Raw genomic sequence first — 144,179 nt, 5'->3', positions numbered from 1 at the left:
GAATGTTGTTAGCTGTGCATATTGATTTTGGGTGTTGTACTGTCTTCAGTACAATACAATTCTATTGTGAGAGCATCATCTTGAGTTAAGCTAATTTCTGCTAACAGTAAAAAAAAATTGTGCTGTAGGAGAGCTCGATAGCTCACTTGATAAAGGCAGTGTATGAACAACATAGACTGGATTTAAATCCCATTATGTGAAGAGCTGGTTGATCTTGGTAGGGAAACTATAGTTGGTCGCTGCCACCTGGTTCAAGGAGGGGGAAATCATCTAGGGTTCACTTCTGATCACTGCAAGTATCAAGCGAACATGTGTGGGTATTGGTTAAAGGATTGGGGTCAGATGTGATGTTTTCCCTGCCCTCCTCCCTGTAATTAATTAACTTGTCAGTATTCAATGTCAAAGTTCATACATGAAGAATGGCCAATATGGGAAAATGTCACAGCACAACTGGCACCTGTGAAACTGTTCTACAACAAGGTGTCAACATCTCCTGGGAAGGGAAGACAATTTTCTTTGTTCAGTTGTATTGTCTGTCCTATTAATATGGATGCGGAGGTCCCAAGCTGAAGTCCTGGTATATGCTGAGTTGACTAAACTCATATGGAGTGGCCAAGCTACCTATTCTTGACAGTGACCTGTGATGGAAAGCGTTTATGGGTAAACTTTTGGATGAAGTCAAAATTCAGCTTTGCTGTGATGTCCCCCCTCCCCCAATCATCAGTTGGGCAATCAACATTCACCATTTCAATTTTCACATGAAGAATGATTACTTGGATGAGATACTTTTACATTGAACCATAACAGAGTGTATTAGTGTTCAGAAGGGGAGAAAAAAGCTGATTGAAATGTGGCCCTGCTGCAGTATAGGCAGAAATACATTCCATGTTTAGTCTTGAATTTGTCATTAGAGTATTGTATTGCAGCATTAAACATCAAACATAATGGGGCACCAAGCACCGTATTTAAGTGTGTTTTTTTTTATCTTATAACGTGGGCGACACTAGTATAGCAGTATTTATTGCCCATCCCTAGTTGCCCTGAGGGATTTTTCAACAAAACTAAATTACTGAGTTTTTAAAGTTTCAAAATTTGGACTTAAAGGCAAAGGCTTTTGGTCATTTTTAAAAAATCCAATGTATACTTGAGTGGTGATGTGAGATAATGTATGTATAACTTAAAGAAGATCTGTTCTTTTTGATCACAGTCCATGATTACCAGTCGGGTTCATTGTAGGGTCGTGGCAGTAGATCTACGAAGCCATGGTAAGATCTTTAAAAAATTTATATTTTATTCTGGTTGCTAAGAGTGTTTGTCATTAGATTTGAGAAAGGAATATTGTTAGTTTGGTTCTCTTTTAAACATGTATCACTATTTGTTTAACTAGCAAGTGGAGCCATTGCCTTTTTGGGGTATGCACTGGTTTTGTATCGTACCAAATACTTCCCACATTTAACCCTAAGTTCATCCCAGTTTACTGTGGTTCCTCACCTCTCCTCCCAATCTGAACACTTTTTTTTTCAATGCGCTGAAACCCCTAGAATGCCCATACAGTGTTCCTAGAGACTAGGATGTATCTCTATGGTTCCATATCCCAGTAGTTCTCCCAATACTTTCTCTACAGTGCTTCTAGATCCTGAAGTCCCCATTAATGTACTGCTAGACTCGAAAACTGCTATCTCAGAACTGTGAAGAATTTGGGGGTTTATATATCTAGTTCCCGCTGCACCCCCCACCACCCACCCACAGATCACCTTGATTGTTTTAGATCACTCTCATGAGTCAATTCCAAGTCCACAAGCTATCAAGAGTATGTGCCTTTGCCTGGATTTTGAGAATAGGTTTTGGTCATGGGCCCAGGTCAACGTCAAATCCTATTTTATAATGATTGAGATACTGTGAACTATCGATGATGCCATATTTCTGAAGTAGTCTTCAAAAGCAAACAGAGGGCCTCAATGGACTTTGCCTAAATTATAAAACACAAAGTGAATTTATTAAATTCTAAACAAGCCAACAGATATAATACGGTGATATACTTAAGGAAGGATATCATCTTGGCTCCTAGAATAATAAAATAACAACAAGAACTCCTTTGCAATTAGGCTACATTTGTACCAAGCCATTATAACATCTTTCACTTGATAACCTCTCAAGGTAACTGCGAAACCTGAGTGAATTATTTAATCCTGTTTTCTCAAGATAGGAAGCTCACCTACTTGGTAGAGAGTTCCATTTGCTCAACAGCCAATTTTACAGGATGTTTACCTTTCCCTTATAGAGAAGCGAGTAGACCAGAGACTTCCTGTGATTTTTGAGTAGTCAACCTCTTGGGTGTAACAAAGGGCTGTCTTTAAAGTAAAAACTGAACCAACTAGAAGTTCATAGCTATATGAAAATGGAATCAGAGATTCTCTTCAAAACTTGCAAAGGAGTTTGCCTCCAGTTGCAACACTATATCAAAAAGTGTGAGATATCTGACTGCTTCAGATTTCCTATAATAATAATAGAAGTAATATCTGCCTGAAAAGCTTTGAAGAAAAATATTTAATTGTCATAGAGTTGGGTCTTTTTCCTAGTACTCCCTGATCCTAGCACTGGTAAATCATGTTCCTAGTAATGCTACTTGCATGACACCCACGATCTCGTAAAATGCATGTCATTGTGAGCAATTTAGAGAGACCAATTTAGAAAAAAAATTTGTGTTGGTCACCTCTACCTCCACGATAGAGTTACTTTTCATCTTTGTTTCCCAGGCCATGTGCAAATTGTGGCTAAGAATGCAGAGGCAACCTATTCCAACCTTTTGTTAGCACTGCTTTTGAACAGGCAACAGTGGACTCGCATTGGCTTTATACCCCCTTGTGCATAAATATATGAACATATGAATTAAGAGCAGGAGTAGGCCACTGGGCCCCTCAAGCCTGCTGTAATTCAATAAGTTCATGGCTGAACTGATTATTCCACATTTCCACCTACCCTGATAACCTTCCACCCCCTTGCTTATCAAGAATCTATATACCTCTGCCTTAAAAATATTCAAAGACTCTGCTTCCATTGCCTTTTGAGGAAGAGAAATCCAAAGACTCATGACCCTCTTATAAAAAATTTCTCCTCATCTCTGTCTTAAATGGGCGACCCCTTATTTTTAAACAGTGACCCCTAGTTCTAGATTCTCCCACAAAGGGAAAGATCCTTTCCACATCCTCCCTGTCAAGACCCCGCAGGATCTTATGTTCCAATCAAGTCGCCTCTTACTCTTCTAAATTCCAGCAGATACAAGCCTAGCCTGTCCAATCTTTCCTCATAAGACAGCCCGCCCATTCCAGGTATTAGTCCAGTAAACCTTCTCTGTACTGCCTCCAACGCATTTATACCCTTCCTTAAATAAGGAGACCAGTACTGTACACAGTACTCCAGATGTGGTCCCACCAATGCCCTGTATAGCTGAAGCATAACCTCCTACTTTTGTATTCAATTCCCCTCGCGATAAACAATAGCATTCTATTAGCTTTCCTAATTACCTGCATACTAAGCTTTTGTGATTCATGCACTAGGACACCCAGATCTCTCTGCATCTCTGAGCTCTGCAATTTCTCACCATTTAAATAATATGCTTTTTTATTCTTCCTGCCTAAATGGGCAATTTCCCACTTTCCCACATTATACTCCATCTGCCAGGTCTTGTCCACTCACTTAACCTATCTATATCCCTTTGTAGCCTCCTTGTGTCCTCTTCACAAGCTACTTGCCTACCTATCTTTGTGTCATCAGCAAATTTAGCAACCATACCTTTGGTCCCTTCATCTAAGTAATTTATATAAATTGTAAAAAGTTGAGGCCCCAGCACAGATCCCTGTGGCACACCACTCGTTACATCTTGCCAACCAGAAAATGACCCATTTATGCCTGCTCTTTTTCCTGTTAGCTAGCCAATCTTCTATCCATGCCAATATGTTACCCCCTACACCATGAGCTTTTTATTTTCTGCAATAACCTTTGATGTGGCACCTTATCAAATGCCTTCTGGAAATCTAAGTATAGTACATCCACCGGTTCCCCTTTATCCAGAGCACATGTAACTCCCTCAAAGAACTCCAATGAATTGGTTAAACATGATTTCCCTTTCACAAAACCATGTTGACTCTGCCTGATTACCTTGAATTTTTCTAAGTGCCCTCCTATACTGTCTTTAATAATGGCTTCTAACATTTTCCCTAAGACAGATATGAAGCTAACTGGCCTGTAGTTTCCTGCTTTCTGTCTCCCTCCCTTTTTGAATAAAGGAGTTACATTCGCTGTTTTCCAATCTAATGGAACCTTGCCCGAATCTAGGGAATTTTGGAAAATTAAAACTAACGCATCAACTATCTCACTAGCCACTTCTTTTAACACCCTAGGATGAAGTCCATCAAGACCTGGGGACTTGTCAGCCCGCAGCTCCAACAATTTGTTCAGTACCACTTCCCTGGTGATTGTGACTTTCTTGAGTTCCTCCCTCCCTTCCATTTCCTGACTTACAGCTAACACTTGTATCCTCAATAGTGAAGATCGATGCAAAATATCTGTTCAATTCATCTGCCGTCTCCTTATTATCCATTATTAATTCCCCAGGCTCACTTTCTATAGGACCAATGCTCACTTTGTGAACACTTTTTTTTTCTTTTTTAAAGTATCTATAGAAATTCTTACTATCTGTCTTTATATTTCTAGCTACCTTTCCCTCGTACTCTAATTTTACCTTCCTTATCAATCCTTTAGTCACTCTTTGCTGTTTTTTATATTCTGTCCAATCTTCTGACGTGCCTCCCATCTTTGCACAATTATAGGCATTTTCTTCAAGTGTGATACTATCTTTAACTGTTTTAGTTAACCATGGAAGGTGGGTCTCACCCTTGGAATTTTTCTTTCTCGTTGAAATGTATCTATTCTGTGTATTCTGAAATTCCCTTTAAATGTCTGCCACTGCATCTCTATTGACCTGATTTGCCCGTTCACTTTAGCTAGCTCTGCTTTTATGCCCTTATAATTGCCCTTATTTAAATTTAAAATACTAGTCTTGGACCCACTCTTCTCTCACTCAAAATGAATGTAAAATTCCATCATATTATGATTGCTGCTACCTAGGGCGCCTTAACTATGAGGTCATTAATTAATCCTATCTCGGTGCACAATACCAGGTCTCGTATAGCCTGCACTCTGGCTCCAGAACATATTGTTCCAAGAAATTATCCCGAAAACATTCTATGTACTCCTCATCTAGGCTACCTGTGCCCATCTGATTTTTCCAATCTATATGTAGGTTAAAAATCCCCCAGAATTATCACTCTACCTTTCTGACAAGCTGCCATTATTTCTTCCCTTTATACCCCGTCCTACAGTGTGGTTAATGTTAGGTGGCCTGTACAGCACTCCCACAAGTGACTTCTTGCCTTTATGATTCCTCATCTCTACCCAAACTGCTACTTCATCCTAGTCTCCTGAACTTGGGTCATCCCTCTCTATTGTGCCAATACCATCATTAATTAGCAGAGCTACCCCTCCACCTTTTCCTTGCTTCCTGTCCTTCCTAAATGTCAAATACCCTTCAATATTCAGGTCCCAATCTATGTCGTCCTGCAGCCATGTCTCTGGAATGGCTATCAAATCGTACTTATTTATTTCTATTTGTGCTGTCAGTTCGTCTGTTTTGTTTTGAATGCTACATGCATTCAGATACAGGGCCTTTTTAATTTTGTCCTTTTTTTAAAATTATTTTTGTAACCTTATCTGTTGATTTACTCTTAGATTTGTACACTCTGTCCCTTCTTGTCACTGTCTGTTTATCATTTCCCATATTAATACCTTTCTCCCTTGCCTTGTCTCTACTCCTTGATTTACCAGATCTTCCCAACTTTGATCCCTTGCCCCACTATTATGTTTAAAACCCTCTCTACTTCCCTAGTTATGTGGCTCGCTTTCTGGCTTTTGTTCAGTACTTCCCTCACAACTGCACAGTTGATAGTGGTAACTTGGTGGTGCAGGGTATTGTGGATGCAAACTAACATTGTGGTAGTGCCACACCAACCATGCTGTTCATTGTAATGATTTGGGAAGAAAAATGTAACTCTTGCTGGTTTGCATGATCTTTCACATCAATAATGATGTAGGATCCTTTTTTAAACAGGAGGGAAAACCTAGGGAGTACTTTTTTGCACTTGTATTTGTAGAAGAAAATAGTCAACATTAATTATTTTCTTGACTATTTAACTGGCAATTTTATTCATGTTATTGAGACCTTTTAAAGTGTTTCCCCCCTGCTGGTCTGCTCAGATAGCATCACCAACATAGTGACTCAAATATATACGAGGTGAGAAAGGTGCGCGGTAGCCTGGGGGAAGCCCAGCAAGGCTGTGGACTTGGTATTATGTTTATCTTCTGTTTCCTACCCAGCAGCCAGACAAATTGACAACTTGATTGGCTGAAGGGCCAGAAAAACAGCAGCAGGATGCCAGATTTGGGACCTTTTAAGGATGGCCCCTGCAATTGGAAGGAGGCAAACATAGAGGGGGGATGGGGGAGAGGGGGAGGGGGCCATTGCAGGAGGAGAGAAGACGACCTGCGGAGGTGAGATCTGCTGTGATTGCAGCATGGAGACAACATTAGTGCTGGCGGTGAGGGGAGGTCCACGATTGCTGCATGATGGAGAGAGAAGCTGTGATCGGCAGAGGGGAGGCTGAAGTCTTCCATGAGGGGCTGGGGGAACACTCCTGCTCCTCCTGAGCCATAAGGAGTGATATAAATGGTATTTACCACCTTGAGCCCGCAGGTCCTGCCTCCCTTTCAGTGCCAGGTTTCCAGAGCTCTGGGAAACCTACACAGCAACTGTTAAATTTAAATCAGACTTCCAGTTGGACTGAATAGTCCAATTTAAATATGTTAATGAGGTGTCCAGCCTCTCCACGGCTGGATACTAATGTGCCATATGTCACAAAAGGTTTTACTTTTATACTAAAATCTTGGACTTCCGTGTGTTTCAAAGAAAAATGAAAAAAGGATTTTGCTCAGTGAAAGACACCTGCAAAAATAATTGGAACTTTATGGGTGTTTTGAAAGGAAGTTAAACTTGTAAAAGGACAGGAAGATCAGCAGTTTCAAGGAAATCACTGGGATTTGACCTTTCTTCAGAGCAGCTTTTGAACCAGGGGGAGACACTGTGTCTGGACATGTGATCATGTTCAGGAAGGTTCTTCTTTCACTTTGGACTCTTTTTTTTATAAAAGCTTGTGACTTGGACAAAGGGCAGGCATTTGAAATTTTGCTTGACCTGCCTGGAGCAAGAGAGAAAAGACCCAGAAAAGTATTGCGCCTCTCTCTGTAAAGGAGACTTGCATCTCTTGCGAAGGAATCCTGCATTTGAAAGGTAGCAGATTCCTGTTGCCTCCGGTCTTTGAAGAATTTCTGCATCCAGTGAGATTCCTGCTGCGCTGTGTTTTTAAAAATAAAAAATCCTGAAATCTGAAGAATTCTTCTACTGCTCGACAGCTGCTTCCAAAGCCCAAGCAGACCTGTTGCTACACCCCTGATGGAAGACCTATGTGACGCCTGCTGCGGTTAAATTTCCGTGAACACTTACCCAGCACAGACTGTTCATCAACCTCACCTGGAGAGACTTCAAGTGGTATTCGATGCTGCAACACCTCACAATACCAAGAACATACTACCAGAACGTGAACCTCAATTTTTTATTATTCCTTCTATTTAGTTAAGACCTATTATTTCTTTTCTAATAACTAGTTAATGTTCTTGTTGTTTAAAGAAACCTGGTTTGGTGTGCTTTATTCTGGGGGAAAAATAGTGTTTAATTTGGTTAGTCTTAGGTAGATGGGACACTTTATTTGCTATGCTATGACTTTTGGAGTAATGAACTGAATTAACAGTGCATTACTCCTGCTTTGGTCATACACAGGAAACACAGCACTGTGAAAATGGCAGGAGGTGTGCATGGTCTCCTGAGCCTTTTCTACCCATCGTGGGGGGTGGCAATGGGTGACTATGTTTAATATCGAACCCAGTGTGTCTGGTGTGGTTTTCTAACAATTGGGGTGGTTGGGGGGGGGGGGGGCGGGGGGAAGAAATTCAACCTGGCATAACAGCTACTTCTGAACTACTTGACTTGAGAAATCATGCTGCTGTCTGGGAATGAAAAATTCTGAGCCAGTGGCTTGGGCAGGTGCTTAGTGCCTCCTACATTTTTATTAGGCAACGTCCCGAAATACTTTCATTTAAGTGTCACTGGAGTGGCTTAGCATGGACTCTCCCCATTTATCAAATAACATGTGATGTCCAGATACTTTGAAGAAGGATACTCATTGTTAATTCTCCTTCCCCTTTCACGACATCATTTGAGTTTTTTAAAAATCTCATTTGTTCTCATCCTTTCAGAATACCAATCGTGCCAGATTTCCATTATAGACTTCAGCATTTTCTTAAAATTCAGTGTTTTGGCTTCTTCAGTCTTTCTGGAAATTTGATCCGTTTATTGATTAGTCTGTGGCAAGAATTATTGCCTGACATTTACTCTTCACAGCTCTGAACCTGTGCTGTAATAGTGTATTTGACATTATTGTTCCAGGTTTCCTATCTCTGTTCCATTAAACGTCTTTTTTTTTTGTTGTTCATTGAGACTGCAATTCCAGGTCATTTACCTATTCCAGCAAGGAGTCCTGGGCGCTCCATTTAGTGCCTCTCCCATTGCAACATAACTGCCTTTATAAATACCTCTTAAGTAGCCTTTCTGTGATTTCTAGGCCACTGTATTGATATCAGTTATGGGAAAAAGCATCTGTAATCTGGAGCGGTTCTATTCAAAACCTGACTTGTATTCAAACTGGTCTGACTACTGTTCTGGAATTACTTGCCTCCAGCAAATCACATTGTATCCTGGTAATGGAAAATTTCTTCTCTTTAACTTTTGGAGGTAATGTTGGAATCCAAATTCCTTAGGTCAGGCATAATTTTGAATGCTGAGCACAAAATGGATTAACACTACAGACTTTAAAAAATGAATTTGTATTTTGCATACCAGCAGACAGTGTTGGAACAAAGGAACCAGTCCCTGCTTCCCCAATGCGCACAAGACCTGGTCAGACCAGTATAGTCGCATGACTAACTGGCGGTTGGAGTTTTTTGAATTTGAACTTGCCACAGTTTTAAAGCTCTTTGCTCCTGGACTGAGAACATCTCTCTCCTGTCTGCTTCCATCTCTTTCTTTCGGAACGGGAAGACCCATTGAAGACACATGAATCCCAAGAGAGAAAAGTCTCCCACAGTGGACAAGGTTTAAGAAGAATGCTGGGTCCCAACAAAAAGCAGGACTACAGTGAGCTCGAAGCATAGTAACAAGAAACTCTTCTGATATTGCCTCAAACCTTTCTACTTTATTTTCTCTTTTTTCTGTCTCTACTTGCGTGTATGTATTGCATATGCATGCTAGCATGGGGCATGGCATGTATCCATAGGCATTGACCAAATTGGAGTTTAAGTTTTAATAAATTTCACTTTTTTTCTTCTTTAAACCCAGGAAGGCCTGTTTGTGCTCATTTCTTTGCCTTATAATTGGAAGGTTTAGTTTTTAGTTTAGTTTAGAGATACAGCACTGAAACAGGCCTTTCTGCCCACCGAGTCTGTGCCGACCATCAACCACCCATTTATACTAATCCTACACTAATCCCATATTCCTATCACATCCTCACCTGTCCCTATATTACCCTACCACCTACCTATACTAGTGGCAATTTATAATGGCCAATTTACCTACCAACATGGATTCACTAAGGGGGAGCTAAAAACACGGTGTGTTTAAAAACATAAACCCTGTTACAATAAGACCAGGTGAAGGCTAAAAGGACCCCTAGACCCCTTTCTCACCTGGTCTTAGAATTTCTACTGCATACTAAAGTTGTGTGGTCTCTGCTTTTGCCCATGTTTTGTAACAAATTATGGATACCTGTGTGTTTATGAAGGTGCAGTAGCTAAAAGGCATTAGATTAAATCATAAATTATCTGTTAAGCAATATGAAGACAGGAAACCATCTGTAACTAAAACATCTAACTGAAGTCCTATTTATCTTACAGGTGATACAAAAGTCAAATGGTCTGATGATCTTTCAGCAGAAACTATGTCCAGGTATTCAGGCAATAAAATAATTATTTTGAAGCATAGTAAATGATTCAGCAACCTAGTAATTGGGTGTCAAATTTTTCTCCTTTCCTGCCACTTCATTTTCCCTTTGCATTACTGCAGGGTCATTAGGATTCTCATAATTTTTCAGCAACCTGTGAAATTCTCTTGTGATGTGGGCTGTTCCATCTGTTGGTATGATCTCCCAGGGTGAGGTACTTCTGAGTTTTTTTTTTACAGAAACATCCAGAACCTGACATGTTGTCTGTTCCAAAAAGATGAGTGAAAATCCTAACATTAAAAATAAATACCATGTAAGCCCTCAGCATGATCCAAGCTGTAAAAGTGGTTTCTGTTTACCTATCTCCTCCCATAGCTGAAATTACATTAATTCTGTGGATCCATTTTTCTTAAACTATAAACCAGGTTAAATTTATTTTTGGTGGATTGTATGTATATATGAAAAATGTATTTATTTATTTAGAGATACAGCACTAAAACAGGCCCTTTGGCCCACCGAGTCTGTGCTGACCAACAACCACCCATTTATACTAATCCTACATTAATCCCATATTCCCTACCACATCCCCACCATTCTCCTACCACCTACCTACACTAGGGGCAATTTACAATGGCCAATATACCTATCAACCTGCAAGTCTTTGGCTGTGGGAGGAAGCCGGAGCACCCGGCGGAAACCCACGCGGTCACAGGGAGAACTTGCAAACTCCGCACAGGCAGTACCCAGAACTGAAACAAGGTCACTGGAGCTGTGAGGCTCTGTGCTGCCCACATTTCCCTCCACTAAGATGGAAAATACTTATAGGTTGGGGATATTCTCTAGTGCTGTTAAGTAACCATTCAGTATAGCCATCTAGAATCTTAATGTGACAGTTATGAGTGACAGTATAATTGATAGGCACATAGGAAAAGGTGTAAGCCATTGAGCCCCTGAAGCCTGTTCTGCCATTCATTTAGATCACAGTTGATCTGTACCTCAGCTCCTTTTATCCCCCCTTTACCCGCTATTACTCGATATCCTTTATGGAGCGCAAGTCAATTGAGCGGAGTATTGAAAGTTTTAATTCACTCCGTGCCCGCAGCCTTTTTGAGAGGGAGAGCTCCAGATTTCTACTACACTTTATGTGGAAAATGTGTTCTCTAATTTTACTCCAAAATGGCCTAGCTCTAATTTTAAGTTATATCCATTGTTCTGAATTTCCCTATCGGGAAATAATTCCTCTTGTGGATGTGAACTGTTGCCCCTCCAAATCAGTTATGTTTTTTCTAAGCTTCAGTATCATTTTCTAATGATTTCAGACATTCTAACTTAAATTATTTAGGTATTCATTGCCAAAATTGTTCTGTACAGCACTTATCATTGAAAATATTCTACATGCACATGCATTTATGTGTGATGTTAGCTATGTTCAGAGCTTTTTCTACCCGGGTTGGTTGACTTGAAGACGTGACCTTCTCAATTTGAGAAGGTTGGATAAAGGACCATAGAAAGCAGGAGAAAAGATGAGCTAAATAAATTGATGCTGTTGAGCTTGGGTTTTGAAAGCTTGCAGATCATAGGGGAAGGGAAGACTATGATGGTCTTGGGAAAGAATGAGACCATACAGCAAGTCTTGTTTCAACACATTAAAGACAGGTGAAGAAAGAAAAGCATGTTCTGCTTCAGTCAGCAATAGAACTTTTGGTGATCCAGGACTATTAATATGATACTAGCTCACTTCAAAATTTGAGGACACATAGGGCCCCTGAACTAATGTCGAGTATGAACTTGTATTCATATAGTACCTTTCATGTCCTCAGGATGTCCAAAAGAGTTTCTTAGCAGTTACATTCGAAGTGTAGGAATTGTTATAATGCTGACAAATGTGGCAGCCAATTGTACACAAAGGTTCTGAAAACAGCAATGAGATAAATGATCAGTTCATCTGTTTTAGTGGTCCTAGGCAGGATGACAAGAGAGTTCCTCTGTACTTCAAATACTGCCTTGGGATTTTGGACATCCAGCTGAGCAGGCATATGGAGCTCTGGTTTAATGAAGAGTTCGATTTCTGTGTCATGTATAGTAATGAAAATCCGCTGGGCACCAGTTTTCTGTTGAAATTTAGTGTTAATTCAAACTAACATTAACACTGAAACTCCACATATAAGACTGTTAACTTGCATAAAGATTGCTTTTTTTTTTAAAAAAGGAAAACCAGTTTATGTTGGTGTATGGTCTGTATGCAAGTTAAGTTGATCATTTTGTTTTCCTGATCGAGTCTGGTGTATATACGTTTGTCAATATGGTACATTTTCTGCTATGACAAAGTATACTACTAGGAAGGAAAAGGACCAATGTCCGTATTGGCATAAATGTTACTTTCATGGTACTTGATAGTCATATTAAGTTAAAATTAGGATAACCTAATTTTAGATATCTTAATTGCCTACAACCAAATTTCCTTCCTGTGAAACTGAGGATATAGTCATTTTGCTAAATCCAAAATTTGAAAATACTCTTGTCAGCTCATTTTTTTTAAATTGGTAAATTTTTGTATTCTAATTAGAGATGCTTTTACTGTCATTTGCTGTCATCAAGCACTCCTTTGATATATGGCTTGTACTAAATGAAGAGTACAGCTCCTGTGTCCTGCAGAATGTTCCTACTACAGCAGTCCCTTTTTTTTTATCCCCATTTTGCACACTGGCTATCCTTGGTGCCTCTTGAACACATGTGAATTTCCTGCCAGATCCTTGCCAGTTGGGGACTGTCGACATGCACCCAAACATACTTTGAGTAGGACGTTTATATGCCAGTTGGAAAAGGATGTATGCATCCCAGGAATATGGGCTGGTTTTGAATGCAGATCACAGTGTTACGACCGAGGCAGGAAGAGTGCACTGTTAATTCAGTCCCATTTTTCCTCAGATCACAACATACATTTAAATTTTTTCCCTTACTGAAACAGTCAATCAGATACTATTTTCTCCAGAATAAAGCACACCAATCAGGTTTCTTTAATAAACAACAAAACTATCCATTTATTATAAACCATGTCTTAACCAATAATGAAGTAAACATACACATGAATTAAAATATTAAAGCCACTTTATTAAAAATATTAACGTTTGTTTTTGAAATATGGATGCTGGATGAGAATTAATGTTGAAATTTGAGCTCTATGCTGTGATTCTGCAACCTATTATTGTGTCATTAGTGACTATATGTATTTGTCTACTTTTTTTCCCTTCCACCCACAACTGAAATTTTTGACCTTTTAAGTAAAGTATAACATTTTTTGCAAGTATTAATTTAGAGGAAGACTGTGGCCGGGCGACACAATAATCTGAACATTTCTACTGATTCAAAAGTGTGATAGTTACAAAAGAAGCTTGCTGGTTTTAACAACTAAATATCAGCTGATTTAAATGTGTCAGCTGTATTTGACTGTGGTTGGGTGGGTATTCTTAATTTGAGCTCTCTTTTCATCATTTAATAGCACTTTTTTGAGGAAATAAGTAAGACTAAACATTTATGTTTGCTTTAAATAGGGTTGACCTTGAAATATTCAGTATTGTTGGACATTGCAATTTTAAAAATACTGTTTAATGAGAAAAGCTGATGGTTATTTGCCAGCAGGATGCTGGTGGATAATAGATAATGAACCAGTAATCTCTCTCGAAATTAATTAGTGGGAAAGATATATAGAGGAGCAGATTGGAGAGGTGCAAAAACTATAGAGTAAGGATAATCGGGGATTTTAATTATCCTAATGTAGATTGGGATAGTAATAAAGTTAAGGATGGTGGGGGCGGGGGGATGGAAAGAGTTTCTGAACTGTGTTCAGGAGAATTTTCTTGATCAGTATATTTCTGGCTGAACGAGGAAGGAGGCATTGCTGGATCTGGTTTGGGGGAATGAGATGGATTAAGTGTCAAAAGGGGAACAGTGATCATAGTATCATAAGTTTTAGGTTGACTATGTAAAAGGACGAGGAGCAGTCCAGAGTACAAATACTTAATTGGCAGAGGGCCAGTTTCAGTGGGGTGAGAACGGATCTGTACCAGGTAATAAAATAAAAACCGAAATACTCAGCAGGTCAGGCAGCATCTTTGGAAAGAGAAGCAGAGTTAACGTTTCAGATTTGTGACCTTTCATCAGAACACAATCACTGTTCTGATGAAAGGTCACAGACCAGAAATGTTAACTTTGCTTCTCTCTCCAAAGATGCTGCCTGGCCATCTGAGTATTTCCAGCACTTAGTTTTTATTTCAGATTTCCAGCATCTGCAATATTTTTGCTTTTGTCTGTACCAGGTAAGTTGGAATCAAAGATTTGCAGGTAAAACTGTAATTGAACAATGGACTGCCTTTAAGGAGAAGATAGTTTGAGTACAGTTGAATTACATTCCCATGATGAGGAAAGGTAGGACAAACAATGCTACGGCTTCCTGGATAGTGGAAGAGATAGAGAGTAAGATGAAGCAGAAAATGAGTGCATATAACAAATGTCAGGTTGTTGTTACAAGCGAGAATAAGGCTGAATATAGGAAGTTCAGAGGGGAAGTGAAAAAGAAAATGAGAGGTGAAAAGAGAGTATGAGAAAAGACTGGTAGCTAATGTGAAAAGGAATCCAAAAGTCTTCTCTCGGCATATAAATAGTAAAAAGGTAGTAAGAGGTGATGTGGGGCTGATTAGGGACCAAAAAGGGGATCTGCGCATGGAAGCAGAGACATGGCTGAGGTACTAACTGACTACTTTGCATCTGTCTTTACCAAGGAAGAAGATGCTATCAAAGCCATTGTGAAAGAGGAGGTATTGGAAAGGATGGCTGTACTTAAAATTGATAAGTCACCAAGACTGGATGGGATGCATCCAAGGATGCTGAGGGAAGGAAGGGTGGAAATTGTGGAGGTACTGGCAGTAATTTTCCAATCCTCCTTGGATACAGGGGTGGTGCCATAGGACTAGAGAATTACGCATGTTGCACCCTTTTTTTAAACAAGAGTGTAAGATAAACTCAACAATTACAGGCCAGTTAGTTTAACATCAGTTGGAAAACTTTCCATTTTTCAGGACAGAATTAACAGTTAATCCACACTTGGCCAAGTGACTGAGGAAAGCCAGCACAGATTTGCTTAAGGAAAATCACGCTAAACCAACGTGATTGAGTTTTTGATGAGGTAACAGAGAAGGTTGATAAAATGCCACATAATCGATTTATCAGCAAAGTTGAAGCCTGTGGAATACAAGGGACTGTGGCAGCATGGATATGAAATTTGCTGTGCGACGGGAAACAGCGAGTAGTGGTGAATGGTTGTCAGACTGAAGAAGGGTGTACAGTGGGGTTCCGCAGCAGTTGGTACTAGGATCACTGCGTTTTGTGATATGATTTAATGGCGTAGACTTGGGTCTAGAGGACACAATTTCAAATTTTGCAGATGACTCAAAACTTGAAATTATTGGGAACTTTGAGGAGGATAGCGATCGACTTAGAGGACAAAGACAAGCTGGTGGAATGGGCGGCCACATGGCAGATGAAACTTAATACAGAGAAGTTGAAGTGATACATTTTGGTAGAAAGAATGAGAGACTATATGAAATAAAGGGGTGCAGGAACAGAGACCTGGAAGTAAATCTGCATTAATAATTGAAGGTGAGAAAGTAGTTAAGCATAGAAACATAGAAAATAGGAGCAGGAGTAGGCCATTCGGCCCTTCGAACCTGCTCCGCCATTCATTATGATCTTGGCTGATCATCCAACTCGGTGACCTCCTCCCGCTTTCGCCCCATAACCTTTGATCCCATTAGACCCAAGAGCTATATCTAACTCCTTCTTGAAAACATGCAATGTTTTGGCCTCAACTGCCTCCTGTGGTAGCGAATTCCACAGGCTCACCACTCTCTGGGTGAAGAAATTTCTCCTCATCTCAATCCTGAAAGGTTTACCCCGTATCCTTAGACTATGACCCCTAGTTCTGGATTCCCCCACCATCAGGAACATCCTTCCCCCATCTACCCTGTTAAGTTCTGTTTGAATTTTATAGGTTTCTGAGATCCCCCCTCACTCTTCTGAACTCCAGCGAATATAATCCTAACTGACTCAATCTCTCCTCATAAGTCAGTCCTGCCATCCAAGAATCAGTCTGGTGAACCTTCGCTGCACTCCCTCTATAGCAAGAACATCCTTCCTCAGATAAGGAGACCAAAACTGCACACAATATTCCAGCTGTGGCCTCACCAAGGCCCTGTATAATTGTAGCAATTCATCCCTGCTCCTGTACTCGAATCCTCTTGCTATGAAGGCCAACATACCATTTGCCTTTTTACTGCCTGTTGCACCTGCATGCTTACCTTCAGTGACTGGTGTACAGTAACACCCAGGTCAGTTTATAGCTGTTCAGATAATCTGCCTTCCTGTTTTTTTCTACCAAAGTGGATAACCTCCCATTTATCCACGTTATACTGCATCTGCCATGCATTAGCCCACTCCCTCAACTTGTCGAAATCACCCTGAAGCCTCTCTGACTTCTCCTCACAACTCACCCTCCCACCCAGTTTTGTGTCATCTGCAAATTTGGAGATATTACATTTAATTCCCTCATCTAAATCATTAATGTACATTGTGAATGGCACACTGACACGGAACACAAAAGTCCGAGTGTATCAAGCCTGTGCCCTCAGTACCCTGCTCTATGGCAGCGACGCCTGGACAACGTATGTCAGCCAAGAGCGACGTCTCAATTCATTTCCATCTTCGCTGCCTCCGGAGAATACTTGGCATCAGGTGGCAGGACCGTATCTCCAACACAGAAGTCCTCGAGGCGGCCAACATCCCCAGCATATACACCCTACTGAGCCAGCGGCGCTTGAGATGGCTTGGCCATGTGAGCCACATGGAAGATGGCAGGATGCCCAAGGACACATTGTACAGCGAGCTCATCACTCGTATCAGACCCACCGGCCATCCATGTCTCCGCTTTAAAGACTTCTGCAAACGTGACATCAAGTCCTGTGACATTGATCACAAGTCGTGGGAGTCAGTTGCCAGTGATCGCCAGAGCTGGCGGGCAGCCATAAAGGCAGGGCTAAAGTGTGCCCAGTCGAAGAGACTTAGCAGTTGGCAGGAAAAAAGACAGAAGCGCAAGGGGAGAGCCAACTGTGTAACAGCCCCGACAACCAATTTTATCTGCAGCACCTGTGGAAGAGCCTGTCGCTCTAGAATTGGCCTTTATAGCCACTCCATGCGCTGATCCACAAACCACTGACCTCTCGAGACAAGGAGGCCAAAGAAGAAGCTATTGTGAATAGGTGGGGTCCTAGCACCGATCCCTGCGATACCCCACTAGTCTCTGCCTACCATTCAGAAAAAGACCCATTTATCCCTACTCTTTGTTTCCTGTCTGCCAACCAATTTTCTATCCATCGCAATACACTACCCCCAATCCCATGCGCTTTAATTTTGCGCGCTAATCTCTTATGTGAGACTTTGTCGAAAGCCTTCTGAAAGTCCAAATAAACCACTTCCACTGGCTCCCCCTCATCAACTTTACTAGTTACATCCTCTAAGAATTCTAGTAGATTTGTCAAGTATGATTTCCCTTTCGTAAATCCATGCTGACTCTGCCCAATTCTACCACTGTTCGCTAAGTGCTCTCCTATAAAATCTTTGATAATGGACTCTAGAACTTTCCCCATTACTGACGTCCGGCTGACTGGTCTATAATTCCCTGCTTTCTCTCTACCTCCCTTTTTGAATAGTGGGGTTACATTAGCTACCCTCCAATCTGTAGGAGCTGTTCCAGAGTTGATAGAATTTTATTTTATTTTATTTTATTTTATTTAGAGATACAGCACTGAAACAGGCCCTTCGGCCCACCGAGTCTGTGCCGACCAACAACCACCCATTTATACTAACCCTACAGTAATCCCATATTCCCTACCACCTGCCTACACTAGGGGCAATTTACAATGACACTAAAGACCCCTTGCAAAAAGGCCTTGTCCTATGAGAATTCTAGCAGATACTGGAGATGTGAGAAAGAGAGAGTGAGAGAGTGTATGTATGTTCGCTATGATGTTTGCAAATATTTAGCCCCCCTTCTGCTGCACATCATTTTTCGGATGACAGGAATGGAACTGCTTCCAGGCATCTGTATACTCTGCTTTGGAATTGAATGCTAGGATCTGGGGACTTGTGCCAAAGTTGGGAGATGTCCCACAGACTAGTCAAGCAACAGCCTGACATAGTCATACTCACCAAATGACATCTTTCTTGGAAGATGACCACCAATGCATCCAGTATTTCTAGGGCCACTTACTTAAGTACTCTGGGATGCATACCATCAGGCCCTGGGGATTTATCGACCTTCAATCCCATCAATTTCCCCAACACCATTTCTCTACTCATACTGATTTCCTTCAGTTCCTCTCTCTCACTTAGCCCTGTGTTCCCAACATTTCTGGTATGAAATTTGTGTCCTCCTTTGTGAAGACCGAACCAAAGTATGCATTTAGTTGGTCAGCCATTTCTTTGTTCCCCATAATAAGTTCCTATTTCTGACTGCAAGGGACCTACATTTGTCTTCACCAATCTTTTTCTCTTCACATACCTATAGAAACTTTTACAGTCAGTTTTTATGTTCCCTGCAAGCTTGCTCTCGTACTCTATTTTCCCCTTAATCAATCCTTTGGTCCTCCTTTGCTGAATTCTAAACTGCTCCCAATCCTCAGGTCTGTTTTTATTCTGGCAAATTTATATTCCTCTTCCTTGGATCTAATGCTATCTCTAATTTCCCTTGTAAGCCATGGTTTGGCTACCTTCCCCATTTTACTTTTGTGCCAGACAGGGATAAACAATTGTTGCAGTTCATCCATGCGCTCTTTAAATGTTTGCCGTTGCCTATCCACCGTCATCCCTTTAAGTAATGTTTCCCAATCCGTCATAGCCAACCCGCGCCTCATACCTTCATAGTTTCCTTTACTAAGATTCAGGACCTTAGTCTCAGAATCAACTACGTCACTCTCCATCTTGATGAAGAATTCTATCATATTATGGTTGCTCGTCCCCAAGGGGTCTTGCACCACTAGATTGTCAATTATTCCCCCCTCATTACACAATACCCAGTCTAGGATGGCCTGTTCTCTAGTTGGTCCCTCAACGTATTGGTCCAGAAAACCATTCCGTATACGCTCCAAGAATTCCTCCTCTACCGTATTGTGACTAGTTTGATTTGCCCAATCTATATGTAGATGAAAGTCACCCATAATTACAGATGTTGTTTTATCGCATGTGTCTCTAATGTCCTGTTTAATGCCATTCCCAACATCCCCACTACAGTTTGGGGGTCTATATACAACCCCCACTAACGTTTTTTTGCCCCTTAGTGTTTCTCAGCTCTACCCATACAAATTCCACATCGTCAGAGCTAATATCGTGCCTCGCTATTGCGTTAATTTCCTCTTCAACCAGCAATGCAACTCCACCAACTTTTGCTTTTTGTCTGTCCTTCCCAAATACTGAATACCTCTGGATGTTCATTTCCCATCCCTGGTCACCTTGCAGCCATGTCTCCGTAATCCTGACTATATCATACCAGTTTACATCTATTTGCGCGATTAATTCATCAACTTTATTGCGAATGCTCCGCGCATTAAGGCACAAAGCCTTAAGGCTTGTCTTTTTAACATTACTTGTCCCCTTCCCACTATTTTTCACTGTGGCCCTGTGTGATTCTTGCCCTTGATTTCTCTGCCTATCATTTTTCTTATTCCCTTTACTGTCTTTTGTTCTTGTCTTTGATTCCCATTCCCCCCCCTCCTTTGACTCCTTGCAAAGGTTCCCATCCCCCTGCCATTTTAGTTTAAACTCTCCCCAACCACTCTAGCAAATACTCTCCCCAGGACATCAGTCCCGTTCCTGCCCAGGTGTAACCCTTCCAATTTGTACTGGTGTCACCTCCCCACAAAACTGGTCCCAATGTCCCAGGAATCTAAAACCCTCCCCCTCACACCATCTCTTCAGCCACGTATTCATCTGATATATCTTGCTATTTCTACCCTGACTAGCACATGGCACTGGTAGTAATCCTGAGATCACTACCTTTTGAGGTCCTACTTTTCAACTTACTTCCTAGATCCCTACATTCTGCTTTTAGGACCTCATCCTTTTTTTTTTTACCGACATCATTTGTGCCAATGTGTACCACGATTGCGAACACCCTCCCCCTTCAGAATGTCCTGTAACTGCTCTGAGACATCCTTGACCCTAGCACCAGGGAGGCAACATACCATCCTGGAGTCTCTTTTGCGGCCACAGAAATGTCTATCTATCCCCCTTACAATTGAATCCCCGATAACTATTGCATTCCCACACGTTTTACTCCTCCTCTATGCAGCAGAGCCAACTGTGATGCAATGAATTGGGCTGTTGTTGCTTTCCCCTGAGAGGCCATTCCCCCCAACATAATCCAAAGCAGGAAACCTGTTTTGCAGGAGGATAGCCACAGGAGATTCCTGAACTGCCTGCCGAGTCCTCTAAAAGTCCTTAAAAAGGCATATGGGATCCTGGTGTTATAAAGAGATGCATAGAGTACAAAAGCAAGGAAGTTATGATGAATCTTTTAAAAAGCAATGGTTTGGCCTCAACTGGAGTATTGTGTCCAGTTCTGGGCACCGTACAATGATATGAAGGCCTTAGAGGCGCAGAAAAGATTTATGAGAATAGCTGCAGGAATGAGGGACCTCAGTTATGTGGATAAATTGAAGGGACTGGGATTGTTTTCCTTTGGAGAAGACAAAGTTGATGGAAATTTGACAGTGTGCACAATCATGCGAGGTCTAGAAACCGTTCCCATTGGTGGAAAGGTCGAGAACCAGAGGACACCAATTTAAGGTGATTTGCAAAAGAATGACATGAGAAGAACATTTTTACAGCAAGTAATTTATATTGTGGAATGCACTGCCTGAAAGGGTGATGAAGACAGATTTCAATTGTGGCTTTCAAAAGGGAATTGGATAAGCACCCAAAGAGAGAAAATGTGGGCTAAGGGGAAAGGGCGGTGTAGTGGGATTAGCTGAGCTGCTGTTGTGGAGAGCCAGCACGGATGCAACAGGACGAATGGCCTCCTTCTGTGCTGTAACCATTCATCATTCTATGATTCTAATTTACTTTACTGGTTTCTAGATTCCTAAGCGCATTTATGTTGAATGTTTCAGTAACATCACCATGGTATAAATTGCAGAAAATGAGTTAAAGACTAAATATAATTTACTCATCAGAATCCATAACATTTAGACTGCCATTAGATCCAGGGAAATTCCCATCACCTTCAACCAATCTGGGATAGACAGATCTTTGGTGTTTCCGGGAATCACGTGGTATGACGAGCAGGTGGAAAAGTTAAGTTGAAGCCTACGATCAGCCACGATCGTATTGAATGACGGAGCAGGCTTGATGGGCCATATGGTCTACTCCTGCTCCTTGTTCTTGTAAATCCCTCCACTGCTAACACACAGTGGCAGCAGTGTATACCATCTTTGAGATGCATTGCAGCAACTCGCCAGGCCTCCTTCGCAGCACCTTCCAAACCCATGACTTCTATCACCTAGAAGAGCAAGAGCAGTAGATGAATGGGAATGCCACAAGTTCCCCTCCAGGTCCCACACCATCCTCTTTTTAGAGCTTTATCGCCGTTCCTTCATTGTCGCTGGGTCAAATCCTGGAACTCCCTCCCCCGCAGCAATCTGAGTGGATCTACCCCACATGGACTGCAATGGTATAAGAAGGCAGCTCATCACCTTCTCAAGGACAATTAGGGATGGGCAATAAATGCTGCCCTCCTCAGCAATGCCTACATCCCATGAATGCATTGGAAAAAAAAAGACACAATTTCTGTATTAAACCAGAAAGGAATGGCATAGGATAAGTTACCTTGATAGTAGATTATTGACTCCAGTTGCATCTAAATGAGATAACTTATCTGGACATAGTAAGGGTTAAAGCAGTCATTAAGTCAGCTTTGTTCGGGCTTTGAGAATGCTGCTATGTTTTTTTTAAATCTTTATTTCCTTTTACAGAGACATTGGAAATATAGTTGAAACACTCTATGGCCCAAATTCTCCGCCAGTTCTGTTGATTGGCCATAGTATGGGAGGAGCAATAGCAGTTCATACTGCAGCAAAGAACCTGGTGCCATCTCTTCTGGCCCTATGTGTGATTGATGTAGTAGAAGGTGGGTTATTTAAGTTACTATATGAAATTTTAAAAAAAAATCAGTTTTGTTTGCTTCAGGTAAAAGTAATTATAATCAGACACTGTGTACCAGCTCTTATAAACTACCAGTACAACATAATAACTTTGCTATGCCTATTAGTGTATGTATATATTTTTGCTTAGCATTTTGTAACTTTTAAATAAAACATTTCTAGGCACAGCGATGGATGCTTTAAACAGCATGCAAACGTTTTTACGGAGTCGGCCTAAAGTATTCAACTCTATTGAAAGTGCCATAGAATGGAGGTGAGATTTCTTTACCTTTCTGAATACAAGTAGCTCCTCCATTTCGTCATAGAACATAGAACAGTACAGCACAGTACAAGCCCTTCAGCCCACGATGTTGTGCCGACCCTTTAACGTACTCTAAGATCAAACTACCTACATACCCTTCGTTCTACTATCATCCATGTACCTATCCAAGAGTCGCTTAAATGTCCCTAATGTATCTGCTTCTACTACCACTGCTGGCAGTGCATTCCACGCACCCAGCACTCTCTGTATAAAGAACCTACCTCTGACATCTCCCCGAAACCTTCCTCCAATCACCTTAAAATTATGCCCCCTGGTGATAGCCCTTTCCGCCCTTGGAAAAAGTCTCTGACTATCCACTCTATCTATGCCTCTCATCATCTTGTACCCCTCTATCAAGTCACCTCTCATCCTTCTTCGCTCCAATGAGAAAAGCCCTAGCTCCCTCAACCTTTCTTCGTAAGACATGCCTTCCAGTCCAGGCAGCATCCTGGTAAATCTCCTCTGCACCCTCTCTAAAGCTTCCACATCCTTCCTATAATGAGGCGTCCTGTTGGACATCCTCCACAACAAGCCCCTCATTCAAAGGGCAAGAGTGCCAGGATCATGAGGTCTACATTGTCCTAACAGGAGGTGAAGTTGAAGTAGAACAAACCAGCAATCTATCATCTAAAGGGGAGTGTCTACCATAATGTAGTAGTCCATTTAGAGGCATAGGCAAGAATTGGCCATCCTCTCCTCCAACCGTGGCAAGTGGGCATCTCTGGTTGGGAGTTTATTTATTTATTTAGAGATACAGAACTGAAACGGGCCCTTTGGCCCACCGAGTCTGGTCCGACCAACAACCACCCATTTATACTAACCCTACAGTAATCCCATATTCCCTACCACCTACCTACACTAGGGGCAACTTACAACGGCCAATTTACCTATCACCTGCAAGTCTTTGGCTGTAGGAGGAAACCGGAGCACCCGGCGAAAACCCACGCGGTCACGGGGAGAACTTGCAAACTCCGCATAGGCAGTACCCAGAATCGAACCCGGGTCCCTGGAGCTGTGAGGCTGCGGTGCTAATCACTGCGCCGCCCAAATGTAAACCTCTGAACTGCCTCCAATGCAACTACATCTCTCCTCAAGTAAGGAGACCAAAACTGTACGCAATACTCCATGTGCGGTCTCACTAATGCCTTGTACAGTTGCAGCAAATACTTCCCTACTTTTATACTTTGGGAGTTTTTTGAGCTTAGGTCAAGTTTGAATAATACAAGATATGGCTTTGTAAGTATGTGAAGAAAATTAGGGTAACTTTCAGCTTGGGAATAACTCGCCTCTTTAGAAGAAAATGAGCACGGAAGTACAAAGTCAGGTAACATTCTTTCATGCCTGTTTCGCACACACAATTTGCTTGTCTGCACTCTATAAATTGTTTTGAAACCCAAGCACCCTTTTAAACGGCTTTAGCACCCTTTTTGCCAATTATAAATCAATCACAGAAATCATGGGCTTGGACAGCTTGGAGGGTGAATTTCTAGTAATATTTAGAAAGGATCATAAGCTGCTCTTGGGTTAGATACCTAGTATGTTGCCTTTGAATGTTTTGAGTGTCTGTTACTGGAACTGACAGTAATCATGACAGAAATTTGGTGACTCAGTAGAAGTCCAGGGACTTCTGACAAATTTCTGATAGTTTCAATGGGTTTGGTGCTTGCACTAGAAAAGGAGGAGGACCTAGCTAACTTGCAGGAAAGTGCTTACAGGAGGATTTACTGCACATGAATGTACAGGCCCAACACCTCTTGCCTGCAGTTCACTGAGGAGTAGTGTGTGAGGAGGATCCACTTCACCAGGCAGGCTGTTAGGTGCTGCAGCAGGTTAGAGCTCTATTTCCAGCACAAGATCAAGTGCATCTGTGCCTGTGGCTGACAGTAACTGTTGTCCCAACTTTAATGTTTTGGTCATTCCGGTCTGTGGCAAATGACGTCTGCCATATCGATCATATTTGCAGGTCTGCATTCACCAGACTTTAAAGTCGTTGTCTTTGTATCCATTGCCATGGATGCCATGAAGCAGGAACATGGGGCTTTGGATTTTTTTCCAGGATTGCAATTGGGGCGCACACATTTCCTTAACTGCTCAAGTAGAACAACCTGGAATCTATGTATATAAGAACTTCACTCACCAAACATCCAGCTGTTTTGAGCTAATGGTCATTGCCTCATGCAGGTCTGTGCCAGATTTCTTTGTAGTGCCATGATGTCTTTAATCCTGTGCCAGTACTCAAATTCCGTGTCTCGCACCCCAAACATTGGATCCGAGGCTGGCTGCTTGGGGGCAAAGGCTATTCTCTCCAAACTTGGATAATGATGCCTCTCCGGAACCTGAACCCAGATGCAAGTATGAGGTAAAATTATTGCCATATTTCCACGAGTTCTGATAAAACAGACAAAACCCCTCCAGAAGCAAAGTTTACACTGCCAAGTAGCTATGAATGTGTCCTGCTAAATAGCCCTGAATCTTCAGGAAGTTGTTGACTGCTGCACATTGGAGGGCCAATCGATTGAGCCAGCTGCAGAGAAGATGTGGAGGCAGAGGAACATGTGTGACCAGAAACACCTGAGGATGTTGAGAAGAGCAAGGCCCACCAATTCTGTCAGCTGCGTGAGCTGTTGAATAACAGCTCATCCAGGAGCTCTTTAGCTGAAAACCTGCAATTCTCCTGAGCCAACAGTCATTCCTAAAATCAGTCCACAGTACTTTCTGCATTGTTAGAACTACAGTGCACCTAAAATCAAGCATAGGACTTTCAAACAAAACACATTGCATGGTTATCAAGTATTCCTCAAACTCTAGAGTAAGAACTTCGAAAATAATTTACTGTAACCTTTTATACTGCTGTTAATGTCCATTGTAGGGTTACTGGAATTTGTAATCTGGGACAGTGACTGAGCGTTTGAACAAATATGAGCTAATTAAGAGCCAGCATGGATTGTGAAAGGTCGGTCATATCTGATTAATGTAATTGAATTTTTGAGGAAATCACTAACGAGGTGGACAAGGGAGTGTTTATGGATGTTATCTACGTGGACTTCCAGAATGTAGTCTGATTGATGGACTGTGGTAAGTGGTGTTCCCTAGAGATCTGTACTGGGTTCTCCAGGTACTGACACCCCCTCCTTCAAATCTGCCATCATCCCGTTCCACAAAAACACCAACCCTTGATCCCTCTGTCCCTGCAAACTACTGCCCCCATCTCCAACCTCCCCTTCCTCTCCGAAGTTCTTGAACATGCTATCGCTTCCCAAATCTGTGTCCATGTTTCCCGAACTCCACATTTGAATTCGCCATATTGGGTTTCTGCCCCTACCACAGTAGCGAAATGGCTCTTAGTAAAATTGCAAATTACATCCTTTGTGACAAAAGTTAATTATCCTTCCTCGTCCTTTTCAACCCTTCTGCAGTCTTTGACACCATTTGACCATCCTTCTCCAACTGTAGTCCAGCTTGATGGTACTGCACTCACCTGGTTCCATTCTTATTTGGCCAGTCGTAGCCAGAGAATCAATGCAATGGTTTCTCTTTCTGCTCCTGCACCATTTTCTCTGGAGCCCCCCCCCCCATCCCCCAAGGATCTACCCTTGACCGCCTTTATTTCTCATCTACATGTTTCCCCTCAATGCCATTATCCAAAAACACATCAGATTCCACATGCTCGCTGATGATACCTAGCTCTACCTCACCATTGCCTCTGTCAATCCCTCCACCATTTGATTTTCATGCTGCTTGCCTGACATCCAGTATTGGATGAGCAAAAATTTCCTTCAGTTAAATGTTTGGAGGAGTCCCCGCCACAAACTCCATTCCCTAGCCACCTTCTCCAGCCCTCTTCCTGTTCACAATCAGAGACTGAACCAGATTGTTTGCCACCTTGGTGTCATATTTGAACTGGAGATGAGTTTCCAACCCTAAACTCATACATCACAAAGACAACCTCCTTTAACTTCAAATGCCATCAGTCGCTGCCCTGCCTCAGCTCATCTGTTGAAACCCTCATCCATGCCATTGTTGCCTATGGACTCCACTATTCTCCTGGCTGGCATCCTGCCTTGTACCCTCTGTAAATTTGAGCTAATCCAACACTCTGCTGCCTATATCACAACTTGCACCAAGTCCCATTCACTCATTACCCCCATGCTCATTGACTTACATTGGCTCCCGGTCCAGCAATGCCTCAATTTTAAAAATTCTTGTGTTTAGGAACATAGGGACAAGAGTATTTAACCCATCAAGCCTGTTCCACCATTCAGTGAGATCATGGCTGATCAGTGATGTAACTCCATATATCCACCTTTGCCTAATATCCCATAATACCTTTGGCTAACAAAAATCCATCGATCTCTGAATATAAATTAATTGATCTAGCATCAGTCGCTGTTTTGCCGAAGAGAGTTTCAACCCTCTTACCGCCCTTTTGCATTCACAAGTGTTTCCTAATTTCAGTTCTGAAAGGTCTGGTTCTAATTTTGGGACCATGCCTCTTAGTCCTAGACTCCCCAACCAGTGGAAATAGATTTTCGCTATCTGTCCTATCCGTTCCCCTCAATATCTTAAACTTTGATCAAATTACTTTGATTCGGGGAAAAGGTGTGGGGTGGTGGGGAAGCAGCAAGGCTACCTGCCCCTTGTGAGTGGGTAGCTTTGCTGCTTTCCCCACCACAACCCCACCTCCAGGAAAATGGCCCAGGGGTGGTATAGAGCCAAAGATCCAGCATGCCGGCTGGCGGTGCTTTTTTTTTAGCGCCCACCTGCCTCTATTCCAGGGCCTAAAATCCTGTCCAGAGAGTAGGGATAATGGGCAGGTACTCCAATTGGCAGGATGTGACTAGTGGTGTCCCACAAGGATCCTTGTTGGGGCCTAAGCTATTCATTGTATTTATTAATGACTTAGATGATGGGATAGAAAGTCACGTATTCAAGTTTACCAACAACATTGTAAGCCATGTACAAGTTTGAAATTAGAGATATTATTGCCTTAAGGCCACTTATTGGAGGCCAACTGGGATTTTCCAGTCAGCCTCCAGGTCCCCACATGTAGCGGGGGTTAGTACAACTGCCTGGAGGCAGTTTCCTGGCAGCAGACCAGAGGTGGCCTTTGGGGGGGGGTGGGGTCAGCGCTCCAGGTAGGCTTAGAGGCCCTCCTTGCCTGCCTGGATTTAGCAGCAGCAGCAGACCACCCTGTGACCTCCTCTTTACAAATTTATGCTGGCTCCCTGATCAGCTGAGAATTTTCAAGGTGTTCAGCCATTCTATCCTTTAAACATATGCTGCAGTAATTTCCTGACTATAGATGTTAGGCTGAATGGTCTATAGTTCTCTAGTTTCTTCCTCTCACCTTTCTTAAATAGCAGAGTGTCCTGTGCAATTTTCAGTCCAAAGGAACTATTCATGAATCAAGAGAACTTTGTAAAATTCTTCTGAAGAAGACTCATACTGGAGAAAATGTGGGTATGTCTGTTTATATGTGAACTCAGATAAAGAGTGCTGGTGACTATTCTTTACAGCTGAGTTTGAATCTGACCACTTTCACTTTCAAGCAGCGCTCACTGGAGAGTCATCTCGTACTGGAGACCTGCCTGATTTATCCCCCTGCCCCACCACCTTAGGACGCTAGAGATTAATTAACTGTCAGACTGTTACCTCCGCTGAGATGACCACAGTCAACACAAATCAGGAGAAGAAGCTTTGACTGATTTATTTTCATAGTCAAGACCAAATATGGTTCCTGGTGAATTGCCAGGAAAACCTTAGCATAGCAGACTTGCTGTTCCTTCCTTTCACTACCTATTTTATGAACAATCCACATCTGTTGGAGCCTGCTATAAAAGGTTTTCACTGAGTCTCAGCAGCAGGTGTACGTGTAGTGGCTTTGTTTATAATGTAAAGGCACTTGAGACAATTTTATACTGTTCACTCCATTAAGCTTATGTCCCAGCTCATCAAATATTCTTTTCCCCTTACTTTAATGATACTGCAGATGAAAATGTATGTCACTCAATCAGTTAGCAGTCAACAATATAAAAATAAAGTGCAATTGCCCAGGCAAACAAACCAGTTCACTGTTCAAATTAACATGGCTTAGTTTGCTGATGTCTGTAAATGCACAAAAGGACAGTATGCTGGAGACTACACTAAATGATTTTTTTTTCTGTCCATACTGTATGAGTTTGTTGCAATGTGGGCCAGAATTGTTACAAGCATGATTTGTTACACAAGGCTGCAGAATTACCTATAACTCTCAAGAATATCGAATGCCTTAACCATTCTGCAGAATGTACATCAGAAAACAACAGTAACGATTACCTCCTATTGCCTACAAAAGTTCATCAAGAAAATGGCTTGTAAGGCTAACAGAAGTAATTAGAGAGAGATTTCAACTGCGATGTGATGGTTTCTGTGAAACTAGTAAGTAAGAAAATTCTGTATGGACCATCTCAACTTTTTAGAGGCATGGGGAGGAGAGGGTGGGTATCCTGATGCATCACTTTTGACATTGCAAAGCAATCCAGTCTTTCTGGTTTGAGATGTGGTTTAGCTGATGTAATTGAGATCTAAAAAGTTGCATTCCTGGTTTGTGTAAATACTCAAAGAATAAAAAAAAAGTTAATTGTGTCAATTGTTGCCAAAAGATTGAATTTTTTTTTTAAATGAGTGCACATTATAGATTTCACCATTTATGAGCCAAGTAATATGAACCTGGAAAAGGAGACATCAGATGTTTAGGACACTCTGAGGGAGTGAGGAGCGATACTTTAGGGTTAAAGAGATGTAGTGTGAGCTCGAAGGATTGTGTAAGACACAACTAGCAGTCTCTCAAAATGTGGAGATGATGAGGAAACCCAGGGTGTTAATGTTTGACTAATTCAGTTTGTTTTTGGGAGTGAAAAGATTTTTTAAAATAATTATTTTGTCAACTGTCAATTTATATTAGGTTATAAAAAGCCCACAGTTAGAAATGTATGTAGTAAATGCTTGAAACTCCTGAACTAGTAATGCCTGTTAATTATCCAGCCTCATTTGTTGTGTTCCAGATGTATAAATACTTTCTTTTTTCTGTAATAATACTGTAGACAAATCAGAAGTCTATGCAGAGTTTGAAGTCTAATATGAATTTTCTCCTGTCTTTACAGATAAATCCACCCCAAGCACCACTGAGTCAATGCAGAATGTAATTCAATAATTTCATTAGGATATTGAATAAATCCTAATTACAGCAGTTACTGACATCTCCCCTGAGGAGAGAAGGAATGGTGTGACACACACAGGATTTGGAATTCAGACAGGTGACCGTGTTAAGAGGCAAGAAGATGCAGAACCCCTGGAGATTGGGTACTGCACTGCACTACACCGCACCTGTTTGATAGGCTCAGCCAGCATGCTGTAGATATGTACCTGCTGTATGATGCAATGAAGAATGCTTATGCTATTGTGTACAGCAATGTTAAATGCACAATGACATGAGACAGTTACATGCAATTATGCAGTTTTTGTTGGGCTCGATTTGTGGAGCAGGTTGGTGCTTCAGTCAACCTTGCTCTATACAATGATGAAAACTATCAGGTTGCCTCTACTGTGCTTCAGTACATCACAATTTGGTGTTCCCTTGAGCCTTTTGAAGCCTATGGCTGACTTCTTTCCTTTGGTCCTCAGGCTGATATAGTCTATGAATCCAAGTATCGTCCTGTATAAGTGAGTGCTCTGGCTGCTTTTAAAGTTCATCTGCTAATCCTGAGATATATATGTGAAAAGTAAAATGAACATACTTTACAGCATCTCCTGTGGCAATGCTTACTAAGAATTTTTTTAAAAGTGTATAAATCTTGTCCTGAATTTATTCTCGTTATTCCTCTCAATCTTGAGCTCCTCATCATGATAGAATCCCAAGTTTCTGAAGATTTCAGCTTTTCTACATTGACTTGGACTTCAGTTGAATCTCAGGCTTATCCAGGCCTACATATATGAAGAACAGTTTGACTAAGAAGCTTACCATATTCCAGTTACCTCATATTGTAATAAAAAAAAATCAGTAACTGCAGATGCTGGAAATCTGAATTCAAAACAGAAAATGTGAGAAATACTCAGCAGGTCTGGCAGTATCTGTGGAGAGAGAGAGAAAAACAGAGAAAGTTCTAAAGACAGGTCATTGACCTGAAATGTTGACTCTTTTTCTCTCGGCAGAGATGCTGCTTGACTTGCTGAATATTTCCAGCATTTTCAGTTTTTATTTATCAGTAACCTTTCTCTGAGCCGAGGAAAGGACTATCATGGTAATTGAAATTAAGTTTGATAGAATTTGATTTCTATTTTCCCTCATAAATTTATGAGGGGTCTTTTCACGATTTGTTGAGATAGTCAAAGCAGAAAAAAATACTCTACTTTATAAGAAAGAAGAAAAGCTACAGACATGCAAAAAGTATTAGTATAGTTAGATCATTTGTTTTCAAAGTGTTTTTTGAACATTGTAGTTGCTTTGAAGTTCACATCTGTATTCCAAGTCTAACTAAATAATGTATGATGCAGTCACATGTGGAATGTATATGCACATGTGCAACATTGAGGAATTTTGTCTGCTGTACAGGAAAATATATTGACCCAAGTCTGTTAGTTAACACAAACCAAGTAAGACTTACAGGCTCTATAATGGCCACTCTTGAAAATGTGGTGTTACCTGTGTCTTTGTTTCTGTTTTTAGTCATGTGGTAGCATTTAACACCACATTAAAACATATTTGGAAAATGTAGCTTAACATGAATATTTTCTGCAGAAGTCAAAGACTCACCACACTCTAGTTTTAGAATTGTGACATAAGCTGAGTTGAGCACCCTGTTGAACAGCGACATCAGATGTGTCAGATCTCACCTTTTGGGGCTGATTTCTCAAACATCAGGCCACTGATTTTAAAAACTTGTGTATTCAAGAGGGTTATATATGAAGTCAATGTACACATGGTGCTAGCAAGAGGAGTACATAGATACATTAAGGTTTCTTGGCATGGCTTGTGGGGAAAATGAGGGTTAGTATAGAGTGCGTTAAAAATCGATTAGAGGTTAAAGTAAAAATAGAATGGTGAGAGATGAGACAGAAAATGGCAAGATTTAAGATGTTTTACATTCTGTATTTGTATTAAAATTTGGTTGTATACAACTAATATATGATGAATAAAGCTGCTGCTGATATTGGAGTGCAGTAGTGTACTTGTTATGTTACTGGATTAAACATTCAGAGAATTTGAGCTCAGATGGCAGTTTGAGAATTTTAATTCCGTTTTTAAAAAAAAACTCTGGAAATTAAAAGCTGGCGTTAATAAAACTGTCAGATTGTCATGAAAGCCTTCTTTAGTAATGTCCTTTAGGAACAAAACCTGTTGTCCTTACCCAGTCTGGCCTGTATGTGACTCCAGTCTTCCATCAAAGTAGTTCACTTGTAAATGATGTTTGTCGTGGCCTAATAAGCTATTCATTTCACAGCAACTAGGGATGGGCACCAGTTTCTGGCTTTGGCATGTGACATGCATACTGAATAAAATTACATATTTAAAAAAACTTTATACTGTTATAATTATTTTAGCAGTACTGACCTTTTAAGGGAGCTTAAGATTTCTGAGAATCAGCTGATGGCTTTTCTCACTTCCCTACCCTCAATTTTCTCTTCCCTTCTCCCCCAAAGTGATGACTCATGTTTGACAGATGTTTCTATTGGGGAAGGACCTTGCCTAAGTGTTCAAATGTGAAGCTAGATGATGAATATCAGAAAACTATATTTTACGGAAGACCCCCAACAGGTGCATCTTTACCAGCCCAAGGTACAATCAGTAGCAGGAACTCAGGCTCAATTTTCCCTCCTTAGTCTGGGGAAATTTAAGCTATGTGTAGTGGCCCCATTGTTGCCCCAGTGGAAATCTGTTCGCTCAAAATAAATTAACATTCCATGATTTGGTTGGGCCAGTACCATACCATTTAGAGTAGGTGTATACAAGCCCAGGGAGAGAACTCCAATACTGGAAGTCTAAGGATTAAAACATCAGTCAGACTCCGTAGTAGCACTCTCTGCAGTTGACACTTCTACGTGATACTGATGGAATGCTGTCCTATTGAGGTTCTATCTTTTTTGATGTAATAAATCTGGGGCCCATCTGCCTGTAAAAGATTCCTTAGCATTGTTTGAAGAAGAACAGGGGAACTTTCCCAGTGTCCTGGTCAATATTTATCCCTCCATACCACCGCCAAACTGGTCTTATCTCTATGACTACACTTCAAAAGCAATTCTTTGGCTGTGAAGTGCTGAGGGTGTGAAAATACAAATTGTTTCCTCTTTCTTTACATGTGCTTATGATGCATTTTTTCCTGAGTGTGGGTTTACTAAAAAAACACACGTGATTTCAGATGCATAATCTCTGCTTCTTCAGATTGGAAGGTTTGATGGTCACTGTGTCACTGAGTTTATTTTTTGGTAAATTCCTTTCTATCCATTTCTGTTCCTCGTATGTTTCTTTGGGAATAATCAGAAGCATTTGACATAAATAATGGCATTGAGGTGATCAGAACTGTTCTATTCAAGTTTCCATTTTTTTTTGCAGTGTGAAAAGTGGTCAGATACGAAATCTGGAATCTGCAAGAGTCTCCATGGTTGGTCAAATAAAACAGTAAGTTTTTTTTTTCAATGATTCCTCAGTAACATAGGGCTGAATTTTCAGGGCCCCCACCCCGCAAAGTTGGGAGCAGAGGCAGGGGGACTGAAATTACCAGCACTCAGTGTGTCAATTTCAAGGCTCCCATTCCTGATGTTGGCGATCACCAAGGTGGGAGGAGGGTGGGGCAGGAATCCCACTCTCCTCCCAATTGAGCCCAATTAAACTTGCTAAAAAGCTCGTTTAGAGCCTGCCAAGGGCGTTCTCCTTTTTAAAGGGGTGGGCTGCTTACCCATGCCTTCAGAAACTGACAACCTGAAGGCAGACGGGTAAAGAATGCGAAGCTAGGCATGGCTGCCCTCTGGGGCATCACCCCCAATCCATAAGGGGGTCAGTGGGGTAAAGGAGGACTGAACAGTTGGTAAGGGGGTGACTTTGGCACTGCAGGGAGATTGGCACTCAGCACCTGGGCTTTGAATGGGATCATCACCCCTGGCATCATGGGGGCAGAAGACCGGTGGCACAGCTGCCAAGGACAGTTGGCTGGCCAGCTACCCAGAGGGAAGGCTCCAACTGGCAATGGAGGCCTGACTATCAGATTTTGGGTCCATTGGCAATGAGGGACAGCACCCTCTGCAGGAAGGGCTGAACCCTGGACTTCGAGGGCACAGGAAAGGAAAGACGGGCAGGAAAGATAACGGAGACCAAACCCTCAACACAGGATTGACTGCCGAAGACTGAGCTACCTGGAGACAACAGAGGACCAGTGCTGCAGGAGACTGCGACTCTAGGCAGATAGTCACAGATATCTGTGCCCTCACTGCTGAACACCTCACAGCACTGGTCGCCATGCCCTATCAGTGGCTGTCAAAGTTACTGTGGCCACGAACTTTGTTTTTGGCTCCTTCCAAGGGTCAGCTGCGGAGCTAGTGCCATCTCAAAAATGGCTGAACACCACTGCATCTCGCAGGTCGATGATGCTGTCGTTGCCAGAGCTGGACAACACATTCATTTAATGACCAACATGACCTTGCAGGGAAAGAGGATATTGGATTTCACCTCCATCGCTGGATTCCCCCAGGTGCAGGGCATCATTGATTGCACCCATGTGGCCAGCGAGATTCATCAACAGGAGGGTTTCTACTCCTTCAAAGTCTGCTTTCCTGGCAGCTGCCATGACTCCATGTCTGCCAGTCCAGGCTGCCTCAGATCTTCACTCCAATTGCCAAAGTGCGTGGATGGATCCTAGGGAATGGGAAATCTTTTGAAGCTGCTTCCCCATCTACGGGATCCTGCAGACAGAGGCACAGAGGTGATGCAGCCAATGCCACCTGCTCAGCAGGACTACCATTGTGCAGGGCTTCTGAAGATGTGATTCCAGTGCCTGGACTGTTTGGGTGGTGCCCTCCAACTCTCCTGTGAGGGTCTTGCTCATTGTGGTGACTTGGGCATTGCGCTCTTCATAACCTGGCCTCCAAAGAGGTCTGGACGTTGAGGACAGTGAGGCCCTGGAAGGAGACAGCTCATCGGGGGAGGAGCAGGAGCAGGCGAGGAGAGACTCAGAGCGAGATGATGCTGAACAGAGAGGTGCCCTTGCTGTACGACAACCTCCAGGAAGAGGACCTCCCTCCTCTCCCTCACAGCCTCCAATAGTAGATCCAGGTTGGCATCGATGAAGCGAGGGTTGCTCTGCCCCGGTGCAAGGCCTCCGACTCCCCGAAACGTCTCACTTCCCTCTAGTGCAGTGGAAGGCTTTGGCACAAACCGCAGATCTCTTCCCTCAGTGATGGCTACCATAGGGTGTCTAAATGAGTCCCACACTTCATCTGACTTGCCCTCATTTTCACCCCCTCTGGCTCTGTGGACAGAAAAGCGGTTCCATATCAATTAAGCGCTTCTGCACGCAAAAATCTTAACATTAATCGGTTTCCGACGGGTGGTGGGTGTTAGAAAAACGTGCTGTGTCGAACGATGATTTTTAATCCACCAGCTGGAAACCTAAATTAATTTTTTTTTTAAAGTGACTCGCTGCTGGCAGCTAAAGATGGCCACCCCAATTTGCATTACTCTACTTTCCACATACCAATGCACTGAGATGGAGATGGTGTGTCTGCAAAGACCTATCAAGAACAATGAGCTGGGGAATCTGAGTGAATCATCTATCCTGCTCCCCTCATCAAGGCATCTGAATATTCAACCAGTAGTGACAAACCACTCAAAACTAATCACTTGAACAATGGGACCCTAGCTGTGAGAAGGGAATTGCTAGACATGGACTGATTAAGTTGCAAGAGGGAATATACACTAGTAACCACCGTGCTTGAATCACTGGATGATGGTCATGTGACAGTCCTACCCTCCATGTGCTTAAGCTGGTGTTTTCTCTGCAGCAGAGAGACAAGCAGCCAGATGCTGAAAAAAGTCCCGAGTGGGATCCCTCCTTTTTAGCTCTCACGCTCTCTAATCCACCTTGCAAGCTTTGAAGCCTGCCTGCTGACCGTGACCACCCAGGAATACTCCTGCTGCAGACAGAGACTCTTTTTGAAGGAAATCACCCACATTGTTATCTCCAGGAGAACCACTGAATCAGTTGTTCACATCTTCACATCGGAAGCTGCATGACCACCGAATTCAGTTTGAAGTCAGTCGAATCAACAACCTCCACAGACTGTATACCCCTTTTATTTCTCTGGACTCTAATTTGACCAATCTATCCTTCCCCACTCTGTAACCTATTTGTCCAATTTTTATGATCACGGTGTATAAACAGTTAAACACTGAGTTGGTAAGTATATCCACTTCAAAAAGAAATAAACCTGTTTCAGTCAAACAAGGAGAGGGAGAAGAGGGGAGCCCTTCGATCACCACCCCCCCCCCCACCCCACCTCACCTGATCATAACATGGGTTTCTGACCCAAACAATGAGGAAGAGGAGGTCGCCAATAATGAACTCTTGGGGAACTCCAGAGGTGAGGGTGCACAGTGTGTAGAGAGGCCGATGCTCTGGTTATGATCGGATATGTGAAAATGGAACAGGGCAGTCAAACTAAGCTGGGGAATACAATAGAGTTATTGAAGGTTGATCACAATGTTCCATGTCAAAGGCTGCAGAAATGTTAAGGGGGAATGTACCACACTCTCAAAATATTGTTCATGACTTAGTGTGGGGCTGTTTTGGTGCTGTGGAAGGTGTGGAAACCTGTTTGAAATGATTTGTGGAAGAGACGAGCAGGAAGATGGGAGGTAACAAATTCAGGGAGTTTGGAGATGGTATATTAGTTTTGGAAGGAGAGAGGAATCGAGTGGAGGCGGTAGGGGGAGGGGATTTAAGGACACAGTTGGTAATGTATCAAAGAAATAAAGGCTTATCTTTGTTCTCTAGGATGATCCTCGAGCCCTACTTCTAGATTTAGTACTTTGTGCCATTATTTTCATAATGGCTCTTCTTTAAACACCATCTGAAAATTCATATATATAATGGGGTCAGTTTCCATTGTTGTGCAGCAAATCAGGACTCTAATGGAGTAGTAGAAGTCTGAATATCCAGCAGAAATCAGTTCTGGCACATTCCCTCAGCTTTTGGGTGTTGCTTTATCTTCTAGTTTGTTGTGGGGGGTCTGAAACTCCTGTCTGAAGCTTTGTAACTAGCTGCTATCAAGAGTGCAGGAGTGGTCTGGATGGCTGTCCACTAGATTTGTTTCCTTTTGAATAGCTTTGCTTTCTAGTTCACCACAATGAACAGTTGACATTATCTTCTTGTGGGTGTGATGTGGGGAGTGGGCGGGAGGAATTGTCTATCATCACAAGCTCTTAGCCATTTTTTTCTGGTCCAGCTGAGTTCTGTGAAACATAGATGCAGAAAATTTTCAGTCCAGAAGGAGGCCATTTGGCCTATTGCGTTCTGTACCAGCCAACAAAGAGCTATCCATTCTAATCCTACTTTCCAGCTTTTGGTCTGTAGCCCTGTAGGTTATGGCACTTCAATGCAAGCAATAAAGACCTCAAACCTGGAACCAAGCTCATGGTCTACAGGGCTGCAGTGTTACCTGCCCTCCTGTACGTGTCGGAAACGTGGACACTGTACAGCAAACATCTCAAAGCCTCCACAAGATCCTGGAAATTCAATGGTAGGTCAGGCACGCCAATATTAGTGTCCTCTCTCTCTCAGGCCAACACCCCCAGTATCGAGACATTGTTCATGGCTAGTCAGTTACGTTAGGCGGGCCACATTGTCTGCATGCCTGACACAAGACTCTCAAAACAAGCTTTCTACTCCGAGCTCTGTCACGGCAAAAGGATACCAGGAGGGCAGAGGAAACGCTACAAGGATATCTTTAAAACCTCCCTGAAAACATGTGACATTTCCACTGATTCATGGGAATCCCTTGCCCAAGACCACCCAAAATGGAGAAGAAGCATCCGCGAATGTGCCAGCCAGTTGAAACAACGTTGACATGACCAGGCAAGCGACCAAGTGCAAATAATGGAAGGAGCATTCAGAAGTTTGAGTATCCCATTCACTCGCCTCACCAAACACCACCTGCCCAACCTGTGGCAGAGTGTGCAGATCGAGAATTGGACTATTCCATCACAGAAGGACCCACACCCTGGAGTGGAAGAAAGTCATCCTCGTTCCTGAGGGACTGCCTAAGGAGAAGAAGCAATCCAATTTTTAAAAATGCGATGAGGCTTTAAACAGAATTGAAAATTAATGAAACTGATTCCTGATGTTTGAAAATTCTCAATTAGCAATTTTACATCTGCCCTGGATGTTCTGTCAAGTTTGGCATCACAGATTGATTGCTCCCATAAGTGGATTCAACATCCTTTAAAGGCAGGCATTTAGCTTTTACTGTCCAATATCTAGTGCTATAATATGTTCTGGGGCCATAACAATAATCCCTTTGTCAAATGAACTGGATGTGATTATGTGTGCCTGTCCTTACTTCTGAAAGGTGGACTGATGGATTTTAATGAGATAAAGCACCTGGGGCAGGGTGGAGAGAGAATCACTAATCTGGTTTATTTTACAGATTGCATATAATTGACCAGGGTAGTAAATATTGATTTTTTAACTTATTCCATTATGCACGATCCACATAAAGATTCCACAATGTTAATGGGCTAGCACACCCTCTTCAAACTAGTACCTTTTTCTCTGACTTATTGGTCCTATTGTAGAAGAGATCTTTGTTCCTCTAGTGCCATCTTCCCTTTTCCAGCTCAAGCCAAAAGCCTCTCCAGCCTGTGTTTTCCTCTTTTGACTGCACAGGAAATCATCAATTTGATATCTGATGTTCCTGATGGTCAATCGGGCTACCAATAAACTGACTACCACCAACCCACTCCAAGATGGGAGCCCCGAGAAATGAACTCCTGCTGCTTCCAAATGAATAGGACAATCCAATAATAGGTGCAGATGATCACTCGGATGTTAAGCAAACTTTCATTGTCCCAAGCAATCTGGGTAGACACTTCATCTGGATTCAAAGTCCACGTCTTCCATTTCTGCTGTTCTGTGAATTTAACCCATGGAAGATAAATTTTGTTTACAAGTAGAATTTTAATAAAATCACAAGAATCTTACATGGGGAAATAATCAAAAGTCTGGATAAGTGACATGCTCACCCAGTCTGATTGTTTCCTTGCAGGTGTGAGGACGATATCAACACTCCAGGTAGCTCTCAATCTGTTGTGGACACTGCTATTCATGAAGAGGAGGAAGACGAAGAAGAAGGAACAGCAAAGAAGGAGAAACAACCTGAATCAAGTAAAAAAATAAAGGAATGTAAAACTGAGGTAAGCAACCAGCTGTTGAATTCAAGTGAAAATATGTCACCATCTATTCACTTGTTTTTAGTCTCGTTTTCCTGAAAAATGTCTTGTACTATCTTTGGGCCCAAAAATATTCCTGTTCTTAAAGTTGCAGGACACTATATTTTGTTCTTGAAATTAAAAGTGCTCAGCAAAGTAATCAATGCTTAAAAATCACATTCTAAATTCAATTTGTTTTCAAAATGTTAAAATGTAAGGCTTGCTAAATTTAAGTGAAAGTATTTTTTTTTTAAATTCGGTCAGTTTTTCTGGCCATGTGGATGTATATACTGCATCATGGGATATTTAACTTTCGTAACGTTCACCAGAAGGTTGAGGTTCAATTCCTGGTCGCAGTTTATTGATTTAAAACTATTACTTTCTCTTTTAAATTATTTAATTGGTCTTGCTTCAGCCTACAGTCTGAGCTTAAATTCCAGGTGATCAGAGCCATACTTCTGTCTCACTCTGTATGTATTTTGGTTCCTGCCCCTTCCATTCAACCCTGCAGACCCTCTGAAGACATTAACTCCTTACTGGGTACATTATTGCATGGTAATGTAGTGGTTATGGTAATGTACTGTATCATCAAAGTGGCTACCAGCTCCCCTCAACAAAAACACACGAGCACCTACCAAATAACTTTTTGTCAGCTCCAGTGCACTTCATAGAAACATAAATTCATAAAGCACAGAAGGAGGCCATTCAGCCCATCGTGCCTGGTCAGCTGTTTGAAAGAGCTGTTCAATTATTCCCACTCCCCTGCTCTTTCCCTGTAGCCCTTCAAATTCTTCCTATAGTAAGCCATGTTAAACAATAGGATTATGGCATGCTACATCTGTGAGCAACAAATACTTATAAGACTGAACTTATTGGTTTTTGTCAAAATGATCTACCATATGTACTCCCATGAACACTATCTGGGAGCTCATTATTTTTGCTGTCGTAGAGTGTTACAATCATGATGGATTACTTCTTCCTTTGTCAAGGCTATAATTTCTAGACTGCTCTACAACTGGCTAATTATATGTATTGTTATTTAACGTTCATTATTTTAGTACACATGGCGTATCGAGCTGTCCAAAACTGAGAGATACTGGGAGGGGTGGTTCAAAGGACTATCCAACCTCTTTCTCAGCTGCCCAGTCCCCAAACTACTATTACTAGCAGGTGTGTTTATTCATAACTTAACTTCTGTTCCTTTGTGAAAACTGTTTATAAATCTTCTATTATGTAATTTCAATAATCCATATAATGTGACATGTTTTCTAATGTAGGTGTTGACAGATTGGATCGAGATCTTACGATTGGTCAAATGCAAGGTAGTCATTAACTTTCATCTAGTTTATGTTGTACAGCCTCAGCAAGGGCTAATTTAAATAACAATTGTGACTTTTCTATCTGTGTTTATTCTTCGACATTGTAAATGCTGCATTAAAAACTTTCAGTTTGCTTTTTACAAAGCTCAATGTGTGGTATTTTCTTCTCAGTCTTTGTTTATCCTGTATCAAGTGTACCAGAGTATACCTAGCTGGTTCAATAGTTTTTGATACTGAGCAAGCTGAAACTGATTTGCAACTTCAATCAATGAAAGACTTGATCAAAAATGTAACCACAATTCCTTTGTCTGAGAGGGGGGTAACGAACCGAAGAATGAAATGACATTCTAGAGTCTGGGCTGAATTTTATGGGCCCCCTAGGGACGGCAATGGCAGGGGGGGAGGGCAGGCGGGCTGGCCTATAACATTGTGTGGGAAGATGGGGTGGGGTGGAGTGCCTGATGGCTTCCAATTTAATCCAAGTTGGGGAAGGCCAAGAATGGCCTTCCCACCCCAGGCAAATTGAGGCCCTTAAGTGGCCAATTAATGGCCATTTAAGGGCCTCTTCCTGCCTCCACCTCAATTTAATTGAAGACGGAAGGACCCACCGCTGCAGCGAGACACCGCCAGGTAAAACCTGAATCGACCTGGACGCCACTTACCTCTCCTGCTCTCTTTGTACTGCAAGGTCTCATCCTGCAGTTCCAGCAGTGGCCCACTTCTCCCAATGGAGAACTGCTGGTACTGCAGCGCTGCTGGCCTTCCAATTGGCCAGCAGCTCTGGAGACGGGCTCATCGCTTAAAGGGCCAGCACCCCACCGTGAAATTGCAATGGGAGTCCGACAGAGGGCCAAGGCGGTGTCTCCCCATCCTTCCGGCCCACCACCGGGGCCCCGTCGCCAGAATAAAATTCAGCCCTTTGCGGAAAGAATGTGTTGTAATAATTTTTAAAATCTATATTTTCAAATGAGTTAATGAAGATTCATTAATGTGATTATGATTCTTGTATATGCATTTTTTAAGGAAAATTTCAGATGCAAGTTCTTCCACAGTGTGGCCATGCTGTACATGAAGATGCCCCAGACAAAGTAAGCTTTTTCCTCCATCAAAGGGAATCTCTTTAATTTAGTTGTGGCTTTCAAATTTGAGCAAATTCTGAACCTGAAATTGGTAGAATCAGAATTAAAGTAACAGAGTGACCAATAATGTTACCAATTGCAAATAATAAAGGAGCTTTTGAGGCCTGGCTAGCTTAACAAGCAATGGAGTGTCACTAAAACCTGGCAATTGTATCAACAAAAATAGTGTATTGAGTTTCATTTTAGTAGCTGATAATTTTACATCAGTGTAGACTTATTTTTAATTTTTGACAAAAATGTTTGTGATTGCTTGGAAAGTTTTTTGGCAAAACTTTTCATGACCAACCAAAACTAATGAAATCTGTAAATGCTAGAAACCTGGAATAAAAACAAAAAATACTGTCGACATCTGTAAAGACAAATGGCATTTCAGGTGTAAGGCCTTCATCAGACCTGCTGTGTATTTCCAACATTTCCGGGTCTTTATTTGTTTAAATAATTCCAGGCTGTAGGTGAAATGTGTTTAATTTCTTTAAAATTTATAAAATTTATTTAATTTTTTCAAGTTTAGAGTCTGATATGGTGGTTGAATATGATTATTGGAGCTAGAGAACAAATCTAATTATTTATATACAATTAATTTTATATCAACTTAAAAATGTTTGTAGGTAGCAGAGGCAGTTGCAACATTCATGGTTCGTAATAAGTTTACAGAAGCAAAGGGTGAAACCCATAGGTAAGGTGCTTTACCTATTCTTTCTTAAACTGTATAAGATAATAATAGAATACAGCACGGAGATGGACCATTTGACTCATCAAACCTGTATTGGTGGTTTTCTTCACTTAAGACACTTAGTCTAATCCTTCTCTCCTGTTCGCTCTCCATACTCTTTAATTCACATATTTCAAAAAAATTAGGGACTCTTCTTCAAGAACCAATATCTGTGTAAAACATTTTGCTTCAAATTTTTCCTCTAATTCTTTTTTATGATTATTTTAATCTTGTGCCTGCTCCCATCTCATCAATCTCTCTTAATTTGCCTTATAACCCTTCAAGCTCTTGAAGTTTTCTAGAAGGTCACCCCCTAACCTTTCCACATTAGTATTATTTTAAAGGCCTAATTTCTCAGTTTCTGCTCATTTATGATTTTTTTTCTTTAATCAGGTGTCCACAACTATATACAAACACTCTTAACAGTGACCTAGCTGTGGTTTGTATGTTTAGATTACTGAAAGTACTTGTGTTCTTGTACATTCAGTTATACTATAAAATAGTATTTAAGTTTGAATAATTCCAGTCCTCAGCATTTTGTTTTAAATTTTCTTATATTTTTCTCCCTGCCCACATATGCACATCTGTGCGTGGATGATTTTATATGGATCGGACTAAACTCATAGAACAGATCAGTTTGCCTTCTATATAGAATATCTATTGGCACAACTCTTTAATATAAAACAGAAATACCACATAATAACAGTAAACCAAAAGGGTTCCAGCAACTTGCTGAAATAATTTCACAATTGTGAATCTGTAAAGCAGCCTGTTAGCAGTGTTCACACATCTACAAGTTTCTATTGGAACGGTTCTAAAGCCAGGATAAGAACGTAAGGAAATATGGAACAAGAAACCCCATTTGGCTAGTTTTTCTTTTGAAGAACCTTTTCTGATTTTCAAAGGAAACCTGCTCGCTGAAATTTCTGTCTGATCTCTGAAGTAATCTAGTGAAGCTTTAATTAATGTAGGCTTTAAATCATTATTTAAGCCGAGTTTGAATCTAACGCTGCTGTAAAAGATTCTACCTGTGAATAAACTTGCTTGTCGATTCAGTTAGGTCCAAAAGTGTCTATTATAAATTATATTACTTGTCATTTTAAGTGACTTGGGTGCATACTGGAAATCCTACATACAAATCCAAAAAGCAGATCTATTCTTTCCCTCAGACATGCTGTCCCAGATTATTCTGCACACAGGTCATATTCCATCATCAAAAAGCTGACCTTTAGGTTATCCATGAGACAAGCATCTGGTAATGGCTCCAAACATAACACCCAAGACCTGGCCCCACTGGCCTTGTGCTCTACCATTATTCAATGGAAATATAAATGAAGATAAGGATTTTGGGAATGTGCAAAATGAACTACACCAAGTATAAACTGTATACAGATAGTGTATGCTGACCAGAAAGATACTTGCTTATGTCAGTAACAGTAAACTTGAAAAGGTTCTCCATTCTATGCACTTTTTTTTTGTTTCAGCACTTATCCCAATTTTTAATCGATCCAACAGCCTTCAAATTCAACTTTGACTGCATAAAGATGCATCGGGCCACTGTGATGTATCCATGTATCGTCATCTGCCTAATCTGAGTAATACAGTGAAGCTGGAACGACAGAACTCCATAATCCTACTTCATCCTGCTGTTAGCCTGAATTCATTGATAGAATCTGCCATCATGGGCACTACAGAATGACTGAAAAGTGCAACCTGTTTCTGATTCAAACATTAAAACAATTAAAGGGTATTTCTTACTCAAAGTGTATTTTTTTCCTGCACATGTTCTACTATGGAACCTGGAAGTGTTTCATTTTTTACTGATTGCTTAAGGAGTTAAGATGTGCTGTGGAACTGAATGTGTTTGCAATACCAATAATTTCTGTGGTTAAATCTAGGTCTGCTTTAGAACTGAGTTCAGTGTTCCCATGAGTGGAGTATTTATTAAAAAAAAAAGTCAAAGGGAACATGAGAAAAATGAGCACAAGTATGCAGGACAACCCAACCAAATATGCCAAGCAGCTGGATTTGTTACAACTTTAACCATCAAAATACAAACACTACAGTCTTTATGCATGTACTGAGACTTCACCTAATTTAAACTGACTTTGAAGTGTACTTCTGGGGTTAAACTTTATTGGCCTTAACCATTGGCAAACAAATGAATTTGCAATTGTTTTGTGACCAGATCAAATGTTTTTATTTTAAGCAGTCTGTAATCCAAATTGTTTATAAAATAAAGATCAGTGTTTTAGACCACAGTTACACTATACTATTGTTCTAAGACATTAGCCAATGGAAGACACAGGCGGCAAGAGATAAATTATATTGCAGTCTACTCCTAGCTGTGATGCAAATTCTTGCCCACCAGGAGAAATCTCTTCATGTATGTTTGTTAACCCTGAGTGAGGAGCTGCAGTGTCCAGTTTCACCAAGTTTTTTTTAAAACTCAATACTATACTTCTAAAGTGTCTAGTAGATCCAGTGGCCTTGCCTAAGCACTTTTTATTCATACTGATGTGGACGTATCTTAAACCTAATGTGAAGCTTAAGTGGTGTGACAAAGTCTAGAGGTGATCTGAAACTGCTTGGCTTAAGTACACAAAATTGTTTCACATCAGTATGAAAGTGGCAGTAGTGCAAAAGTCAAAATACTGTGGATGATGCAAATCTGAAATGTAAACAGAAAATGGTGGAAATACTCAGTAGGTCAGGCAGCATCTGTAGACAGAGAAACAGTTAATGTTTCAGATCTGTGATCTTTTGTATAACTGCAATCTTCTATTGTCCCTCACTTTAAACACTTACACTCTCTGACAATGACAATCAGAAAAAAAAATTGGAAAAGAACTTAAATTTATTGAGAAAGATTACTAAAACTGGACTCCTGCTTAAATATGCAGTCTGTTTTACACAGTAGTCTAAGAAAGGAACAGTGAGGCAGAATGAAGGAACGGGGGATGAATTTCAGGTGGCGATTCCCTGCCCCTTTTGTTTTCACAGTTTATTTTGAACTTAATTTATTTTTCCATACTGTTAACTATCTTTGTATCTGTTTAGATGTGTCTTTTCAAGTCTGAAAAGCCTCAAGTTATTATGCTCACAGTATAGTTTTTCACTAATAGTGAATGAAGAAAAATATACCCCACTGTGTTTTCAACCGAATGATGGTACAAAATTATATTTTTGTTGAAATAAAAGAAAAATTATACTTTAGAATCGCAAATCTGACAGACAATAAACAGGCTGACCTCTGTGAGGTAAACAGTGGCTTAAAAACTGTAGACAAGTTTTTTTTTAAAAAAAAGTTTTTCAGAATTCAGTCCAAGTAGGACTTTCTCCAGACAAAAGCAAAATACCGCAGATGCTGGAAATCTGAAATGAAAAAAGAAAATGTTTGAAATACTGAGCAGGTCAAGCAACATTTGTGGAGAGAGAAACCGAGTTTATAGTTCAGGTCAATAACCTTTCATCAGAAGTGATGAAAGGTCATTGACCTGAAACATTAATTCTGGTTTCTCTGTCCATGGATGCTGCCTGATCTGTTGAGGATTTCCAGCGCTTTCTCCATTTTAGACGCAGTACATTTTGATTTGACTATTGTCATTTATGATGAGAAACAAAGTGTCCTAGACCATTTTTGTTAATTTTTAATTTTATTTTGAAGCACTGTTGTTAACCCCTTGTAACATTTGGATGCAGTTTGATTCTTATTGTAACATCATTATGGATCCATCGTGGCAGGATCTCAGGCTAAACTCCAAAGTTTTTATTAAATAGCTGCTGTCTTAATTTACTAACTGGTCTTTTGTTCAAGCTTGCAAATCTATCTGATTAACTCCTTCAATTAAGGATGGTTCACTCACAATAAAGCATTTAAGAGGTGAACAAAACTGAAATTCATTTTGAGACTCTAGAGGTAATATCACTTCGAGATGCACCAGTAAAAGCCCATCCTCACTCTTGTAAGCATAACTGCAGTCCTTTCTAGTGTGCATGAATATCCGATGTAGGGGAGGAAAGAAAGCTACAGCCTACTTAAGTTAAAAGATTAATACAGAGCATATGTAGAATGCTTCAGCTTTAAGTAATTCTTTGAAAGCTAAAATCTTTCTTGGTTTACTACTGTGACATACAAACAGGCAAATATCTAGTAAATTTGAAATTCTTTAATAAAGAGTGGAGTGCAAGAAGACCATATGTTTTAAATACATAAATTATTTGGGTGGCACTTGATCCTGCATGCTTAAGACATTGCTCCTTGAAAAGTGAATGAACAAATTTGCTACAAGATTCTAGAGAGCAAGTAGGACCTTAGCATTTAAAAGTTTGTAATTCCCATTAAGGAAAGTAAAAGTTCCACAAATATTTTGTCACTTAAAACTCAAAACTAATCTAGGGATGTGGATTGAAGCCATTTTGGGACTGGATGAAGATGTTCCCAAACAAATTTGAAGTAAGCTGAGCTATACTGGGCTCACTAAATCTGGGGTTTAGAGACTGCTTCCTTACAAATGTCCAGCAGGTGCCATTCCCTACTCCTGCTCCCGATGTTAAATGGGAACTGTAATCTGAATTCCAATAATTAAGTAGGAGCATCTCGAAATTGACTGCAATTAGCAGGCCAATCTTGAGTTGGGAGATTGTAATCTGGAACAAGTCCCGAGAGCCACTTCTGCCTTCCTGATAGCTAGTGCATCATGGCTGGATCAGCCCTGATTTCTGTCGGTAGTGTCCAAATTGCACCACTGATGATACAGATGCACATGTTGCTATGTAAGGAACTCCACATGATAAATTGAGTCAGATGCTTAACATATCTGAATTGGACCACTAATTTGTGTGTGTAACTGAATTTGAACATTGAGGTTACTATCACCTGGATCGACACAAGACCTTTCTATGAAGCTGCTTTAGATTGGGATCAGCAAAGAAGCAAGATTATTTTGAAACTTCAATGTGATTGAGCAGGACAACATAATTTCTTGTTCAATAATGTCTAATTGAAAATGATTTCAAAGTTTTAGGTTTGAACTACATGTCTGATTCTATTTTTATTACCTGTTTTTTTTTTAAAGTTATAAGAAACAAGTAACTGATGCTCTCATTTTCCTGTCCTGGACACACTATAAAGTGTGACTGATGCAGAAGCACTTCATGAAGGCAAAGAATCACTTCAATTTATTCCTATATAATGGTTTCAAACAAGCACAGAAATTACCATTAAAGGTCAGAATAAGTTGTGCACAAGATCCCAAGCTATTAAATGTCAAAACTGTACATTGTGGAACAAACCTATAAGCATTGTGGAGTGAATAATGCACAATGCTGATTAATTTCTACCTGATTGCTCTAAATGGAACCAATTTATTTGGCTTTAATAGTTATTTTGCATGAGAATCTTCATATTTCCATGCCGTAAAATTATTTTTGCATGAATTTGAAGGATTTCATATTTTAATTCTATTTTTAGGGAGGAAATGTATGACATCAAACATCTTGGGTAAAAGGACTTGTATGCCATTACTCAATTACAATACAACAGCATGTTGTTCAATAATTGTGACGCCACTAATTGTAGTCTATAACAAAATAAACAAAGCATTTGTGGAACTTTATTCTATAATTTATTTGTTCCCCTCATTAGAATTTAAGTTAATGATTATTTTACAGAAGAAATAATTCAAAATCAGTGAGTTAAATTAGTAACCCTCTTTTCTGACAATTGAAAATGTTTTGGTTCTGAAGAAGGCTCACTGACCTGAAACGTTAACTTTGCTCCTCTCTCCACAGATGCTCCCAGACCTGCTGAGTATTTCCAGCATTTCTTATTTTTATTTCAGATTTCCAGCATCCGCAGTATTTTGCTTTTATATTATTGGTAATTCCTTACTTGGCCACTAGATGGAGTGTAGTACTGGAGAGAAATTGGCAGGCTGTTTTAATCCACAGAAATATTAATTAGAACTGTTGAAGTCTGCAGCCCAGTTTAAAAATCAAGTGTAACAGTGGATGCACAGGTGAAAGAATCTCTCAGAGGGATTAAAAAACAAATAAATTATGTAGCAGTAATACAAGCACCCAGAGGTGCTGGAAGTCATCCATGCCTTTGTTACCTCCAGGCTTGACTATTCCAACATTTTTTTTTTTACACAGAGGGTGGTGAGTGCCTGGAACTTGCTGCCAGGGGAGGTGGTGGAAGCAGATACGACAGCGAAGTTTAAGAGACATCTTGACAAGTATATGAATAGGAAGGGAATAGAGGGATATGGGCCCCGGAAGTGCAGAAGGTGTTAGTTTAGGCAGGCATCAAGATCGCCGCAGGCGTGGAGGGCCGAATGGCCTGTTCGTGTGCTGTACTGTTCTTTGTTCTCTACTACTGGCCAGTCTTCCTTCTTCACCACCCCCCCCCCCCCCCCCACCAACCACCTCTGTAAATTTGAGGTCATCCAAAACTCTGCTGCCCGTGTTCTAACTTGCACCAAGCCTCATTCACCCATCACCCCTGCCCTCACTGACCTCCAGATGCTTCCAGTTAAACAACACCTCGATTTTAAAATTCAAATCCCTCCATGGCCTTCACCCTCCTTACACCCTCCTATCCTAAACCACTCCACAACACTCAGATATGTGAGATCCTTTAATTCTGGCCTCTTGAGCATCAGCATTTGTGGCTGTGCTTTCAGTTGCCTATGCCCTAAGCTCTGGAACCCCCTCCCTAAACCTCTCTGTCTCTCTACCTTACTTTCCTCCTTTAAGAAACTCCTTAAAACCTACCTCCTTGCCTAATATCCCCTTATGTAGCTCAGTGTCAAATTTTGCTTTATAACGCTCCTATGGAGCGACTTGGGACATTTTATTATGTTAAAGGCTTTATATACGTACAAGTTGTTGCTGCTGTAGTAATCTGAGGGGAAAGCTAAACACTGAAAAAGTGTCTTACCTAAAATATTACTGCATCTCTTCCTTTTGGAGATGGACTTAGGATGCATTGCAATAATTTACTAATCGGTTTTATATTTTAAGGTCTTATTTTCATACTTGGTAACCCCATATGATAGACTGATAACTCAAAAGTTTTTATAAGGTTTTAAGATAGAATAACTTTTTTAATCTTTACAATTAAATATGCATTATAGGATACAAACCAGTTTTATGAACTGTTGCAAAAAATATCAGTACTGTGACGCTGTATATTACAAAACGTAATTAGCACTGTTGCTGCTCAAATTTACAAGCTCTCTTCTCCCTCCTCTTCAGATTACACTTGTATCACGTTATTTCCCCAGCAGAGAGCAGGCAGCCTACATCCATCCCTGGGCCAAAACTGCTTTCAGATTAATTCTGGAAGTGCTCAAGTTGGTAAAAACACTTTCTCTTCTGATCATTCTTGGCTGAGGTCCTGTACATAGCACCAGTGTAGAATTATATCAAGTTAATTCACACTCACTCCTACTGTACAGAATCCCCAAACCTGGGATAACTGTTGACATCAGTAATCCAGATATTAAAATTTTCCAAATTTGCTTCATGAATGCATTCTTAATTTGTCATTTAATGTCTTTCAGCCAAAGATAGCAGATCAAAATTCCTGTACACTGGCATGTTTTGGAAAAAGATCCCATTATTTTATAATGAGATACAAATAATATGGTATATTTATCTATTTATGTGGTTTGTCAAAATCATATCTTAAGTCATTGAAATTGTTGCACATTAATTAGGATTTAACTGTGATTCAACTCCAATGTAGCTTAACAAAGGCTTCTGTTACATCGACATTATTTGACAATTCCATTGATTTTAGCTGTAAAATTAACTTTATGGACATTGGGAGTATTCAGTAAAAATATACATCAATGCTTTTAAATAATTTGCCATTCTAAACTGATATATATGGTAGATGATTTATGCTTGAGACTGGTACGTGGAATCTGCATTACTTTTAAGACAAGTGTACAGTTTTTTGTTCAGGACAATATGATGAATGCATGTTTTTTTATAACTGTTTAACAACCATAGGCAGTAGAAGTAGAACATTACAGCGCAGTACAGGCCCTTCGGCCCTCGATGTTGCGCCGACCTGTGAAACCATCTGACCTACACTATTCCATTTTCATCCATGTGTCTATCCAATGACCACTTAAATGCCCTTAAAGTTGGCGAGTCTACTACTGTTGCAGGCAGGGCGTTCCACGCCCCTACTACTCTCTGAGTAAAGAAACTACCTCTAACATCTGTCCTATATCTATCACCCCTCAACTTAAAGCTATGTCCCCTCATGTTTGCCATCAGCATCCGAGGAAAAAGACTCTCACTATCCACCCTATCTAACTCTCTTATTATCTTATATGTCTCTATTAAGTCACCTCTCCTCCTCCTTCTCTCTAACGAAAACAACCTCAAGTCCCTCAGCCTTTCCTCGCAAGACCTTCCCTCCATACCAGGCAACATCCTAGTAAATCTCCTCTGCACCCTTTCCAAAGCTTCCACATCCTTCCTATAATGCGGTGACCAGAACTGCACGCAATACTCCAGGTGCGGCCTCACCAGAGTTTTGTACAGCTGCAGCATGACCTCGTGGCTCCGAAACTCGATCCCCCTACTAATAAAAGCTAACACACCATATGCCTTCTTAACAGCCCTATTAACCTGGGTAGCAACTTTCAGGGATTTATGTACCTGGACACCAAGATCTCTCTGTTCATCTACACTACCAAGAATCTTCCCATTAGCCCAGTACTCTGCATTCCTGTTACTCCTTCCAAAGTGAATCACCTCACACTTTTCCGCATTAACTCCATTTGCCATCTCTCAGCCCAGCTCTGCAGCCTATCTATGTCCCTCTGTACCCTACAACATCCTTCGGCACTATCCACAACTCCACCGACCTTCGTGTCATCCGCAAATTTACTAACCCACCCTTCTACACCCTCTTCCAGGTCATTTATAAAAATGACAAACAGCAGTGGCCCCAAAACAGATCCTTGCGGTACACCACTAGTAACTAAACTCCAGGATGAACATTTGCCATCAACCACCACCCTCTGTCTTCTTTCAGCTAGCCAATTTCTGATCCAAAGCTCTAAATCACCTTCAACCCCATACTACCGTATTTTCTGCAATAGCCTACCGTGGGGAACCTTATCAAACGCCTTACTGAAATCCATATACACCACATCCACTGCTTTACCCTCATCCACCTGATTGGTCACCTTCTCGAAAAACTCAATAAGGTTTGTGAGGCACGACCTACCCTTCACAAAACCGTGCTGACTATCGCTAATGAACTTATTCTTTTCAAGATGATTATAAATCCTGTCTCTTATAACCTTTTCCAACATTTTAGATTAGATTAGATTAGAGATACAGCACTGAAACAGGCCCTTCGGCCCACCGAGTCTGTGCCGAACATCAACCACCCATTTATACTAATCCTACACCAATCCCATATTCCTACCAAACATCCCCACCTGTCCCTATATTTCCCTACAACCTACCTATACTAGTGACAATTTATAATGGCCAATTTACCTATCAACCTGCAAGTCCTTTGGCTTGTGGGAGGAAACCGGAGCACCCGGAGAAAACCCACGCAGACACAGGGAGAACTTGCAAACTCCACACAGGCAGTACCCGGAATCGAACCCGGGTCCCTAGAGGTGTGAGGCTGCGGTGCTAACCACTGCGCCACTGTGCCGCCCTAATTTTACCCACAACTGAAGTAAGGCTCACAGGTCTATAATTACCAGGGCTGTCTCTACTCCCCTTCTTGAACAAGGGGACAACATTTGCTATCCTCCAGTCTTCCGGCACTATTCCTGTCGACAATGACGACATAAAGATCAAGGACAAAGGCTCTGCAATCTCCTCCCTGGCTTCCCAGAGAATCCTAGGATAAATCCCATCTGGCCCAGGGGACTTAGCAATTTTGGAAAGTGTGAAAATAGATAACACCTCCTCCTTGTGAACCTCAATCCCATCTAGCCTAGTAGTCTGAATCTCAGTATTCTCCTCGACAACATTTTCTTTCTCTACTGTAAATACTGACGAAAAATATTCATTTAATGCTTCCCCTATCTCCTCTGATTCCACACACAACTTCCCACTACTATCCTTGATTGGCCCTAATCTAACTCTAGTCATTCTTTTATTCCTGATATACCTATAGAAAGCCTTAGGGTTTTCCTTGATCCTATCCGCCAATGACTTCTCGTGTCCTCTCCTTGCTCTTCTGAGCTCTCCCTTTAGATCCTTCTTGGCTAGCTTGTAACTCTCAAGCGCCCTAACTGAGCCTTCACATCTCATCCCAACATAAGCCGCCTTCTTCCTCTTGACAAGCGCTTCAACTTCTTTAGTAAACCACGGCTCCCTCGCTCGACAACTTCCTCCCTGCCTGACAGGTACATACTTATCAAGGACACGCAGTAGCTGCTCCTTGAATTCGCTCCACATTTCGATTGTGCCCATCCCCTGCAGTTTCCTTCCCCATCCTACGCATCCTAAATCTTGCCTAATCGCATCATAATTTCCTTTCCCCCAGCTATAATTCTTGCCCTGCGGTATATACCTGTCCCTGCCCATCGCTAAGGTAAACCTAACCGAATTGTGATCACTATCACCAAAGTGCTCACCTACATCTAAATCTCAGCTCCACTGTGTTTCAAGTGATAAGCTTGGGATCAGTAGAATTTTTCTTCCACAGATTCATAACTGGATTTGCACTACATAGAATTAATATAATGTTGTAAAGGTTATCAACTTAGTTACAGAAAAATGGCAAAATCTACTCACAGTTATGACTTTTGTTTCTTCTAATCTTGCTTTTGTGTGAGAGAGTGTTGGGCAAACAGTTCCACTGTTGACATGACTGTGGCTCAGTGAGGAATTTAATGTTGGGCAGGAGGTCCCGCCCACCGGCCGAAAATACGGTGGCGAGCCCACCTCCGCTGGGTTTGGGTAACCATGCTGGGATTTTTCGCTCCCCAGGCCCTTAATTGGCCTTGAGCCGGACTTCCACTCCCTGGAGGTACGAAGTTCCACCTAACGGAGCTGCTGGCCAAGCAGCGGGCTGACAGCTTAGTTCTAGCTGTGCCACCAACTGCTGGGACTACACCCAGCCATCGGAAGCAAGAGGAAGGACAGCCCCGGAAAGAAGATATGTTTTCGGAGACAATCGGCTGGGTCCCGGCGAGGCATGGGGGGTTGGTTGGGGGTGTGGGGGCTGGAGTGTTGTGCGTTGGGGGCGCTTGGGGCTTCGGGTCAGCCCACCGTGGGGCACAGAGTGCCCAATCAGGAGGGCCCAACCCCAGCCTACAAGAAGGCTACCAGGTTATAACTGGCGGTGTTCTTGGGACTTTTACTGCCCATCCGTCGTGGGTAAAATACCAGCGGTGGCTGGAGGAAGCCCTTATGTGGTGTTAATTGGCCACTTAAGGGCCTTGATTGGCCTGGGGCAGGCAGGCTGCTACTTGCCGCTGCCGCCCCACGTAAAATTGCAGCAAAGGCAGGAAGGTGTTGGGAACGGCACCCCCCGCCTTCCACTCAATTTTTTGATTTTTCTTTCCCCCCCACTACCAGTCCGGTCGTTGGGTTGCCGTATAATTCCAGCCCTTGTCTCTGAGTCAGAAAGTTATGAGTCCTATTCTAGGACTTGAGCATAAAAATCAAGCTGATACTCCAGTATAATACTGAGGGATGCAGCACTGTCAGGTGCTATCTTTTGGATCAGACATTAAACTGCAGTTTTGTCTGCCCTCTCAAGTAAATGATTCCATGGCACTATTTTAAACAAGAGCAGGGGGGTTATGCTGGTGTCCTGGTTAATAGTTATCCCTCAATCAACATCACAAAAAAGGATTATCTAATCATTATCATATTGCTGTTTGTGGAATCTTGCTGTGTGCAAATTGGCTGCTGCATTTCCTACATTATAATAGTGACTACACCTCAAAAGAACTTAATTGACCTGTGAGTTCCCCTCCAAGTCGCTCAGCCTCCTGACATGGAACTATATTGCCGTTGTGCCACTGTCGCTGGGTCAAAATTCTGGAACTTCCTAACAGCACTGTGGGTGTACCTACCCAACATGGACTGCAGCGGTTCAAGAAGGCAGCTCACCACCACCTTCTTGAGCAATTAGGGATGGGCAATAAATGCTGGCCAGGCCAGCGCTGCCCACATCCCCCGAATGAATAGGATAAAAAATGACTCTGAAGTGCTTTGAGAAAGGCGCTATATAAATGCTAGTCTTTTTCTCATGATAAACATCCTTCTAATTGTCCCTGTTATGTGTAGTGTGCCCTTGAGATGGCAGCAGAAGACAGCAGCAAGAAAAAAGAGCTGGTTTTGGAGTGTTTAATATTTAAGTACTGCAGTGCCTGTCAAAAGTTAGATCATTAGTAGTATGGGGAATGTTTTTGGGTTTCAATTTTTCTACATGTGAGAGTTTCATACAGTGTAATAGTAATATTTTGGAAGAATCTTAATGCAGAAGTTAAAAAATTCTACATTGAAATTAAGATATTGGATCAAGTTGGATGAAGTAAGAATTTCTACCCATATAATCAGATTCAACGAAAAAATGAAAAGAAGATGAAGGTAAAAGAAAAAATGTAGCCAGTTAAACCCCAAGGTCATACAGGGTATTTATCAAAGGAAAGCCGTTAGCTCAAAGATCAGACAGGTGTGCAGCAAAGTTAGACTCAAACCAAAGGTGCTACATCACTCCAAGCAGAAGGGCTGCCCGCACAGCAACACTAACAGAATTTCTTACCCACAGCTGTCACAAAAGTTTCTTAATTCACTTGAAAAAGCCCTTCAAAATACTCCTGCAGGGGATGCAGAGACCAAGTGGGCTGATGTTATAGACGCCATCTATGACTCAGCAATGACCACATTTGGCAAACATGAGAAGCACAATGCAGACTGGTTTCAATCTCGTGCTGAAGAGATGGAACCAGTCATAGCTGCTAAGCGCACTGCACTGCTGAACTACAAGAAAGCCCCCAACGAGTTAACATCCTTAGCACTTAAAGCCACCAGAAGCACAGCGCAAAGAACAGCCAGGTGCTGTGCAAATGACTACTGGCAACACCTATGCAGTCATATTCAGCTGGCCTCCGACACCGGAAACATCAGAGGAATGTATGATGGCATTAAGAGAGCTTTTGGGCTGACCATCAAGAAGATTGCCCCCCTCAAGTCCAAAGCAGGTGAAATGAACGCTGACCAACACAAGCAAATGGACTGCTGGGTGGATCACTACCTGGAACTGTACTCCAGGGAAAATTATGTCACTGATACGGCCCTCAATGCAGCCCAGTCTCTGCCAGTCATGGATGAGCTGGACAAACAGCCAACAAAATCGGAATTCAGTAATGCCATCGATTCTCTAGCCATTGGAAAAGCCCCTGGAAAGAATGGCATTACCTCTGAAATAATCAAGAGTGCCAAGCCTGCTATACTCTCAGCACCACATGAACTACTTTGCCTGTGCTGGGATAAGGGAGCAGTACCGCGGGACATGCGCGATGCAAATATCATCACCCTCTATAAGAACAAGGGTGACCGCGGTGACTGCAACAACCACCGTGGAATTACCCTGCTTAGCATAGTGGGGAAAGCCTTTGCTGGAGTGGTTTTAAACAGACACCAGAAGCTGGCTGAGCGTGTCTGCTCCGAGGCACAGTGCAGCTTTGGAGCAGAGAGATCCACCATTGATATGCTGTTCTCCCTTGCCAACTACAGGAGAAATGCCGTGAACAACAGATGCCCCTCTACGTTGCCTTCATAGATCTTACCAAAGCCTTTGACGTCGTCAGCAGACGTGGTCTCTTCAGACTACTAGCAAAGATCGGATGTCCACCAAAGCTACTAAGTATCATCACCTCATTCCATGACAATATGAAAGGCACGATTCAGCAAAGTAGTGCCTCATCAGACCCCTTTTCCATCCTGAGTGGCGTGAAACAGGACTGTGTTCTCACACCTACACTGTTTGGGATCATCTCACTGCTGCTCTCACATGCGTTTAAGTCTTCAGAAGAAGGAATTTTCCTCCACACAAGATCAGATGGCAGGTTGTTCAACCTTGCCCATCTTAGAGTGAAGACCAAAGTACAGAAGGCTCTCATCAGGGAACTCCTTGCTGACAATGCTGCATTAACATCACACACGGAAGAATATCTGCAGAGACTCATCGACAGGATTGCGGCTGCCTGCAACGAATTTGGCCTAACCATCAGCCTTAAGAAAACGAACATCATGGGACAGGGTGTCAGAAATGCTCCATCCATCAATATCAGCGACCACATTCTGGAAGTGGTTCAAGAGTTCACCTCCTAGGCTCAACTATCACCAGTAACCTGTCTCTCGATGCGGAAATCAACAAGCGCATGGGTAAGGCATCCGCTGCTATGTCCAGACTGGCCAAGAGAGTGTGGGAAAATGGAGCACTGACGCGGAACACAAAAGTCTGAGTGTTTCAAGCCTGTGTCCTCAGTACCTTGCTCTATGGCAGCAAGGCCTGGACAGTGTATGTCAGCCAAGAACGACGTCTCAATTCATTCCATCTTCGCTGTCTCCGGAGAATCCATGGCATCAGGTGGCAGGACCGTATCTCCAACACAGAAGTCCTTCAGGTGGCCAACATCCCCAGCATATACGCCCTACTGAGCCAGCGGCACTTGAGATGGCTTGGCCATGTGAGCTGCATGGATGATGGCAGGATCCCCAAAGACGCATTGTACAGCGAGCTCGTCACTAGTATCAGACCCACTGGCCATCCATGTCTCCACTTTAAAGACATCTGCAAACGCGACTTGAAGTCCTGTGACATTGACCACAAGTCGTGGGAGTCAGTTACCAGCAATCACCAGAGCTGGCGGACAGTTATAAAGGCGGGTCTAAAGAGTGGCGGGTCGAAGAGACTTAGCAGTTGGCAGTAAGAAAGTCAGAAGTGCAAGGAGAGAGCCAACTGTGTAACAGCCCCGACAACCAATTTTATCTTTTCTTTTGGGCCTCCTTATCTCGAGAGACAATGGATACGCGCCTGGAGGTGGTCAGTGGTTTGTGAAGCAGCGCCTGGAGTGGCTATAAAGGCCAATTCTAGAGTGACAGGCTCTTCCACAGGTGCTGCAGAGAAATTTGTTTGTCGAGGCTGTTGCACAGTTGGCTCCCCCCTTGTGCCTCTGTCTTTTTTCCTGCCAACTATTAAGTCTCTTCGACTCGCCACATTTTAGCCCCGTCTTTATGGCTGCCCGCCAGCTCTGGCGAACGCTGGCAACTGACTCCCACGACTTGTGATCAATGTCACAGGATTTCATGTTGCGTTTGCAGACTTCTTTAAAGCAGAGACATGGACGGCCGGTGGGTCTGATAACAGTGGCGAGCTTGCTGTACAATGTGTCTTTGGGGATCCTGCCATCTTCCATGCGGCTCACATGGCCAAGCCTGCAGTGCCTGTGGAAGAATCTGTCACTCCAGAATAGGCCTTTATAGCCACTCCAGGCGCTGCTCCACAAACCACTGACCACCTCTAGGCGCTTACCCATTGTCTCTCGAGACAAGGAGGCCAAAGAAGTTATCCCCCTCCCCGGGCTGTATCCCTTCTGTGTGATCCCTAGGGTTCACTTGCAAAGACAATGGCCTGAATTGTGCTGTGAATGGCAAAGGAGCAACACTCAATGGTCGCCTAGCTGACAGCTACCCACAGAATTTTTTCAGGCTTCTCAGTGTAGATTTGCGCTAATCCAGCATCTGATCTAGTGCAACATCCTCTACAGGGGATCTGTGACATCTGTGAGCAGGCCAAGAAATAGGGAGGCTCTTCAAGCAGTCAGATTGAAGAGTCTTCACTGACCCACACAGGGCAGAATTATCCCAGACCTGTGGAGGCAGGACCGGGACCAAACTTGGAGATGAGGACGTCAGGTTGGTGAGCAGACGCATTCCTGCCTCCACCCGATCTTGCAGAAGGTGGGTGAACAACAGTAGTGGCTACCTGCCCAACAGCGGTGGGTAACCACTAATGATCAATTAACGGTCTATTGAGGGAGATGGGGAAGACTCCGCCAGGCTCTTCCTGGCATCAAAGTGAACTGCAGCTGAGGGCTGAGCTCGGCAGCTCCATGGTGGTGGCTTCACACCATGATGGGGTGGCCATTCCCCAATAACGGCCATGGGTAGGAAAGTCCACACCAATGCCCCAAACAAATCCCCTGGAGGGGTTTCCCCTCCACACTGACCGGCCTAATGGCTTTGTCCCTCTCCATTTATTACATTTTATGGACGCTTCCAAGGGCGCCTTCATTTTGAGGCACCCTTGTGCTCTCCTTTCCACCTGAGCAGCACCCAATTCTCCCAGTGGAGCTGCCAGCCTTCCAAAGATGTGGGCCTTCTGATTGGGTCTACACTTTCAGGAACCCACTTGCCATCCTTAATTGGACGGCAGATGTGGAGGTGGCCAATCAGGATGCTGCCTTGGGCAGATTGTAATTAATTAATTATTCTGCACACTGCAGACCTAGAAATAGTCCCAACTCCTGAAAAAAACCTATTATCATGAGATTCCACCTGCAGAGTATAAACCAGGATTTATAAATTAGTTTTAAATTATATACAGAAAGTGAAATAAAGACAAGGTAAGGCAAATGTTAAGAAAAAAAGATAAACGTGACACAGAAAAAGTGAAAAGAAACTTTAAAAAATGTTTCCATCACTAACTAACTTCTGAAAGAATGAGACTCCACCCTTGTACAATTAAATTTTCAGGACTAGAGATGTTGGTTTGGAGTAATTGTTACTTACCATGCTGTTAAAAGTGCTGAACCTTTTCTGGTGTCTTTAGTGGGGAACCAGTACCTCACGTTCATGCCACTACAGTGATTGCCATGCCGTGTCCAGCAGCGAGGACTGTTAGTGTGCACCCTGTGGAGAAGCAGGATATCTCTGACAGCAACTTCTGAATTTCCGCATTTAACTGCGTACTCCAGAATTTGCTGTCATAGTTTCTTCCTTATAATAGCGGGCACTGTTAGCCTAACCATCATCATCGTAAAATACAGGCCCGTGTACCCAAATTGTGTGCGCCATCGTAATTGATGATCTTGCCAGATCTCATTTCATGAGATGCATTGAAATCTACGTATGTGGCATGCAAGAAATCACCTACCTCCTTAGGTTTCTTCATTGTGAGGAGCTTTAGATCTCATGAAACTTGGTCAGTGACTTCTGCAGTTGCCTGTGCTGACTAATAAAGCCACCCTGATAAATAATACTGCCCTGATCTTCTCTTCCCTAACCTGCTTGTCTATGATCACTTTGGTATTGACGCTATTCCCTAATAAAACATTTAACAACATGGACAAGTAGATTCCCATTCTGTAACACCTTTGCTTAACCAAAATATTCAAACTCTTTTTTTTTTAATCTTTCAGGGGATGCGGGTGTCACTGGCTAGGCCAGCATTTATTGCCCATCTCTAGTTGCCCTTGAGCTGCCTTCTTGAATCACTGCTGTCCACTGGCACACAGTGGCAGCCGTGTGTACCATCCACAAGATGCACTGCAGCAACTCACCAAGCTTCCTTCGACAGTACCTTACAAACCTGCAACCTCTACCACCTAGAAGGACAAGGGCAGCAGATGCATGGGAACACCACCACCTGCAAGTTCCCATCCAAGCCATACACCATCCTGACTTGGAACTATATCGCCGTTTCTTCGCTATTGCTGGGTCAAAATCCTGGAACTTCCTTCCTAACAGCACTGTGTGAACCACAGTGGTTCAGGAAGACGGCTCACCACCACCGTTTCAAGGGCAATTATGGATGAATAAAAAAATGCCACCCATTCAGTGTGACTGCGTGCATGTAAGCAATCAACCTACCTAAATTGGCAGTCACCATGTATGTGGTTGTCTCATACCTTTCAATCTGACACAGTATTCTGACCTGTAGCCTACCTTGCCACATTTAAAACACTCAATGTCATGGTCTTCCAATTCTTTCCCTTTAACTCTAATGTTTTTATTGTTTCCCTATGATGTATACCCAGAAGATTCGTAAGCTTTCATGCAGCTGATGTTTAGATACTTAACAGAAAAGTGGTGATGAAACCAGTTTCTGCCTATCAATGTTAAGAAAGAGTCCTGTCAATAGTAACATCACGGACCAAGTTCATTTAATGGTCATTTAGCAAGTGGTGAAGTATTCTGTGCCATGAACAAGCTTTTTGCTTAGAAATTTGGTGTGCTGCACATTGGAAAAAGATTCTCAGAATCTTCATTCAATTCCTCAGCTTATATAATTACCCCACATCACATACTATTGGTAGAAGTTAAGTGCACATAAAGGTTGCACAAGAACAACAAATATTACATTGTCATGTATAATTGCTGCTCCAGCTGCATACTCCTGTGCCTTTTCAAATGCCATAAAAATGTTTTCACATTGGGAAATGGATTTTGATTAAACTCAAGACAAGTATTACTTGTCAAAAGCATTTTCACATTAAGAGAACAAAGAACAGTACAGCACAGGAACAGGCCATTCGGCCCTCCAAGCCTGCACCGATCTTGATGCCTGCCTAAACTAAAACCTTCTGCACTTCCGGGGACCGTATCCCTCTATTCCCATCCTATTCATGTAATTGTCAAGATGCCTCTTAAACGTCGCTATCGTATCTGCTTCCACCACCTCCCCCGGCAGCAATTTCCAGGCACTAACCACCCTCTGGGTAAAGAACTTGCCTCACACATCCCCTCTAAACTTTGCCCCTCGCACCTTAAACCTATGCCCCCTAGTAACTGACTCTTCCACCCTGGGAAAAAGATTCTGACTATCCACTCTGTCCATGCCACTCATAACTTTGTAAACCTCTATCATGTTGCCTCTTCACCTCCGTCGTTCCAGTGAAAACAATCCGAGTTTATCCAACCTCTCCTCATAGCTAATGCCCTCCAGACCAGGCAACATCCTGGTAAACCTCTTCTGTACCCTCTCCAAAGTCTCCACATCCTTCTGGTAGTGTGGCGACCAGAATTGCACGCAATATTCTAAGTGTGGCCTAACTAAAGTTCTGTACAGCTGCAGCATGACTTGCCAATTTGTATACTCTATGCCCCGACTGATGAAGGCAAGCATGCCGTATGCCTTCTTGACTACCCTATCCACCTGCATCGCCACTTTTAGTGACCTGTGGACCTGTACGCCCAGATCTCTCTGCCTGTCAATACTCCTAAGGGTTCTGCCATTTACTGTATACTTCCCACCTGCATTAGACCTTCCAAAATGTATTACCTCACATTTGTCCGGATTAAACTCCATCTGCCATTTCTCCGCCCAAGACTCCAACCGATGTATATCCTGCTGTATCCTCTGACAATCCTCATCACTATGCGTAATTCCTCCAACCTTTGTGTCGTCCGCAAACGTACTAATCAGACCAGCTACATTTTCCTCCAAATCATTTATATATACTACAAACAGCAAGGGTCCCAGCACTGATCCCTGCGGAACACCACTAGTCACATCCCTCCATTCAGAAAAGCACCCTCCCACTGCTACCCTCTGTCTTCAATAAAAGCAAAATACTGTGGTTGCTGGAAATCTGAAATAAAAACAAGAAATGCTGGAACTACTCAGCAGGTCTGGCAGCATCTTTGACCATTCTCCTGTTTGTCACTTGTAGCAATTTGTGTGGTCCTCACACTCCTCGTCATCATGGGTTTAGTTGCAAGATCACACTTGATTTGCGGATTGGTGCAATTCACTGTCCTTAGATGGATTCCTCGACCACAATCTGTAGAGCACTTCCGGGAGCAGAGGAGTGGAGCTAATAAATCGACCCCGAGGATCGAGGCCCAGTCTCCTACCTTCCGAGAACATATGGAGAGGATTGGAGCCTATAAACCAACCCTGAGGATCGAAGCCCAGTCTGTGGCAGCTGTACCCATCTTGCCAGCTCATCTCTGATCCCGTGTAACTTCACCTTTTGTACCAATCTGCCATGAGGGACCTTGTCAAAGGCTTTACTGAAGCCTATATAGATAACATCCACTGCCCTTCCTTCATCAATCATCTTCGTCACTTCCTCAAAAAACTCAATCAAATTAGTGAGACACGTCCTCCCTTCACAAAACCATGCTGCCTCTCGCTAATAAGTTCGTTTGTTTCCAAATGGGAGTAAATCCTGTCCCAAAGAATCCTCTCTAATAATTTCCCTACCACTGACGTAAGGCTCACCGGCCTATAATTTCCTGTATTATCCTTGCTACCCTTCTTAAACAAAGGAACAACATTGGCTATTCTCCAGTCCTCTGGGACCTCACCTGTCGCCAATGAGGATGCAAAGATTTCTGTCAAGGCCCCAGCAATTTCTTCCCTTGCCTCCCTTAGTATTCTGGGGTAGATCCCATCAGGCCCTGGGGACTTATCTACCTTAATGCTTTGCAAGACACCCAATACCTCCTCATTTTTGATAATGAGATGACTGAGACTATCTACACTCCCTTCCCTAGGCTCATCATCCACCAAGTCCTTCTCTTTGGTGAATACTGATGCAAAGTACTCATTTAGTACCTCGCCCATTTCCTCTGGCTCCACACATAGATTCCCTTCTCTGTCCTTGAGTGGGCCAACCCTTTCCCTAGTTACACTCTTGCTCTTTATATCTGTATAAAAAGCCTTGGGATTTTCCTTAATCCTGTTTGCCAATGACTTTTCATGACCCCTTTTAGCCCTCCTGACTCCTTGCTTAAGTTCCTTTCTACTGTCTTTATATTCCTCAAGGGATTCGTCTGTTCCTAGCCTTCCAGCCCTTACAAATGCTTCCTTTTTCTTTTTGACTAGGCTTACAATATCCCGCGTTATCCAAGGTTCCCGAAACTTGCCAAACTTATCCTTCATCCTCACAGGAACATGCCGGTACTGGATTCTAATCAACTGATGTTTGAAAGACTCCCACATGTCAGATGTTGATTTACCCTCAAGCAGCTGCCCCCAATCTAAATTCTTCAGTTCCTGCCTAATATTGTTATAATTAGCCTTCACCCGAGGACTACTCTTATCCTTATCGACAAGTACCTTAAAACTTACGAAATTATGGTCACTGTTCCCAAAATGCTCCCTCACTGAGACTTCGACCACCTGGCCAGGCTCATTCCCCAATACCAGGTCCAGTATGGCCCGATCCCTTGTTGGACTATCTCCATATTGTTTCAAGAAGCCCTCCTGGATGCTCCTTACACAGCCTGCCCCATCCAAGCCCCTAGCACTAAGTGAGTCCCAGTCAATATAGGAGAAGTTAAAATCACCCACCACTACAACCCTGTTACCTTTACATCTTTCCAAAATCTGTCTACATATGTGCTCCTCTACCTCCCGCTGGCTGTTGGGAGGCCTGTAGAAAACCCCCAACATCGTGACTGCACCCTTCCTATTCCTGAGCTCCACCCATATTGCCTCGCTGCATGACCCCTCCGAGGTGTCCTCCCGCAGTACAGCTGTGATATTCTCCTTAACCAGTAATGCAACTCCCCCACCCCTTTTACATCCCCCTCTATCCCGCCTGAAGCTTCTAAATCCTGGAACATTTAGCTGCCAATCCTGTCCTTCCCTCAACCAAGTCTCTGTAATAGCAACAACATCATAGTTCCAAGTACTAATCCAAGCTCTAAGTTCATCTGCCTTACCTGTTATACTTCTCGCATTGAAACAAATTCACTTCAGACCACCAGTCCCGCTGTGCTCCGCAACATCTCCCTGCCTGCTCTTCCTCTTAGTCTTACTGGCCTTATTTACGAGAACAAAAAGTATAGAACATGACAAAGACGACATCTTAGGACCAAGGCCAAATACTAATTAAACAAACCTGCTATTCGCCAATAGGCTAATATTTTGTACAGTTCAGTCTGTGTTTATGGGCTTGGCTAATTCCTTGTATTTTTCTTTGCCAAAAGGCTTACAAAGCATAAATCTATTGCTTCCTTGGCTAAAAATCATTTGTTTTACAGTTTATATATACATACTGTTTACATGGGTGATAAACAATCTATGCGATCTGGCTTTTAGTTTTAGCAATATAATACTTTCCTTAGAGTTCAGGGATTGAAGAGACATTCCAGTACCTGGGATAAGGACTGTCAACACCAAAAGCAGAGGGTGGTAGTAGATGGAAAGTATTCAGCATGGAGCTCGGTGACCAGTGGTGTTCCACAAGGATCAGTTCTGGGACCTCTGCTCTTTGTGATTTTTATAAATGACTTGGATGAGGAAGTGGAAGGCTGGGTTAGCAAGTTTGCCGATGACACGAAGGTTGCTGGAGTTGTGGATAGTGTGGAAGGCTGTTGTAGGTTGCAACGGGACATTGACAGGATGCAGAGCTGGGCTGAGAAGTGGCAGATGGAGTTCAACCTGGAAAAGTGTGAAGTGATTCATTTTGGAAGGTCGAATTTGAATGTGGAATACAGGCTTAAAGACAGGATTCTTGGTAGTGTGGAGGAACAGAGGGATCTTGGGGTCCATGTCCATAGATCGCTCAAAGTTGTCACCCAATTTGATAGGGTTGTTAAGAAGGCGTATGGGGTGTTGGCTTTCAGTAACAGGGGGATTGAGTTTAAGAGCCGCGAGGTTATGCTGCAGCTCTATAAGGCCCTGGTTCGACCACACTTGGAATATTGTGTTCAGTTCTGGTCACCTCATTATAGGAAGGATGTGGAAGCTTTAGAGAGGGTGCAGAGGAGATTTACCAGGATGCTGCCGGGACTGGAAGGCATGTCCTACGAAGAAAGATTGAGGGAGCTAGGGCTTTTCTCATTGGAGTGAAGAAGGATGAGAGGTGACTTGATAGAGGGGTACAAGATGATGAGAGGCATAGATAGAGTGGATAGTGAGAGACTTTTTCCCAGGGCGGAAAGGGCTATCACCAGGGGGCATAATTTTAAGGTGATTGGAGGAAGGTTTCGGGGAGATGTCAGAGGTAGGTTCTTTACACAGAGAGGGTGGGTGCGTGGAATGCGCTGCCAGCGGTGGTAGTAGAAGCAGATACATTAGGGACATTTAAGCGACTCTTGGATAGGTACATGGATGATAGTAGAATGAAGGGTAGGTAGTTAGTTTGATCTTAGAGTAGGTTAAAGGTTCGGCACAACATTGTGGGCCGAAGGGCCTGTACTGTGCTGTACTGTTCTATGTTCTAAGTATTTTCCAACATGATTATGTCCTTTTCCCGTATCTGCTAAAACGATGGCACAGTCCCTTATGGATAGTTGATCAATATGGGTTTAACTTTTATTCAGTATTTAAGTACAGAAAAATTCCCTGACTATTCTCTCTCAACTGAAAACATTTATATGGTTTGATACCTGCATACAGTTGACTGAAATTACTGATGAATGCACATCATTTTAGTTCCTAGTTTGTTGCTAAATGAATTTAGTAACAAGCCTCACAGGGATTCAGAAATGGAAATAACTTATTGTGGATTTAGCAGTATCCTTTAAACGGAGCTTTATAAAAGAGAACATATGAAGGTAGGAAGATTAGCTTCTCTACATTGCATGTGTTTTTAGCAAACTACTCTCGAATTTCTCTAAACCGATAAAAGCAGATCCTATATTATTTTCATTCAATTGTATTCAACTCTGTGTCACTGTGTCAACCAGAAGTCATTTTTAAAATGGAATATTAAAATGTTAAGCTTTGGAGATTCAGCCAGCTTCATGGTCACTTATACTGATACCAGCTTTTTGCTTCCAGATTTATATTAGTGGTGCCCCCCTCTTAGGAGGGGAACTTTTGCTGTTTTTTTCCCCCAATGGCACTGGGCTATCCTATTGGTTAAATTCAAAATAGTCCCAAAGCTTCAGAATTCATATTGTAGCAGGCCAAACAAACAGAAGATAATGAACAGAGAGTTACATTCATTGTTATTGCCTTTGACATTTGGCCCTACTTTCAGTTCTGAACTTTGCCTGCTGTGTCTTGACAAACTGTGTCTGGCTGCTGATCAGAACTTAACTGTGAGAAATGGGAGAAATAATGTAGACTTGGTGCTCGATAGCAGTGCTTACAAAACTCACCAATTAACGTATGATGTGAGTAGTCATTAGTCCAGTAGTTACATATTACACCACTGCCCCGTTTAAACAACATTTTCTTTATGCAAGTGCCATGCTGTTAACTCAGTTTGGAATCAACACTGACCACAGCAAAAACTACTTTTCCCACCCCCAGCTGTTGTGTTTTCCATGCTATGATGCCTTTCCGCAGTATTGCACTGAAGCTGCCTGATGAATGATTTTGTCAGCAACGCTGTGAGAGGCCTTTTGAGTGTGAGAGACCTGAAAGAAGAATGCAGAGTTTTGCCTCAGTGGGAGTTTAGCCTGTACCATTGGACAGGATTTGTTTCCTCCCAAAACTAATACTTGTGTGAAGTAAGAGCAGTTTTATTCTTGCGAGAGTTTGGTGTCAGTGGGAATTTCCATTTAACAGTACCTACTATTTTTAAGTTAGATATAAAGGGATGGCAATGCAGGGAAATTTCTACCTCCATAACATCACCTGTCTCTGCCTCTGCCTATCGGCTGCTGAAACCTTCATTCATGCTATTGTTAGCCCTAGAGTTGATTGCTCCAATGCTAACCTGGCCAGCCTCCCAGTACTCTTTCACCTGCACTCTGAGTAAACTTGAGCTCAGCTAAAACTCTGCTGCCCACATCCTAACTGGCGCTAAGTCCTGTTTGCCCGTCATCCCTGTCCTCGCTGACCCACATTGGCTCTGGGTCCAGCAATGCCTCGATTTTAAATTTATCGTTCTTGTTTTCAAATCCCCCTATGACCTGGATCCTCCCTATCTTCTCCAGCCAACAATCCTCTGAGATCTTTGTCCTGCTCCAATTCTGGTCTCTTGTGCATCTCTGATTTTCATCACTCCATCGTTGGTGGCTGTGCCTTCAGGTGCCTAGGCCCTAAGCTCTGGAATTCCTTCTCTAAACCTCTTTGCAGCTCTTCCTCTCTCCTCCTTAAGATGCTCCTTAAAACCTACCTCTTTGACCAAGCATTTGGCCACCTATCCTAATATCTCTTATCTGGCTCGTTGTCCAATTTCATTTGATAATGCTCTTGTGCCTTAGGATGTTTTAAAAGTGCTTTATAAATGCAAGTTATTGTTGTTGTTGTTGTGATGTGTGGGGAGTACAAGATATGGGATATGGTGTTTCTTGGCGGAGACTCATTTGCATTGGGGTTGCTGCAGCATATGATTTTGTGATAGAGTGTGGCCTATTGCTGCTCAGTGGTATCAGAGAGAGGATGAGGGGTTTCAACAAAAGCAACAGCAATTTGTATTTATATAGCACCTTTAAATTAATAAAACATCTCAAAGCGCTTCACAGGAGCATTATAAAACCAATATGACACTGAACCACTTAAGGAGATATTAGGTCAGATGATCAAAAGCTTGGACAAACAGGTAGGTTGTAAGGAGCTTTCTAAAGGAGGAAAGTGGGGTGGAGAGGTGTATGGAGGGTATTCCAGAGCTTGGGGCCTAGGTAACTGAAGGTGCGGTCAACAATGGTGGAGCGATTGAAATTAGAATGCACAGGAGGCCAGAATTAGAGGAGCGCTGATATCTTGGAGGGTTGTGGGACTGGAAGAGATTACAGAAATAGGGAGGGGCGAGGCCATGGAGGGAAAACAAGAATGAGAATTTTAAACTTGAGGCATTGCTTAACCGGAGCCAATGTGGGTCAGCGAGCATAGGGGTGATGGATGAACGGGATTTGGTGTGAATTAGGACACAGGCAGCAGAGTCACTTTGAGACATCCAGTGATCATGAAAGACGCTATATAAATGCAAGTCTTTCTTTTCATTCTTTTGGTTCACCTCAAGTTTACAGAGGGTAGAATGTGTGAGGCCAGCCAGGAGAGCGTTGGAATTGTCAAGATTACGGGTAACAAAGGCATGGATGAGCATTTCAGCAGCAGTTAAGATGAGGCAGAGCTGAGTCAGGCAATGTTACGGAGGTGGAAATGGGCGGTCTTAGTGATGGTGCGGATATGTAGTCAGAAGCTCATCTCAGTGTCAAATATGACACCAGGGTTGTGACTAGTCTGGTTCAGCCTTGGACAACTGCCAGGGAGAGGGATGGAGTTGGTGACTAGGGAATGGAGTTTATGGCAAGGACTGAAGCCATTGACAATTTAGAAAAAGTGGAGGAGTCAAGAGAAGTGGTCGTGAGGTAGACTTGGGCATCCTCAGTGTACATGTGGTAACTAATACTATATTTTCAGACGATACCTGATACTCTGGAATATGGTCACCCAAAAGGCAGCACTAGACAGTTCAGGACACAGAGATAATGTAGAAAGTGAGAAGTGGGTGATCATCCCCAGATTCAGCACAGGGAGACAGGACTCAGAGACGTAACCAGTAACTTAGTAGGTAGTGGCCCTGTGCAAGATTATGGCACAACGAATAAAGGGACTACCAAGAAGGTGAGAAGGTGGATTACAAGAATAGGAAATTGGATATATACTTGAAAATGAATCATTTGCAGGGCTATTAGGAAAGAGCAAGGTGGGGGGACTAACTGGATAGTTTTATCAAGCAGCCTGCAAATTGGTCAAATGGCCCCTTTCGATTGTAAGAATCAATGATTCTATGACAGTGGGGGATTCTGTAGTCAGAGATATAGACTGCTTGACCCGGAGTTTGAAGTAGTACAGTTACTGTCCTGGTGCCAGAATGAAGAAACGGGTGGAAAATTCTCTGCAAAGGAATGGAGAACAACCAAAAGTTAAGATCTACTTTGGAACCAAAGGCGTAGATTAACTGGTCAGAAAGTTATCAAGTTGTCAGACCATCAATGGAAAGTTTTCAACTATAAGATGCATTGAATGCAAAATAAATATATTCCTGAAGGATAAAAATGGACACATCAAGGTAAACAGATCTTCACCAAAACTGAAGCACAAGAGGACCGGGCAATATTGGTCCTCTTTCATCGTGAGGGCCCAACTAGTTAGTTGCGCTCCGGGAAACTGAACGCCAATCCTGAAGAGGATGAAAGTTGACAAGGAAGGATGCTGGGGGCTGGGTCTACAGTAAATCCAGAGTGAGAGTGGTAGGAGATTCGATGGGGGGGGGGGGGGGGGGTGGCGGAGGGGACGGTGGCGTGGTGGCTAGCAGTGGCATGCAGTTTAGTTGGGGAGCCAGGAAAAGCACTCTTCCTCCTCCTGGCTCCACATTTTTACTTACGTTTTTCAAGCAGCCTTCAGCGGCCCCTTGAAGGACCACTGGTTTGGCTACTTTAGACCTGAAAACTGACTACAGCATGCATGCTACATGGCATGGTGACTCAAAATTTTTTATGAGAAAGGGACCTAGAACTACCACAGGCCTTGGATTTATTTAGGAAATGGGCCTAAAACTAATTTCAGGCTACACCCTGGACAGGTCGGTACACCTGTTTCCAATCTGTACTGCCATTGGTCTGGTTGGTATGCCTGTTTCCGATCTGTGCTGCCGTTGGACAGGTCAGTACACTTGTTTCTGATCTGTACTGCCATTGGACAGCGCATTACACCTGTTTCTGATCTGTACTGCCATTGGACAGGTTGATACGCCTGTATCTGATGAAAGGTCACAGACCTGAAATGTTGGGCTGGATTTAACCAGCCCCCGACATCAGGGGTGGGGGTGGGGGGGGGGGGTGGTGGGGGCTCGGTAGATACCTCTGGGAGAAGTCCACCACGGGCCTCAATGCAGGAAGGCCCTGCCCCATATTATGGGCGGCAGCGAGGCCTTGTGTCGGCCCCTCCACCGCTTGGCGATGGGAGCCTAATTAAAACATTTTAATTTATTTAAATAAAGAAATAAATACCTCATCGCGACGGTCATCTCGCTGCGATATTCTGGACGGTTGCCATTTGGAGATCCGAGGCAGAACATTGGTTGGGAGGGGGGAGCAGCTACTTTTTCAGGGTGGGGGGGGGAAGCAACAGGGAAAACCAAAGCAATTGGTGAAGGGGATGGTGGGAAGGGGTTGAAGGTTAAAGGTTGTAAACTTTGATGGGGAAAGGTCAGTATCACGAGATTAGTTTATTGGGGGGGGAGAGGGCAATGAATAAATTGATTAGTCATTGGGGGGGTGGGAGAGGGGATTGAAACTTTGAATACATTTTTAACTTTAATTTTCTTTCCCCTATAACTTAAAAAATGTAAATGATTCGGAAGGGCCTTAAGCCCTTTAAAAATGGCACCGGCGCTTGCGTGGTGGCATCGGACGCCATTCCCGGGGATGGAGTGCCCGCCCCCGATGACATAGAGGGAGCTGGCCAACCACCCGCTGTGCCAAATATTGCGGCGGATCCACGGAGCACTTCTCATGCGTGTGCCACTCTGTTTCTGAAGCTTGCCGCCGAGATCGGCAACAAGCTGGAAAAATTCAACCCATTAACTCTGTTTCTCTCTCCGCAGGTGCTACCAGACCTGCTGAGTATTTCCAGCAGTTTCTGTTTTTATTTCAGATTTCCCGCATCCGCAGTAATTGCTTTTGCGTCAGACAGATCCGATTGGATTATGAGGTGCAAGATGTACATTTGCACTCCTACAGACTGCAAACGTCTAGTTCTTATATCTTAGATTACTGTCTGCATTTCAAAATCAAGAGAAACAGAAACTTAGTTCCCCTTCATTTCACATTTAATTCTCCTTGAAAATTCTCCTCAGAAATGCATGATGCGCTATAACACTTTGTAGGTGTGTGGGTTTTAGTCTGTTTCAGTGAGTTACTTTTATTCAAAAAAACTTCCTATCCTCATTTAATTGAGGATAGTTTATTTTCCTTTTCTCTTTATCCAGCTTTTCCATGTCAGATGGAGTTGACTTTAAATCTCATTTGGCAGGAATTCATGGCCTAGTTGCAGTCAGCGACCATGTGAGTGGAAATTTGCAGCAATGTGTCCTGGTTCTGAGGGTGTAGCTTTTCTACATATGAAGGACTTCATTGCCTGGGGTTAACAACCACTCAGCTCCATTCCTCAGATTCGAGTCAGTGCTAAAGTATGTTTGGCTGTGGGCCATGCTTCCTCACTCCAGTCCAGGCAACACTTGGGTTCGCTGTCATTATTTCAGAAACATATGGTGCTACCCCTCTCCATGCACAGCACTGGTTCTTGTACTCCAAGAGGCCCCGTGACAAAAAGGTCGCTTATTCATCTGGGTCAGCTCCACATTTCCTTTGAAACTCCTGCCCATGTTCTCGGATCCACTTGTTAGCCACTAAGAATTTTGTTAAAGAAAATACAATTGTTAAAAGGCTTCATATTAAAAGAACTGCACTTCTCCATTCCAGTCATACAAACCGTCAGCACATTCAGATAGAAAGTACCAGCAACGATTAGTCTTAACCATTTATAATTGAAATATTGTGAAAATAGCAAATGTTAAGAACTATTAAAAAAGCAAAATATATATAAATTGTATTTATTTTATTCCCCACACAAACTGCTCATCTTAATTCAAGTTGCTTAATTCAAATGACCTATTAATTGCACATGTTGGCAGTAAATTCCCATTTTATTATTTATACTGCTTAATTCAAATTATGGGATGATTTATTCTTTAGCATAAATTCTAACTTTTATCAGGAATACTATATTTTAGTTTTTCTTTCCCATATCCTAGTTGACTGATGTCTGGGTTATGTGTCACATAATTCACTGACTCCCTGTTAATGCTGACGTTTTTGCATCCAAATGAATTAAATGGTTAAATAAGGTTCCAGCAGCTAAGTGCTTTTCCAGCTCTGCTTGTGGGCAAAGCATGACTGACCCCCATGATCTCTCCTCTCCACGATCTCTCGGACCAACCCCACAATTTCTCAGATCACCCTGCAAACTCTCCTCCCCTGTGAACTCTCAGACCCCAAACATGCAATCTCAACCCTGTGAACTTTCTTCCCATGATCTATCCCTTCACCCCCCCCCCCCCCCCATCTCCACTGCACTCCGAGACCTCCAAACCCTCCAATGACACTCAATCTTCTTCAGTGCTGGGAACTGTCCCATTGATCCCCAGTTTTCTTGCCCAATAGCTGGTGAGACCCCCAATCTGGCCAGCTGCACGGCATGAAATGGAGTAAAAAATTCTAATGAGGTCTTGCCATTAATTTCAACAGGACCTCCGCCTTCCTGTAAATGTCAGGGCCAGAATGGAAAAGTGGTAATGAGGCAGAGAATATAAGAACTAGTCAGGAATATCAAACTTCTTTCTGGTGTGATCTTGGAGCTGTGATCATGAACAAGAGCACAAAGAAAAGGTGCAAATCACTTTAATTGGTTTCACACTTTTTCTAGATGTAATCAAACTTGTATTCATGGAGAAATATATAAAAATAAGCTAAGAATAGAATACAGGTGGCATACACCAGAAATCTGATCACCATGATTTGGGATCACTGAAACTAAAGGCCTGCTACCCGACCCGAACACAACGACATGTGTCAGGGTCGGGCTGGGTCTGAGTCGGGCTGGGTCCGGGTTGGGCCGGACACACACAACAAGGTAAGTATTAACAGTTAAAAACTTACCTCAGCTGCGAGTTCGGGACGTCAAGCAGGGAAACTCTGAGTCTGCGCAGTGAGCGTGTGAGCGTCTCTATGACGTCGTCATGCTCATGCTGTGGCTTCCGGCAGCTTGGGAGTCGGAAGGTAAGTAAAGGGAACATTCCGGTGGTCGGGGGTCAGGGTTGGGGCGGGGCGGCTCGAGCTCGGGTCTGATCGGGCTCGGGGGGAAAATGGAGGGACTTGGGCCGGGTCGGGCTCTGGTCCGATGTGGTTCCATCAGGTTCGGGTTGTTTTTTTTTGTGACTTGAGCAGGCCTTTAACTGAAACCATCAGAGACTACAGTGGACTAGATAAAGGGAGTGTATCATTTGGCAAAATAATTTAATCATTGGAAAAAGTTTATATTGCATCAGATATAATATATGCACACATGAATTACTGCAAAATTTTCATGTGGATTAACTTCTTAAAATTTTTTAATTATTTTTATTACAGAAATACTTGTTGACTAGACAACAAGGCTGTGTTGCCAATCATGTAACTGGCATCTTTTTTTGCTATCCTAATCAACTTACCACTTTAAACAACTTTCTCAATCTCATCTGTTTGTTTTTGTTGTTATGTTGTGCTCATCTATGTTGTGCACTGTCATTTTAAAGATTGTACAGAACTATTGATTCATGATTACTTTAATTGTCCACTTACCCCATTTGTCTCCAACGAGCACTGGGCAGCCAGCATGGAGGGTGTCTGCATTGCCTTGTCCATTTTTGTGAAGGTTCCACCAAAATAGAGCTGCATTCTAAAAAAAAAGAAGGAACAACTTATAATTAATGCTTGTCAGATGTAAGCTTTGCAATATGAGGAGGGCTGATGATTTTTTGTACAATAGAATATATAAGATGATCTACCTTTCCATCTTGTTTGCTTTCTTTTGCATAGTAAGTTGTCACAATTAGCATCATAAATTGAAATGATTTTACTTTTAATAACTGTAAATAAATGCTGTAGGTAAAATATCCTGTTAAAAAAGAAAAATGTTTTGGAAGCTTAAAAATTCAATAGTTCAGTTGAAGCACCATGAGGATCTTGTCGGAACGTTGTCACATTCTTTTGGGTCATGAGACCTGATTTGGAGGCAAACAATCACAAAGAATCTCACTGTTACTGGGACTGACCTGGACTGTGCTAGCTGTGTGGGGGAGGAGGGTGCTAGTCATCGCATGGCAAGTTGTAGCCACGGGAAGACATTTAGTACCCGACCCAAGAAAGCAATGGGACCCATACACAGGAAATAAGTCTGTCATTGCATTGTACAAAATGGCATTAGTGCAAACTTACAGTAGAAGATATGCTGTTACTCAAATTGTAGGCCATCATGGTCTTCAGAGTAATCCTGAGACCTGAAATGCAGTTGGCCATATGACACTGAACATGGGTTAATTTGTAGGGATTTTATTTATTTATTTATTTATGTAGTGAATGTGAATCCCTGGAGCCAAGCAATAGCCTCCTCATTTGCTGAGTCTGTAGAGGAGACACTCCTGTGCAGCAATGTTTGTGTCTCTACACAAATGCATAAGGGGTTTGTACTGAGGCTCCAGCGGCGGAGGTTGGCTGCACAGCAGCCCTGGCTTGTCCTGAACCTGTTTAGCAAGGACCACTCTTGCCATGGTAGTTCAAAGCCTGCCATTCGACAGATGGGGTTTGTAGGGATTAGCAGGTACTGATAAAAGCTTTTGATTTAAGATGAACCAAAAGCAAGAACATGCAACTTAAAAACCTTTGAAATGCGAGTTAAGGGAGATCTCAGTTTGCTTCACATTGTGCATGTTTCTATGAATAAATAGATTTAATTTCAATGAAATCTCTAACTTCACAGCTGTATGTATATTAGCTATTTCCAGTTCTTGGCTAGGTTATGAAAATATGAGTAGAAGTAAATATTTTGCACATGTAACATCCTGGGAGTACAGTGAGATCTGAGTGACTAGCAGAGCAGTCCTGCCATTGGGAAATCTGCACTAGGTCAATGTCCACTAAACTTTACACAACATGTAGATATTTCAGCGTGTGAATGTGGCTAATGTGAAGGAAAGGTCACACCAGGCAGATTTGGGGAAATTATTTCAATCAAGTAATTTTAAATGTACAAAGTTTAAATTGTTTTTTTACAATGTTGTTTTAATTTTATTATTTAGTCCACTGATACAACCAGATCAAAGCAGGAAAGCTATTCCAATAATACTTGAATAAAAGCAAAATACTGCGGATGCTGGAAACATCCCAGTTCCGAAGAAGGGTCACTGACCCGAAACGTTAACTCTGCTCCAGTTCCGAAGAAGGGTCACTGACCCGAAACGTTAACTCTGCTTCTCTTTCCACAGATGCTGCCAGACCTGCTGAGTGAATCCAGCATTTCTTGTTTTTGTTCCAATAATACTTGATAGTTCTCACCAATGTTTTGAGGGTGTAATCTATCATTATTTCAGAGTGTTTTAGCATACTGTAAAATTCAATAAGGAATTTGGGATTAGTTTGAAGAAGTTTAATTTGATAAAAACTGAAAAAGGAGACAACAGCAGCTATAAATAAGGACTTCACTGCATAACAAAAGTTGTTTCAGGTGACATTATTTTTCCACTGCACGCATTACAGATTGGATAGCCAGATGGCAGGATGCTGACTTGTTAGAATTAGCCCCACAATATTTCTAAAGTTGACCTGTTTGGCTATTCAAGAGATCATCTCAGCCCACAGTGTATTCGGCAGAGGTTTGAGACAAAGATACAATGAGATCACTACGCCAGAAACAGAACTCCTGCCGTGACAAATTAGATACAGATGAAGTGTGTAAAGTTGGGAAACAGCACAGTGAAATGGATCTGACCAGTACTGGGTCACCACACTGTCTAACAGCACTTCCCATGGTCAGAATGCAGGCATCAGAAATCACGGAGGTATTGGCCCATTTAAAGCTCAGTATCACTCCTGTCTTGTGAGGTTTGGGAGGATGCTAAAATGATGTCAAATCCACACTGATCCAATTTCCGCAGCTGGAAGAAGGTATATCGTGGGGTTGGTATTAAGACCACCTCTTTTCTGGATATATATTAATGATCTAGACTTGGGTGGACAGGCCACAATTTCTAAATTTGCAGATGACACAAAACTTGGAAGTATTGTAAACTGTGAGGAGGATAGTGATAAACTTCTAGAGGACATAGACAGGCTGGTGGAATGGGCGGACACATAGCAGATGAAATTTAACGCAGAGAAGTGTGAAGTGATACATTTTTGTAGGAAGAATGAAGAGAGGCAATATAAAATAACGGGTATAATTCTAAAAGGGGTGCAGGAGCCTAGAGACCTGGGGGGTATATGTGCACAAATCATCGAAGGTGGCAGGGCAGGTTGAGAAAGTCGTTGAACAGGCATATGGGATCCTGGGCTTTATAAATAGAGGGATATAATCACAAAGCAAGGAAATTGTGGTGAACCTTTATAAAACACTGGTTTTGCCTCAGCTGGAGTATTGTGTCTAATTCCGGGCATCACATTTTAGGAAGGATGTGAAGGCTTCAGAAGGGGTGCAGAAAAAATTTATGAGAATAGTTCCAGGGATGAGGGTCTTCAGTTACATGGTTAGACTGGAGAAACGGGGGTTTGTCCTCCAAAGAGAAGGTTCAGAGAAGATTTGATAGAAGTGTTCAAAATCATGAAAGGTCTAGACAGAGTAGATAGGGAGAAACTGTTCCCATTGATGAAAGGGTGCAGAGCCACAGGACACCAATTTAAAGTGTTTTGCAAAAAGGAAGCAAAGGCGACAAGAAGAAGAATGTTTTTACTATGCTAGTGATTAGAATCTGGAATGAACTGCCTGAGAATGTGGTGCAGGCAGAGTCAATTGTGGCTTTCAAAAGAGAATTGAATAAGCACCTGAAGAAAAAAAGCTGCAGGACTACAGGCAAAGGGCAGGGGATTGAGACTAGCTGAGTTGCTCTTGCAGAAAGTCAGCATGGACACAATGGGCCGAAACGCCTCTTTCTGTGCTCGAACCATTCTATGATTCTCTATGAGGAGGAGCCTGTCTTTGCTCCAACATGTATATTATTGAACTGTTAGAGTGGGTTACTACTTTAACTAGATTACTGACTGATAATCATAAGAAATAAAAGACTTGCATCTATATATTGCCTTTCATGACCTCAGGTTTTTCGCAGCTAATTAAGGACATTGGAAGTATAGCCATTGTGTAATGTAGGTAAATGCAGCAGCCAATTTGAGTACAGCAAAGGCCCACAAATAGCGATGAGATTTTTGACCATAATCAATTTCAGCATTCTTGATTTAGGGGTAAATATTGGCCAGGACACCAGGTGAACTCTCCTGCTCTTCATATAATGGCAAAGAGTTTCTCATGCTCATCTGAGAGGGCAGGCGGGGCCTCAGAAAGAACTTCACTATCAGTACAGCACTCGTCCAATATTGCACTAACGTATCAACATGCAATGTGTGCTCAAGTCCTGGGGCTGGATTTTACCTGCCCCCTGACGTCGGGGTTAGTGGCGGGGGGGGCGGGGGGTGGGGGGTCCCAGAGAATGCCTCTAGGAGAGGCCCGCCACTCGCCTCGACGCCGGGAAGGCCCTGCCCCATACTACTGGCGGCGGCAAGGTCTCATGACGGTCCCCCCACCGCTCGGCAACGGGAGCAGGATTTAAATATGTTAAGTAATGAATTAATTACCTACCTGCTTCCGTCGGCCATCCTGCTGCCATATTCCGGCTGGTTGCTGGAGCTCCCACGCCTTCGGATCTCCGATTGGAGATCCAATGCAGGTCACTGGTGGGAGAGGGGAGGAGGTAAGTTTTCAGGGCAGGAGGGAGAGGGGAGCGGGGAAAACTATTGCAACTGGTGGAAGGGATAGTGGGAAGGGGCTGAAGGCAAAAGTTAATAAAATTCGGGGGTGGGGGGGAAGGTCAGGACACAAGATAAGTTTTCTTGGGGGGTAGAGGGCAATTAATAAAGTGTTTAGTCATGGGGGGCGGGGGTGGGAGAGGGGCTTGAATCATTTATTAAATTTTTCTAATTAAAGTTTTAATGACTGTTCCCTTAAAAATGTAATGCAAATGCAAGGGTTTGAAGCCCTTTAAAAATGGCACCGGCACCTGCGCAGTGGCACTAGACACCTTTGCTGGGGATGGAATGCCCACCCCCTCCACATCATGGGTGGGGGGGGGGGGTGGTCCACCCCATCCATATAAATGAGCCACCATGCTAAATATCGCAGTGGCTCCATGGGGTAATTCTCGTACATGCGCACCGCCGCTTTTGAAGCTCGCTACCAAAATTGGCGGCGATCTGGAAAATTCAGCCCCTACAGTAGGACTTGAATCCTCAGCCTTCTGGCTCCAAGGAAAGGTGCTACCACTGAGCCAACATTTTGTTTTTGTGAAAGTTATTCCCAGACTCGCACCCATTCGACTGATCTACCAGTATTATCTCAGGTAAGCAGTGAGAAATTGCAATGTTGCATTGCCTATCAGGTCTCTGTTATGTAAAAGAGAACCACAGAGATTGCTGCTCAGTTTGATAATTAAGAGTTTAATTTCTCCATTGAGTAAATCACAGCAAGAAAATATCATTATCATGCAAGGTATTACAGAGGTAAGCAAAAATGAAACCTAATCTATTAGGTAAGCCTATTGTGGAATTATACTTGGAATGTCAGATAAAATTTAGAGGAACAACTAAGCTTTCTCTTGACTTTTAGCATCAACTGATGTGTAACACAGGCCATTAAACATGGAATTATTGAGACTAACTCCTGTTTAAATACAGGTTAAGAGAATGCACTGAAAAGGGGGATTTCATCAGTTTTTCTCACAAATGTTCTGTTCCCCCTCTCCCTCCTAAAGCTGTTGATTCCTTGCTGGGGCACAGGTCATCCGCCACAGGTATACTGGTCATCCGCCAGTATTTGGGTTGCATGACCATTATTAATTTCTGAACCTTGTAGGTTATTCGACTATGGAGGGCATCGCATGCAAGCCCACTCCTGTCCCTCAACTAATGAGCACACACTTACAGGGATTACTGGATAATGATCATGGCACACAGTCTGATTTTACTGTCTCTAACCCAGGATGAACTCCAGTGCTCCAACTGCTAACCTGGTTGAGGTCACCTGGTCTGTATGGCTCAGCGATTCACTAGACAAATACACATTTATAAAAATATCTATTAATATAATGAATATCAACAACTAAACTAGTTAAGGCAAAATCAGAACAAGATAAATTCTACTCACCTTGACAACGGGAACACTAAAGTTAGCATAAATGAAAGCAGTTGACCCTCCAGCTTCCACAGCGCTCAGCTAAAACAGAACACAAGATTGGACTTATGAGAACTCCTTCACCATAAATGTTATACTAGTCTCATGGCTATGAAGGGACAAGATAACCCACTTAACTAGTTTAGCATGTTTGTTATTTTTATATCATTACATCAAACCAAATTGCACTGCTTGATTTAAGCGACTGATCATACCTGTTCCTTTACTGTGGATTAAAGCAACTTAATGATTTGAACAAAACTGCATGTCTTCCAGTGCTAACTCAGCCTGCCTTCAGAGGGATTAAATAAACATATACAAAAGACACAGATATCTGGTTTAGATCACAATGTGGTTCTATCATTACTCTTCCAGAGCCAGCTAGTGTTCCAAGAGATATAGGGCAATGTGAGTTAACTCACATGAAATTAAGACGGTTGTGGGAGCAAGACACCACTGAACTCAAGAAACTATTTATGTCAGACCTGAATTCGTAACACACAATTGCTTCCACCTTCTTACTTTGGCTATTGCACTTGAAATGGCTGAAGAAAACTTGAGTTTAAGAACAAGAAAATGACTATGTTTAGCTACTATACTCGGGTATCTATATCTGCATGCAACTGAACACACACATGCATAATCCTAGCAGATTTTTCTCTTTTTTAACTTCTTCAGTAGGCTGTGGAAGGCCAGCAGCACTTGTGAACACCATCGCCACCTGCAAACCATCTTTACCCTAGTTGGGCAACTTTCAGAATTGACAGAAATTTGAGCACCAGTTTCAAAATGAACTCCACTGAATCTGCCATCAATTTGTACGTTAGATAGAGCTGAGATCTTCACTAATTTTCATAGCTCCACTGTTGGAGGTAATTTCTTTGGCTACCCATGCCCTAAGCTCTGTGATTTCCTCGATATACCTCTCTGCCTCTCTCTGCTCCTTCAATTTGCTCCTTAAAATCTATCTTTTTCACCAAACTTTTGGTCACCTGCCCCAATATCTCTTTATGTGGCTCAGCGTCAAAACTTGTCTGATAATCACACCTGGGAAGAGCTTTAGGATGTTACACATTGCTTTATAAATGCAAGCTGTTGTTATTTTTGAGAGGCACAAAATAGAAAATCCTGTGAATGGAATGTTATACATGATAGGTCCTCTATAGAAGATGACAATGATTCGGGGGAAGATGTCTATTGGTTCATTTAGCGTACCTTTCCGGACCTCAGTTTGCATGCTGTAATTCTGGTAATAATCACCCTGAATGCCATTAACTTAAAGAAACTCATAGAGTCTTCTTTTAAAACTTGCCATTGTTTCCTTTTGCCCCCATTCACAAATTTCTTTCATCATCTTATTGAAAATGTGTTGTTTGTGCTTTTTTTATACCCTTCCCTTAAAACTATCATTTAGTCTTGAAATCCTGACAGAAGAACTGTCCTGGATCTTATTTCTCCACACCCTGAAAATCTTAACACCCTTTGTCAAGTCCATTCTCATCCTCATCCTCTGCTTATTAAGAGAATAAAATCCCAAGGTAGACAATATTTACCCATAACTTAGCTCCACAAGTTAAAAATTATCACCATAGACATTGTCCCTCTATTTATTCTATATCATTACTGTAATACAGTTCTCCTGATCAAGGACAGGTAAAACTTTGAAATCATTTCCTTAGTCATATAACTTCCTTGACCTCCTATGAACATTGAACCAACAGTTTTAACAATCTATGCACCAAACCCCAGACCTCTTTCCTGTTACCATCCCATTACCTCAATCACACAACCATTTAGTCAGAACTCCGCATTCTTACTTCTCTTACCTAACCTCATAACTTCACACTTTTCCATGTTGGACTCTGTCTGCAACCTCTCTTCCCGCTGACCTAGCCTGTCGAAACCCTTTGGATTATTGCAAACTGTTTAGCATCATTAGCCGCCACACCCACTTTGGTGTCATTTGTAAATTTGGACAATATTCCTTTCTCTAATCATTTACAAAACATTGTCACCAACATTGATCCTTGTGAAACTCCATTGGAAAACTGCCTCTACTCTCATATTCGGAGAAATAATACACAGCACTGGGGCAAGAGCATAAATAAGGGAAATAGAAATGTCAACGTCCCAAAAGAAGGGAAAACAAAACACATATCATCTCCAAGTAGATGGCATTTTCGTCAACAGAAACTATATGATCAATACTTACATATAACATGAAAGTGGCCACCCTATTTCCAGACTTCAATTTATACAGTGGACTGCTAGGTGACTAATGCAAAACAGAAAGAAATCAATTTTGAACAATTATTTTGAACATTACTTGATGGAGTATATCAATTATATGTGACAAGGAGTGAGTGAACCAAACCAAAGTCCTAAAGCTAATATCAGGCACAGTTTATACCTTTCAGTAAAACTTCCTCTACAAGCTATTAGCTGTTTACAAAAAGGGAGGTTTAGTATTTATTTTCTTACCTCAAGCCAGAGAACTTTTAAAATAATTTTAATTTACATCTACCACTGTACAGCAGTGACAAAAATACTTCATCTATAATTATCTTATAAGCAGTATGTGCAAATGTGACTGCTGTTTAGTTTATATGAGCCAACATTCTTTTGTAACATAACGCAATATATAACATACACCGCAACATGCTACATGTACTATAATATACACTAATAAAGTATGTCATACATGTACTGTAGCACACACATAACATACAAGCTCTGCAATGGACCTAATATATAATCATCCACTGTAATACACTTTAACATGTCGAACATGCTCTAATACACTAGAACATACTACACTTCAATACGCTATAGTATATATGCAAACTGCGACACACTATAACACGGTATGACACACCTACATGCTGTAATACAAACCGTAATTAAACAAACTACAGTACTTACCGTTGCATGGTCAAAGTGTGGCTCATAGTGACCTCCAATCCCATAGTTCACCACCTGGAGATATTCTGCATAAGGCTGTTGAACATTTAAGCCGGTAATTTGCGCAATTCGCTGTTCCAGCTTGCTGATCACGGGATCCACAGTGTCTTTGAGCCAAGCACTGGGAAATAACATATAAAAAATGATCCTGTTTATTGAGAAGAATAAGCAACTAATGATATTTTCCACTATATTGCGAGCATAGTAGTTAGTGAGAGAACCATGCTGAAGGGTATAAAAATGCTCAAGAGTAAGGACTATAAATGGTAAACCTTAGATAAATCTCAAAGTAACACCAATGAAATATGAAAAACTCAGCAAAGACTGAAGGAAAAAGACATGAATTGTTTAAAAAGTGATCCTTAGGAAGGATGTGAAGGTCCTTGAGAGGGTGCAGTGGAGATTAACCAGAATGGTTCCAGAGATGAGGGAATTTAGCTACACGGTTAGGTTGGAGAAGCTCGGGTTATGCTCCTTAGAGCAAAGGAGGTTGAGGGGAAATCTGATAGAGGTCTACAAGATGATGACAGATTTAGATAAAGTAGACAAAGAAAAGCCGTTCCCATTAGCTTATGGTACAAGGACTAGGGGAAACAGATTTAAGGTTTGGGGCAAGAAATGCAGGGGGATGTGAGGAAGAACCTTTTTACGCAGCAAGTGGTAATGACTTGGAACTCGCCACCTATGAGGGTGGTGGAAGTGGTGACGGTCAATGATTTCAAAAGGTAATTGGATGAGCACTTGCGAGAAATAAACTTGCAGGGCTACAGGGATAGAGCAACGGACTGACTGGATTGCTCTACAGAGTGCCAGCATGGACACATTGGGCTGAATGGCCTCCTTCTGTCCTGTAATAACTCTATGACTCTATGGGCTGACTTTTCTCAGATGTTGAAAAGCGGGAGCCGACCCCGTGCCAGCGGGCAGTGGGAACGGGGGGTGGCAACTTACTGGTGGTGGCCAATTAAGAGGCCGCCCCGAAAGACCACCGTCTAATTGTCGATGGTGGCCAGCCTCCCAGAGGTGCCAGCATAATCAGAGGGTTAGCATCTCAGCAGCACCACCAGTAGAGGTGGCCACTATTGAAGCTGCAACATGAAGGAGAGGGTCCCTCAATGCCGAGGCGGTCTTGAAGACGAGGTAAGTTATGTTGAGCAAGACGGGGCCTGGTTGGCGGGCCCCAGTGATCGGGGGGAGGGTGGGGGGACATAATCCAGCAGCGGTGCCTTAGCTGTGGGGGTAGCCATTGCCCCTGCCGTGGGCCATGGGGTGGCCATAAAGGAGGGCCAACCTCCACCCCCCAACCTGGGAACCCACTGGGAGGCTGCCAGGGTTTACCTGGCGGTCTCCCCAGGCGGCGATGGGCTCTCCCATTGTTGGCAAAATGCTGGCGGGGGCAGGAAATGGTCCTTAATTGGCTTAAGTGGTTCAACTGGCCGTCTGGTGGGCGGCTGTGCCGCTAAGGTTCCTGCCACTGGTACTACGTCATGGTGGCAGGAAGATGTCGGGCTCCCCTCCTGATTCCCCTGCCATATTATCAGCCCTCCCTCCTCCCAGCCTGTCGCCTTGGGCTGGGAAAATTCAGCCATCAGTACTTATGCTAGTGATGAAATGGTTCCTGGTTAAAGAAAGAGCTTGCATTTGTATAGCACCTTCCCAAAGTCCTTCACAGCCAATTAATTATTTCTGAAATGATTCCACTGTATTTTTCTGCAGATGTTGCAGTCATCAATTCTGCCGTTCTTTGAATCCTCCCTCTTGACGCCATCTTCGGCTGTAAAGGCTTATGTTGTTTTGGTCCAACACTCTGGAAAGGGATCTCTAACTCTGCCACTATCTTCCTCCTCTCCTTCAACAGCCTCTTCCACAACTACCTTTTTGACTAGACCTTTGCTTCCCACGCCATACCTTCCCACCTCTGCTTGGTGACCTCTATAAAGTGCTTTGGGTTAACATAGGCTTTTTACTTCTATTCTCGCCAGTCTATGACTTTCCTCTACATTAAAATGGGTGGCTTCCACTGCTATGTCCAGACTGGCCAAGAGAGTGTGGGAAAATGGTGCACTGACATGGAACACAAAAGTCCGAGTGTATCAAGCCTGTGTCCTCAGTACCTTGCTCTATGGCAGCGAGGCCTGGACAACATATGTCAGCCAAGAGCGATGTCTCAACTCATTCCATCTTCGCTGCCTCCGGAGAATACTTGGCATCAGGTGGCAGGACCGCATCTCCAACACAGAAGTCCTCGAGGCGGCCAACATCCCCAGCTTATACACACTACTGAGTCAGCGGCGCTTGAGATGGCTTGGCCATGTGAGCCGCATGGAAGATGGCAGGATCCCCAAAGACACATTGTACAGCGAGCTCGCCACTGGTATCAGACCCACCGGCCGTCCATGTCTCCGCTTTAAAGACGTCTGCAAACGCGACATGAAATCCTGTGACATTGATCACAAGTCGTGGGAGTCAGTTGCCAGCGTTCGCCAGAGCTGGCGGGCAGCCATAAAGACGGGGCTGAAGTGTGGCGAGTCGAAGAGACTTAGTAGTTGGCAGGAAAAAAGACAGAGGCGAAAGGGGAGAGCCAACTGTGTAACAGCCCCGACAAACAAATTTCTCTGCAGCACCTGTGGAAGAGCCTGTCACTCTAGAATTGGCCTTTATAGCCACTCCAGGCGCTGCTTCACAAACCACTGACCACCTCCAGGCGCTTATCCATTGTCTCTCGAGATAAGGAGGCCAAAGAAGAAAATGGGTGGGTGTCTCTGTTTTATAAATTTAAGAACCCTAGATGCTTTTGTAGCAGCCTTCTCAACTTGTCCTGCTATTTTCAAAGTCCACATGCTTTAAAATTGTACCATTTAGTTCATATTGCCTTTCTTCATTCTTCCTACCAAAATACATCACTTTATCCTTCTTTCCATTAAATTGCATCTACTGTGCGTCCGCCTATTTCACCAGTCTTTCTATGTCCTAATGAAATCTGTTACTATATTTCCCTGTTCAACCTCATGCAATGTCCACTTCAAAATTGGCAGTGATTGTGAAAGAATCACAAAAATTTGAACTTTACAGCTTTTTAAAATTAAAAGTAATTAATAGAAAAAATGGAAGAAATTGACTACATTTCCTAGATAGTGTTTGGCATGGTGACCAAATGGGACTGAACTACAGTGGTCTTTGTTACTCAATCTGACCTACAGGTGAGGTGGAAGAAGATAGGACTGATTTAGAGGAAGAATATTAAAAATCCTTCAGCCGGGATGATTGCATATATTAAACTTAAATAAGGAAGATGGCTTTTTAGCCAAAGGCTGATCTGAGCCAATTCAGAGTAAAATCAAAATAAAGACAAAGATTAGAGACAGACTAACCCACTGACAGGTAAGGAATGTAATTGTGTTATTACAACTGGGAAGCTGCAGGATTCCGCTGATAGATATTACCTTTTACTGATCCGATATTCCACTGTAGCCTGCTTCTCCCCCGAGGCCACCACTGATCTCTGCAACTGTTGACCCAACAAAAAGGTGTCATTGCACTTGTGTTCATTCAGCAATCAATGTGAAAATTCCTACGCTAAATTATCTTAAACATTGGACAGTCAGTGTCACCGAACATACACAAATGGAGCGTTTTAAAAATGGTTTATTTATAAACATACTCTGCTTTAAAGTTTCTCATCTGCCTATTTTCTTATTTTTGAGAAAGAAAACAGATGACAGTTCAGTTCAGTTACTGTCAGCCAGTAATGCCTTCATAGTAAGTGTACCATGAACTCAACAAGAAGATCAGTATGTAATATCTGAACAATAACATTAGCTTGCGTTTAAATAGTAACTTTAACATAGTGAATGTGCCAATGCTTTACGGAGGAGAAACGGGCACTGAGCATTATTGGAGGGAATTCTGTTACATTCATATCTTTTCTTTTTTTTTTACCTATTATTCCTGCCAAGTACTATACGAAGGACAGGAAGGCAGGTGTCCTGCTTTCAGTTTTCTGTCAGTGCTGCACTGTAACAGAAGGTAAGAGGATGAGGCAGAGTGTGCTCGGCTGATTCACCCAGTGAGTCTCTTCAGTCTTATTTCTGCTCAGCATCTCCTCAAGGTGGTAAGGCTGAGATTGTGACCTCATCCTATAGGGAATCGCAAGAACAAACTTAAAACCTGCCATTTCATGGTGTGTCTATTTCAGATATCACTTAGCAGGATAATGTAGTTAGAATTACTGAAGATCCAAAGTTTGACTGATATTCCTGCCCCTATCTGTTTTATACACATTGGTCTGAAGAAGCTTTGGTCATTTTGGTAGATTCCCACTTCTTCTATTCTTTAAAATGTACCACCTTACTTATTCTGTCCGCTCATTCCATTAACCTGTCTCTATCTTCCTGATTTCTTTTACAATCATCTCCATTGTTTTTAGGTGTCTTGGGACAGTAGCTTACATTAATAGTGCTATATAAATGCAAGTTGTTATTTTTTGATTAGGTTTGGCTCCACAGTGCTTCATAGCCCTCCAGTTCATCATCCAAATGAGCCATACATTTCAAGTAGGTTTTTCACCTGGTAGTGCAGAGGGGATTACAGCCAAGCCTGATGCTGCCCTTACCAGATGCCCACACACAAACTTTGTCAGCAAGGATTAACTAGATCACAAGCAGGAGCAAGAAACATGGATGATTTTTTTTTTCTTTTGTAACCCAGGAGAGCTGAGTCCAATTGTAGGCTCCCTAATGTTGCCCCAACTCTGACTAACTCACCACCACCAAGGACAGAACCTAATTTATGTCATTCAATACTATTTCAGACAGTGTACATTACCAGCGAAACTTTATTTTTACTTTTACATTATAGTGTAATATATGTATATATTTGTTTAAATACCTTCAGGTCAAAAAATATAAGTGCCACAATCCGTGTTGGCTCAGAGCTCAGTACCTTTAACAAAATAAATTTCTGATATTATCGATTTAACTTCAAATTAAAGCAAAGCACATTGTTTGCCTTGAAAGGAGAAATTCTGAGTCATGCCAGATCAGGTCACAGTATTGGAAACCAGACAATATCATTTCCCTGAAACCTCCAATTCTACTGGTGTATCCTGTAGCCCATGGTGATGAGGGAAACACATTTATAGTTAGGAAGAATAAAAGGCTGCAAAACGCATTTAGCTGAATCATTACTAGCAGTATGGTTTTGGCTTCACAAAATGGTTTCACTTTTATTTATCATTAGTTTATTATCTGTAATTCTAGTTGTTCAGTTTTAGATTTGAAATAATTTTAGTTTTAGTTATAATTTTGGTGAACAAAAATTATCATTTCTGTCTGCTGAGAATTGGCTGTCAAAGATGAATTTGGTGCTTTCATTCCTGGGTACTTAGAGCTAATTCTCATCAACCGTATACTGGCAATTAATGGCATCATTTCACTCATTAGAAACCAAATGATTAATTAATATCAGTTATGAATTACTGGTCCGTTACATTTGAGAAATGGTTCAAGCAACTTGTAACTGTAAGTGTAATAATAGGAAAAACCCTTGAAGGGAAACATTTTTGCAGGCTATGGCAAAAGAACCAAGGAGTGGGATTAGTTAGGGAGCTCTATCAAAGAGCTGGCACAGGCACGATGGGCCAAATGGCCTCTTTCCATGCTAGATCATTTTATGATCAACTCAAGAACAAAACGAAAAATATCGCAGATGTTGGAAACTAGAAACAAAAACAGAAATGCTGGAAGCACTCAGCAGGTCAGGGAGCATTTGTTAAGAGCGAAACTGAGTTCATGTTGCAGGCTTGAACATTCCGTCAAGGTTCTGACATATTTCCAGCATTTTAATGTTCTGGTTCTTAGATCTCTGTGTTTGCTTAATTGACATTTATATTGAGAAAACAGCATGTAAAGTGTTCCAATGATCAAGGCCGTACGTCCCAACAACTGGTGGATTGCATCAAACAGCACATCCCTTCACCTGTTCATAAGGAGAGTACTGACTGTACTCAACCAGCCTGTGCTTGTAAAACTCAGAACACAATGTCTAATATTAGATGTGATTCTGTGATTGGACAGCACTTGCTGAACAATCCTGAGTGTTCCAAGAATTACACTAACAACCAATTTAAGATTATCAGTCAGGCTCGCAATGTGGTTCACTTATGCTTGCTAGAAGCTACATATATTCATACTCAGGGACCTGTCCTCTGCAAGCAAAAGAAACAGGTTTTGTGCCTTTTTTGAAGTAAACGAAAATGTGTCAGACAATAGTTCCCTGGTGCATTCCCCCGGCAGTGCCTCAACCAATCAGAGTCAACTTGCCAATCAATCAGCGCCCTTTTCTCATGCAGTATAAATTGTTGCTCCCTTTGAAATTTGGCATTCTTGCATCTACCCAGATGAGTGCAAGACAAAAAGCTTTAACAGCATGTCTCTTTTTTCAGCAATACGCAGTACTCTAATTATACCTCTTTATACACCATTGTGCATATCCCATTAAGAAGCTTTTACAACAGGAATGACAGATCAACAAAAACATCGGTAATAGTTCAGCAGTAGGAAATTCAAGGAACAGATGTCAAAATAGACACTTATTTTGAACAATGAGATTTCCTGATGTTTGCTAATGAATTTTAATTTAAGAGTGGCAGTCACCAGTGACACTGGAATCTGAGAAAATGGAAATCAGAGAGTTTTTAGAAATCAATGAAATTATAAATCACTCCACAAGGATTAGTTAATCAGTTTGTTGGAGCTAATAAATGTCCTATTACCAATGCAATCCACCACTTTCCCCTCAGCTTACTTCCCTAATGCCCACCTCAGGATGGATATGTTTTCACAGACTGCATCAGCAACTCTAGTTCCTCATTCAGTTTGTTGTTTTCCTTGCATGAACCTGAAGCTGTGACACCTTATAGGATATTTGATTCCACGGCCTCACAATAAAGTCTGATCCTCCTTTTGCCATACATGCAGGAGTGGGTGATTTTCAACCTGAGAACATTGAGGTTACCTGTATTGTCCTGTTAATTTGATGCAGCCTGGCATTGGATCTGGGACATTCTCAGTCTGTATGACTCAATATCAACAACAACATATTTATATAGCTTTAATGTATTTAAATATTCCAAGGCGCTTCACACAGATAGTGCTAAACTATGAGGGATCCCTGGTCAGTGTATTTTCCAACAATTGTTTTTTCTACTCTCGTAACATATTTTATTAGGTTTTATCCCCTTCATTTGCAATATTGTTATTTAAGTGATGAATCATGATAGAAGTTTAGTTTAGTTTAGTTTAGAGATACAGCACTGAAACAGGCCCTTCGGCCCACCGAGTCTGTGCCGACCATCAACCACCCATATACACTAATCCTACACTAATCCCATATTCCTACCACATCCCCACCTCCTACCTATACTAGGGGCATTTTATAATGGCCAATTTACCTACCAACCTGCAAGTGTTTGAGATACATTTGCTTTGGAGCCAGGTCCCATGCAGCAATTTGATTGTCTTAAAGGCGGTGCTGATATCACATCTACGTAAATATACCCCACTGCCTTGTGGGCGTCTCGGGAGAGACCAAGGCTAAGGGAGTAAACCCTAACAGAAAATCCGGAGCGGAACCCCGTAGGCGGTCATGTGTCACCTTTGGCATGTTTCCGGCAGTTCCTGCAGCCATACTGGTGCCAAACGTCGTGTCCTGCACTCCTTTGGACCCCACCAGAAAGGCCGAGAGGGGGGTTTTGACGACTGGGCAACTCTCAACCTCCATAAATTTGCCCAGGCATGCGCCATGGAGAGGTCACTCCATAGTTGCCTCACAGCGACTGAAACAACACGGAAGGCAGCAGTTACGGGTTATAAGTCCAGATAAATTGGCGTAGAAACTGGGCGCCACGGGTTGCCTTTGTCGGTGGGAGAGGTCATTGCACCTCACTGGACAGCTACCGCCCGCCTCAAACCGGGCAGCCCCCGGTCAATAAGGTTCTGTCCCGCCACAGTCTGCCTGCTTCAATGGGTGCTTGGAGCTCAGGGTCATTGCCCGAAAGGTGGACTGATACACCGCACCAAACAACATGAAAAAAGGAAAGAAGGTACCAGCCCTTCGCTTTGCAAGCTGGAACGTCAGAACTATGTGTCCTGGCCTGTCGGAAGACCTTACACAAATCAACGATTCTCGGAAGACCGCCATCATTAACAACGAGCTCAGTAGACTCAATGTGGACATTGCAGCACTTCAGGAGACTCGCCTCCCCGCGAGTGGCTCTCTAGCAGAGCAAGACTACACCTTCTTCTGGCAGGGCAGGGATCCTGAAGAACCAAGACAGCATGGAGTGGGCTTCGCCATCAGAAACTCCTTGCTCAGCATGATAGAGCCTCCCTCAAATGGCTCGGAACGCATACTGTCCATCCGACTGCTCACCACCTCTGGTCCAGTACACCTACTCAGCATCTATGCTCCAACACTCTGTTCCGCACCTGAAGCTAAAGACCAGTTCTATGAACAACTCCATAACATCATTAGCAGCATCCCCAACACCGAACACCTATTCCTGCTGGGGGACTTTAATGCCAGGGTTGGGGCCGACCATGACTCATGGCCCTCCTGCCTTGGGCGCTATGGCGTTGGAAGGATGAATGAGAACGGGCAGAGACTGCTTGAGTTGTGTACCTATCATAACCTCTGCATCACCAACTCGTTCTTTCACACTAAACCCTGTCACCAGGTTTCATGGAGGCACCCAAGATCACGTCGTTGGCACCAGCTAGACCTCATTGTCACAAGGCGAGCCGCCTTAAACAGTGTTCAAATCACACGCAGCTTCCACAGTGCGGACTGCGACACCGACCACTCCCTGGTGTGCAGCAAGGTTAGACTCAGACCAAAGAAGTTGCATCATTCCAAGCAGAAGGGCCACCCGCGCATCAACACGAGCAGAATTTCTCACCCACAGCTGTTACAAAAATTTCTAAATTCACTTGTAACAGCCCTTCAAAACACTCCCACAGGGGATGCTGAGACCAAGTGGGCCCACATCAGAGACGCCATCTATGAGTCAGCTTTGACCACCTACGGCAAAAGTGCGAAGAGAAATGCAGACTGGTTTCAATCTCATAATGAAGAGCTGGAACCTGTCATAGCCGCTAAGCGCATTGCACTTTTGAACTACAAGAAAGCCCCCAGCGATTTAACATCCGCAGCACTTAAAGCAGCCAGAAGTACTGCACAAAGAACAGCTAGGCGTTGCGCAAACGACTACTGGCAACACCTATGCAGTCATATTCAGCTGGCCTCAGACACCGGAAACATCAGAGGAATGTATGATGGCATGAAGAGAGCTCTTGGGCCAACCATCAAGAAGATCACCCCCCTCAAATCTAAATCGGGGGACATAATCACTGACCAACGCAAACAGATGGACCGCTGGGTTGAGCACTACCTAGAACTGTACTCCAGGGAGAATGCTGTCACTGAGACTGCCCTCAATGCAGCCCAGCCTCTACCAGTCATGGATGAGCTGGACATACAGCCAACCAAATCGGAACTCAGTGATGCCATTGATTCCCTAGCCAGCGGAAAAGCCCCTGGGAAGGACAGCATTACCCCTGAAATAATCAAGAGTGCCAAGCCTGCTATACTCTCAGCACTACATGAACTGCTATGCCTGTGCTGGGACGAGGGAGCAGTACCCCAGGACATGCGCGATGCCAACATCATCACCCTCTATAAAAACAAAGGTGACCGCGGTGACTGCAACAACTACCGTGGAATCTCCCTGCTCAGCATAGTGGGGAAAGTCTTTGCTCGAGTCGCTCTGAACAGGCTCCAGAAGCTGGCCGAGCGCGTCTACCCTGAGGCACAGTGTGGCTTTCGTGCAGAGAGATCGACTATTGACATGCTGTTCTCCCTTCGTCAGATACAGGAGAAATGCCGTGAACAACAGATGCCCCTCTACATTGCTTTCATTGATCTCACCAAAGCCTTTGACCTCGTCAGCAGACGTGGTCTCTTCAGACTACTAGAAAAGATCGGATGTCCACCAAAGCTACTAAGTATCATCACCTCATTCCATGACAATATGAAAGGCACAATTCAACATGGTGGCTCCTCATCAGAGCCCTTTCCTATCCTGAGTGGTGTGAAACAGGGCTGTGTTCTCGCACCCACACTTTTTGGGATTTTCTTCTCCCTGCTGCTTTCACATGCGTTCAAATCCTCTGAAGAAGGAATTTTCCTCCACACAAGATCAGGGGGCAGGTTGTTCAACCTTGCCCGTCTAAGAGCGAAGTCCAAAGTACGGAAAGTCCTCATCAGAGAACTCCTCTTTGCTGACGATGTTGCTTTAACATCTCACACTGAAGAATGCCTGCAGAGTCTCATCGACAGGTTTGCGTCTGCCTGCAATGAATTTGGCCTAACCATCAGCCTCAAGAAAACGAACATCATGGGGCAGGATGTCAGAAATGCTCCATCCATCAATATTGGCGACCACGCTCTGGAAGTGGTTCAAGAGTTCACCTACCTAGGCTCAACTATCACCAGTAACCTGTCTCTAGATGCAGAAATCAACAAGCGCATGGGTAAGGCTTCCACTGCTATGTTCAGACTGGCCAAGAGAGTGTGGGAAAATGGCGCACTGACACGGAACACAAAAGTCCGAGTGTATCAGGCCTGTGTCCTCAGTACCTTGCTCTACGGCAGCGAGGCCTGGACAACGTATGCCAGCCAAGAGCGACGTCTCAATTCATTCCATCTTCGCTGCCTTCGGAGAATACTTGGCATCAGGTGGCAGGACTATATCTCCAACACAGAAGTCCTTGAAGCGGCCAACATCCCCAGCTTATACACACTACTGAGTCAGCGGCGCTTGAGATGGCTTGGCCATGTGAGCCGCATGGAAGATGGCAGGATCCCCAAAGACACATTGTACAGCGAGCTCGCCACTGGTATCAGACCCACCGGCCGTCCATGTCTCCGTTATAAAGACGTCTGCAAACGCGACATGAAATCGTGTGACATTGATCACAAGTCGTGGGAGTCAGTTGCCAGCATTCGCCAGAGCTGGCGGGCAGCCATAAAGACAGGGCTAAATTGTGGCGAGTCGAAGAGACTTAGTAGTTGGCAGGAAAAAAGACAGAGGCGCAAGGGGAGAGCCAACTGTGCAACAGCCCCAACAAACAAATTTCTCTGCAGCACCTGTGGAAGAGCCTGTCACTCCAGAATTGGCCTTTATAGCCACTCCAGGCGCTGCTTCACAAACCACTGACCACCTCCAGGCGCGTATCCATTGTCTCTCGAGATAAGGAGGCCCAAAAGAAAAGAAAAATATACAAAACCATTACAAAGATTTTCTTATCAAGCTGTGCATGTCCCAGAGTCTCTGCCACCTACCAGCCAAGTAAAATGTGTCAGATGGTCAATGTGTTGTGACCATTGGGTATGAGGGGGACACAGGGAGGTGAAGGAATGGCGGGGTCGTGTCACGTGTGGCAGGCTGGCATGGGCCGGACTGGGTTCCGGCAGAATTGGTGCCAGGAGTGGATGGGGTACCGCGGCCGAGACTCCTAGAAAATGGTGACCTATAGACGACACCGAGCAATGTAACTGCGCTTTTTTGTTCCTTAGCTCTAGCCATATTGATTCTGTCCTCAACCCTTCTGGGACCAACCTTTTCCTCCAGCACAACGTAATACTCTCCTTAATCAATACTGTCACCTCTCCCCCTTTTCTCCCTTTCCTATCTTTCCTGAACACCTTGGGCTGGATTTTATAGAGCCCTTGACGTTGGGATCCATGGTGGGGTGGGCATGAAGATTGCCCCGGATGAGGCCCGCCGTGGACTTTGATGCTGGCAGGTCCCGGCCCGATATTGCCGGCGACGACGAGGCCTCGTGGCGGCGCCCCTGCCGCTCAGCGACGGGACCGCCATTTTAATATTTAAATAAATTAACTTACCAGAATAGATGAGTCTCCCGTCCCCTCCCAAAGTCCTGCCACGATCTTCAACACGGTGGCCGGCACTGCCGCACTTTCGGATCCCCGTGTCAGGAAATGAGGCACAACAATGGTGGGGAGGGGTGAGGAGGTAAGTTTCTCACTGCGTGGTGGGGGATAGTCAAATGAACATCATGGGTGTAGAGAATGGTGGAAAGGGTTTAGTTTAAAGTTTGTGTAGTTTGGGGGGAAAGGTCAGGTTGTGAAGTTAAGTGTTTCGGAAGGGGAAGGGCAAATAATTAATTTAATTGATATTGGGGGAGGTGGAAGAGGGGTAAAAGAAATATATTTATTTATTTTAATTCACTGTCACTTTAAATATTTAAAGTCCCGGTAGGGCTGACAGCCCTTTAAAAATGGCGCCAGCACCTGCCCACAGGCAGCTGACGCCATTGTTGGGGACGGACAGCCCGCCCGCTCCACATGATCGGGGGAGGGGGAGGGGGGGAGGGGGGAGAGGGGGGGGAGGGGGGAGAGGGGGGGGAGAGGGGGGGGGAGAGGGGGGGGAGGGGGGGGGGAGGGGGAGAGGGGGGAGAGGGGGGGGGAGGGGGGGGGAGGGGGGGAGGGGGGGGGAGGGGGGGGGGGGAGGGGGGGGAGGGTGGGCGCCCTCCCTGCTCTGGCTATTTAAATTAGCCGCTGCGCTTGAAATCGCAGCAACTCTTTGGGGTGCAGCCCGTCCTTCACCTGCTGCCGATTTTGACGGTGGGCTTATAAAATTCAGCCCCTTGTATCCAGGAAAATTTAACACCCAGTCCTGCCTTTATTAAGGAAGAAGATGCAATCCAGGCAATTGTGAAATTCATACACTAGAAGGGTTTAAAATGAATAAGGAGGAGGTTTTGGATAGACTGTCTGTACTTAAAGTGGATAAGGTACCAGACTGGATGACATGCGTCCAATGATACTGAGCGAAGTGAGAATGGAAATTGTGGAGGCACTGGCCATTATTTTTCAGTCTTCCTTCGACTCGGGGGTGGTGCCAGAGGACTGGAGAATTGCAAACGTTACACCCTTGTTCAAAAAAGGGCGTAAAGGTAAGCCCAGCAATTACAGGCCAGTTAGTTTAACTTCGGTGCTGGGGAAAATTCTAGAAATAATAATTCAGGACAAAATAGTCACATGGACAAATGCAGGATAATCAAAGAAAGCCAGCATGGATTTCTTAAGGGAAAATCATGTTTAACTAACTTGGTGGAGTTTTTTGAAGAAGTAACAGAGCGGGCTGATGAGGGTAATGCATTTGATGTGGTGGACGTGAACTTTCAAAAGGCGTTTGATACAGTGCCACACAACAGTAGCAAATTTATAGCTCATGGAATAAATGGGACTGTAGCAACATGGATATGAAATTGGCTGAGTGACAGGAAACAAAAAGTAGTGTTTAATGGATGTTTTTTGGACTGGAGGAAGGTTTGTAGTGGAGTTCCCCAGGGGTCAGTGTTGGGCCACTTGCTTTTCCTGATAGATATTAATGACCTTGATCTTGGTGTACAGGGCACAATTTCAAAATTAGCAGATGGTACAAAACTTGAAAGCATTGTGAAATGTGAGAAGGATAGTGTAGAACTTCAAAAGGACATAGACAAGTTGGTGGAATGGGCAGACAGGTGGCAGATGAAGTTCAATGCAGAGAAATGTGAAGTAATTCATTTTGGTAGGAAGAACATGGAGAGACAATATAGAATAAAGGGTACAATTCTAAAGGGGGTGCAAGAGCAGAGGGATGTATATGTGCATAAGTCAGTGAAAGTAGCAGGATAGATTGAGAGAGTGGTTAATAAAACATACAGTATCCTGGGTTTTATTAATAGCAGCATAGAATACAAGAGCAAGAAGGTTATGTTGAACTCGTATAAGACACTTGTTCGGCCTCCGCTGGAGTATTGTGTCCAGTTCTGGGTGCCGCACTTTAGGAAGGATATGAAGACATTACAGAGGGTGCAGAAAAGATCCATGTGAATGATTCCAGGGATGAGGAACTTCAGTTATGAAGAAAGATTGGAGAAGTCAGGACTGTTTTCCTTGGAGAAGAGAAGGCTGAGAGGAGATTTGATAGTAGAATTCAAAATCATGAGGGGTTTGGACCGAGTAGATAGAGAGAAACTGTCCACTCACGAAAGGGTTGAGAAAATTGAGGGCACAGATTTAAAGTATTTGGTAAGAGAAGCAAAAGCGACATGAAGAAAATGTTTTTCACGCAGTGAGTGGTTTAGGTCTGGAATGCACTGCCTGAGACTGCGGTGGAGGCAGGTTTAATTGAAGCATTCAAAAGGGAACTAGACAGTTATATGAAAAGGAAGAATGTGCAGCTTATGGGGAGAAGGCGGGGGAGTAGCACTAGGTGCAATGCTTATTAGGAGAGCCGGTGCAGACACGATGGGCTGAATGGCCTCCTTCTGCACTGTAACAATTCTGTGATTCTGTGAACATTATTATTTTATTATCATTTTATTACTAATCGTGAGTGACCTTTTATGAAGGATATCAGTTTTGGAAAGAGAGGTGGAATGGAATACTTGTGCATTTTGGAGAGACAGCCTCAAATACCCTCAGATCAGGCAGGTTTAGAAGAAAGTTTCCTCTCCTTGAACCTGAACAACTAGCTTTCATGGACCATCCCCATTGCATCTGTCTGAACTAATCCATTTTCCAACCCCAGTTATCCTTCTCGCATGTGACTGAGGTTGCTAGTTTAATGCCGCTGTGTGGCAAATTCCTCCTGTTGTAGGCATCACTTACTGGGAACTGGGTTGAGACTGTGAAGACATGTTTCAGATACCACCAGTATAACCAGCAGAGCAAGGAAACTTTTAGCTCATCAGTTCCAAGGGGAATTGCATAGTCTGCTAACCCTGCTGCACCACCCAGTTCCTTCTGGGGGAGTGTGGTGGGGGGGGGGGGGGGCGCGGGGTGTTCTTGAAATGAGAAAAGATGTTTCACAGTTTGCTTAATAGGTTCCAAATGTCAAGCCAGAGCAAAAATAAAATGAGCCTTGAAGTAATAAAGAACAGACATGATTCACAAATAGCAATACATTCCAGTCAAACTTTTTGACGTGATGAATAATTTTGAATTTGTTCTAGATAAATGAAGCTATTTAATTGTAATGCATAGACATCGCTCTTTCAAATAAAGTTCTTACATTTTATGCATTATATATACATATACGAAATAGTCATAACATGGGAATATCTCAATCAGTCCTACTCGTCTTTCTTGATATTCATCCTCCGCACGAGCAGGTAGTACTCATTCCATTTGCTCATCCTGATTCCATATCCCTTCAACCCTTCATTCTCCATCCGCCTACCCAATTTAATCTTGAATTTTGACATAGTTTCTGTCTCAACCACTTACCCTGAAAGTGTAATTCCACATCCTCACAACTCCCTGTGTAAATAAATATATACTGCAAGAGTTGCTTTCCAAGCCAATGCAAATAAATGATTTGAAATGGAAATCATGAAATCAGACTTGTTTATGTGTAAATTACTGGGCCTTCATTAAGAACAATTTATAAAATATTACTTCTATCCTGCCAAAATTCTGGCATTTAAAGGTTTTTTCTAACTTTACTTAGAACTTTCAGTATTTATTTTAAATTTCCAACAACCCCCCCAAAAAATTGTAATAATTTCTAACTAACCTTATTCACAATATAATGATCTAATCAACCAGATTATCTTGATTTTCTTGAGAAGGGATTATCCTGATCTCAATCACTAGGTAATTAATATTGCAGTTGTTATTATTCAGTACTGGCCACCTTCTCTCTGACTATTAATGCAGTTTGTTTATCAATTCAGGCGAATTGTCATTTACAATTTTGAACTGAAATGTTGTCACCTGAAGAAGTAACTTGTTTTTGATCCAATCACTTAGAAAGGAGGCAACCCAGGTAGGGTCATGGCCACAATCCTTAAAGGGATATTGCTATCCCTTGGTAAAACAACTTGTGAATTTGTTTGCCAGGTTTGTAAGTAAAAGTGTGGAATGTCATGATTATTTGTGTCTGTTGTTCAAATGTTTGTGCATTAGCAACAGTTTACCCTGCAGCAGATAAAGCATCTCATAAAGCCAAAAAATACCTGACAGCCAAACTGGGGGCTCTGAAGTGGAGTTTTCCAAGCAAGCTTGTCCATAATCATACCCCTGTAACTTGACTATTCCAATGCTCTCCTGGCTGTCCTCCCATCTTCCAGAAATCAAAACTCTGCTGCCCATATCCTAATTCACACCAAGTCCTGTTCACCCATCACCCCTGTGCTCGCTAACCTACAACGGTTCCCATTCGCCTTCACCTCAAGTTTAAAATTCTCATCCTTATTTCAAATCCCTCCATGGCCTCATCCCTCCCTATCTCTGCAATCTCCTCCAGCCGTACATCTCTGCACTCCTCCAATTCTTGCCTCCTGAGCACCCCCAATTTTAATCGCTCCACTTTGGTAGCTGTGCCTGCCGCTGTCTGGGCCCTATACTCTGGAATTCCCCCCCTAAACCTCTCCCTCTCTCTGCCTCTCTTTCCTCCTCGAAGATGCTCCTTAAAACCTACTTTTTTGACCAAGCTTTTGGTCACCTGCCCTAATGTCTCCTTATTGTGACTCGGTATCAAATTTTGTTTCATAACACTCCTGTGAAGTTCCTTGACACATTTTATTATGTAAAAGGTGCTATATAAATACAAGTTGTTGTTGTGGATGCCACTTTAAAACAGTGAGGACAGAAACTCCAGCGAAACCAACCTTAAAAAAAAATCCACAAAAAAAGATCCAGTACCTTGACCTCAGCCTACTTTAGGAGATTACTGTCTTTAGCAACCGTATGAATCCAGTCTGTCCAAAGTGGACTGATTTACAGACAGGATTCACCACATCCTCTCAATTGTGTGGCTAAAAGCTGAGGGAGTGGCTAAATCCTCCAAAAGAGAGACCTGCAGTATGTCCTATATTAATGCATTTTCAGTCACTTGTCTTGTGTAACCTAGTGAGAAAATGTTGATGATGGGCATTGTGCACTTCCAACCAGAAGCACTGCAATTGTTGCAGAGGCACTGGGTCAATGACCATGCCAAACACTCCCATCTCAACCCCGCCACCTCCTTCTGCACTCCCACCCCTCCACCTACCTCTCCCTCTCTGCAGACAAGAAAAATAAGCAGACCTTGGATAGATTCAGTTCCATTGCAGAAGTGCAATAAACCAACACTTTGCCAATATTTTTCAAAGTTCATCAAAACAACATCTCGAATGGACAAGAGAATGGGAAAAAATGCAGAAAGTCAAAACTTGCCCCCACCGCAGTATATTTCTAACACCAAGTGTGTTGAAAGCTGAACATCAGTGAGAGGATGATCAGCCCATATTGTGCAAAGTTCCGTGCTTAGGCAAGATGGACGAAGTTGAGTAAAGTATGTAGATGTACGAAGTTAACTGGCAGACAAAAATTCATTCCTTCTTCACTCTTTTCTGCCCAAATGCGAAAACAAGCTTCTCATAAAGAGATTTGTTTGTGGGGAGGATAAATGGAACAGAGTATGTAACATCCCTTTTTCTAAATCCCAGGCAGAAATAACAGTCTCCTTGCTTAAAGTGGGACAGATCTTTATCTTGATAACTCTACATTTCCTTTAAAATGAATGGCTGGAATAGGGAATGGAAAGGGTCATATTGTTGCAATAAAGGGCACTCCTCTGAGTTCTGGGTTGGAGAAAGTTGTTGGAGTAGAGAAGAGAAAGTACTTAATTCTGCATCTGTACTTTACCATATAGAAAAAAAAATGTAAATGCTGTAAATCTGACTTGAAAGACCAAGAATGCTACATTTGTAAAGATAAAAGATATTCATATTTCAGGTGTAAGATCCTTCCTCAGAACTCAAAATGCTTTCCGCTTCAGTTATACCTGGGTGGGCATGTGAGGAAAACTGAACAGGGAGCGGTGTGGCCGACTCCCCCACCATCTCCACCACTTTCAAGATTTCCCACCTTGAATGGTAATAGATGTACAGTTTGCTGCAGCCTTTTCCCTTCCCCACACTTGAGCTGGGTGACCTGACCATCCCAGAAACAGCACCAGAAAACCTCCCAACCCTTGGAAGCTGGCCAGGGTCCAGGGTGGAGGCAGGGGTTAGTCTGAAGTCATGCACCAGCAAAATTACACCACTAATGCAGCCAAGAGGAAATTCCACCTCAATTAGATTTTCTTTAAAGTTACTCATATATAATTTAAAAGTCCATAAAACATTGAATCTTGAAGGATCATGAAAAATGATTCAACAAAGACTGGTTCCCATGATTTTCTTTTTGAAAAGGACATGGAGCTTGCCACCAAATCTGTATGTGACAAAGCCTGTCATAAAGGCACATGCGTAATAATTCTTCAATCAAACAATGTACTTAGAGTTAATTCATAGATTAACTGATGAGCTCATGGGGCAATTTCAAAACACATGGCAAAATCAGTGTCATTTGGCCTTGTTAGAAGAGTGTGAATGCACACTAATTTCAGTGCGGGGTGGAAGTTCATGTTGGCATTGGGCACTCGGAGAGGTGCCCGGTTGCTCCTAGAGGGGAGCCAGAAGATAAATTGGGCCAAAGAACAAAGGCCAGAAGAATTTCTTTAACTTTCTCACTGAGCAGCAGGTTCATTGCCCTGAGAATAATTATGGTAGATTCCTCTCTCTTGCTGCCTTCACTACACCCAGAATGGGATCCATGCTGCTTTCAGCAGACATAGATCCTGCTTGGTGTAACAGGGATGTGTCTGGTGCGATTCCCAAGGTAGCCCAGGAGCATCCCCCAAAAGACCCCAAACTTCTGCTGGGATAATGGGGGGGAAGCAGAATGAGCACCTGCACCCTCAACCTGATCAGAATTTAAAGCTGAACTTAAATGAAGTGGATAAACCATAGGTCAAGTTTACATCCAAAATTCTGACCCCCCGACCACAACTCCCCCAGGGCTGAGAACCAATAGGCATTTGATAAATGACGAAATGTGCCTGCATGTGACCACGTAGGTTGGCAGTGTCAGTACCAGAGGTCATCATAACCTGGTCGCCTGGTGTCAATAGGGGCATCTCTTTCGTGGCTGACATGGTGGGGAGGTCAGAAATCTCAACATACAGTAGTGGTGGGAGAAGGGGAGGAGAGAGGGAGTGTGAGCTCCCCCAAGGAGGAAGATGCTCAGGTTTGGGGAGCTGAGGGGTAGGTTAAAGGTCTTCCTGAGTGGTGGTCAATGAGGATTGGAACAATGTCCTATGTTGGGGAGGAAGCAGGGTCAATATCTTCCTTGGTGGCAGCAGAGATGTGAGGGTTGGGGGTGGGGAGGGGCTGAAGGTGAGAATCCAGCTGAGTGGTCACCATGGGTGTTGTTGGTGATCGTAATGTTGCTCAGCGCAAGTGTGCAGGTGGGATGAGGTTCAGGTGAAATGTTTCTACATGTGTGTGTTTGGGTGGTGAGGGCGAGGGAAATGTACAAATTCTTGCCCAGTAGGGGGGAGAGTGGGTGAATGGGGGCTGATAATTGCTTTATAGTTTTAATAGAGAACTTTTACTGTTACTAGCGGAAACTGGGCAAGCTGCACCCGACTAGCATCGTCTAGTTTTCCTATGATATATGCAAGTTGGCACTCAATGGCAGACACGCTGGATATCATGAACTTTCTCATCAAGTGCAGGAAAGCCTGCTTTTTGTTGATTTCCCTTTAGTAATATGCTGACAGTTTGGGGAACCTTTCTTTAAGTGATTAGATGGCTGACTAGACTGGACTGGACCAGATGCATGGGAAGAAATGGTTTGATAGGTTCAATATTTTGCGTCAGTATTTACAGTAGAGAAAGAAAATGTTGTCGAGGAGAATACTGAGATTCAGGCTACCAGGCTAGATGGGATTGAGGTTCACAAGGAGGAGGTGTTAACAATTTTGGAAAGTGTGAAAATAGATAAGTCCCCTGGGCCAGATGGGATTTATCCTAGGATTCTCTGGGAAGCTAGGGAGGAGATTGCAGAGCCTTTGTCCTTGATCTTTATGTCGTCATTGTCGACAGGAATAGTGCCGGAAGACTGGAGGATAGCAAATGTTGTCCCCTTGTTCAAGAAGGGGAGTAGAGACAGCCCTGGTAATTATAGACCTGTGAGCCTTACTTAGGTTGTGGGTAAAATGTTGGAAAAGGTTATAAGAGACAGGATTTATAATCATCTAGAAAAGAATAAGTTCATTAGCGATAGTCAGCACGGTTTTGTGAAGGGTAGGTTGTGCCTCACAAACCTTATTGAGTTTTTCGAGAAGGTGACCAATCAGGTGGATGAGGGTAAAGCAGTGGATGTGGTGTATATGGATTTCAGTAAGGCGTTTGATAAGGTTCCCCACGGTAGGCTATTGCAGAACATACGGAAGTATGGGGTTGAAGGTGATTTAGAGCTTTGGATCAGAAATTGGCTAGCTGAAAGAAGACAGAGGGTGGTGGTTGATGGCAAATGTTCATCTTGGAGTTTAGTTACTAGTGGTGTACCGCAAGGATCTGTTTTGGGGTCACTGCTGTTTGTCATTTTTATAAATGACCTGGAAGAGGGTGTAGAAGGGTGGGTTAGTAAATTTGCGGATGACACTAAGGTCGGTGGAGTTGTGGATAGTGCCGAAGGATGTTGTAGGGTACAGAGGGACATAGATAGGCTGCAGAGCTGGGCTGAGAGATGGCAAATGGAGTTTAATGCGGAAAAGTGTGAGGTGATTCACTTTGGAAGGAGTAACAGGAATGCAGAGTACTGGGCTAATGGTAGTGTAGATGAACAGAGAGATCTTGGTGTCCAGGTACATAAATCCCTGAAGGTTGCTACCCAGGTTAATAGGGCTGTTAAGAAGGCATATGGTGTGTTAGCTTTTATTAGTAGGAGGATCGAGTTTCGGAGCCACGAGGTCATGCTGCAGCTGTACAAAACTCTGGTGAGACCGCACCTGGAGTATTGCGTGCAGTTCTGGTCACCGCATTATAGGAAGGATGTGGAAGCTTTGGAAAGGGTGCAGAGGAGATTTACTAGGATGTTGCCTGGTATGGAGGGAAGGTCTTACGAGGAAAGGCTGAGGGACTTGAGGTTGTTTTCGTTGGAGAGAAGGAGGAGGAGAGGTGACTTAATAGAGACATATAAGATAATCAGAGGGTTAGATAGGGTGGATAGTGAGAGTCTTTTTCCTCGGATGGTGATGGCAAACACGAGGGGACATAGCTTTAAGTTGAGGGGTGATAGATATAGGACAGATGTCAGAGGTAGTTTCTTTACTCAGAGAGTAGTAGGGGCGTGGAACGCCCTGCCTGCAGCAGTAGTAGACTCGCCAAATTTAAGGGCATTTAAGTGGTCATTGGATAGACATATGGATGAAAATGGAATAGTGTAGGTCAGATGGTTTCACAGGTCGGCGCAACATCGAGGGCCGAAGGGCCTGTACTGCGCTGTAATATTCTAATTCTAATTCTAATGTTTTACTTTCTCTTTCCATTCTTTTTAGTGTTCTTACAACACTTTTGTTGCTGAATATAACCAGCTTCAAGTGAATAATGACCACTCAGTTTGCCTGTAATCAGTCTCCCAACCAGTCACAGTATAATTACTGACCATTTAGACACATCTGCCTATGTCAAGACCTGCTGCCATTTGCCTGCAGAGGACACTTTTTGGTTAAATAAATTACAAATTGAGTTTGCCATAAAATCTGGGAAATAGTCCATAGCTTCGGAATGACAGCAAGTGCCTCATTCTTTTAATATAAAACACTGTTGGCAATAAGAAGCAGCTTTTAAGCCAATTTCTGAAAAGGTCATGAATGAAAACAGATCTGTTGAAACCAAACTAGAAAAATGACCATGTATGGTTTGGAGATTAAACTGTCTCCATAGTTGTTTTACTATGTTCAGATAAGTGTAGATAAGAGTAGCTTGTTACCTCAGGTATATGCCAGCTTATAAGGTGCAGTACTTCACAAGTGCCAAGTAAAGGCAAGAAAACAAACCAGAAAAGAAAGACTCGCATCAAAATAGCATTTTGGAATGTGGCCAAGATACTGATGGAATAGAAATCCCTGTTTTTATTCCAACTGTGCATCATTTACATCTAACCTTATCCAAAATCCAGCTTCTTCAACAATGCAGCATCCTCTCAGTACTGCAATGTTTGTCTAGGTTATGTGCTCAAGTCCTTAATGTGGGACTTGAACATACAACTTCTGAACTTGCAGGCATGAGTGTTACCAACTGAACTCAAACATCAAAAGACCTTACTTGCAGGTAAGATAGCAATGGGTTAACAGACCTGTTATGCGAGACCCCATTTTACTCTTCAAATTAGATCTTGATAAAGTGCTGGTGACACTAATATGTTGAATTTCCTCTGAGTAATAATGCACACCATCAATAGCCTTTATGGATCCCATTCATCAATGCAATCTTTGTTAACAGAGCAATGATAGTTCAAGCTTTTGTGGTTGATACTCCAGACAGAAAATTGGCAAACTAGCCAACCTAATACACCATGGTAAACTAGCAGATGTGACACAAAATGAAGCATAGTCCTCCATAGCTTTGGTGTGTATAACTGTTCTATTATCAATGCTGGAACAGCTGTGAAAACAATGGTTTGTTTGCTCTGTGGTCACTAGCAACAGAATTTCCTACTAGCTGCCAAGTGGCTGTTTTGCCAAAAATGGTCGAACTTACAAATTCTCTTTGTTGGTAATGGCATTAATCATGTAATTTTAATCCTGGTTCCCTCCTCCATTGCCCAATTCCTGGTGTTCCCTTCTGCCCGTCTTACTATGGTTTTCATGCTGAATTTACTCCTCACAACAGCATAAATTTAACACAAAACCTGCAAATGTTGAATCCACTCTGCTTCAAAATTATTGCATTATCTGCACAGAGACCGGAAATCCAGGGGTGAAATAACATTGTACGGACTCCAGAGCTGAAATAACCTCCCAGAATCCAATATTCATCATGGTATGTCATATCAGTCATCAAAACTGCTCTGTACCAACCTACTGGCACAAACCACAGCGACATTAAACATGTGTGTGGCCATATTGTACTTGCCATGTAGAATGAATGCTCCAGACTCCTGTGAAATTCAGTGCCATATCATGCCTATAGACATGTCTGTTCATGCATGTGTGGTGGTACTCCAAGCTCTGGAGGAAGCCTAGACTATGCAGTGTCAGCAAATGTAACCTGAAGGATATGAAGGTTCATGTTAACGTACAGAATTGGCAAACTGAAGTGACAGTTCATCCATAGCTCTGACTCTGTAATGCTGCATCTAGTAAGAATGGCCCACTCATCCAGACTTAGATGCTTCCAGGGCTCAGTAATACCACTCTCATCTCGAAGTCAAAAGACTGTGGGTGAAAGTCCTACTTCAAAGACTTGAAGGCATAATCCAGGCAGACATTTAAGAGCAAGACTGAGGGAGCATTGCACTGTCAGAGGTGCTATTTTTAGGATGAAATGTTAAACCAAAGCCCCGTCTGCCTCTCAAGTGGGCGTATAATATCTCATTACACTATTTTGAAGAAGACCCAATATTTATCCCTCAACTAACATCACTGAAAACAGATTATCCGATTATTATCACATGCTGTTGGGGCATTACTGTGTTCAAATTGACTGCTCCATTTTCTACATTACAAAAGTGACTACTCTTCAAAAATACTTCATTGGCTGTAAAATGCTTTGCAACAGTCTGAGACTGTGAAAGGCGCCATATAAGTGCAAGCTATTTCTTTGTTATGTGAGTTTGACTTCTCCATCATGTTTTTCCAAAGACACCAACTCTAAAAAATGTGTAAGGGCATAAATAAGATTTTAAGTTCTAAACTTTAATGTAAGTCACTTCAAACTTAGCCACTGAGATAAGGAAATTACTGGTTTTAATAAATTTAATGGACAAGGAGCAATGGACAGCAATTAATGAAACAGATGGAAAACTGAACTATATATCTGTAACAGTGCAGTATATGTTGAGATCTGACCAGACTGCACAATGACAGCTTCGATCACTGAGACACAAGGGAAAGTTCAAGCCCTGGAGGCAGTGTAGGAAAAAGGCACGAAGCTGAACCCAGCATCAGAGGGCTTAGCCACAAGAAAAAACTGGAGAAACCTTGGTTCTACACTCTGTTGGGAAGTTGGCTGAGAGGACCCCACATAGAGATATAGGATGGTAAATTGTTAAGGAAGGGTGCAGCCTGAAGACTACTCTAAAGGAGATTGTGACAGTAGTGCAAAGGAGGACTGATTCACAATGGCAAAAGGCATGTTTTGGACTGATGTCAGGAATTTTTTTCACACAGTGACTAATCAACACTTGGAATGGACTTCCAGATATAGTCGTTAAGATACTGTTGCATGCTGTGCATCATGGGGTGTGGGGGAGGGTGGCGTGGGGTAGTGGGGTCTAGAATGGCTTTTCTCATCCAAATATAACCTTATAACCTTGTGAAAAGCTAGGGAATGGTGTGTTAAACAGTTGATTTTGGACAACAGCCACATAAAGCAAGTTTGCAGCCCACAATGGGGCTGATAACTCATATGTTTTTGCAATTTGCCACTATGGCAGCTCTGAATTCAATGGGAACTGCAACTGTAAAGAAAGCAGTGTGGTTTCTGTCAGGTGTAGTTTGCAATGTGGTTTCAGCCAAGCCTCTAATAGCAGGATAACTACCATGAGGGTTGCCTTAGGACTAAAAATATGACCACCAGTGGCTTGAAAGACTAAAGTGTGTTTCCTGCCCCAGTACAGGTCAGTGAAGTGATCTTGCTCCTGTCGCCTTCTATGGACTAACTGCAACTACTGGCAGAATAGTATCTGCTTGCTACTTCAAGACAACTGCACAAATTTATATTGATGTGGTCACTGTAGAACACATCCTGCAGTTAAACTGCACAGTTCCTACAGCAGTAGGACTGGTGACTAGTACTGGAGAGCTGTTTTGTAAAACAATATTAGGCACTAATTAGAGATCCATTGTTAGCATACCATGGCGGCAGAGACTGTAAGATCACTATCCCCCCAACGTCTCTATCAGCATCTCTTTCTCACACACATACACACACTACATTAACAAGTTCAATCTTGTTCAGCTCTGTAGCAAGTAAAATATAGGTATAATTTTATTGTGCATGTAACAGGATTATTTTTTTGATTCCGCTTAATGCACGATAGAGACTGCTCAACCAAGCAAAACAATGTGTATTGTTGAATGTGATTCCAGCATGGCATGCGGTCAGATCTCTTGATTGATAACCTGTTTCCTGTGTCTGCATAAAGTGTTATTTGCCTTTTCCAACAGAGTCTAGAATTTCATCCAAACTTGGTAACAAAAGGAAGACTGACGTCAGCTCCAAAAGTTGGACTGTGAGGCCCTAATGGGCCTGTTAGAGAGGACATCATGGCAGGAAGTTATAATAGGGGTGAGAGATCCAAGGTAAACACATGTTAAGTGAATAGGTTATGAAGAAAGTGAAAATACCACTCTCAGCATTCCCACCTTTGACCCTCAGAGGCACTTCTCACATTTAAATAGTAAACTGGAATATTAGTTTTTGTGACTAGACTTGAAAAGCTGACTGTAACTGTGAGACAAACAAGACACAGATATCATCCACTCCTTTATATCTCAGAAATAAGAAACCCAGTTCAAATGATCCCAGATTCTGTGCAATGAACAGGATCTCAATGCCTTAGCAAAGGTATGCAACAAAAATGCATTTGAGTATTGCTGAAAAAAGAGAGTTGTCAAAGCTTTTTGTCTTGCACTCATCAGGACAGATGCAAGAAAGCAAAATTTAAAAGGCAGCAACAATTTATACTGCATGAGAAAAGGGTGCTGATTGGTTGGCAGGTCGACCTCTAATTGGTTGAGACATTGCCATAGAGAATGCACCAGGGAATTATTATTCCCACGCTTTTAATTCAAAACAGACACAACGCCTGGACAGGTTCCTTTTGCCTGCAGAGGACAGGTCCCTGTCTACGAATATATGTAGCTTCTGGCAAGCATAAGTGAGGCACATTGAGAGCCCAATTGATAATCTAAGTTGGTTGTTAGCGTAATTCTTAGCACACTCAGGATAGTTCAGTAAGTGCTGTCCAATTGCGGAATCACCTATTGTGAAGGGACGAGCTGTTTGATATGATCCACCAGTTGTTGGGATGTACAGCCTATGTACCTGGCATCGCACCAGCACTGAAATTCATATACCACACTACTTATTTGTGTGGTAGACAGAATGTCTTTTTGGTTTGATGGCAGTATCCTGTTAGTGGAAAATACCACTTGTATTCCAATGCATTTGTACTAAAACCTTAGTTGTGTGGTTCTATTATATATATGTAACAATTAATGCAACAGTAGTAGGGTTCAGTTTAACCCCTCCCATCCCACACTCAGTGAGAGTGGTGGGGGTGGGTGGGTGGGGGGGTGCAGTTACAACAGAGACAGCATTCTTCCCTCCAGTTTGGCAGCGCAATTAGACCCATTGCCAGATTAACTGGCGTGTACAGGCAGCCTGTCAGGGCTTCTCTGCAGGCAGGTGAGGGCCCCATCAGTATGCAAATAATGGGAACCTATGATGTAAATAGGAACCAGAGGCAAAGATGTTGTACAAAATTTATGCAAGTAACGATTGTCATGCACCAGGCCAGCCTTGATTTTTGTTGCTCTTGAGGCACCAGCAGGGTTTAAAAGAATGGCAGGAATTCCCATCTTGCACAAACAGCAAGTAACAAATAGCACGAGTATCACAGATGGTGATAGACCTATGAATATGTTACAATTTGACTGAAGTCGAAAGAATACATCATCCTTTATCAACACTATCAGATGATTTACTTTTCTACAAAGACTGCACCCTTAAAACTATCAGGATATGTAATATGGCAGCCACTGCAACATGTACATCATAGTGAAGGTGACTCTGCATTTCTTCCCCTGTCTTCTCTTTACCCTGCAGATTGCTGAAACAATCAGATAAAACCCATTCTGGGTAATGGTATGAATAGGTTGTTATTATCAAGAAGCAATGGAGTGCACAGGCTGATTATGATTAGATATTTCAAAGTCTTGAACTGGCCATCATCCTTAGACTTGTTAAATGAAGTTAGTGTCTTATGATTCCTTGGGCACTTTTAGCTGCTCTTGTACTGGATATTCTTTGGATGCTAAAAATTCTTGAGAATAAGGAGACACTTAGGCTGGGAAACATCCTGGTTAAAATGTTGCTGCAATTCTACTATAAGCCATCAGACCAAAATGATGAACAGCTTCTGTGTTTGTCCAGTACTTACTTATGTCAGATATGAGAGAAGTTCACATCTGTGTTCCAAAATGAATGGAAATTAATTTATTTCCTATGTGTGTTCTCGGTTAGGATCTGTGCACTGTTTCCTCATATTGAAAGTACCTAAACCTCTCAGTTAACATGCTATCCATGATAGCAGGAGATTGAGGCTTTTCATCTCTGGCATTTTGGTTGGCATTGAGCCAAGACTGACAGGATAAAAGCCTTCTCTGTCTGATGGCTATAAAGGTCCTATATGAAATAGGTTTGTGCAGTCTTAACCTAATTCTTAATAGACATGGCCACAAAGCACAAAACACCACTATTTGGTAGCAAACTAGTGGTATTACTCAGAGAAGCGAGAGAAAGGCGGGTATTGGGATTACTGGGTGCATTAGAGCTTGCTCCTGTGGAACATTCTTGGTTGACTAAGGTTGTACTCCCAAGCATCAGACATAGAAAATAATGGTCAGAAAGATAAACAGCAATCAATACTAAGACTATGTGTATTCCGGCCCAGCCAGCAAGGTGTTCTTGTCGTGATACTTCTGATGCAAACCTAACATTAAAAATTAAATAGATTTGCACCATTAGGCGAAAGGGAAATCACATCAAAGGTCTAATTGTACCTGGGGGTCATTCAGTAATCCTTTGTTAAGATCCTGGCTACGATCACTGACAAGTTTAGGTTCTTGAAACATTGGCTTAGCGAATCTCCTATTTGCATAATTTTATTGAAAGCCAATAATGATCTGATGATTAAAATCAATAACATTTCAAAAATAAGTAAAGATGCAAAAGAAATTTTACCGATGGAGCAGCAATTTCCTTTATCCTCATTGCCTCGGAATCGCTGATAAATTTATGGTACAGTACGACATATGGCTTCTGGCTTAAAATCTCCCTTTTCACTGGCTGTAGAATCAGGTGCGGGTTGAGGTTTGTCTCATAGGAACAATAAAGTTGTGAATCTTGGTAGTGCTTTGGCTAAAATGGAGAGAAACAGTAATGATGAATAGAGAGGAATTTTTTTTAATTTATAAATACAGCACTGAAACAGGCCCTTCGGCCCACCGAGTCTGTGTTGACCAACAACTACCCATTTTATACTAATCGTACATTGACCCCATATTCTCTACCACATCCCCACCATTCACCTACCTACACTAGGGGCAATTTACAATGGCCAATTTACCTATCAACCCGCAAGTCTTTGGCCTGTGGGAGGAAACCGGAGCACCCGGAGGAAACCCACGCAGACACAGGGAGAACTTGCAAACTCTGCACAGGCAGTACCCAGAACTGAACCCAGGTCGCTGGAGTTGTGAGGCTGCGAGCTAACCACTGCGCCACTGATGAGAAATAGAGAGGAATAATGAGGAATACAGAATAAAGAATGCATTTTTATGGAAGAATAACCTCAAACATTAAAAAATTAATCTCATAGTCTCCATGCAAATAAATCACATTCAATTTAATGGGAACAATGATTTCACAATACAATTATACAGTGTCAGGACAGTTCAGATTTTGTTGAACATGAATCTGTGCTCAAATGGCAATCTGTGCTACCAAAACTTGTTGGCACACTCAGGGGTAGCATACATCATCAAGGATATCTTTGAAAAGGCCATTTGGAATTGCTTTCACACTCCTCCTTGTATCTAGTTCTAGAACACTACACAGAGGACTGGCAGCAGTTCACATGCAGTTATGCAGTGAATGAGCAGAGAAATGTGACTCAACCCCTGATTGAGTCCATCCCCAATTTTGACTTCAAGGGGTTTAAGTGGGAAAACGGAGCCCAGTAATACCTTTCTCTTAAATATGAAACAACACAAAATTTGTTAAATTCACAAGCAACATTTAATGATAAATAAGTACCGTCCAAAGTTTTAAAAAAATTATTTATAAGATGGTCAATTTGAACAACTTTGATACTTTTTGTCATGCAAGTGGCGGGGGGGCAGGGGTGGGGGTGGGGGGGGGGTTGCAATTTCAGAATAAGGGGTTGGCCATTTAGGACTGAGATGAGGAGAAATTTCTTCATCCAAGGATTTGAGGATCTTTGAATTCTCCATCCCAGAGGGCTATGGATGCTCAGTTGTTGAACATATTGAAGACCAAGATTCTTAATTCATAAAGGAATTAAGGGACATGGGGATAGTGTGGGAAGGTGGAATTGAGATAGAAGATCATATTGAATGGAGCAGCAGGGTCAAAGGGCTGAATGGCCTACTCTTTTCTTCTATTTCTTATATTCTTATAGATCCGACAGTTAAACTAGAAAGATAGCTGTACAATACCACTGGACACCAATGGAAAAAAGTAACATAAACTTGCAAAGCCCTCCTGACTCAGAAATTACTGAAAATAGCCATAAGCTCCAGTAAGTCTGCACTAGGGGCAAAAGGCCATGCTGTTACCTGTGAGCCCAGTCTTTGACATAATGATTCATAGGTGTCTCTTGTAAGCAGATGAGTCACATTTGGTCTTTGAAGCACAACTTCCTTCAGTTCAGTATCTAAAGATGCTTCTAAGATTTTTTCATACTTTAATATGTTCTTGGCAATTCTCCTATTGTTTGAGTCTGTTGATGAGAAATCAACTCACAAACTAGTCTTTAAATAGTACAAATGTAGATAAGATGCACATGTTGTTACTGATAAATGGAGCTTTAGTTTAATATGAAGTGGAAAATGTAATACGTAAAGCTATTTTGAGAAAACAGCATCTTTCATGATACTATGCATAAATTATTTTATGCTAATGATCTACAGACTGTGGTTGCATCATTAATCCATTAAGTAACACAAGTAATTATCTGTATAAGGTTTCCTATCACAGAGCAAGCAAGCCTTAATTATATACCAGAGCTACGCTGAAAGATGACCAGACATTTGTGTTACGCAGCATTGTATTATTTTGAAGCCTGGACAATAACCACTGTGGATTCTTGAGGCAGAATGGTGCATTTTATAGAGAGAAAATGTTTCTGGCATGAACACTTCAGCTTCAGCTCATGGCCTATCAAAATCTGAACTTCTAAAAGTACCACAAGAGGTATGCAATGAAAGGTATGTTCCGTCCAAAGATCATCATCACCTCGGAAAAACCCTATACATAATGATAGCACCAATCATAGATCAAATCTTCAAAAATGACTTGGGGTACTAAACACAAAACTTCCGCTGTTCACTTGAGTAGTAACAAAATCACTCGATGGTTTTAGTTACAATCATCTTATTCTCACTGGCTTTTCTGGTGTTGCTGTCACAGTTTGGAACATTCCGTTGATCAACCTTGAACACATAAACTGATTATAGGCTAATCTTTAACTCTCTCTCTCACAGAATCACAGAACTGTTGCAGCACAGAAGGTGGCCATTCGGCCCATTGTGTCTGCACCAGCTCTCCGAAGGTGCAATTCACCTAGTGCCACTCCCCTGCCTTCTCCCCGTAGCCCTGCACATTCTTCCTTTTCAGATAATGATCCAATTCCCTCTTGAATGCCTCAATTGAACCTGCCTCCACCACACTCTCAGGCAATGCATTCCAGATCCTAACCACACGCTGCATGAAAAGATTTTTCTCCATTGCTTCTTTTGCCAGTTACCTTAAATCTGTGTCCTCTTGTTCTCTTTCGTTCCAGCAGTGGGAACAGTTTCTCTCTATCTACTCTGTCCAGACCCCTCAAAATTTTGAATACCTCTATCAAATCACATCTCAACCTTCTCTTCTCCAAGGAAAACAGTTCCAACTTCTCCAATCTATCCACATAACTGAAGCTCCTTGTCCCTGGAACCATTCTTGTGAACTTGGCATTCTTTTCTGCACTCTCTCTAATGTCTTCACACAATACTCCAGTTGAGGCTGAACAAGTGTTTTATACAAGTTCAACATAACTTCCTTGCTCTTGTACTCTATGCCCCTATTAATAAAGCCTAGGATACTGTATGCTTTATTCACCGCTCTCTCAACCTGTCCTGCCACTTTCAATGACTTGTGCACATATACACGCAGGTCCCTCTGCACCTGCACCCCCTTTAGAATTGTACCCTTTATTTTAAATACTTCCTACCAAACTGAATCACTTCACATTTCTCTGCATTGAACTTCATCTGTCACCTGCCCACCCATTCCACCAACTTGTCTCTGTCCTTTTGAAGTTCTACACTATCCTCCTCATTGTTCACAAAACTTCCAAGTTTTGTATCATCTGCAAATTTTGAAATTCTGCCCTGTACACCAAGGTCTATGTCATTAAAGTATATCAGGAAGAACAAGGGTCCTAACATCAACCCCTGGCGAACTCCACTACAAATCTTCCTCTCGTCCCAAAAACATCCATTAACCACTACACTCGGTTTCCTGTCACTCGGCTAATTTCGTATCCATGTTGCGGCTGTTCCTTTTATTCTTTGAGCTATGTCTCACTTTATCAAATGACTTTTGGATGTCCATGTGCACCAATCAACAGCATTACCTCATCAACCCTCTCTGTTACTTCATCAAAAAAACTCCAGCAAGTCGGTTAAAAATGATTTACCCATAACAAATACTTGCTAGCTTTCCTTAATTAACCCGCATTTGCCCAAGTCACTATTAATTTTGTCCTGAATTATTGTTTCAAGAAGCTTCCCCACCACTGAAGTTAAACTGAAAGCAAAATATTGCAGATGCTGGAAATCTGAAATAAAAACAAGAAACGCTGGAAATACTCAGCAGGTCGGCAAGCATCTGAGGAGAGAGAAGCAGAGTTAACGTTTCAGGTCAGTGATCCTCCTTCAGAGTGGTTAAACTGACTATCTTGTAGTTGCTGGGCTTATCTTTACACACTTTTTTTGAACGAGGGTGTAAGGTTTGCAATTCTCCAGTCCTCTGGCACTACTCCTGAGTCTAAGGAAGACTGGAAAATTATGGCCAGTGCCTCCACAATTTCCACTCTCACTTCCCTCAGTTTCCTTGGATGTATCTCCAATGTATCAACAGCACTCCATATGGTTTTTAGCATTTAAAGCATTTGCAACCACACAAAAACACAGCCAATGTAGTGACAGATTGTTTAACTCATCACCCAAATTATAGGGCCAATTTAACTGTGGGTATGCAAGATTTCTACTGCACGTCCGATAAAGTTACAAATTCCAGGCCAATAGCTTTTTTGCTTTACTGAGCATAAAAATATGTCTAATTCTGTGTCTCATATTTTGCTAACAGAAGACTATTAAATATTTCAATATGGTGCAGCAGAATTTTTAAAAAATCAACTTGCTTGATTCAAAAGAAACTAGGTAAAACTTATCTATTAACTGATAATGGGGGACTGGATTTTCAACTTCCCGGTGGGGGGTGTTGGTAATGAGGTCGGCTGGGGGCGCCCTTTCAAATAGCACTCTTGGATGGCATGTCAGTCTTCTGACACCTCCATGACGTGTTGCAATTTTCAAAAGAAGGGCAGTGGGGGAGGCAGCAACCCATATGCATCCAATAAACTGGTTGTTGAGCTTTCTGAAGAGCTTGTTAATGGGCTAGAGAAGAACAGAGTGAAATTTACAATGGTACGAATGGGAAGAGCGAACATTCTGGGACATGTAAGTGCACAGCTGTCAGGAGTACAGTCGATTTAAAGTCCTGAAACAAAAGGGAAAATCAAAACTCAGGCGGTAGCACAAAGTTGCCATTGCTTGAGCAGAATGCATTATATACCTGATGGGCTGAATTATACAAGCCCCTCGACGTTGGGGGTCGTGGCAGGGGGGGCCCGTAAAATACTTGTGGGAGCCGCCCGCCACGACTCCGAGATGGCCGCGCCACATTTTACCAGTGGCAGCGAAGCTTCGGTGCAGCTCCCCCGCCGCGTGGTGGCGGGGCCTTCGTTTCAATATTAAAATTAATTTTAAAAACATGCAAATCAACTGACCTTGTCCCAGCGGCCGTCACATGCTGATTTTATGGCCACCGGCCGCAACTCGCGCGCCTTCGGAATTCCGTTCAGAGTTCCGAGGTGAAATACTGGTGGGGAGGGGCGAGGAGTGAAATTATCAGGGCGGAGGGGAAGCAGGAAAAACATTTCTTATTAGCTGTGGGGTTAGTGGGAAGGGATTGAAGGGCAAATGTTACAAGGTTGGTGGGGTGGGGGGGGAAGTTCAAGTTGGTTAGATTTCATTTTGCTGATGTTACCCTGAAATCAAACATTGACGGGGGGGGGGCGGGGGTGGAGAAGGGTGTCCAGCATTTATTTAAAAACAATGCACCACAATATAGCTTTAAAAATTCAAATTTCTTCTAAGGGCTTGAAGCCCTTTAAAAATGACGTCAGCGCCTGCGCGGTGGCGTGGACGCTGCTACCAGGGATGGAGTGGACGCCTCCTCTACATCATCAGGGGTGGCCGCTCCACCCCTCTATTTAAATAAGTCCCCACGCAAAATATTGCGGGGGCTCAGTGGGGGGGAATCCGCGATGTGCGGCGTGATAATAAAATTCACCCTGATGAATGAGTGCTTGGGCACCTATCTGGGCCATGAGGCTGCTGGCCCTCTGCTCTTCTGCCTATTCCATTCCGCAAGGCAATGGCAAACCCAGTCATGCTTGCTCTCTGCCTTTGAGAATTGCCTCCAGAGCCAGTTCCTGCCTCCAGGCAGCATTCGGCAGCACTAATTGGGCGCTGAATATGCCTTCGGCCCAATTAGAGCTTTTGCATATCAAAATAGCATTGCGTTAATGATGCTGACACCGTGCGGGGTCGGGACCCAGATATGATCCGGCTTTGGGTTTCTGAACCCGGATTGAAAATCCAGCCCCATGGGATCCTGTGGGTTTTTCTACAAAAAAACTAATATTTTTCAAGGATACGGCCTCTAGTGTAGGAGAGCAAAAAGGCTATAAAGGGTGAAAGAGAAGGCAAAGGACATCAAAAAGTAGTGATTAGGTGATGGCAAACTTGACTTTTAAAAGTCTGAAGATTGTAGGAGAGAAGATAAGGAGTTCCACAGTTTTGAACTTTTTTATTCATTTCATGGGATGTGCATGTCGCTGGCAAGGACAATTGCCCTAATTGCCCTTGACAACTGAATTCAGAGGGCATTTAAGAGTCAGCCACATTGCTGTGGGTCTGGAGTCACATGTAGTCCAGACCAGGTAAGGACAGCAGATTTCCTTCCCTTAAGGACATTAGTGAACCAGGTGGGTTTTTATGACAATCAATGATAGTTTCATGGTAACGATTACTGAAACTAGCTATCAATTCCAGATTTTTGAAAATTAATTAATTAAATTTAAATTTCACCAGCTCTTATGGTGGGATTTAAACCCATGTCGCCAGAGTACTAGCTGGGTTTCTGGATTCTAGCCCAATAGCATCACCACTATGCCACAATCTCCCCATATGGGAACAAATGAGCTGGAGTAGGAGATTGCTGATTTCAACATAGAGAAAACAAAGTGTCAGATGGTATAATTTGGTACTGAGAAACACACAATTAGAGTTCAGATAAGCACTGACCATAGAAGAGTTGACATAATGGAAAAAGCCAGCAGAGGCTACAATATAGAGAGAAATTAAAAGCTACCGATGAGTGAAGGCTCATGTCACGTGAGAAGTTTTTAGTGCATCCAGTTCGAGAGTGAGTTGTAGTAGTAGAGCCTTCCCAAATATGGGAGCAATATTCAAGTCTTGGATGCACTTGTACCTTAGAGAGCTGTTGAGGAAAACAACAGGAAACAGAACTTTTCGTGGGTAGGTTTAGCAATGGAGGTCAGAGATTGTGAGGCCAAAAATGTCTAAAGATGATGAAAGGTGACGCCATCGAAAACAAGACGTGGCGGCCTTGGTAAGGCTTGACATGTAGAAACTGCGTCTTTGAAAAATTGAAGGAAATAAGATTTTCAGCACGTACCAAGCTGGAAGAGCTCTTTAGATAGAGTTACTGCGTAACCGACATTTCCTGTCTGAAAAATAAGGCATAAACAACATTACACCATTTTAAAAGCAAAATACTGTGGTTGCTGGAAATCTGAAATAACAGAAAGTGCTGGAAATCCTCAGCAGGACTTGCAGTGTCTGTTTCTCTCTCCACTGATGTTGCCAGACCTGCTGAAGATGCCAACCCCATGTCTGGGAGCAATTGGTTTGTGCAGAGACCTTGAAGTCAGCAAAAGGTCCTTCAGCACCTGCCACATCACTCCCTGCAGACTTTTACAATATGAATCAACTATAGAAAGCATCCCCAGCACTTGTAGAATTGAAGCAACAGGCAGAAAAAAATCAAGCAGCAACTAACTTGCAAGTAGTTGTTGATCCCTTTAAGTAGCACTGGTGAGTGATCCTCCCTACTGCTGAATACGTGCACAGTTGTGCGAGGTCAAGAGAGGGTGTTGGCTGGAGCGTTGAACTCCAAAATGGCACCCCTGGCACCTGATCAATATGGAAGTCATGCTCTGCCTACTTCCAGCAGGAGCTCACTGCATACGTACTAATGCCTACACCAATATGGCGTCCAACGCGATTTGCCCCACAAGTGTGTCTGCATGCCATGAATGCTATTTTGGATAGTAAGGGCAATTCTAGCGCACCAAAAAACGGGCATTAACAGACCCAATTTCTCATCCTGGGAGTGACAAAACCGAGCATTCATGGGGCTGTTTCAATCATAACCATCTTCTTCTTTGGCTTCCTTGTCTCAAGAGACAATGGGTAAGCGCCTAGAGGTGGTCAGTGGTTTGTGGAGCAGTGCCTGGAGTGGCTATAAAGGCCAATTCTAGAGTGACAGACTCTTCCACAGGCGCTGAAGATAAAATTGGTTGTCGGGGCTGTTTCACAGTTGGCTCTCTCCTTGCACTTCTGTCTTTTTTCCTGCCAACTGCTAAGTCTCTTCGACTCGCCACTCTTTAGCCCCGCCTTTATGGCTGTCCACCAGCTCTGGCGATCACTGGTAACTGACTCCCATGACTTCTGGCCAATGTCACAGGACTTCATGTCATGCTTGCAGATGTCTTTAAAGCAGAGACATGGACGGCCCGTGGGTCTGATACCTATGACAAGCTCGCTGTACAATGTGTCCTTGGGGATCCTGCCATCTTCCATGTGGCTCACATGACCAAGCCATCTCAAGCGCCGCTGGCTCAGTAGTGTGTATATGTTGGGGATGTTGTCCGCCTCGCGGAGTTCTGCATTGGAGATACGGTCCTGCCACCAGATGCCAAGGATTCTCCGGAGGCAGCGAAGATGGAATGAATTGAGATGTCGCTCTTGGCTGACATACGTTGTCCAGGCCTCGCTGCCATAGAGCAAGGTACCGAGGACACAGGCTTGATACACTCGGACTTTTGTGTTCCGTGTCAGTGCGCCATTTTCCCACACTCTCTTGGCCAGTCTGGACATAGCAGTGGATGCCTTTCCCATGCGCTTGTTGATTTCTGCATCGAGAGACAGGTTACTGGTGATAGTTGAGCCTAGTAGGTGAACTCTTGAACCACTTCCAGAGAATGGTCACCGATATTGATGGATGGAGCATTTCTGACATCCTGTCCCATGATGTTCGTTTTCTTGAGGCTGATGGTTAGGCCAAATTCGTTGCAGGCAGCCGCAATCCTGTCGATGAGTCTCTACAGGCACTCTTCTGTGTGGGATGTTACTCCAGCATCGTCAGCAAAGAGGAGTTCCCTGATGAGGACCTTCTGTACTTTGGTCTTTGCTCTAAGATGGGCAAGGTTGAACAACCTGCCATCTGATCTGTGTGGAGGAAGATTCCTTCTTCTGAAGACTTGAGTGCTGTAACCATTTATAACCATAGAGATAGGAATTTGTAATGGAGAAAACTGGCAACAGCAGATAAGGTTTTCTGCACAGGAAGTGTCAGAAAATAACATAAGATTTTCGATTGCTGGGATTGTCGGTATTCCATATGTAAAATAACTGTTTTAGTCAGTGGAAACAATGGCTGGCCGTGTCTGTCTGTTACAGGCTGCAACCTGTTATGATTTGTTTTCTGCATGTCCATTGAGTTTTATATGTTGCTCTTCTTCGGCTTTACTATATTCAGTTTTATGGAGTATAATTTCAAATTATACTGAATTCTTGAAGCATCATATTAAACAACAAGCTGCAGTCATATAGTACCCTCAACATAGTAAAACATCCCAAGGGGCTTCGCACTTTAACTGTATTGGGATGTAAAATGACATGCTTCTTTTCTGCGGTAAACATCAGCGTTCTTAGGAAACTTCTAACCCCTTTCCAATACTTCAAACTATTTTGCTTGTTGCTATTAGAACACCAAAACTCACAGGTGCTAGCCAACAGTGAGCGACAAAGTTGAGATCAACAAACTCGATACAGACTGGGGATCAACCCTTTATGATCAAGCTTCTCACTGAAGTATCACTGAACAATCAAGGGTGTTTAATCACTAATTATATAAACAATTTTCACATGCAGTCAGATATTTTGTTCTCAATCTTTGTCCTCTCCCACCAAACAAATTCAACTTCAACATTTACTGCTTACCATGTAATGGGAAAAGGCCAGGTGATCAAGAGCCTCCTCAAGACTTCCTTGGTCCTCAGTGTTCCAAATTCCTATGCTTTGTCGGAAAAGAATGACTGCTTCCTCCAGCCAAGTAACTGCGTGATAGTAGTCACCTATATCATAGGCAACCTGGGAATATAACATGTAAAATGTGGATTTAAATATATATTTTTAAATGGTGCCATAATGCCTGGTGAATGTGCAGGTAGACTATATAAGAATACTCTTTATAAAGTTGTGCAAGGTTGCACAAGAATATTTTATATATAAGGTGAATTAAATGTGCTTGTTTTATAATGTTATATCAGAATGCTTTTTATACAAGGCATAAAAGAATTCTTTCTATATATAACTATATATATTTTATATATAAAAGAAACCCTTTTCTCATACACGCATTCAAAAATGTCACTTTTAAGATGACCTACATGACGTTCTCTTGGATTTAAAATTGGACACAATCAGTAAAGTCAAGGTTTCAAATAATTGCTCCAGGTACTGTGCATATTCAAAAAACGAAGAAGTGTGTCAGATCTGATCTCTCACTGTAATTAGTTACCCAACAGTTCTGCCCAATGATACTTCGGTAATATTTTAATAAGCGTGAAACTCCTGATTGAGTTTACTCATGGACTCCGTATAATCTGCTGCTATTTTACACTATTTATTAATCAAAACAGTGTTATATCTTCAGTATTATGCCATATGTTTCAAGTACCGTCAAATGCAGTGCAAAATGGAAAACTGTGGAATTTCATTACCGTTTGATGTAAGCGTGAGAAAATGTCAGAAGCGACAGCAGGCACTCTGGTAAAACATGTTAGCAGTGAGAAGAGAAAAGAATCCAGACACTTCCTGTAAACAGGAAAGTAATGTAGTATAAAATGGGAATGACGAACAATCCCTCAGTGGAGATAATCGTCATCTCCATTGTTAAACTGAAACATGACATCTGTGAGAAGCAAAAGCAAAGTAATCTCACATCTGTCATCCATTTTGTTTACCATGAACCAGATGCAGTTAACACTGAGTCATAGACAAGCAGGTCCTAACCTGATCAATATTGACGGCACAAGTGAACATGTGATTCTACTATAAACACATATTAGAGAAAAAAAATTCCAATTTATTGCAAAGTTTAGAGTTCCTTTATCGAATCAGGAAACCTTTTGATTTGGATGTGATCCCAAATTGGGATTTTCTTGGATTCAGATTGCAGACATCGTCATTTAGTTGATGAGATATTAAAGTAAGTGATAACTCTGAATACAGAGTGAAGGTCTAATTAAGTAAAATTAAGTATAATTCTATCTTTATTATTATCAGGACCTTTACATCAATATGCAACTAAACTGAGCCTCCAAAACATACACAAAATAGTCCCCAAGTCTGTGATTGGGAACAGATGGATTCACAATGGAAAACAAGCCACTAATATGATGTTGGTAAATTAGAAACCACTTCATCTGTTACAAACTAACAAAGTAAGGTTGTTACAGAGTCAATTCAGAAATAGATCGAAAACCATTCAGTTTAAGAACATTTAATTTCTGTTAATTATGGAAAGGCAATTGACTCAAGTCCTCCCTGGCCACAGGAGAGGTGCCTGAGGACTGGAAGACAGTGAATGTGGTGCCATTATTCAAGAAGGGTAGCAGGGATAAACCAGGTAATTACAGGCCGGTGAGTCTAACATCAGTGGTAGGGAAACGATTGGAAAACATTCTGAGGGGCAGGATTAATCTGCACTTGGAGAGGCAGGGATTAATCAAGGGTAGTCAACATGGCTTTGTCAGGGGGAGATCATGTCTAACAAATTTGATTGGATTTTTCGAGGAGGTAACTAGATGTGTAAATGAGGGTAAAGCAGTTGATGTGGTCTACATGGACTTCAGTAAGGCTTTTGATAAGGTCCTGTATGGAAGATTGTTTAAGAAGGTAAGAGCCCATGGGATCCAGGGCAATTTGGCAAATTGGATCCAAAATTGGCTTAGTGGCAGGAGGCAGAGGGTGATGGTCGAGGGTTGTTTTTCTGATTGGAAGCCTGTGACCAGTGGTGTACCGCAGGGATCGGTGCTGGGACGCTTGCTGTTTGTAGTGTACAATAATGATTTAGATGTGAATATAGGAGGTATGATAAGTAAGTTCGCAGATGACATGAACATTGGTGGTCTTGTAAATAGTGAGGAGGAAAGCCTTAGATTACAGGGTTATATAGATGGGCTGGTAAGATGGACAGAGCAGTGGCAAATGGAATTTAATTCTGAGAAGTGTGAGGTGATGCATTTTGGGAGGACTAACAAGGCAAGGGAATATAAAATGGGTGGTAGGACCCTAGGAAGTACAGAGGGACCTTGCTGTACTTGTCCATAGATCACTGAAGACAGCAGCACAGGTAGATAAGGTGGTTAGGAAGGTATATGGGATACTTGCCTTTATTAGCCAAGGCATAGAATATAAGAGCAGGGAGGTTATGATGGAGCTGTATAAAACGCTAGTTAGGCCACAGCTGGAGTACTGTGTACAGTTCTGGTCACCACACTATAGGAAGGATGTGATTACACTGGAGAGGGTGAAGAGGAGATTCGCCAGGATGTTGCCTGGGCAGGAGCATTTCAGCTATGAAGAGAGACGGGATAGGCTAGGGTTGTTTTCCTTAGAGCAGAGAAGGCTGAGGGGGGACCTGATTGAGGTATACAAAATTATGAGGGGCATTGATAGGGTAGATAGGAAGAAACTTTTTCCCTTAGTGGAGGTGTCAATAACCAGGGGGCATAGACTTAAGGTAAGGGGCAGGAGGTTTAGAGGGGATTTGAGGAAAAAAGTTTCACCCAGAGGGTGGTTGGAATCTGGAACACACTGCTTGAAGGGATGGTAGAGACAGCAACCCTCACAACATTTACGAAGTATTTCGATGAGTATTTGCACTGCCATAGCATACAAGGCTACGGGCCAAGTGCTGGAAAATGGGATTAGGTAGGCGCTTGATAGCCAGCATGGACACAATGGGCCAAAGGGCCTGTTTCTGTGCTGTATAACTTTATGACTCTATGAGTCAAATCTAGTCAGATCCCATCATTTTTACTGCCCCTGGAACATTTTATGAAACACTGTGCAGCAAATCATGGTGGTTTGATAAAATTGAATAGATGGAAAATCTCATGTGGATCATTGACCTCTGCACCCAAATTCCCGATAAACACTCCCTGAACTCATAAATCTGTGAAATTAGTCACAGAATGATGCAGTGCCATAAATTACAAATGCCTTGTTATAAAGTACCTCATCAAGATATTCAGTATGATTCCTTTTTAAGCTGATGCACACATTGAAAATTATTCGGTTTTAATACACTGTTGTTTCTTTTGTTAAACAGACTCCAGATTTGTTTCACAATTATTCTAACCGTTAAGGAATAATATGAACATAAACATGTTTTGGAAGTTAGAAGCTGTCAGAAAGGATTCATTTAAAAAAAAAATTTTTAATTATGTGTTTGGGATAAAAACATTAAGTATCTAAGGGAATAAAGCAGTGGGATATAGAGTCATAGAGTTAAACAGCACAGAAACAAGCCCTTCAGCCCATCATGTCCGCGCCGGCCATCAAGCACCTAACTATTCTCATCCCGTTTTCCAGCATTTGGCCCATACCCTTGTATGCTATGGCGTTTCAAGTGCTCATCTAAATACTTCTTAAATGTTGTGAGGGTTCCTGCCTCTACCACCCCTTCAGGCAGTGCGTTCCATATTCCAACCACCCTCTGGGTGAAAACATTTTTCCTTAAGTCCCCTCTAAACCTCCTGCCCTTTACCTTAAATCTATGTCCCCTGGTTATTGACCTCTCCGCTAAGGGAAAAAGTTTCTTCCTATTTAACCTAGCAATGCCCCTTATAATTTTGTATACCTCAATCATGTCCCCCCTCAGCCTTCTCTGCTCTAAGGAAAACAACCCTAGTCTTTACAGTCTCTCTTCATAGCTGAAATGACCCAGCCCAGGCAACATCCTGGTGAATCTCCTCTTCACCCTCTCCAGTACAATCACATCCCAGAACTGTACACAGTACTCCAGGTGTGGCCTAACTAGTGGTTTATACAACTCCATCATAACCTCCCTGCTCTTATATTCTATGCCTTGGCTAATAAAGGTAAGTATCCCATATACCTTCCTAACCACCTTATCTACCTGTGCTGCTGCCTTCAGTGATCTCTGGACAAGTACAGCAAGGTCCCTCTGACCTTCTGTACTTCCTAGGGTCCTACCATCCATTGTATATTCCCTTGCCTTTTTAGTCCTCCCAAAATGCATCACCTCACACTTCTCAGGATTAAATTCCATTTGCCACTGTGCCGCCCTTTCTTGAATGTCGTGAGTGTTCCTGCCTCTACCACCCCTTCAGGCAGTGTGCTCCAGATTCCAACCACCCTCTGGGTGAAACAATGCCTCCTCAACCCCCCTCTAAACCTCCTGCCCTGTACCTTAAATCTATGCCCCCTAGTTACTGACCTCTCCGCTAAGGGAAAAAGTTTCTTCCTATCTATCCTATCAATGCCCCTCATAATCTTGTATAGCTCAATCAGGTCCCACCTCAGCCTTCTCCGTTCCAAGGAAAACAACCCCAGCCTATCTAGTCTGTTTTCATAACTGAAATGCTCCAGCCCAGGCAACATCCTGGTGAATCTCCTCTGCACCCTCTCCATTGCAATCACATCCTTCCGATAGTGTGGCGAGCAGAACTGTACACAGTACTCCAACTGTGGCCTAACCAGCGTTTTATACAGCTCCATCATAACCTCCCCGCTCTTATATTCTATGCCTTGGCTAATAAAGGTAAGTATCCCATATGCCTTCCAAACCACCTTATCTACCTGTGCTGCTGCCTTCAGTGATCTATGGACAAGTACAGCAAGGTCCCTCTGACCTTCTGTACTTCAAAGGGTCCTACCATCCATTGTATATTCCCTTGCCTTGTTAGTCCTTGCAAAATGCATCACCTCACACTTCTCAGGATTAAATTCCATTTGCCACTGCTCCGCCCATCTTACCAGCCCATCTATATCATCCTGTAATCTAAGGCTTTCCTCCTCACTATTTACGACACCACCAATTTTCGTGTCATCTGCGAACTTACTTATCATACCTCCTATATTCACATCTAAATCATTATTGTACACTACAAACAGCAAGCGTCCCAGCACCGATCCCTGCGGTACACCACTGGTCACAGGCTTCCAATCAGAAAAACAACCCTCGACCATTACCCTCTGCCTCCTGCCACTAAGCCAATTCTGGATCCAATTTGCCCATTTGCCCTGTATCCCATGGGCTCTTACCTTCTTAATTAATCTCCCATGCAGGATTTCATCAAAAGCCTTACTGAAGTCCATGTAGACTACATCAACTGCTTTACCCTCATCTACACATCTAGTCACCGCCTCGAAAAATTCAATCAAGTTAGTTAGACACAATCTTCCCCTGACAATTAATCCCTGCCTCTCCAAGTGGAGATTAATCCTGTCCCTCAGAATTTTTTCCAATAGTTACCCAACAACTGATGTAAGACTCACTGCCTGTGATTACCTGGTTTATCCCTGCTACCCTTCTTGAATAATGGCACCACATTCTCTTTGCTGATATAAATTCACTTTGATTAGAAATGCAAAATGTGTGGTCGGGAATTGGCAGCTGGTTTTGAACTCTGCCTGATTTTCCATTGATATCCATGCTGCCATCTAGGGTGAATTTATGCCCCAGTGTTAATAAATGAAATGGGGCAGATCTTGACGATCGGGTGTAAAGTTGGCTGCTATAGAAACCATCTGATTTTCATTTCCATTTATTTAAACAGTTTGAAAATCTAGCCCCATCGCTCTCAACATGATTAAAAACAAAATTCAAAAATGATTTTAATAATCAGTTTTCTTTTCGTTGCACTCGAATGCAACCGTTGAAGCAGAATTGGTTGAATTACAGAGGAGGAAAGAAGGAGAAAACTTTTTCCTGACCTAAGTTGTAGAAGATCCCACTTTTCAAGAGTAATAATAGCACTTAGTTCTCAAATGTTTACATTTTCATTTCTGGTGATCGACATGGATATTTTGCATTATAAGTGGTGTTATCGTTCGCAAGTCAAAGGCAACTGTACAACTATCACCAACTTGAATACCTGAAGAAAATGCGCAAACAATCCACACAGTTCTTAGCTTGGTTAACGAATGCACGTAGAATAGGTAAACAAGGAAACACTTCTCAACTGAGCATGCTCAGCTGGTCTGGAATTCCACAAAGATATCCTCAGCAACAGTAAATGAATGTCAGAGAATCTTATTCCAAAGATGCACCATTGCCTTTTGAATATGTTCAATAGAAAGAACAAAGTCACAGTTTTCATAAAAACCACAAAACTCTTTTTTTTAAAGAAAGATCAACTTCTTTTCACCTAAGTTTACATACCTTTCCAATTTGAAAACAGTCATCTGCTGAAAGGTTACCGGAGAGACTTGGCCTGTAGATATTGGAAACACCTTCTCCAACCACCTGTAGAAACTCCCCTTTGACTAATCCCTTTGTGCTTAGGGCGTACACATCTTGCAGCCTCATCAAACCTTTGGCAGCTCCCTCTAGGTCCTCAGCTTTTGGGAGTTTTGCCTCGATTTTCTCATAACCATCCTTTAGTGCTAAATGCAGTGTTGGAAGCAGTGTCAGTTCACCTTATTGGAGATCTTTTTCCACAGGATTTACATTTTACACTTCTCACGTTCCGCAGCTGGTGAAAATATGCAGTATTTATTGCTATGTAAACTTAGAACCAGTTCAGATTATGAAACCAAGTTCTGGGCTGGTTGCACTAAACCACAAGTATTAAAAGAAATCAAACAGATTTTGTCATCGAACAGCCAGGAACCAATATAAAATCAGCAAAGAGACAGTCTTTTAATCTACAGTGCTACTTTCTGTAGAATTTAATTAATTTGTTTTAAGGCATTTTTGTCTGATAATTATTCATTGTGGTAATAATAAAGTTTTTTTTGGCTATTTTCCCCCACAAGTTGATGGTTAACTGCAGCTAATTATGTTTTTCATCCACATTTCTCTCTTCCACTCTTAACGGTGCTGACTAATAACGTATAATTCTATGGGTGAGACTCTAATGCTTAACCAAAGTAGTCATTCTACATGCGTGAATCTGCAGAGTGAGTGTTGATGGCCTTTTCAACTTTCAAGGGAATCACAGTCTTCCCTGGTGACCCCATACATGCACTTCCACTGAATAATAAGTGGCAGCCATTTTCACCCCTAGCCCAGGAAAGTAGTTGTGGCTGTCCCACCTCTGCTGCAGTTGAGATTAGCCAACAGACCAGAGACTGAACATCAAACTTTCCTGGCGTGTGCAGATCAATTCTACATTGGGCATTGCCATTACTTAGTGAATCTTAGGGGAAGCCTAGAACAATTAAATAACAATTTCAAGAGGTAGAGAATGTAACAAAAACAAAAAGTGCTGGAAATACTCAGCAGGTCTGGCAGCAACTGTGGAGAGAGAAGCAAAGCTAACATTTCAGGCCTGTAACCTTTCATCAGAACCCTGGTTCTGTGGTTAATAAGATGTTTTACTATAAAAGGGCTGCACTGTATTTTGTTGGTTCTGTGTTGATGATTTGAGATTGTACTCTTGTCATTAACCCACTTCCTTGGTATAATATAAGTAGCAGAATAAACTAGGAAGAAAACTGAATTTTGTATCTGAAGGCCACTTGGTGATATGAAAAATTTATTAGCAGAAACTATCTGTCAATCATAATTTGAGAAAAGTGACATACTTTATTATTGCATAAAAGCTACATTCTTAGAATGGAGAATGCAGCATTTATGATGCAATGCTGGTTTTGATATAGAATCATCGAATGATTACAGCAGAGAAGGAGGCCATTCAGCCCACCAACTCCATGCTGGCCCTCTGCAAGAGCTATCCGCACGCCCCCCCACCCCCCGCCCTTTCCCTGTAGACCGGCAAGTTTTTTCCCTTCAAACACTTAACTGATTTGTTTTTTTCTCAAATGTTTTGTTCTGCAGAATTGTTTGATGAGGTGTATGACCTCCTGGATGGTGCCATTTGCACCAGTATGCAAACATATTCACAGACTTTCTGTAGTTGCTATTGTCTTTCATTATTGAAGATTTAATGTGGATTCCTTTGCATTTAGCTTATATATACAATGATTACAGACCATCATGGCTCAATGACACATTCTCTGCCAATGTACATGTTCAAGATTTAGTACATTGAACTATTTTGCTATAAAAACGTTTGTTAATATTGTCAACCTGTTCCATTCAGATATTTGGGATGAGAAACTATAGTTATGAGGGAAGACTTGAGATATTGGGACATTTTCAACTGGAGCAGAGAAGGCTAGGAGATCTAACAGAGGTATCACAAAATTGGAAAGTGTTTTTATAAAGTGAAGAGGGAAAGGTTATTTCCTCTTATTGGGAAGTCAGTGACAAGAGGTCATCAATATAAAATTGGCACTAAGAGAGTTAGAAGATAAGTTAGGAGTAACTTCTTTATGCAGAGTGTCTGGAGTATGGATTACTTTACCACAACAATAGTTGAGATAGAGACAGAGACCATTGCATTTTTAAGTGAAGAGCAGATAAATATTTGAAGCAGATACAAAGCTATGGTAAGAGGGCAGTGGGATTTGATTTAAAGAGCTAGTACAGACTTGCGGGGCTGAATAGCCTCCTTATCTGCTATAAAATTCTGTAGTTCTACACTGATCTCAACTTAATGAATCGATGAGCAAGGTTCGAGCCACTCTAGAACAGTGCAATGTGTACTTGATCAACAGACATGAACATAAATTGCTGCAGGTAGTGGTGATTTTGGCATGGTAGCCTAGTGGCTTTGGTTCTGGCACCAGCAGCCTAGAGGTCATGAGTTCAAATCCCACCTTGGCAAATTGTGGGTTAGAATCAGAAAAAAAACCACAGAAGCTGCCAGATTTTCGTAAAAACACAAATGGTTAACTACTGCCCTTCAGGGAAGGGAACCTGTCACCCCTACCCAGCCTGGTTTAAAAGTGACTCCAAACACCACCAGGGAATGGGTTCTTAGTACCTTCCAGACAATTGGCAATCGTCAATAAATATTGCCTTGCCAGTATCATCCACAACACAAAAACAAATTTAAAGAAATAATTGATTTGGCTTAATATCACCATATAATAAAAGCAATTATGCTTTAAAACAAAAACAAATATTAGCCAGCAATGATTTTTCATTTTCACTACTTAGACTGTGGTAGGGTAGAGTAGCAATCTGATTGTCAATCTGCAACCACAGGAGATGGCACTTCATGGAGCATGAAAACCAAAAATGTTCAAATCCACGGAGCTTTGAAGTAACAGCCAAAAACACAGCAATGTACTAAAGTCTGGGTGCAATGCACTACTGTCATTGGATAAGAACAATCAGAAACGAGAGCACTAAAAATTATTTTTTGTCATTACAGCAGTAAATTAATTTAATGATATTTTACCATGCTATATTTAATAATATTGTTGTACAATTATAATCACATCATTGATGAGATAAAAATCCTAATATTTAAACTTAATCATTTACCTTGGATATTCTCGATGGCTTCATTGCTATATACAATATTTTGCCAGTCAATCTGCAACCTCTTTATAAGGGTGTAGGCAAACAGAGGGTTTGATATTGCTTTCACAGGTTCCTGATAAACATTGCTGTGCAGTGCCTTTATTTTTTCATAAAATCTGTAATTCAAAAAAATTGAGAAGACCTAAAACAGGAGAAACAAAATAATTTGAACAAGATAACGAACTAATTTAGTGAACCCCTTTTGTTGAAAATAAGGTGAATGGCATTTCTAGAACAACCTGAGAAATAGCAATGAATTGGGAAATGGACAAAACTGCAATGAAACATATTACAGGAAGAACAATAACTTAACAATATAGTACTCCTCAAGTAAAATGTCTCGGAGCATTTTACAGTGCAGAGAGATGAGCACATAGCAGAGAATTAGGAATTTCATCAGGATAAGAAAAATTAAAGGCACTGTTGAAATGGGATTTTAGGAGACTTTTGGGGACAGAGAGGGCGATAGTAGGGTGACGTGTTATTGGGAGAAAATTCCAAAAAACAGAGGTGCAGTGATTGAATGATTTGTCTGTCTATTATACTGGAGTTAACGTAGCGGAATAAGCAATAATCCAGAGACAGAGTGGCAGAAAGTGCAGGCAAGGATATATGGCTGGAGAAGGTTGTTCAATGTGAAAGGACTTGAAGACAAGGACAAAGATCTTAAAGTTAATCACCTAGAACACATTGAGCCAGAGGAGCTGGGCAAGGATGGGAGTGACTAGTTTCATACGAACATACGAATTAGGAGCAGGGATAGGCCACTCGACCCCTCGAGCCTGCTCCACCATTCAATAAGTTCATAGCTGAACTGATTACTCCACATTTCCGCCTACCCCCGATAACCTTCCACCCCCTTGCTTATCAAGAATCTATCTACTTCTGCCTTAAAAATATTCAAAGACACTGTTTCCACTGCCTTTTGAGGAAGAGAGTTCCAAAGACTCACGACCCTCTGAGAGAAAAAATTTCTCCTCATCTTTGTCTTAAATGGGTGACCCCTTATTTTTATACAGTGACCCCTAGTTTGAAATTCTCCCATAAGGGGAAACATCCTTTCCACATCCACCCTGTCAAGACCTCTCAGGGTCTTATATGTTTCAATCAAGTCACCTCTTACTCTTTTAAATTCCAATGGATACACGTCTAGCCTGTCCAATCTTTCCTCGTAAGACAGGCCACCCATTCCAGGTATTAATCTAGTAAACCTTCTCTGTACTGCCTCCAATACATTTACATCCTTCCTTAAATAAGGAGACCAGTACTGTACACAGTACTCCAGATGTAGTCTCGCCAATGCCCTGTAGAGCTGAAGCATAACCTCCCTACTTCTGTATTCAATTCCCCTCGCGATAAACGATAACATTCTATTAGCTTTCCTAATTACATGCTGTACCTGCATACTAACCTTTTGTGATTCATGCACTAGGAGACCCAGATCTCTCTGCATCTCAGAGCTCTGCAATCTCTCACCATTTAGATCACTTTGTGCTGGAAAGGGCATTGGCACAGGGTTCTGAACAGAATTTAAGAATTGAATCCTCTAGATGATGAAGTTGTGAGTATGGATTTCAGCAGCAGTGGGGGAGAGACTGGGGAGTAGGTCAGCAAAAGCACAGCATCAGACCAGGTAGGGAGTGAAATGTTCAGCTCAGGGTATAACAGAACACTTGTATTTTGTACCATCCAAGTCAATCTGAGAGCAATCTGCAAGGTCGATGGAATGGAATCAGAAGCTAATGGAAGCCAAAAAGGATGGCTTTGTTTTAGTCAATGTTGAGCTGAAGGAAATTTTAATTGATCCATGACTTGAGTTCAGACAAGCAGTCAGAAAGTATAGTAACAACCTTGGAGTTGATGGTGGTTACAGAGACGTAGACTTGAATGCCATCCACATAAATATACAAGTTTATCTACAGTTGCGGATGATGTTGCTAAGAGGTAACATTTAAGTAATGAATATTGGATAGGACAGGAGCAAGGATTGAGCTGCAGTGAACTTTACAGATGACCCTAGAGATATAGGTGAAGCTAATGTTTAAAGATGTAGTAATAATTATATGGGGAAAGATATTATCACAGGACTTTGCTGAGTGATGTGCAACATAAGACTACAATGAATCCATTTATTAAACAGTCTACACAACACCAGCAGCCTCCAGAGAATAGAAGTGACCCCACGCAGTGAGGCCTGGGTCAGCGCAGGAGATCTCCAATTAAAGCAATAGAAAAGAGGCAGAGATCCCTTTTCCTGGGAACTCCGTCTGATCGCTGCAAGATTTCCCTGTGGGTGATTGAAAAGAGGATGGAAAATGACGAAAGCAAGGGCTGGAGGTGTGGAGAGGATGAAAGGAGTGTCTTGTTCAGGGATTTCCCCAGGTTCCAAGTGGAAGAGTACAAGGAGGTGGAGGGGGAAAAATTACATTCCAAAGCAAAATTATAACCTTCATAAGAAGGGAAATAGAAATACACAATCATCCCACCCCTCCCCCAACTTTTCACCACCATCAAACCCAAAATCCCTTGTGCTGAGGGTCTCCATTCACATGGCTGGACTAGTACTCCTGGGATTGTTAATAATAATGATAGGACCTACTCTTCATTCAAGCAGATGGAAACCAGAGTTATTGTAGTCAATTGAATCTGAAAGGCTGACTTAATACTTAGATCTGAATATCTTTAACTCACTTGGAGGCTATTGCCTGACAATACTGCTTCTCATGAGACTGCAAACCACAGTGAATTTGTCAGAGTAATGGTTCATTACTTTCCACATTGTGATTGGACTGTTGCTGTAATGTTAGCTGTGGAAATTGTCTTAATTATGTAGATAAAGGGACTGGAACACAAGCGATGTTATTAGCCAAATCAGTAAAACTAGAACCAAATTTACTCCTGCCTAAATTAGTTAACCAACCTGCCTGAAAGATCCCCAAAGCCGTAGTTAAGTGAAGGAGAACCATTATTGAACAGGATGATCATACCATCCTAAATGTAATAGCTGGAGCTGTCTGTTGTCAGGAAAACCACGCCTGCCAAAATGAGACATACTAATTTTCTCATATGGAACATTAATTTTAAACTGTTCCTAGACTGAAAGTAGCTTGGTTCAAAAGACCACTGAAGCATGACTGCTCATTTTGCATTCGAAAAAATAGTTGAAAAAAAGACAATGGGAACTGCTCACTGATTCAATAAACAGAGATTAGTCTGGGCAATGGTGATTCACATCTTGTCTGTATAAGAGACAGCACTACACCACCCCCCTACCACCACCCCCACCCCCCACCCCCCCCCCCCTCCCTGAGGGCTTTGAAATCCACAAACCGCAGGAGCAGTTGTTCCAAATAAGGGGTTAGTCACATAACTAACCTGCTGGCCAACTTGTAGTTTTGAATTGTGCTCACAGAACTGCTGGAAAAGAGACTGCAATTCAAAGACAGAAGAAAAGGAACGTCTCTCCCTCCCTCTCTCTCTCACAATGTTCCAGGTGGATCCACTGAAGCCACTTAAACCTCAAGAGAGAGAAGACTCCTGCAGCTAAACAAGTGAAAGTGTGCACTGGGCCCCAACGAGAACTGCAAGATTTAACTACAATTAAAAACTGTACATCTAATCCACAAACAGTAAATGAACTCCAGCTATTGCTTCAAACCTTTCCCCTTTATTCTTTCTCCTTTTTGTCTCTATTTGCGTTTGTGTTTATCACATATGCTTGCTAGCATCGTCGCGTTGTGTATTTCTAGTAGTTTTAATCAAATTAGAGTTTTAAGGTTAATAAACTCACATCTTTCTTGTTTAAATCCAAGAAAACCTGTCTGGTTGATTTCTTTGCCATTACAATTACAGAGCAATGAACAACAATTCACTGAGGGGAAGCTAAAAACACAGTGTTTTAAAAATTAAACCCCGCCACGGCCAAACCAGGCAAAGACTGAGACGGAACCCCTAGACCCCTTTCTCACCTGGTTGTAACACTGTGAAGAGATCTGAACGCCTGCCAGTGTCTTTTGGTCACCTGTTGTTATGATGTATCCTTTAAAATTGCTGATTGGGAGCAGATATATTTGGAGGAAGAACATTTTCCAAGTGCACTATGCATTGATCCATTAGTTAGTTTCTATCCATCCCCAAATATGTATGTGGTAAATAAACATCAGCACAATATTTTGTCTATTTCTGATCTAAATTGAAGGAAAATCTCAGCTCCTCATTGAAGATATTTTGACGTGGATTCAAAGTATCCGGGTGAGGAAAACAAGTGCCACATTAATTGGTGCAGAGATGGGAAAGAGATTCTTCTTCAAGTCTATTTGAAATGGTTGGCAGCAATCTGTCTCTTCCCAACTGTTTTACATAAGATATGAAAGGGCACTAAGAGATACTGTTAAGCTAAGGTGGCATTTCATCACCAGTATAGATTTTCTTTTAAATCCTTCATGTTGCCTGAAGCAAAGAAATCTACTAGGAAGCTTGCTATCCCGTTAATCTTTCCTGATCCATCTCAGCTAGCATGGCTGGTTTCCAGACAATGAACAACTCAGGTTGAACTTTAAAAAAGATGACTCATAACTAGGGTCCTAACACATTCACAGCTGTGAAAAATGCAGCAGGAACTGTGAAATCTTGGGTCCTCAATAAAATTGGCCATTTTGCGAACTTTGCGCATTTTACTCATTGACACAAGGCTCACCTCGTTGATTGCTAAGTGAGGGAGGGCTTCCAGTGCAGTTTTTGAGAGAAGCAGTCTCAAGTGTTAGCAAACAAGTGAGAATGCCAGAATGTGCAAATCAAAAACAACCACAACCATTACTGCAGCACATCATGTGCAAGAATTTGGAAGCCAAATTCTGCATGCCGATGGTGAGATACTGTTCTGTACAAGCTGCAATGTTTCATTGGATCACACACGGTGGGCAATGGTCCAGCGGCACTTAGCGTCCGAAAGACAACACAACAGAAAGAGAGCACGGACACAACACTGCTGAAAAATGAGCACGCAAAAAAAGAGCAACGATTCATCTCTTTTTAAGCAGTCGACAGAGAGCTCAGAAAATCATCATTGGTTACAATGGAATTTGTGGATGCATTTGCAAGCGGCAACATACCATTGGAAAATCTTAATCACCCAAAACTGCGGGTATTCATTCAACATAATGTGCAAAATAGTGGTTGCTTGCCAAGTGCAAATAAACTACAACAGGACTACCTAACGAAACTTTGTGCTACACATTGTGAGGAGATGAAGTCTCAGATCAACACAAGTGAGTTGTCTGACAATTCCAACAAACTCTGTGGACACAGAGAGAGCTGTGTCTAAACATTTACAGGTGTTCACAGCGCAGAGACAGGGAATGAAGAGAGACAGCTGCAAGTTGCTTCACGCTCACATTCAACCACTGACTTCAGTAAGTTAATAGTCATGTTTTTCCAATAGTTTTTGAGTATACTATAAATGCCATTTGAAACCAGAAACCTCCCTTGTCTTTTTTTTAATAGATCAATTTCATGGTTTGTTGCAACACCATAAAATTTATGATTTAAATTTGGGAAGTCGTGAAATTCACGATTCTTAAAATGCCTTGACCATGAAATTTGTAAAATTTGACCGTGGATTTGGTAGGGCCTGACTCATAACTATCATAACTACACCAAAGCGATGTCACAAAGGAAGTAGGAGTACCTAAAATGTGCCAAGCACTAATATCTACATCTAAATTATTTTCAATGTCTCTTTCCATGAAATATGTAACAAATTGTGCAACCTTGAAATATGTCTGACTGCTTGTTTGCTCTCAAGTCATGAATGAGCTGGGAACTTTCTCCAGCCTAACACTGGAGAGGCCGAACTTTGATCCCTGCCAGAAACTCTGGCCTAGAAATTTGATGACGCTGTGCCCATTTTACAGGTGTAATGTGGGCCAAAGCACCAATATGATCGGCAGGAGTATGCCACTCACCATATTGATATAGGTATTGGAAGGAAAGGTGTCAAGTGTAGAAACACAGCAGAGTAGCCACAAGAACTGGCCAGATTCATAGTGGAAAGTCAAGGTGCTGAATTTTATTGAGTTCCTGATATTGGAAGAGGGAAGAAGAATGCAGTGGCAGTGGCCCACCACGGAGGCTCCATGGCAGCACCCCCCAAACCCCCGCCGCTCGGTAATGGGACCCAACTTTAAATATTGAAATAAAGGACATGAATAAATTAACATACTATTCTCTGCAATCATACCAGCTGTCCAGGATCTTCCTTGCGACGGCCGGCACTCACGTGCTTTGACTTTCCCGTCCATGGAAAGCTGGCACCATCAAGGTAGGGAAGGGGGGAACTTAAAGATTTTTAGTGTAGTGGGGGGGGGGGGTGGAAACGGGGTCAACTCTGCATTTCTACTGTGGGGGGGGGAAGGGGTAATATCTGCACTTTGTGCAGCTGCTGGGGGGAGAGGTCAAGGGGGTTGCCATTTATTTTCTGTGTATTGGGGGTGGTGACAGGTCACACATTTATGTACAGTGTAGTGGGGGGGTGGGTGGGAGTTCTGGGGTTGAACCTTGTACTCTCTGTGCATGTCTGGCAGCCCTTTAAAAGTGGCACCAGCGCCTGCACAGAGGCAGCTGACGCCATTGCCGGCATTCCTGAGCCTACCCCTGCCACATGATTGGGAGCGGGGGGAGGGGGCGGGGGGGCGGACCGCCCTGCATATGGAAATGAGCACATGCGGGCCGCTATTTCTTTTTGCCCGCTGCTGGAATAAAATTCAGTCCAAGGTGGGAAAATCCCCCCATGACATTTACTTTGCCGTGCAACCTAAAACCTTTAGTTACCAATCCCACTTCACGGGAAGGAGTGTTATATGTTTCATTTAGCACAGCAAACTTATAAATGATTTTACAACTCTGTGGACTATAAGATAGCATGTACAGTGTTAATTCTTTCCTCTTCATTTGTAGGAAGCCTTGAGTGTAAGGCAAACCGGTCCAACCAACAGTACAATTGACACCTGCAAAATTAGAAGTATCTTTGGCGATGGACGTCAGCATCTGCTGCAGCTGCCAGTATCATAAAGACAACACCTGTGCCCACCATCCCCGCACCCCCTGCCAACCATCTCAAGGAATTCAAGTTTTTAATGCTATTCAAAATCTTCAAATGACATATAATCTGTCTAAATTGGTATAAGATACAACTTGGAATATCCTGTGCACACTGTTCATTCAGGAAAATACATCACAGGAGATATCAAGGCTTCTCAACCATTGGCATCTGTAAGCATCAGTTGGTGGCATTCTCACTCTGATTCAGAAGGTTGTGGGTTCAAGACCTACTCCAGAGACTTGAGCGCAAAATCCAGGCTTCCAATCGAGTGCAGTACTGAGGGAGTTCTGCACTGTTAGAGGCGCTGTCTTTCAAATGAGATTTTAAACCAAGCCCTTGCACTGCACCCACGCCTCCCACCCCCACTGCCTGCCCTCTCAGGTGGAAGTAAAAGATCCCATAGCGCTATTCAAAGAAGATCAGAGAGTTTCCTCTGGTGTCCTGGCCAGTATATATCCCACAACCAAAATCACTAAAGCAGATGATCTGGTCAGTATTAAATTGATGCTTCATTGACTACAAAGTTCTTTGGGACCTCCTGAGGTTGTGAAAAGCGCTATATTAATGCAATATATATTTTATTATCCAAGTGCTCTTAACTTGAAATACTTATTGACAGTAAAAGATGCACAACCATGAAATAAAAGCCCGTGTCCCTGCCATAGTCCCGCTAAGGAAATTGAAGATTGATTAGAATCAGACCAGAACTCAAACAAAATGCAATTAAAAATATTTTGAGAATGAGCTTAGATGCTCATTAATACCTATTTTTCTTCTTAACCAGTTTTTAACTGTGGAAAGAAAAAAATAAAGCAAGCAGTTTTCCTTGACAAGAAATGGTTCGGAATGAACAAAATCATTGGCTAGAACAGAAATAAATCATAATCAGCACTGACTATGTCACAGATATTTACAGTCTGAGGAATTTGCCAAGACCTTACATCAGATCCGACGCTCATTTGCTCTGAAATGTGGCTAGAATTGTCGTGTTGTATACTTTTTTGTAAATCTCATGGGTAAATCGAGAAGCTTCATTGAAGAGGTTTAACTACTGGTAGAAATTCTGTACCAATATAACATAATATGTTAGTTTTAATCCCACAATGTAACTTTTTTTTTAGGTATCCTATTCGTGTAAGTTTTTCTAGTACAACTTCAAAATTGGTGTCAGAGAGGAACCAGAAAAAAAAGAGAGGAACCAGTGCAAGTGTAACGTGATAAAAAATGCCTACAGAGTGAAAAAGACTGTGAAAGGATAAAAGTTACTGTGCAGGGGAAAATATTAATCAAAATATTGAGAGCAGTGAATGAAAGAGTAACCGAAATTTCTACGACAATGTTCATCATTCCTCAGGCAGACTGCTAAGACTCTTATTTCCGATACTTAAAAAAAAACAAATGCATTTAATTCCGAGCGAACTAAAATCTTACCGTTTCAGGTCGTCCATTCTATAGATCTCGTTTTCAATGTAAGTCTGTAAATTTTGCAAAAGCACCTTTTCCACGGCAATTTCTGCCTGGATGTTAAGGAGGGAGGTGTACAGATCTGCTTGAGTCGTTGACAGCAAGAAGCCGTTCACAACACACAGTAACAGTGAGGGCAGCAACAAGAGCATTTTGTAATCTTTCATCCACTGTTCAGGCAGCGTACACTTACTAACAGTTGAGTCAACTTTTACATACTAGCGTGGCTTGGTGGCAATAGACGTTGATGATGTTCGGTTTCCTCAGTCTTGTAAAAGTGGGATCGTGTTTCCAAAGAGATCTATGAGACGGAATTCCCTTTTCCAGGATTCATATTTCCCACATTCCAGTGAAATGGGTCATTTACTGCTGTTGAGCATTGCAGCTGCAGCTGCATCTGCGCAGAGAAATAGGGAGGGAGAGAATACTTACTATCTCAATGGTGTCTGACTGACTAAACATTGGCTCAGACTTTTCAGTTGGACATCAAGGGACTGAGGGCATGATGAGTGTTCACAGGGAATGAATGAAGGGCTGAGGTTCTCCGGGGCTGGGGTTTGCTGTAAACCTGCGGTAAGGGCAGGATTAAGACACTGCCCATCACTGCTTTCAGGATAGAGGGAACCCGCTTCACGACAGGAGAGAATTTGTTTCTTTCAGACTGCATTTAAACAGAGTTTTAAACAAGTACTGTAGGTATAAATTGTTAAACTTTGCTGGTTTGCGCTTGAACTGTGGAGGCAAACTGACCTCAGGGGTCATCATGTTCATGAAAGGGGTTGATTTTTCATGAAAAGTGTTGACTTTGCAGGAATGGTGCGTGAGTCATTGTCACTGGTGATGTTATTTGTAAATGACACTAATGTGGACCACTTTGGACTTGTTAGCAATAGAAATTGTAGGCTCACCACTTCTTCATTACAGCGGGGCCTTTTATTTATAATGGTTTATGACTCTTTGGAGAAGGTTTTTTTTTAAAAAAAAGGCCAGATTTCTTGGGCATCCCCAGTTGTCCTGAGAGTGGGAGTGAACCTTCTCCTTGAACCGCTGCAATCCATGTGGTGATGCTGCTCCCACTGGCGTGAGGTGGAATTGCAGGCTATTCACCCAGTGACAATGAAGGAATGGAGATATGGGGGTACTGGGAAATTGGGGGGAGCCGTGTCAGGCCAGCTCCCCGACGCATTCCGGGGAAGATTCCCAGGAACAGCCTGGGACGCGGATTGCCTGCCCGCTGCATGGAGGCAGGCAGCCAATTTACCCAGTTAAGGCCCCAATTAGGGTTGATTTTGTTGCCTCACCAGCATTTGGCTGGCGGTGGAGCGGACCCATGCCACATGCGGAGGCTGCCAGCTCAATGGGGCCTCCCTGCGGCAGGCTGGGTGAGGGGGGTCATTGGAGCCAGAGGCTCCATGTCCCAAAAAAGGTGGCCGTGGGCATGAAAGGCAGCCCCACATCCCTAATGATTCATCTGGAGGGGTTTCCCCTATGATCCGAATGGCCTACTGCCTTCCCCCCTCTGATATAATAATTTAATTTTACTCCTCCGAGGTCACCTCCATGTTAGGAGACCGCCTGCAGGGATATTGCTGAGCCAGTATCACTGCCAGCAAGTGGGACTCCCATTTTTTAAAATAATCTTTCATGGGATGTGGGCATCGCTGGCAAGGCCAGCATTTGTTGCCCTTACCTAATTGCCCTTGACAACTGATTGGCTTACTAGGCCATTTCAGAGAGCAGTTAAGAGTCAACCACGTTGCTGTGGGTCTGGAGTCACATGTAGGCCAAACGAGCTGAGGATAGCAGATTTCCTTTCCTAAATAACTTTAGTGAACCAGATGGGTTTTTGCAACAATTGATGATAGTTTCATGACATCACTACTGAGACTAGCTTTCAATTCCAGATTTTTATTAATTAATTGAATTTATTATCTAATTGAACTTTTTAAAAATTCCCCCAGCTGCCACGATGGGGTTTGAACCCATATCCCTAGGGCTTTAGCCTGGGCTTCTGGATTACTAGCTCAGTGACATTACCACTATGCCATCATCTCCCCAATATCAGGGTCCTGAAGCTCGCAGTGAAATCCTACCCAATGTGTCAGAGGAGAACTGCTTGATGCATTCATATTACATTCGTTTGTTTTAAAGTGTGTATCGATGAATATGCTATTATCAGCAATCTCAAGGCTTGTAGTCCTGCCAGCATTGATTGCCTGCCAATAGCTCAATGACCCCAATCATTAGAATGGCTGTACCCATTAAGACTTGTGATGGGATTGCCCAGCTCTCTATGTTCTGTTCCCATTCTCAACTAGGACCTGGATTCACAGTATGTGCAATGGTGCCAAGTGCTACAATTATATCACACGCACAAGGGAGAGATAGAACTTTCAAAGTATATTCTCCTCCCACTAATATCTATGCACAGTTTTGTATAATTCCTTTACAAGTTCTTTGGACCATAGTCATTAAGTGGCAGAAAAGACTACTTAGCAAGTAGGGGATAAACAGAGGGGTTCCGACCAAAGCGGGTGCGTTGGGGACAGCATTGAGCTCACGGGGGACTTCACCCAGTCAAGCAAACTGCAGCAGCTCTTCTTCTGTTCTGCAATCTTCACCAAAGCAGTTCCCCTGAGCTGTGAAAGGCAGTGGGGCATTGTCATTTTAAAACTCAGTCTCCCATACAATCAAACACCCACAGTCCCATCTGCAACACAATTCCCTCTCCTCGCCGGGGCAGCAGAAATAACCATCAAAGGGAAATCCTTCTGCAAGTTCCTTCCTCCACTTATATAAAAGCAAAATACTGCGGATGCTGGAAATCTGAAATAAAAACAGAAAGTGCTGGAACTACACATCAGGTCTGGCAGCACCTGTGGAGAGAGAAACAGAGTTAATGTTTCAGGTCTGTGATCTTGCATCAGAACTGAGTTCACAGACCTGAAACATTAACTCTGTTTCTCTCTCCACAGATGCTGCCAGACCTTCCTCCCCCTTCTTCAATCCTTGCAAGTCAGAGCGATTCAGAAAAGTCCAACCAGACAGAGTGAGTCCAAAAAGCAATGCCATGCACCCACCTTCCAGGCACATCTCCTATCACCTCTTCTTTCTCTTCCTTCCACTTGAGTGTGACTTTGCTTTGCTTCCTGTCTAGAGATTTTAACAACTAGTTGCTTCCACCTCAGTCAGATTAGTCTCCTTTGACTGGGCAGCTCAATACTGTTAGTCAATGGACAAACACAGCCTCAAGCAATGCAGTCAAGTGATAGGGAGGTAACATTGCTTTAAATGGATGGAAGACCTTTAAAGGTGCACTAATGTTATCACTTGAGGTTGTTTGCTTTGTTCTACTATATTCTGTTCTATTTTGATCGATGTGCCCACTGTGTCTCTGCATCTTTATGAGGTTACCCAATGGAACATCTGGAAAATAATCTGAATCATGAACTCCTACTGTAGTCAGCATCTCGTAGAGAGGATAGCAGGTTTACTTGTTAATAAAAAGATTTAGGCAATCATGTACTAAAGGCTCATATACCCCACCATTCTTATCAAGCATCTGTAAATAGACAATATTTAAAAACTGCCTTTCAACTACCAAGTTTAATTTTCTTAACTAAATAATTTTAAGTAATTGTTTCACTGCAGGTGATATTTCAGCACAACACTCTATGTTCATCTAAAAATTTGCAACATTCAGATTAGTGTTTTGTGACTGTGCCATGTTCCAACTATACAATGTTAGCTTTGGGATGCAATGACAAGCTGCATCGTTACACTCCCATGTTTCACAACAAACAAAATATTTGGCAAACACTTTACAATAATTGAAGTCAAAGCCACTTTAAATCAAAACCAGGAAGAGTGAAAGCGATTTTTGTTCATTGTTGTAAGCTGGGCCTTTTTCTTTTAGTTTTTCTTTAAGAAAGTGATTGCATGTGGAGATAAAAATAAGTATTTGCCTTTCCAAAAACTCTGCAAAAGACAAAGCTAAAAGCAGTCTGTGGGTAAGTGATAGAGATGTGCAGCCACTCGATGGCTGGTAAAGTGAAGGTGCTGTTCCATGTTACAGGTGTGAGGAGGTTTTCCCTGTGTACATTTCAACATACCATTCTAAAATACTAGCAATATAACATGTCGGGCAACAGGGAGCAGTTATGGCTAATGCTCTGTCCAATCCATGGAATATCTGACACTAGATGTGGAGAAATATGGAGACTTTAAGAAAGCTGTCAAGACATGACCAAACAACCATGTACAAGATAGACGGCGCAAGTGTACAGGCTGCAAAGTGCTGGCTATCAAACAGCTGCTTTTTTAGCACTGGCCCATTTTACGTCCTCTGCTAACTGTTTCATTACTACCATGCATGCCATACTCCAGCAAGGCACACATTGAAACTGCAGATTACAATTGAAAGCCTTATATCAGAAGTGCTTTGTGCAGCAAATTTTTGTAATACAAGCTAACTTGATGATGCAAGGTCTAATACTGACACACAGGATGGGCTGCAGATTGGGAAAAAGTCTGCCATTGTCGGTGTTCCTTCAACTTAAAACATCTCAAAATGACTTCTCTTCTTGTAGGACAAAATGGCACCTGATGCAAGGGAACAAAGTTGCACTGGAGGAAGACTGAAGTGGATTCCTTGGAAACCGATACCATGGACGTCCTTGCCTATAAGAGCAGCAACTGTGTATGGGAAGGTGAAGCTAAGGCCTGCTTCACGCTCAGATCTAGTATTATCCAGACTTTGTTATGTCCTATCCTCCTCCTCGCTCACTCACATATAGGTATGCAGTCAAAAGCAGAAATATCACACACAGTACATAACGATGATGCCCTTGGAGTCAGCATTCAAACAATTGCCATTGCAGTCCCAGAAAATGCAGCCTGCCTGCAAATCAAATGAGACAGTACCTCATAGTACCCTCACCAGGATTTGAAAACACCTGCATAGCAACCCAGAGGATTCAAATGAGTCACGGCATACAGGTAAGGAGGAACAAGTGGTGGTGCCAGAGGAAGAGCCTCTGCTATCCAGCTGGCTATTTGGCAGCTGTCAATAATCTCCTGTCATTTGGGATTGTGCAGTAGTGTGGCTCTGTTACTATTCAGTAGGAGAGCAAACGCTGATGAGAACACTTGTGGACAGCACACTGCTTAATACTGCAAACGACCCCTATGCACCCGGGAGGTATGTTGAGAGCAGAAGTGAACTTGATCGTCACTGACAGTGTCTTCCTCGTGGTACAGGTTGGGTACAGGTGACCTGGTAGCAGGCGGCAAATATCTACATTAGTCTCTGTGCTGCCTTGAGTGGAGGCAGTTGCCTTTCTCTTAACCAGCTTGATGCACCAAGGCTTGCTGCTACGATTGGCGGCATAAAGTCTGGTGTCAGCTGATATACCTGACACACCTTCTTACATCTTGTATCATTTCAAACAAGGAATACTGTATTTAGGCACATTAAAAGCCACCCCCACATCATTCGTTTTTAATTTGATCTGTCAACTGACACAGATTGCAGTTAAATGCCTTGTCATTCTCTAAGTTGCAGTGAAAGTTTGTACGGTAAGGGTTCCTTTCCATATTCCTTATCCTTTTACAAGCCCCTGCTTTGCTGAACTCCTGTAAACTGCAGTTGGTGTTACAATGACTTTTGCCAATAATATTTGGTTGCTTTTGTTTCGACATAACCATTCACTACACGTTTGATACCAAAAAGAAATTAGAGCAACAAGCCACTGAGTAAATTAAAATAAAAATACAGAAAAGACGACCGCTGTCCATTTAATCCATGGTGCTTCCTTTCTTTCTTACTCGGATGAGCTAAGTGTGAGAATACCTTACCTCAGCCTAAA

General features: G+C 42.5%; 2 protein-coding genes across 3 annotated transcripts in view; one reads left to right on the top strand and one right to left on the bottom strand.

Annotated features, from left to right (window-relative positions):
* The window catches only part of ppme1 (protein phosphatase methylesterase 1), a 71,546-nt gene extending 27,436 nt beyond the window's left edge, over window positions 1–44,110 (top strand). The window contains exons 4-14 of one of the 2 annotated variants that reach the window (XM_068033363.1): window positions 1,208–1,265; window positions 10,117–10,168; window positions 22,241–22,395; window positions 22,592–22,682; window positions 33,319–33,384; window positions 39,021–39,168; window positions 40,242–40,353; window positions 40,461–40,505; window positions 41,526–41,590; window positions 42,250–42,317; window positions 43,869–44,110. In XM_068033363.1, the coding sequence (XP_067889464.1) occupies window positions 1,208–1,265; window positions 10,117–10,168; window positions 22,241–22,395; window positions 22,592–22,682; window positions 33,319–33,384; window positions 39,021–39,168; window positions 40,242–40,353; window positions 40,461–40,505; window positions 41,526–41,590; window positions 42,250–42,317; window positions 43,869–43,887 (879 nt within the window). In that variant the 3' untranslated portion in view covers window positions 43,888–44,110. Of the gene's footprint in view, window positions 1–1,207; window positions 1,266–10,116; window positions 10,169–22,240; window positions 22,396–22,591; window positions 22,683–33,318; window positions 33,385–39,020; window positions 39,169–40,241; window positions 40,354–40,460; window positions 40,506–41,525; window positions 41,591–42,249; window positions 42,318–43,837 lie in introns of both variants that reach the window. The other variant, XM_068033362.1, reaches the window with a different exon arrangement.
* Window positions 44,111–71,052: 26,942 nt separating this feature from the next.
* Window positions 71,053–138,464, bottom strand: p4ha3 (prolyl 4-hydroxylase, alpha polypeptide III). Its single transcript, XM_068032799.1, has 13 exons — window positions 138,280–138,464; window positions 129,711–129,865; window positions 126,534–126,757; window positions 120,059–120,208; window positions 117,450–117,501; window positions 111,977–112,140; window positions 110,361–110,537; window positions 85,665–85,729; window positions 82,183–82,342; window positions 81,473–81,535; window positions 79,234–79,302; window positions 73,629–73,725; window positions 71,053–71,638 (listed from the first exon to the last, which is right to left on the bottom strand). The coding sequence occupies exons 1-13, from the start codon at window positions 138,462–138,464 to the stop codon at window positions 71,568–71,570; spliced, it is 1,632 nt and encodes a 543-aa protein (XP_067888900.1). The 3' UTR covers window positions 71,053–71,567.
* Between the last annotated feature and the right edge of the window lie 5,715 nt (window positions 138,465–144,179).

The sequence above is a fragment of the Heterodontus francisci genome, chromosome 6, assembly GCF_036365525.1.
Source record: "Heterodontus francisci isolate sHetFra1 chromosome 6, sHetFra1.hap1, whole genome shotgun sequence".
Classification (NCBI taxonomy): domain Eukaryota; kingdom Metazoa; phylum Chordata; class Chondrichthyes; order Heterodontiformes; family Heterodontidae; genus Heterodontus; species Heterodontus francisci.
This window is presented reverse-complemented; position numbering and strand designations above follow the sequence as displayed.

Excerpts from the sequence above, each read along its gene's own strand:
- p4ha3 (XM_068032799.1), bottom strand. The coding sequence starts at position 138,464 with ATGCTCTTGTTGCTGCCCTCACTGTTACTGTGTGTTGTGAACGGCTTC. Across the intron at positions 79,303-81,472 it reads TGGCCACTTTCATGTTATAT|CTGAGCGCTGTGGAAGCTGG; the intron begins GTAAGTATTGAT and ends GTTCTGTTTTAG. Across the intron at positions 73,726-79,233 it reads TTAGTGTTCCCGTTGTCAAG|AATGCAGCTCTATTTTGGTG; the intron begins GTGAGTAGAATT and ends CTTTTTTTTTAG.